The sequence below is a fragment of the Scomber japonicus genome, chromosome 6 (assembly GCF_027409825.1).
Source record: "Scomber japonicus isolate fScoJap1 chromosome 6, fScoJap1.pri, whole genome shotgun sequence".
In the NCBI taxonomy this organism is placed as follows: Eukaryota; Metazoa; Chordata; class Actinopteri; order Scombriformes; family Scombridae; genus Scomber; species Scomber japonicus.
The window spans coordinates 29,431,981-29,576,159 of record NC_070583.1 but is presented as its reverse complement, the minus strand read 5'-3'; the positions used below and the strand labels follow the sequence as shown (position 1 = coordinate 29,576,159).

At 39.5% G+C, this 144,179-nt stretch overlaps 8 protein-coding genes across 8 annotated transcripts in view; 5 read left to right on the top strand and 3 right to left on the bottom strand.

Moving 5' to 3' along the window:
* The first annotated feature begins 41,727 nt into the window (after window positions 1-41,727).
* On the top strand, window positions 41,728-46,457 carry aipl1 (aryl hydrocarbon receptor interacting protein-like 1). The gene is made up of 6 exons (XM_053321102.1): window positions 41,728-41,832; window positions 43,247-43,426; window positions 45,000-45,188; window positions 45,345-45,521; window positions 45,645-45,786; window positions 46,258-46,457. Exons 1-6 carry the CDS (start codon window positions 41,728-41,730, stop codon window positions 46,455-46,457), a joined length of 993 nt encoding a protein of 330 aa, XP_053177077.1.
* A 3,893-nt stretch (window positions 46,458-50,350) lies between these two features.
* On the top strand, window positions 50,351-64,126 carry trarg1a (trafficking regulator of GLUT4 (SLC2A4) 1a). Its single transcript, XM_053320257.1, has 2 exons — window positions 50,351-50,761; window positions 63,986-64,126. The coding sequence occupies exons 1-2, from the start codon at window positions 50,360-50,362 to the stop codon at window positions 64,124-64,126; spliced, it is 543 nt and encodes a 180-aa protein (XP_053176232.1). The 5' UTR covers window positions 50,351-50,359.
* Window positions 64,127-69,015: 4,889 nt separating this feature from the next.
* On the bottom strand, window positions 69,016-96,199 carry gosr1 (golgi SNAP receptor complex member 1). The gene is made up of 9 exons (XM_053320656.1): window positions 96,135-96,199; window positions 95,362-95,473; window positions 93,277-93,364; window positions 92,656-92,763; window positions 92,410-92,501; window positions 86,857-86,931; window positions 74,804-74,833; window positions 70,584-70,666; window positions 69,016-70,244 (listed from the first exon to the last, which is right to left on the bottom strand). The coding sequence occupies exons 1-9, from the start codon at window positions 96,166-96,168 to the stop codon at window positions 70,120-70,122; spliced, it is 747 nt and encodes a 248-aa protein (XP_053176631.1). The 5' UTR covers window positions 96,169-96,199; the 3' UTR covers window positions 69,016-70,119.
* A 2,909-nt stretch (window positions 96,200-99,108) lies between these two features.
* On the bottom strand, window positions 99,109-118,254 carry cpda (carboxypeptidase D, a). Its single transcript, XM_053320645.1, has 21 exons — window positions 117,495-118,254; window positions 115,571-115,818; window positions 111,563-111,705; window positions 111,188-111,357; window positions 110,225-110,673; window positions 109,891-110,082; window positions 108,891-109,058; window positions 108,640-108,749; window positions 108,318-108,420; window positions 107,730-107,872; window positions 107,461-107,630; window positions 107,062-107,364; window positions 106,739-106,934; window positions 106,359-106,494; window positions 106,034-106,180; window positions 105,248-105,340; window positions 105,070-105,134; window positions 104,823-104,954; window positions 104,544-104,729; window positions 102,224-102,326; window positions 99,109-101,760 (listed from the first exon to the last, which is right to left on the bottom strand). Exons 1-21 carry the CDS (start codon window positions 118,145-118,147, stop codon window positions 101,534-101,536), a joined length of 4,137 nt encoding a protein of 1,378 aa, XP_053176620.1. The 5' UTR covers window positions 118,148-118,254; the 3' UTR covers window positions 99,109-101,533.
* LOC128360263 (uncharacterized protein C22orf31-like) lies at window positions 102,770-104,292 on the top strand. The gene has a single exon (XM_053320661.1). The coding sequence runs from the start codon at window positions 103,274-103,276 to the stop codon at window positions 103,802-103,804; it is 531 nt and encodes a 176-aa protein (XP_053176636.1). The 5' UTR covers window positions 102,770-103,273; the 3' UTR covers window positions 103,805-104,292.
* A 4,373-nt stretch (window positions 118,255-122,627) lies between the features above and the next one.
* cryba1a (crystallin, beta A1a) lies at window positions 122,628-125,231 on the bottom strand. Its single transcript, XM_053320658.1, has 5 exons — window positions 125,170-125,231; window positions 124,890-125,008; window positions 124,348-124,489; window positions 123,604-123,746; window positions 122,628-122,775 (listed from the first exon to the last, which is right to left on the bottom strand). The coding sequence occupies exons 1-5, from the start codon at window positions 125,206-125,208 to the stop codon at window positions 122,628-122,630; spliced, it is 591 nt and encodes a 196-aa protein (XP_053176633.1). The 5' UTR covers window positions 125,209-125,231.
* A 4,910-nt stretch (window positions 125,232-130,141) lies between these two features.
* Window positions 130,142-132,452, top strand: crybb1l3 (crystallin, beta B1, like 3). The gene is made up of 6 exons (XM_053320662.1): window positions 130,142-130,243; window positions 131,119-131,192; window positions 131,296-131,414; window positions 131,508-131,640; window positions 131,973-132,115; window positions 132,284-132,452. Exons 2-6 carry the CDS (start codon window positions 131,127-131,129, stop codon window positions 132,450-132,452), a joined length of 630 nt encoding a protein of 209 aa, XP_053176637.1. The 5' UTR covers window positions 130,142-130,243; window positions 131,119-131,126.
* A 2,106-nt stretch (window positions 132,453-134,558) lies between these two features.
* Window positions 134,559-144,179, top strand: part of unc119a (unc-119 homolog a (C. elegans)) — a 17,868-nt gene continuing 8,247 nt past the window's right edge. Inside the window, exon 1 of the mRNA XM_053320660.1 lies at window positions 134,559-134,682. Coding sequence (XP_053176635.1) covers window positions 134,559-134,682 — 124 coding nt within the window. The remainder of the gene's footprint in view (window positions 134,683-144,179) is intronic.

Genomic DNA, 144,179 nt, shown 5'->3' with positions numbered 1-144,179 from the left:
AGGTAGCAGTATCTTCATCAGCAAGACAGTAAATGATTGTACTTGCAATGTTTAACTATTCCTTTTAATGGCATACAGTTGTGAACTATGCCTTTAAGAGGCCCCTTTGCCTGTGGGATGCTGGAGATGGCTGCAGTTGCTGAATAACTGCTGGCCACAGTATATATATATAGCCCTGTCTTGTCACAGAGGTGTGCTGTGCTATGCTGACTGTTGCAGGCCTGACCAGAACAATACTCAGGAGTATACTTCTCCTGTGGCCTAATGGAAGTTTCCACTGCTGCTCACAGACTTGACTTTTTCACAATACAGTACAGCTCAGTGTTTCAGTGCAGAGAGGAAGAAGGAACAGTGACCAGTTCAAAATGTAGGGCAATTACATATATAAAAGGGGTGAAAGGGCAGCTCATTATCCACTACAATTCTGTGTACCAGTGTGAGGATGACTCGGCTCAACGTATTTGACGAAACAGATTACGGGAAGCAGAGAATGGAATTTATTGTGAAAAATGGAGCCAACTTTAGAGTCAGATTCTCCGGAGAGCGACTGAAAATACAAATCAGGTCAAAACTAAATTAACAAATTGCAGTCCGTTCATAGTAATCGTTACTTCAAGTGTATCAAACTGAAAATAGCTGAAGACCAAGCCCCTCATCATCAATATTCCCCACACAAGAAACTCTTTACCCAGATGTCAGTACATTGTGATTTGACAGATGTACTGTTGCATAATAGTAGTTTTTGCACATATCAAAAGTGAGGCATTGTATTGCAAGATCTTTAGCAAAAATAAGCAGGGTTGCATGTGCCAATACACTCAGTTTACATTTATATTGATGGTTGACTTATAGTGACCTTTGGCTGGAGGTGCAGTTCATTGTTGCTGGTTGGTGGAAGTAAAATGGTTGACTAATGAAACACAATTCAATTTAAGTTACACATTCTTAGAGAATTTCAAGTTTTAAACAATAACATCCTGTTTCCAATCAGATATGAGGCTGTTGTAGATAATGATAAGTGATGTGACCTATCAGTAAACAACTATCTGTCTAACTAACTATCTGTTTACCCCAAAACTTGTTTAATTGTTCTGTCTAATTTTTTTACTTTTTTATTAGTAAAAACTTGCAAGAGGTCACAGCAGTGCCCTCCTCAGATGCTTGCCCGAAAGTAATTTGCTGGTAAAATAAAATGTGACACTTTCACCTTCTAAAAAGCAATATAGTTTTATGACATTTGATGATACCCTAGTCTGCAATCTGTAATAATTATACAACAAACATGTTCCAAAGAATGCAAAGTCAGACAGTGTCCTCTGAGAGAAAAAAGATGGGTGTAGCTCACTAATGGACCCTGCACAGACTTAACAGCAACCCTGCAGAACAACCTGGGCCACATACTTTTCATGATCTGCACAAGAGGGAGGGAGTGAACACTTGGCCTGATTTCGAAAGTGCATTTTTTAGCTTCCTTTGGAAGGCTGCAAGCCGGCACGCTGGCCCTTTAAATCGCTGCAAAGTGTCATCTCACACGCACCCAACTTTGCTGAGTCATTGGGTTCAGGCTGCTTTTGTAACCTCCACCCAGCAGGGCTTCTCATTGGCTTCAGTCTCCACACAGCACTCCACGTGGTTGGCTGCCAGCACTACTAATCAGTTTCTTTTCACCAGAGGCATTCCTTAAAGTGACAGAGGTGCTCCCCTGACTCTTGGTGACTGATGTCCAACTGACAGTCTGAGAGGACCAGGCCCATGAAGCCCGTAGATTAGTCTAGGGTTGGAAAACACAGAGAAGAATAGGTGTGTGTGAGATCTGTGACGTTATAACAGTCCAGGAAAGAGCTCTTGGATATCAGCAATTCAAAGTTGTGTAACTGATTTGATGTATAGCCTGCTCAACTGTGTATCTGAGAGTTCAATTCTCATGTTAAGCCTTTTATTCAAAGACCTAAAGAATACCGTGATCACATGGAAGTATGTTATCTTAAACTAAGTATCCATCTGATCAGAATCAGATGTGTCATTTTCACTTAGACCATTTAAGTATCTCTGAAAAGATCAAGCTGTACTATATGTTGCACTTAACATATAGGTACCTACAGTATATAAGTTGATTTCTACCTGCACATTTCTAGAGGCAATATTGGTCCACCACTTTGGTCCAGATAGGAATATGTCATTATTTTTTCATTTTCATTTTCAATGTGAAAATTTGTTTCTGGCATTCATGGTTGGTTTCTGGGTGATAAATACAGGTGACTTAATTATAAATCCTTAGTTATTGCCATTTTTGTTTATTAATGAAATATTTTGAACCAATTTTGGATCAATTGTGATGTAAGGTTTTAGGTCAAAATTTCGATTTGTCCAATAGTGTGGTTTGAAACTAAATGCAAAACTAATGACATTATCATCATCCTCAGTGGTACTTGTGTTTATGCTACTGTATAGCAAATATTAACAAGCTAATGTGCTAAACGTAGTCTGTAAAAAAATAATGAACACACTCTAGTAGTGTAAAAAAGCAACAGCTATGCCTATACTCCTGATCTGGAGTTACAATATTAATTTACGTAACCAACATTGTCACCCTTGTAGCGACTTGTCAATCACAAGGTAGCCATGCGCTAAAGTATACACTGCTTCATTGTCTATTTCATTCTAATTGGGACCACAATTTCCAAAATGAACACCATGTTGTATTGAAAAAGACTTGAAACTAGTGATTGAGATCATTAACGCATTAGGGAAATGTTTACTCAGGTAATAAATCAAGTGAGAAGTAGGGTAACTTTTTTATTAACTTCCAAACAATTGGACTTTTTCAAGCCAGTGAAGTTGCCCCCTGCTGGCAATTAGAAAGATTACAGGTTTAAGGCTCCTGCGCATTAGCCTCACTTTTCAGACCTGAAACTAGACCCCATCGTGCTAAAGTAGTATGTTGAGCATCATAGGCATTATACATGCTGATCAACAGCATGTTAACACAGCCATTGTTAGTATACTGATGTTAGCATTCAGTCAAAAACCCTGCTGTGACTAAGTAGCCTACAGCCTCTCAGAGCTGTTAGCATGACTTTGTCTCTTGATCTTGTTTTAACACGCATGCCTACTGACTTACCTTTCAAGGAATTTTAACATTGTTTGCACTAGTTAGACTCGTAAATCATTATCTAACAGCGCAACAAATTCTATATATTTTATAAAAACATCACAATAAATCAGCAAAATCGTGATAAATACTACCATGTTTCTTCACACAGCTAAAAGGTGATGGTACAGTATGTAAAACCTCTATGATTGAGCGGTACTTTCATTGACCATAATACCTTGATCCAGTATGGCTAGGATAGTTTAGATAATATCCTCTGCAATCTGTCAGTGTCATGGTTTCAGACTCTATTTCAGCTGTGAGAGTCAGTCCTGCTCAGTGGCAGCAGTCCCCCACCTGTTGTAGTGTGTGGCTATGCAACGTGTTCTCTGTGTTCAGCTTTGGAGTACCATTACCTGGCTTGAATAGTTTCCAAATTGCTCCTTGCCTGGCAGAGGTGCTGATTGATTCTTGGAATCTCTTTAAGAGAGGGATTTATGTACTCTGAGAGCAAGATCACAAACAAGGGAGGGGAAGAAAGAAAGGAATGGGGGGAAGACATTAGACACAGTGAAGAGGCAGAAAATAGGAGCATGTATTGTGAGAGTGAGAAATGCAAATGGGAAATTTGCAACTCAATGTGAATGGCTGTACAGCTGCACAAATCACAGTATCGTTCTTAAGTCTGCTATGTGGTTAAACGAGACACAGGAAGTAGCAGCATTATGTTTCCACTGATACACTTAAATGTGTCTCACCAGGGGTAAAGTTTACAGGCTTTCATACCCTGTGGTGCAAGTTTTTTCTGAAGGATGGATACCACCACATGCTGCTTTCTTCATTATTGCTCAGTAGTGCTGAATCATTCAGGTTATAATGGTGAAATAATAATGGTGCTATGCAATCTAAACCAAATTAAATATAATAACATCTATTTATTTAAATGTATTTATTTAAGTTTATTATTTTTGTGTATATCAGAAGATGTCTGTGATTACTGTTGTTATACTAATGATACAAACAAGAATGCTTGTTAGAATTATTGATGTTTTCCTAATTGGTCATTTAGGTTTGGATGACATGAACTGTTGGGGAATTTGCAGTTTTGTATATTTATGTTTATGACTTATGAAGATATTAAGCTTACTATTTTAAATGGAAAGGACAGTAGCTACTGGAAAGAACAAATAAATCATATAGGCAAAAGTATTACACATGTTATAGTATGGCTTTGGGTTAGTGTGTTGTTTTATATTTTACATATTTCATTTAAATAGATATGACGATACAGAGGTTGAGCTCGTTTGTTTGCTGTGTGGGCTTAAATATGTCTCTTGTTTTGTTTTGTCTTCCTGTCTTGTTTTTTGCTTTGTCATTAAGATTGTGGGTCTTGCTTTTGTTGATGTGGGGAGTGAATACTGTATATACTGAGAAATCTACATAAAATCTTCCTTTCTTTTTTAAATTCTATTTTAAAAGTTGACATGTATCCATTTTAAGTATCTACAACTGTGCTACACTTCCTTCTGTATGTTAGTTTGGGTAAATGGACATAGCATCATTTTGTCTCGTGCAAAGAGTTTAATACTTAAGGATGAGATTTCTGTACCCTTATTGTCAACAAAATTATGTGCAGAGCCAAACCAACAATGAACTTCTACGTACAAGTATTGTGTATAAATCTAAAGCCTGATATATCTTATCTTATTCTTCTATGTTGCAGATCTCTGTCATTGCCCAAACACTATTACAAATATTAAAAACATGGTAGTGAGCCACACTGGGTGTTTCTTCACCTCCAAGAATTTGGTCATATAGGTTTGCTTAGAAATGGCTTCAAATACTAATATCAGTGATAATAATTGAATAGACACCACTGACTGCACATGTGTAGAACAAAGCTCTGAAAATAGATTTGTATTCAATAGAATTAATAAGTCACCAGAACAGAGCTTTGTTAGCTCATTGTGCTAAATATCACAATGTCTTGAATTTATACTACATTGTCTATTGTCTAGTCTGAGTAAGAAATTTCAAATGATGGAAGACAAAGCAAAAACTATCAAGCCATGCTAAACTCAGACTAACACTCATCATGTCACGTTACTAGTGATATGGCTGATATTTGGGCATGAGGGTCATCCACAGCAAACTAGACTAGGTTGCAGGTCCCTCGGTGTGCGTTTACAACTCCACAAGCAGTTTATTAGTTCAACAGTAAAGATGTGTTTGTGGGAATGCAGCATTCCTGAGGTATGAACTGAATGGTGCACCCGGCCCCAATGGGTTTAAGTCAACAGACACAAAGGGGAAAAAAAACAATCGCAGTCTGCTCCTGGAGGAAACAGCCATCTCACGGTGTGGGTTAGAACCATGCAATAACGCTGAGGGGAGGAAGGATTGGTTTCCAGAACGATGTGTGCCTGTGGCGCATTCCTGCCCAGCTTTGTGAATGCATCAACATAAATTGAGGCAAGGAATAAAAGCTGTGTCACTGTGCTGAGGCGGCATTGTGTTACTGCCTGTCTGAAATATGTTACAACAAAAAGGTTGACAGGTTGCTGCCTTTGATCTGTGTAACTTCAATGCTTTGTGCCTCGGCTAAGAGATGGGCTGATATGGCAATGCTTAAACTGCATTCTTTTGATCATCCCTTGACATTAACACACTTACGGTTCATACGCATGATCACATATGTGAAGCTCATGCGTGTAAATATGCATGCAGTAGCCATGTATTCACACTGAATAATCATCTTCACTCTCAAAATGAATGCTAATATGCGAAAACATGCATTTGCAACATGCATACAGAGACTCACAACATTAAACCATGATGAGAAAATTCACCCAAGATTTGCTTCTTGTCATGTACTGCAGTGGCCTGAGAAGACTTCAGGTATCGTCAATTATGCAACACTGAGCAAAATCTGTATACCTTCTACTGTATTTTATGAATAAACCCGATTCTCATGTCGTCAAATGCTGTTGCTACTGTATCTGCAGTAGCATAATCTTCACCACAAAGATCTTATCATGTAAATTCCACCATGCACATTTTCATTTCATCTAGAGTTCTCAAGAGAGAATTACCTCCACAGTTGGCACAAAAATGTTCTTTTTTTTTCCTTTGGTGGGAAGGGAAAATGTAGCACACACTCCATTCTCTTTTCCAAATGTGGAATTGTAGTGACTTCAACAAGCAAGCCTCCAATTGAGGTTTCCGTCCACGAGAAGTGCAATCACTTATTTGGTAGTAGAACCCAATTCCTGCTCCACTCCAAACCACAGGAATGCTTTGTTTGCTTAAAAAAGATGCATAACTGAGCACTGAAAAACAATTTAAAATGCTAAGGAGTTTTTGGTTGTTTGGGCGTCAGTGTTAAACATTTTGTGTTTAAGGATGGAGAGTTCTTAGGGAGACCAGGAATGAGAAGCATAAAGTATATATAATGAATAAGAGGTGGGTGGTGAAGTGTTTGTCACAAGTGCAGCACATATTCAAGCCTGCCCTGTGAAACTGAGGAACCAGTGATGATCAGAAGACACTGACCATAGATTAGATAATAAATCACCATATTGTCAAATAGTATCATAAATCTAATACTCTCTACCATATGGTATGCCAGATGATAGGCTTTTGCATTTGCTTGTGCAGTCAATCTGTATTTTCCCACTGAAATATGTGTGATTTAATGTAATGAAGACATAATAATAGCTTACTTATAGTCTATAAGTAAGCTATTATTATGTGCTCTATTATAGCTATAGGAAACAGTGTTTTCCAGAGACAATGACAGGACATAAGCAACATTAAAATGTCCTGCATGAGGTAAAAAGTTAACTATATAACCTCCAACAGCTCACATAAAGGAAAGAACATGTTATTAATCGTTAACTAAGGTCATTCTGTAAAAAAAAAAAAAAAAAAAAAAAAAAAAGGTTATAAGACACTGAAGCAGAGTCAGTGTCAACCAACCTAATGCTATTTGGATGGCTGATCCAGATCCAACTCAATTATCTGGGACCCAGGAACAGTTTAAGACCCAAATTGGCAGATCTGATCTGAAGGGGCCTAAAAGGAGGACAATAAGGAGTCAGAAGTTCAGTTATATACTCCAACACCAGAACATGAAAGGTACTGTATATAGAATAGCATTTTCTTTATTTGAATTGCGACATATATTGTACAGATTATAAAGCCACCTGAAGCAAATGTGTGATTGTGGGCTATATAAATGAAATTGATTCGACCTAACTTGACCCAGAATAGAATAAAAGAACATTTGACATTGAAATTTATTTTGACACACATAAAGTTGACCATATGCAGTGTGTTGTAACTCATTGCTTAAAATCTCTGTAAGCTCATTACTTCAACTATCTTTAATTTGAATTTCATCTGTAGCCTGCTAGTGTAGAAAAGTTCCCAACACTTCACACATAATACTTCCTAACACCTAATAGGTCAGAGGATGAAACGCCTCCTATGGGCGGATGCAATCTTACTGGTCTCTATTTCTAGTGCCCGCCTTATTTCTCACAGAGATCTGCGCGCCATTGGCTAAGGGAACCTGATCGTGCGCACTAATTTTTCCGGTGTGCGCCTGATTGGTAGGTTGTGGGCGTTTACGTCACGACTCTGCCAGCTGATCGGAGTGAGAAGCCGGTTTGAAGAGAGGAGTAGGACAGGAGAGAGAGACCGGGGAGGGAGCCCCGAGGAGCAGCGAGCAGCACGGGGTGGGACCGGCCAACCGGATACTCAGCTTGGACCGTTTTTACAGTTCTTCTTTTTTAATGGTTTAAACGTTAACACCGAGGGGGGACACACAGGCTTGTCAAGGGAGGGGGGGAAACTTGCGTGCTCTGCGTCTCGTCGAAACCTCTGGAAGTGACAGAGAAAAAAAAAATTGATTGAGAGTTAAGGTGTGGCTGGGGGTTTCTGTAAGGCTTGTGCACTAAAAAAAAAGGTTACAAAACTGACTGTTTCTGCCGGAGAGTGCTCGCTCAGGCCAGAGACTCTTCTGTCTTTCAGTGGCTTTTAACAATCTGCGGTCATTTTCATTACATAACAAATGTATTGCCATCTTGATGTGCGTTCCTTTTGACTTAAAACGCTTGCAGTAGCATACATTAATTAGACTATTACGCAGGAAAGAAGTAAGTCGAGTATTTTTTTTTTTATTTTTTATTTTTTTGCTGTTTGTTTCACAGCTCGCTTTCATAAGTCTGTGAAATGTAATGGACGTGGCAACTTTACAGTAGCCAGCCCTGCTGAATGCCACAGGCAAACAGGGCGTGGGGGAAACAGCCCGAACAGAGCCTAATATCCCTCAAATCTTACCCAAGCACGGCTCAATTGCGCATATTTTGACGTGATATAAGCGTACTGGCAAGTGCCTCCGTGGAACCAGTGGATTTACCTGAAGCAAAGTAAGTGCGACTGTACAATCCATTTTACAAACTTTTTAGCGGTGGTGACATTTAAAGGCCACGAGAGAGGGCGTGCCACGGTCTTATCTTAAAGGTAATTTAGCATTTTTAACCATTCTGTTCAGATCTCTTAACATAAGAAAACGGGATGGTTTCTTTGCAGTAGACTGGTGTGTCGGTCGGTAGGGGCCTATATATATATAAATCAGTATTTTTCTACAATGCGAGATTATCACTAGAATAAGATATGGGACGGGTGTGTCTTTACCTTGGCTAAAAACGTTTGGGTCTTTTGAATGAATCTGAAACTAGAAGCAAAGGGAGGCATAAGAGTTGATCTACATTACAGTAGTCTCCTCGACTTGTCAAAGAAGTGAAAATATCGAGGAGTCATTGCTCAGTCCTGAGATGGGTTTATGACACACTAACTCAGTCATAATTGAGTGCGCAGGCAGAGTAACCCTGTATAGTCTAATTAAGATAAGCTTTAAGTCGAGAGAAAAGCAGATAGAGTGAATTCCTCGAGGCCCCACCCTTTGCAGCGCAATATGGATGTGGAGAGTTGCCCCCACCTCCTCCTCCTCCTCCTCTTCTCTCTCTCTCTCTCTCTCCCCTTTCTCTCTCTCTCTCTATCTCTCTCTCTCTCCCTCCGCGTCATTCATTTCCCCTTTCAAGCTTGTCTTATGCTGTTTTTTCCTCCTCAGTATCCCCAGGTGCCTACAGTAGATTCAGAAAGACCGTCTGGTCTTATAACCAACTTTAGATCATGGGACCAGGACGTACTTCCAGGTATCTACGGACGTGTTAATTGATGGAGGTAAGGTGGGACTGTATTTGATTCAACCTGTGGAATGTGTAGAGCCGTATTATAACAGTATAAAGATATGCTTTGTTTGTCTAGTTAACCAATGACATTTAAGACCTGTGACAATTTGGAGAGTTTGGTGCACATTTTAGTTTTCAGCCTTTTTCGGTTACTTTTTATTTGTCATTGTTTGCTTTTTTTTTCTTTTACTGAGCCTCTATAACCAGAGTACACTCAGTTCTCTACCAAAGAATTTGAGCTTTGGAACCTGAGCTTTAGATAAGTTGTCATATTTTAACCCACCGCCTTCCTAAATTTTGAAATCTTTAAACGGAGATTGCATAAGCAAAGGTTCGAGGACCCTGAACACTGCCAATAACATTACATAATTCCTGCCTCTACAACTCATAGAAAATCAGGGGGCAGAGTGCATAGATTGGCTAAACTTGCAACAGGTTGATGGACACAACGCAGTAACTAATTCACTAAGGACTGGCTGCCGAGGAGCAACTCCCCGTCTTTCCATTCTGTTTTGCAACCAGTGGCTTTTTCCACCTGCATCCCATCTATTTCATCCAAATGACAGCTCAGACCTTGTCGCCTCGGAACTTTGAAAGGCATAAAAGCTCCTGATGGATATCTTGACCTTGTGCAAATAATGGCCATTTCTGTTGGAGGATGACTTGTCTTCCCTTCTCCCAGGTAGTAGCTCAGAGGGGTTCATTAAAGGCTTCCTTTGCTGCTTATTTTCCTATGGGCCCATGCTGTACTGACAGGCTTATTTGGTTAAATTGCTTAAGTAACCTCCCCTCCTCCAATCCTACATAATGTCAAAAAGTAAATGTGCTTTTCTGGCCGGATATGCTCTGGAAATGCTTGTTAGCTGCAAGGGGGCTCACTCCAGCTTCCCCCAGTTGTCTGCCCTTTCCCCAAGAGTGCCCAGCCTGCTGTAATTATCTACTCTTTGGCTATGAATAGTGAATTATACATGATGCTGCAGGCCAGTCAGAGTCCAGGTCACTGGACACATCTGGATTATCAGGATGCCACAATTTGAACGTTCAAAATCACGGCTGTTTTCAAGAGAATTAGCCTCGGTGTTAATTATGTTGAAGTCGCAGCACATGTCCCACCCACACTCCGTGTAGGAAGTGGTCTGTTGGAACTAGTTTCACATATATGAGTCTGATGACGCATTGACTAGACCTCATTCACTTAAGCTTACAGTGATGCATTTTGACTGTTTAAAAAAAAAAAGGTATGAAAGTCCTGTTATTGTTTTAAGAGTCATGATTGTCTTTTTTGTTGATTTCCACTACATGAAATATGATCCAAGTTAGAATTGTGCATCAATGTCACAGTTTTAACATAAAATAGGAAGTGAATCTGCAACCTCAGTAGCTGCATTCTTGCAATTCATGGGTTATTACTGTCGCTTTGTGAGGAATTCAATTACTTAGAAATCTTCAGTTGAGTTGTTGCTCAGATGGTGCCCTTATTCACCACTACAGATTTTTTTTTTGCTTTCACTGATTATACAGTAGCTACATTGTACCAACCAGTACTGTTAAGAAGTCACCACCTTATGCACTCTCGTCCGCCCTCTTTCTCTCCTTCTCCCCTTTTGCCATCTTGTTTGAATGTTTGCTTTGTCTGAGCTTTGATTAGTCAGCCACATTGGATTGACCTATGTATGTGTGTGTTAGTTGTTAGCCGGCACAGTTGTTATCTCTGCATGGCTAGATGTGATTAATACAGCCGTCCAGCGGTGACGTCCATAGCGCCACTCCCCAGACAGACACACACAGAAAGGGCATGCAAGAGGGGAACAAGATTGAAATCTGATGTTTGCGCTGGTAATTTTATGTCCTTGTGCCCTATGACCTACAGTTACATGTTGAGTCATCCCAATAGTCAAAGATTTTGTGGTTATGTGACTACATTTATCGCTCTGTATGTGTGTGTGTTTTGAGTATTTGTCTTAATTTTATGCAAATGTATTGTATTTGTGGGTCAGCAAATTGGTAAGGATTTAGCCTGCGAGAACAACAGGCTTTCAACTAAACTTTCCAAAATACCCGCAGAAAGATCTGGAACCGTTTTGCCCCATCAGTGTTGCTGACATTGATCAAAACCAAAGAATGTGAAAAATATGTCATTTGATGAGTCACTCCTCCTCCGCAAAGTTGAGCTTGTTGAATGACCATCAAGTGGCTTGGTCTAACTGAGCAGGACTGAACATTGACTGTTATTGATGGTCAATCAAAGGGGGGAGGATCTGCGGTGGAAATGCGGTAGCTGCAGTGCGGTTGCACATTTTTATAGCCACACCCAGGCAGCCCATCAGAGGCTCTGAGCTGCTAGCTTTGCCTAGCTTTTGGCAAAGATTGATTTTTAACACACTTCAAGATTAGTACTGCATTTTTTTTTAGTTTAGTTGAATATTTAAATGTAAGTTGAAAAAAAATAAGTCTAGGAATTGTAAGTGGTTTGAAAGGGTGTGTGCCTGCGACTGGTTAAAACCAGAAAAGCTTCTTGGCAGATTTCATTATGCTGTACATAGGTGTGTGTGTATCATCTGATGGAGAAACAGATGTACTCTCTGTCTGTGCTTGTATGTGCACACATTCACAGAACAATGATGTGTGGGTGTGTGCAGCACGGCTAAGTCTGAGATATAGTAGTTGGTGATGCATCGCTGACAGTATTCCAACTGTGTCCCAGACGATAACTGCTTCATATGGAGAGAGATTGTCACCGCTCCTCATCAGGCCAGTGTGTTTCCCAAACCATCCCCATACCCATATGTACAACACATGTTGCATTATGTGTACATGCCCACTGGAAAAGTTCTCTCTAGCAACAAAAATGCTAAACTAACAACAAATGAATTGTTTTACCAAGCACTGCTGAATGCATGCAAAATGAGGACTACACTGGTAGAGTAATCGTGACCACTCTTCTGCCAGGCTCGGCCTCAGAGACATGCAATAAACCAGGATGTTTCTACCTGGAGTTGCCAGCATGCACAGAAAAGGTTTGAGCCTTGTGATGATTAACAAATATATTAACCTCTGATATGTATGTGTGCACACATACTGATGTCCTAAAAAGGGCAACTAGGTTTCGTTTTTCAGTTTTCTGTAGGTGACCCAGTTAAAGAACCGGGACTATTGTGCCTTGTAGATTTTGCGCTCGCACTCATATATAGATAGACCTAGAGCAAGTAGCCTGAGGGAACAGATATTTCTTTCAAGAAAGTAACCACAGCAGGTGGTATTCAAGTAAAGAGACCTAAATGAAACATCATGGTACGCTCTGGGTCTGAATTTATGGGTCCTCATTTGTGAGGCATAGTAACGTCTAGTATCATGCTGGCATCAGTAGAGCTCAACTAGAGCTGTATTAAGATTATTTTAGGCTGAAGCAAGACTGCAGCACACTCAGCTCTGGGCTGGTTTCTGTAGGGCCGGCGGCGAGGAGCTGTGGGCCTCTCGGCAGACCGGCTGGAATGTGGACCATATGTAGCAGGCATCCCAGGAATGTAACTCGGCCTTGCTGAACTGACCAACCTAAAGACACAGAGAGACTGAAGCAGGATACGGAGGAGAGGAAGGGATAAAATAAAGGTAGAGCAAGGAAATGATATTAAAGGACAAAATAGATCACGGGGGAAAAAAGCTATGAGCAAGAAGAGAGCTAAACCAGGCACTTGAGTGATCAGTGTAGTAAAGATTGGAGGGTGGAGAGAGGGAGAGAAGTGGTAGAAAATACTAAAGACAAGTAGGTGCATACTCTAAAAAAACTCGAGTACACATTACTTATTTTTTTTTCAACAGCTGTCTTCATCAGGGTACTGCAGACAGGTTTTGTGGTGAATGAGAGATGGCGTTGTTAGTGTGGACCACACTGGTGTTCAATCAATGCACCAATAATCACAAACAGGTGATAATAAATGGCCATCAGGGTATTATTACAGCTTAATGAATACCACTAGTCTAGTCCACTGAAAAAATCAATCAATCAGTTGACTAACTGCTGGTTTCCAGCTTCTCAAATGTGTGGATTTCCAGCTTTTCTCTGTTTTAAATCATTTAAACATGTAATACTTTTGAGTTTTGGGCAGCTTACTATATTTTCCTCTGAAATTAATCAATTCATTAAAGATTAATTCACAGATTAATCAATAATGAAGATACTTGTGTCAGATCTACACCCATGTTTAAAAAAGAGCAGTTTTTGAAGCTACTACTTTATTTTTAAGTACTTGAGTGCTTCTATGTCCACCACCTCTTTAACTGAAAATGTTAGAAAAACTGTTTTTAAACACCCCAAAAAATATCTTGTAAATGTCATATTTAATGTATTAAATAAACATATGTACAGTGTAGTAGAGGGTATGTTATATGCTGTGGATGAGCTTTAGTTCATAAGGAAAATGAGAGATGGGGTCATTCTTGGTGGGGCGTCAAGCCAGTGTCCTTCCAGCTCACTAACTCAGAGTGAATGTCTCTTTCTCGTCTCTGTTAGCTTAGCGCACTCTGCTCTCCGGCCATCTGGGTACAGCTGGGGTAAGAGCAGCAGGATACACACACTTATACAAACATTCTCTCTTTTTTTTCTCTTTCTTTTTAATGTATCATACCCCAGTGATGCCTCCTCCACACACATACACACCCTGTTTGGTGGAGTGTGATGAGCCCGTGGTTGCATGGTGGTTGACCTCCACTTGCCAAGTAAACTGTCATCAGCTTATCATTTCATCGTCTGTCAGTGTGATAGATCTTACTCCCTTTTCCATCTAATGAGAAATGTAGCTAAAACAATCTTTACATAGTGCAGGGACCCACCTATATTAGCACTGTAACCCTGTATTGATCCTTATCTGCAACTGGAGATGATAGGCTAAAGACAATTTGGTTTGGACTGATGTTGATACTGTGACATGTTCACTGTCATCTCGTCATGTTTGTGAATTCAAAAGACCTACTTACAACGGGTCTTACACTTTCCGACTTTTATCTTCCTTTTTTTATGCTTCATCTAATAAGATATACACCCCAAGCGGAGTCTCGACTGGCTACTAACGGTGCGCTGTTGAGTTTTCAAATCACTATGTTGTGGTCTTGTTTGTTTATCCTTGAGGACAATTTAAAAAAATAAACTTTAAATTGTCCTTTTTTTTACATAAATGTTTGCCTGCTAGCAGTCTTTTCTTCTTCACTGTCTTTTGTTGATGCATTGCTACATTTCTTGGCACTGCTACCACATACGCATAAATGGAATAGTGTGAAACTGGAAACATGTACATGCTCATAGAAAGATTGCCTGATAGCATTACCTGTGGTCTAAAGCCCACTGGGTATATTTAAACTTATGTGAAAGTTTGGCTTTTTCCTTGTAGTCTTCTTCAACCCTTTCACTTGTTGCGTTTTCTTCAGTTTGGAGTGGACCAATGGGGGGTACAAGCATGACAGAACCTAAACTTAGCTAAAAAGTGCACATATAGAGACAGATTGGGGTGCAGAGGGCAAAAAAAATGTTCTTTATTTTTGCTATTTGTGTAAACCACATCTAGTTTATGCAGTGTTGAGAATTTAAGACAGAGAGTAAAAGGTGATAGAGTCACATGACAGAGCAAACCTGGTACTTTTGTCAGGTAGGCAACCCGTGGTTTGTGAGGAAATGGCATTGGTCAGTGGAGAGATGTGCATGGTCTAAAACATGTTTCAACCTTCTATATCTTTTTCTCTTTCTCTGGAGGGAGGATGGGTGGGGCAAAAGGATGATACTGAGGAGATTCTCGGGATTCGTACCATGCATGGGCAGCTGCCACTTCTTATTCATTTGCCCTGCAGGCATTTCCTGTCTTTCAGCACGCTTACTAAACTGCTAGTTAGAGGGGGAGGGCGACAAAGGATATATATACAGAAAGAGAGGGAGGGAGAGAAAGAGAGAAGGAGGATGAATTCATAAGGACTATAGGGGCATTTAGCCAGAGCAAGGGATGGACACAAACAGATACATAGAGAGAAACAATGTAGTCTTTGACACACTTCTTCCCAGTGGTAGGAAGGGAGATGACAGCCGGAGGAAGCACACAAATCTTTTCTTTATGTTTGGCCCCTTTAGCCAGCGTTCACACCCCTACTTCCACCCCTCTGTTTCTGTATCTCTCTATCTCGGGAGCTCTCTCTCTCTGTTCAGTTATATATTCCAGAGGAGGGTGTGATGCTGTGTTTGTGTATCTGTGTGTTTCTGTGTGTGTGTGTGTGTGTGTGTGTGTGTGTGTGTGGGTATGTGTAGATAATCTGACACACAGTGTCCTTCACAGGAGCTTGCATCAGACACACACACACACACACACACACACACACACACACACACACACACACACACACACACACACACACACACACACACACACACACACACACACACACGTACGCAGATTCAGAGTCATGCTGCGTCATTGTCTCATCTGTGCGTGGTAGGTACCAGGTTGTCTGCTCTCACTTCATGACATCACTGGGGCAGAAACCACCCTGCCTCCCTCTACCTACACACATGCACACACACACACTCTCCATACTGTTCCCATGCATTCATGTCTCCAGATGCTCAGTATAAAATCCTGTTAAGACGTTCTGCAAGACTTTACTGAAAGGGTCATTTCCTCTTCCTCTCCCCCACCTGCTGAATTCCTGCCAATTGACATCACCTCTTCCTTAAGCAAATACCATCGTGCAACAAGCTGTGCTCACTGGATCAAAGCGGGTTACAAAGCTTCACACATGTGGATAATGACTGTAGCATAATTGCTGTCAGGTTGTCGTATTTGAATGTATATATTTGGAGCAAAAAAGCCTTGTTGAGATGTGACCGTATAGTTGAATTACTTGTTTCTGCCATGTTCCATGAATCCCACCAATAGTGCAGTCTTTCTCTGCGTATTCCCCTTACTCTGCTTCATCCCCAACACTCCAGCTTCAGCACCTAAATTAGAAGAAAACCTTTTATTACTGCAATTTAGGACATGACTGGATGTTTCCTACCAGGGGAACAGCTGTACTAGACAAAACTCTTATGAGGAGCATATTAGCCTTTTACGGGGCTTCAGTCCATGCTCGAAGAACGCCTGACGCACGTTCCTGTTTTCTACTACTGAAAGTTGTTGTTCCACTTCCAGCTGTAGCTGGTTTCATTCTGAACCATGAATTCATTTTCAGATAAAGAGCAGCCATGGGCACAAAGACAGATTATACATGCGTGCACTCTCCTCCCTCCTTTTCTGTCACAAGTGTCAAGTGGCATTTCATAATTCACATGGCATGTTGTGAGAGAATGAGCTGGTCATACAGGACGTGGACCCCCCCCCCCCCCCCCCCCCCTTCCCCCAGGCTCGTTCGGATACTTCATACACATACATTATCCCTCTTTTGTACACTCAAAATGATCAGTATACTCCTCACTCCAACCTCATCTCTCTTGCTTGGTCATTTTGAGAAACAAGCAGTACGTATGAATTACACTTCAGGAATGTTAACTTGGGTGTGTGTGTGTGTATGTGTTTGTTTATTTATTTGTATGTATATGTGTCTTGAGGTCCGTTCCATTTCTCCTAATCCCATTTGAGGCTGTAGGAGGAATGCGCTGACAAATATATTGATCCATTGTCAACTGGAAAGCAATTTGTTGTGGCCTTGGGAGAAAGATTAAGGGGGTTGGGTGTGCACATATGATCGAGTGCAGACCAGTAGAAATTGGGATTATGGCACACCACGCTTTGAGTGTGTGCAGACGCCGAGGATGGAATTTTAATAATCATTTTTGCTCCAAATAGTTTTGACTAGTCGTCCATAATTTAAACATTTAATGTGGCTGTAAATAAAGTTTGTAAAATCTTCGAGCACTGCAATTACTAACGTAGATCCTTGACTACATCTGGAGGAGTGTACCCAAATGGCACAGCTGACTGGACAAGGTTAAAGGTATCAAAGAACTTGCACTGATAGTTATGCCTTTGTGCAGCAGATGTGCCAAGGTTTTCCTAAGAATAACTCATTTCACATGAACTCCAGACCGAAGGAGGCATTTTATTGGTTGAGCTTTGTGCTTTCAGTGGCATAATTGAGCAATGGCTGTTTTTTACAGCATCTACTTTACTGTAACGGTCAGTATTAAAAAATCCCCTCCAGACCTGTCTTCAGATATATATGAAAAACTCTACCTTAATAATAATTTGTGTCTGATATGGGTTTTACATCTTGTTCCTTTCCCTCATTAAAAATTCCAGAAACTATAAATATGCTAATACTTTTCTTTGTATAAGCTTAACTGCTAGACAAATGAAGTCTCCTACATTACTTTATAGTCAATTTTTCAGTGTTTGTGCTTCAAGTTTCCTCATCACACTTGTGTAAATTGAATAATGGACCAAGATTGGCTTCCAATATTTGTGATGTCACAAATTGTGCTTGAAGGTCCACCCTTTAAAATTACATTTTTAATTAGCGCAGAGAAAGTTTCCACCTTCAGTAGATGAATGTGAGAACAATCCTTAAGTGTCAAACTCTGGCCATACATCATTCTGCACACTGAAGCTCAAACCTCTAACTGCAGGAACAAGAAGAAAAACACATTTTTGGTTTTTAGGGGGACTTTAATATCATAGATTATAGGCAGATTTGAAAAGGAATGCTAGTGAAAATATGTCTTGTATTATTTTTGTGGCCTTGATTGACATTTATCATGTTTCCAAGGCCGCAAATAGCAACCTCATCTCTCTATGCAAAAATTCCATTTTTTTAGGACTCGTAATGATATGGTCATTACTTCTACAGTATATACATTTTTGATTGAGACGGAAACTGGATCACACAAATGTAACTTTTGTATTTTATGTGTTGACAGATTTTTTTTTTTCTTTTATTGTAGAGGTCAGTTTGAGACAGGAGAAACTCACTTGGATATGTTTGATTGTTATGCTACTATTCATCTTATTACTCTGGGGCGTGCCGTGAGCATGCTGTTATAAAACTAACATTAGCTGTTCTGCCAAGCCTGCGGCTTTCAAAGGAAAATATTTTAGATACCAAACGAGGCTGGGTGATGTTTCTTGAAATTTGTTCTTGAGAATTTCTTGGATATTATTGATGCCTTCAGAAGGAAGATAAGAGGCTTGCTAGAATCTGTTGCAAAGCTGCTCTCATTCTTATAACACAGGAAGCACAAATGTAAGATTATCCAGCCCTTATGGAAAATAATGATGGCATACTCAACTGCATTACATTTGGCTTTCATCTTTGAGTGCTAATTTCTAGTACCTCTGTGTTCGCTTTTTGACATTCAGCTTATATTACGCCCTTTGCAATAGATTTTGGACTTGGAATGGCATTCTTTAGATGATTCATAGGGCTTCCCGTTCGTTTATGTGGGCCAAGTCATTCCCTTCACAACCCTCTGGGATATATTATTATTGGCATTTGTCCATTCTCCATCCTCTAAATATTTTTTTAGTCATACTTCAGCAATTACACATCAGTCAAATTTACAGAGAAAGCCTATTACTGCTCATAGCATGCCCACAGCTGCCTCCCAATAAGTTAAGTTGCACAGGAAACAAACAAGGGTGTTTTCCACCCTTCAAAGGCAGCGCTCAGTGTGAAGTCATACCACTTAACAGTACATAATGATATTTGGCTATTTTACAAAGCGTCATAAGGATATAATTTATTCTTTGGTTAATGTGTTACATTTAGCCAAACCTTACTTTAGTTTCAACTTTTGCCCTCAGCCTAACCCTTGCGTCCACTAAACACCTTTTGGCCTGGTCTTTATCCAAGTGTGAATTGTGTGTGATAGCTTAACAGATATTTAGTCCATCTGTCTCCAAAGACGTCACTGTTCTGACATGTTGCTGCTTGCCTATGAGTTTTTCTTTTGTGTATGGTAAGACTATAAAACTTAATTAACCTTATGGGATAAAGAGTTGTCTTAATCTTCACTGCCTCCGAAGAACCTGAAAACACCTGAAGCACAAACATAGATGTCTGTGCACGTTGACCTCAGAGTATGTCTTAATTTGAGGGCAATAGGCTTTGTTCTACATGGTTTAAGTTATCGGCTGCACACAGACAACCGTGCTTGGATCACTCATACCATACACGCACCGTGTGCTCCTTGTGTGTTTGCGTATTTGTGCGTACACACTCGGAACAGCCATTTTCAGCCTGTTGCTTAGGCTGACTGTAATTGTCCTGGGAATCGTCAGCTCTGTGTAATAAATCACTCCTCTGGTACACTGTGTTCTCCACTCTGGAATGGCCTCTGTGTGCATGTAGGGAGCATGCTTAACATATCGTGAGCAAAGGAAAAAACATAGCTAAGGAATAATAGGGATTGAAATGACATTTACAGAAAACAAAATTCTGTCACCATTGGCTTTTTATTTCCCAGAGGCATAACTTAATTTTTTAATGCGGTGGGAAATGAGGATGTAAATTAATTTTATGTCGTCCTTTTTATGTTTTGAACCTTTTGATGCTCATTCTTTTATTCCTGTCAGTTTTCCCTTGAGCCTTGCATGTCCAGACAGCCTGGATTTTTTTTATTCAAATGTTCATACAAATGCATCTGATGCCTGCGGTATGGAAATGATTGCAGATTGCATCAAGCTAAAATAACTGTGGCATGATTAACATTGTCCTTAATGAAAAAAGTGTCATAACTTGATTTTCTTTTACCCTCCCTATACTACAGGTGAAGATGGTGCATATGGGTGAGTCAAGTTCTCATTCCTGTAGAGTGTCGAATTTCCAGCTAATGTTATGACTTCACTCAAATTCTTCAGTTTACAGCAGATATTTGTGCTAGCTGGGTTTACCGAGGTTTTAAATGTGAAGTGCTTCTTTCATTGTACAAGGCCAGAGGGAGGCTCGTTGTTCCACCCTGTGTCATATCAGGGTTATTGCATCGTTTCCAGCCTTTTTTTCAGTTTTCTCGTAGTCGTGGCAATCCTTGACCTTGTTAGTGTTTATTGCCCCCTTTACATTATCCTTTTTCTGTCTGTTTGTATTCCTTCTATCTGCTTACCCCTATCCCCAGTCTTCCGTAAAACTGTAATATTCTTTACAATTTAAACACAAGAGGAAACTTATCTCCTCACTTGTAACAAGGACCAACATAGCTATCAGGTGCCTCTTTACAAATTTGCTCAATGAGTTTCAAGGAGGTGGCTTTGCCCTGGATTCCATCTCCAATATTACCCGCCCACAATGGATCCCTCTAGATTTAGTACAAGATCGAGCCCCACAGCTCATTCAGAAACTTTTACTCAAACTATTCTCAGTGGAAGAGGATTGACGGTCACATTGAGAGAGAGAGAGAGAGAGAGAGAGAGAGAGAGAGAGAGCGCGCGTGTGTGTGTGTGTGTGTGTCTGCCGTCCAGAGCTTTCCACTGTTGCTCAGAGCAGCGTGGGGTTCATTGAGTTTCCAGGGGTTGCTGGGTTCGCGGTGCTGCTGAGAGCTAGTTTGCCCAAAGTCCTGTCCTTGAACTGTGAAAGAATATGCTGCTAGGGAAAGGCTTTTCAGACTGACTGACTGCAATAGTTGAAGTCAGGCCAGCTGAATGGAATCCAGGCAAGACAAATCCAGGGCTACTCGTAAGTATTACACAGTGGCCAGCTGAAAGGGGATGTTAAAGTGGTACATCACGTAAAGGGTTTTCTTGTCACTTTCAATCTCTTACACTTGATCTAGCCATTGTTAAACTCTCAAAACTATTTTGTAGCAAAGAAGATGATGGCTCAAATTGGCCCCACTTAAGGGCTTCATCCTTCTACCAACATTTCTTAAACTGACATTTACTGGGATGCAATATTAGGGAGTTTTCTCAAGGTGAAATAACAAAATACTTGACATGTTGGTGAAGCAGTCGTGCACACCCAAGGGAGTGGAAGTGTCTCAACTGCAAGGAAAAATTCCTTCATTCAGCCCTGTATGGCTGCTGTAAACTGAACTGCCCCACAGGACAAGAGCTGTTTTCTATCAGGAGTTCCAGGCTGTAACCAGAGGCCGAGCTATCTAGCTAGCAAAAACTTCTGTATTCAATTATAGCGAAAGCAGAGAGAATGCTAAAACAGTAGGCTGGCATGTGTGATGCTGGTACACACACGCGGCTCGTCTGTTTATGCGTGCACGCACATCTTTGAAATAAAAAAACGCCGTAAACCGCAGTATTCACAAATAAGGACAAAAGAATGTTATAAAGTTTTTTCTCTCTGGTATCTTTCTCTCTCCCTTTCCCTAAAACCTCATCACCTCTTTCCCACAAGTTCCCCTTAACGCCAGCACAGAAAGAATCAGAAGCTGATTTAGTGTGTATGTGTTATTGTGCCAAGCTGCAACTAGCATGGCCAAAAGCTGAAACCAATGTGGATAAGCTTTAAGACAGAGAACCAGTCATGGTTGCTAGATATTGTCTCCATATAATCTCCAACTGCATAGAATTCCATTGAAAAGATCCCTAATTTTCTCCTGTAATGCTTAATTGTTACTTTTTGTCATGAGAAGGTAAGGTCTTGCTAATGTTTAAGAATCATTGTTTTATTAAGGAGGTATTTGGGCTTAAACAGAAATATGTTTCAGGGTGTGTTTGCTTGATTGACAAGTGTCTGATCTTATTAGCCTCAGCTGGAATATCTAGCTTCACGGACACAGATGGCAGCAAGCTTGAAATACGTCTATCCTTTTCTTCAGGTTATGGGGTATATATGGTGCCTGTTGGCTGACCTACAGCAGTTCTTCACTGGCAAGCTTTATGTCCTCATGTACCAACTAAAGCTGCCAGCTGAAGAACTGTTGTGGTTGGCTCTTTCCTGCACTGGAGACCCGTCCATCCCCATGAGAGACATGAGGATAATGACAGAATTTAATGCATCATATAAAATGAATCACAGTCCGTCCCTGAGTGGGGGAAAAAAAGTTACTTATGCAGCATGTTCATGTGTTAAGATTCATACCATGACACTTGCTGTTTCATGTAACAAAAGCATTGCATCATAGAACTGCAGGCTCATCTCTGTCATTCTGGATTCATTTTTGTGATAGCTATGCAGTTCAGTGTTTGTTTTTAATGATGTAATTATAATGTTGTTGTATAGTGTTTGCACAATTTTAAGTTTCACCTTGCTTGCATCATCCTAAAAACACATTTTACTCAAGCGTCAGCAGCCACACTTAAGATTTTTTTTTTCTCATTCCAGGTTGGTAATACTGCTCCTGATTAAATTTTAAAAAGAAAAACAAATATTTGAGTTGGATTCAAATTATTGCAGTGAAATTACACTTGAAAATACTGTTTTCTGTATTGAAATACGAACATCTGAAGGTTTGAGGCCTAGGCTGAAAATCATTTTAATCACCAAATATGACCAAGTATTTCCACTTAATGTCTTTACACATGTAAGTCAGGAATATAATATTTTTAATTGCTGGTGATGACTTCTGGGGTGTTTAGTGAACAATGAAACAAGCCCAAAAGGGATATAACTTGGATAAGAAATAAATAAAGGGACGAACAGCTGAAGTCTGCTGTCATCAGCATGCTTCTGCTTTTACTCCTCTGTGTCACAAGAGACGCATAACATTTATCTTCTGTAACAACCCTGAGTGCCATGCAGAAGAGCGCACACATAAATACAGACATACATCTTGCCTGTGACCCTCAGCAGTCATAAATCGAACTTCAAGAGAGAGGGCAATGCCCAGAGCAGGATATGAGAGCGAATGTGTCCCTTTAAAAGCTGCCAGCCAGAGTAGAACAGAGGGAAGGAATGTTCTGGGGCCTTAACAAAACCAGATGCCCTAGCTTACGCTCGCTCGCACACATGCTCTCTGTTGCCTTCTCTCACTCCTCTAGCTCTGTCTTAACACCACAGATGGAACCAAGAACTGGGCAGGCTCCTTTCTAGGTCTGTCTGCAGTACATCATCCTCTTTGTGGTCTACCTTTAGCGTGGTCTGGCTCATAGGTCACTGTCTGTGTCCCAATCTCCTTATCGTCTTGTCTGGTCGTCTTTACCTCTCTTCATGCTTGGAAGACCTTTTCCTCATCCCTGTCCACCCCCACAATCCTCCCTCACTCCAGTGACACATACACACACACACACACACATACGGAGAACACCAACACAGGATTATTCCACTCTCTTTCCTGTACATCCTCTTCAGGTAGCACTGCCAGTACCTTGCATTAATGCGCCATAATAGTGCATATAAAGGTTGTACCTTGACCTTGTGTGTTGTGTAGGTTTGTTTCAGGTCAGTGACTTGTCTGCCTGATCCGCTCCCAGGAAAGCAGCCTGTGCATTCATTAAGAGATTGCAGAGGGAGAAATGCATGAGATCAGAGGAGAAGCACCCACAATACAATAGGTCCACTTGATGCAACAGAAAATAACTTGTTTCTTTGCACTTATATGTTTGAATGCATGCATCTTCCAAATCGAGATGCGCCCCACCCATGCCACTGGATCCCTGGTGGCCCATACCTGTGCATGTGCCTGTGCCAGCTGCTCTGCCAGCTGTGGAGGGTGATGAGGCAGAGCAGCATCACAGAAAGAGACCAACAGACAGCTGCTGCAAACAGAAAGTTAGAGGAGCATCGTCAAAAGAGGAGGACGCCATCAGTCATGTTATATTTATTATTAGCTCACAGTCATTTCACAGAATTGAACCTCTTATTAAGTTAAAAGCATTTGTAATTTGATTTAAGGCTGTATAATTTGTATACTGTAAAGAAATGTCAGGCAATCAATCAATAAATAACTTTTTAACAATTTCACTGCGAAGTAAGCTGTGAATATTTTGTCTTTTGACATTCATCAATCATTTTACATCCAACTGGGAGTTCAGCTGCTTCACATGTTGGGAACTGAACTACAGCACTTCAGTGTTCCAGTCTCCAGGCTTATGGACTTAGCTTACACACTTCCTGTTGGAGACATACATTATACTGCCAGGGGTACATAAACAATAATCTTCTTAAGGTGTGAGCTGCTCTGTGTAAGCCCTTACTACTTACCAGCAATATACAGTATCTGAAGATGACATAGTGATTAACAAAATAATGTGGTATTGTGGTGCAGTTTTCTCCAGTCACCTGCCTGGCACAAATCATCCAGTCAAACATACATTTTAAATGTTGCTTTAGTTTGGACTAAAATGAAACTGTAGCTTTTCTTTAGATTAATAAATAACTTTTTGCTAAACCTAATAATATACCTGTGCCTTTCCTGCTATACTATGCTGTGAAAAGGCAAACTTTTAAATCCTGCAGTCATTTCATCAACATCAGGCAGGCATCTGCTGAGGGTGAGTTAGTGCACAAAGAGCTCAGCTGGGTGTAATCTCAATGAGCTATTGAGGGGCTGCTTGAACTCAGTGAAAGATAAGAAAGTCAGACAGAGGCAGTGAAAGAAGGCGATACCATCATTTTGTTAACAGTTGTAAAGGTGAACATAAATCATTTAAAAATATATAGTGAAATATAAGTGAAGGCCCATCAGTGTCTAGTTAAGTCATTTTATATTGTAAAGTCTTATGGTTTCCGTGTCATGTCATCTTCACTTCAGTTTTACAGTTTTATAATAAATGATTATGCTATTAAAAGGCATAGGTTGGAGCAGTTCATGCACACAGAGGATTCACTGAGACAGTTCTTCCTCCAAGGATAGGGTTGCCAGTGCCCTTTGGAGTATCTTTGCACAGCGTGTATAGACATTAGGCTGTTGACTTTGACCCAGACCTGTTCTTAGACAATCTTCATCTGTTCAAATGAATCTGACCCTCACACAGAAGGTCAGAGAAACCTCCCCACAGTCTTTTCAAGGATATAAATCTAACTTGGCTCTCACTCTGCTGCACTTTTTCTGCAGGGCATCTTATAAGATCTGATCTCTGTTCCTTATCACCTGAGTCTGAGTGGTGCTTTCAGTGTAATAATGGCTAATGGAGTGATAGGGAATGTGATTTAGCATACTTTCAAATACAAAAACAGAATAAAGGTTGAATGAATAAAATGCATGTAATATATATTTTTATAAAGTCACCAGAGTTTGTGCATGTCAACGTTTTCTGCAGAAATGAATTAATTGCAAATGAGCAGCATGTTGTGTATTTTACCACTGAAATATTCCCTGGTGTAGTGTCTGCTGCACAGTCCTTGTTCACCTCCTAAGTCAAAGCAGGAAGAAGGTCCAAGGCCAGGTCTGAAGAGGTTTACAAGCGTCTCCTAAATTCTTCCCTGTGGCTGAAATCATGTGAAAGCTGCTTAGGCAGATGATCCCTGCCTCGACGGCAGCTGGTAGTGAGATCCTTGGGAGTGCACCTGACTCAATACTGGTGGTGACGAAACCGCAGCCTGTGGCACAGCATGCTCCCACAATCCTCCATGAACTTTAGCCCCGGAGGGAAAAGTGTATCTTGTGAGGCTCAAAGCAGGCAGGAACTAGATCACACTCACACTTGGTGAATTAATCTCAATTAAAGTGATCTAATAAGACTGTTCAATATGCTTTACACAAGAAAAAAATTAAAACATGAAGACAATTACATCATATAACCACTTTAAAAATGAATAAAACAACATAAATCAACAGTTGGTTATACAATATATAATAAGTGATACATGTCACCTATCTTTATGCAACTGTACTCATGTCTCAAGTCATGTATATGTTAGCTTATCGTCCTGACAGGCTTTCAGCTCTTGACTTTTCTTTGGTCCCAGACAGTTCAGGAAGGATCACATATTTTTGAAAACTTGAAAAGATTTATTTTTCAAGATTGTACAACAAGCTCCATTAGAGATGAATCCACTGCACAATAATCCAGTCAAGTCAATTTATTTGTCTAGCCCAAAATTACAAGTCATAAAGTTTCCTCAGGGACCTTTATAATCTGCACAGCTATAATACTTCATCTATCCTTAAACTCTTGATCCAAATAAGGTAAAACTCCCTTTAAAAAAAACTTTAAATAGAAAACCTTATTCAGTTTACAAAATACTCTCTCTTTTATTGATGTAATGTCTTCTAATTTAGGAGGAGATGGAAAATGATGTGGTTACTGCTGAAAGCCTGTGTTGTTTGACCAGTAGCCTGTTTAGTGACATTAACAGGTTTCTCCTGGTTTGGCCAAAGTATTCATACAGATTTGTGGTGGTGCAGGTTGATAAAGATAATAGATGCCCACTGATGCGATAAACACAATATATTTTCTGCACTCACTTACAGTAACTCATCTTTTTATAGGTCACACAAAATCAAATGTGAAGTGGAATGTAATAGACTGCCGGCTGCTGTCACTTATATTATCATATGATGAGCTAACTGTATTTCGTCTTCTATTCAATGAACTAAAAAGTTTGCATTCATCTGTGGCGGCTGCTCACGCACATTCAAAATGTAGGGAATGGACAATTGTCTATCCGAGCTCAAATTTTTCAGGGACCAACCATTTGTGTGTAAATGGTAAATGCCACTTGTCTAAATGAAGTGTAGCCATTACTAGAAAAAGTGTGTCTTTTGCAAGTATATTTTAATGAGGTCCCAGGTGCACTGTCACCTCATGAAAACACAGCGCTCTAATAAAATCCATGTCCTATCACACTCAGCCACTCAGGCAAGTTTTATTAAAAATGAAAAGACTTCCATTTCAATGCTTCAGACAGCAGCGTTTGCCAGGTACAACCTAACAAAGGGGGAAAAAATCAGTGGCAGAGCAATGGTTTGCTGAAGTGAGAAATATCTTTTTCTTTTTCAGCTGATGCAGAGGTGAACTATGATGCTGCTCTTGGGATACATTTCATTTTTTGAAAATTTACAATTTCAGGGGCCATTACACAACCCACAGAGCTAAATATACCATCGTCTAGACAACGGTTGTAGTCTTTGATTTGAAAAGTAAGAAACTATAAATATAAATAAGTCAGAACAGAGAAATGCAAATACACTGTCTTATTCATGGGAAGCAAACAAGCAGTAGATTAGATGAACTGGGTGTTTACTGACCAAAGCTGATGGTGAAAATGGTCTGTGAAAATCATGAAAACACTTTTGAATTATAAGCATGTGAATCAAATAACACAGGGTGAGTATTCAGTAAAAATGTGTTAAATGTACAAAAATGTCAGCTACTTGCTCCTGAGAGTTGAAGAGTAATCGTAGAAATGTCAGCAGATGAAATGTGGTGAGATCTGGTTTTTGTCACACTGCCTTTTTTTCGGAGTACAGTCTAATTTTAAATGCAGGGAATCTGTCACCACGGTCATCTGTTTTGTCTCAGGCAGCTGTTTTATAAAGGGCTGCTTTGATAAATGAACAATTTATTGAAACAGTCAATAACTGTCCTCTGAGCTTTTATTATATATCACAATGACCATATATCATCTGAAACACATTGCTGGACCTTCAGTATAAGGAATATATAACTTAAACCCATTACTGCAATATTGCTCAGGCTTGGCATACATTTAAGCCACTTTAATCTTTCCATGAATGTTTTGATTGTGGTAACACACACAGGTGTAAATCCAATCATAGATGATTAAGAATAAAAAAGAAAGATACGTTAAGCAGGGGGTTGGATGTGGTTTTTAAACCTGCATATCTAAGACAGTTTTCTATTGCAGAATCAAAGATGAAAATGTCATTAGATGGAGACACAAAAAGGTTTAAAATCTGATACTAAAGAACAGGCTGGGATTGAGAGATTATACAAAAGTAGCCTACACCCACTCGCCACAGTACTTTAGCCAGAACGCATCCTGTCTCAAAGGGGCTCCTACTCGTGATGTGTTTTACACATTGCAGCAGATACTTGGCTGGCACGGAGCTCCCGAAATAGACAGCAGTTCCAGATAGGTGGGCTGTGAGGTGAAATAGAGAGAGAGAGAGAAAGCGGGAAAGGAAGTGAGAGTGGGACGCAGTGGAGTGTAACAAAAAGAGAGAAGACCAGTATTGTGTGTCTGCAATGTGCTGCCTGCACCTTGCACTCTTTAATTCACTATGTGTGTGTCCATGCGTGTGTGGTGACAACAGGAGAGGTCCTCTTGTTAAGTCTGGTGCTCTTTAGTGAAGGTTCATTATGTAATTTTTCGGAAACTCTGAGTCGTGGTGGCCAGACAATCTTGTTAAATGGCTGTGATTTACACACACACACACACACACACACACACACACACACACACAAACACACTGAACCAGTTTCAGGATAGAGAGTGGATGGACACACACTCACAAACTCAACCACTGTGATGTATCCCCTTGGGTCCACATAATACAGCCGAACAGAGAGGCCCATACATGTCTATGGGCTGAAGTGGGCCGGAGAGAGAGAGAGAGGAGGCTTACCCAACGGAGTTATAAATAACTGGACCTGCACCTTAAGACGGTTTTGTCTGGGGTGGAGGGCGCTCAGAGTTCAATGTAACCTGACAACTTAATCCCTTGTAAGAGAAAGAGGCAGAGGGAGACTGGTGAACGCTGGGACGTCTAGGATTTCCAAGCTACTGTTGCTTATTAGCACGTAGAGAGGAACAGCAAACAGTGGCTCTTTTTTTGGATACAGTTCAGCTTGTAATTCACATATACATACCACAAACACAGACACATGTTGCTCTGCTGTGCTTTCACACTCACATGCATAGGTACATGCGTAGGTTACTGTTTCTGGTGATGTAATGACGAGAGTTTCTATTTCGGCTTGACCTGTCTGAAAAAGTTCATAAAGAGTACTAGCACACACTAAACATAAAGCTGTACACTTCCTCGTGAACTCTCTCACTATATGATAGACACTTAGCAGTTTACGCTACGCTTAACAGTAAATCAAGATTTCGGACACTTATATCATCAACGTTTTGCATCCAACATTGACAGTATCAAACAGTGATTTGCATTATGTGACTGTTAGCAGAAAGTAGTGTATGTGCCATTGAGACTATTGATATACACCTAAACGTACAGTAACATGCACATTTCCAGGTTTTTACTTATATTCTGAGGATATGATTTAATGTCATCGCATGATTTAAAATTAAAAAAACTTCTCATGTCTCTTATACTGGCTCTTTATGCAGCCCTTCAGTTTTGCCTCTGTCTGAAACAGTCAATTCTAGCTCTTGTCTCTTTAAGACCCGCCTCCCGATAAGCCTACTGTGTTCTGTAGTAAGTAGTAGGATTTCACCCCTTTTTCTCATTTTAACCCATATTGGAAACTTCTCAAATACATCCGTGCATGTTCACCTCGAGTTTTGGCTCTTTGATCATGTTTAACATAAAAAGCCAACATTATACCAGTATTTAAATGAAAGAAAATTATTAAAATCATGTGCTTAAAATTTTACAAAATTAGGACACTCAGGTAAGATGGTAGAAGGTAAATACAGTGTACTACAGTATATTATAGTGGTGTAAATGGTGCATTGTTGTGCAAGAAATAATACCCAACAAGCCAGTATGTTTCTGATTTACAAACATCATTCTATCAGAATTGATATTAAAATTTTTGCCTTCTCACTGTAAGGATTAGCCCACCTACAAGCTTCCCCAAAATTTTACTTGAGTGGAAAAGTGGAAGCTGAACCCATCCTCTTGTGTCAATCTTTGGATGCATGCCCATTACCAGAGGCAACTTTTAGGTGTTTTAAATAGGAAGGTTCAGCACAGCTACAAAACAGTATTACATGATAGATAGATAGATAGATAGATAGATAGGTAGATAGATAGATAGATAGATAGATAGGTAGATAGATAGATAGATAGATTGATAGATGTGTACCTGCGTGCCATATGCAGGACCAATGTGAGAGCAGGCTGACCTTTGATTCTAGCTGCATGCAACGGATGGATGGATGGAAAAAGTGTTTGTGTTTCTGGGAGTGTCCTCCTCTGTGTGCATCTCACGCATACTTGAGGAAATTGTCAATAGTCGCTCATGAAGAGCAGGACCAGCTCAGCTCCGTCCTGCCCTCTGACAGCACATGGTCCACATTAAGGCCCGTCAGACGCTGCAGTCTCCCACAAGGCATGGTCGCCATCGGGTTCTACAGTCAAACGTCTGGCTATTTCAGCGGTCTTCCTTGGTCAGGAAATGACATTGCGTTTGAAATAGTAGATAATCTCTCCCGGGAGTGTTAGTAGAGACTTCCAAGTTCACTGGGTTTGTGTTCAGTCATGCAGAGTGTACCAACAGACTGTGATACAGTAAGACTGAGATCGATGCATTATTCACATAGCCTGGTTTGCTTCTGTGGCGCTAGCAGTTTAGCTCTGTTTCCTTTTAGAGATATGTAGCAATGCGCCTCAAGGTTGTAAGTTAAAACCAAACTAAAGCAGTCCGTCTACAGGATGCACATTTTAGAAAGCACCAGCTAATGATTTCTAATTTTCCAAACAAATAGGTTTATGATCTGTGTCGTGTCTATGTGAGTCAAAAGAAACAATATAATGGGCAAAAAATAATGACATTAAGGATCAAAATATAAATGACAATTCTCTTTTTCAACTCCAAACTAGGCCTTTTATAAGTTTAATACTACACACTCAAAGAGCTCTTGCACATTTTTGTGGGTTTAGCCATGTGCTTTCACACAGGTAGACAATTTGTCTTAAAGATTGGAACAGGTTAAGTATATTGAGGTCAGACAGGATGGCCTCAGAACAACACCCATTTAATCCCTTGACCTGGTCCAACCAGCAGATTAGGCCAGCTTGTTAGGGGGAAATACTCACGTCGATCCTGTCGCTCTCTGTTGGCTGCACTTCAATCACATTCAATGCCCCCCCTCTCACATATCCCCACTGGCCTTGCAGAAAAGGTCAATACAGCTCCATCACATTGCGTGATCACAGCGCAGGACTACTTTAAACAATGAGTCGGGACAGAAACGTAGGCAGGATTTTGTAATAAGATGACTTCATGGCATTTGATACTGAAACACAGAGATAAGACCACAAACCAGGTTCATTTTACTAAGACAATCTAAATGACTAACAATATGTTCATATAATAATATCACTACTTCAGCACACAGTAACAATTCAAAAATATAGTCATTTGTTTTTTTTCTCTTTTTTCATTTAATTATTTGTAGAAGGACGTTGGTTAAAAATGTGATGCTATAGATAGTTACAGATGAACACATGAGACAACGTTTTTTGTTTGTTTGTGTGCACGAATTAATGGTTTGGGTAGTTTGGATTTGTTATTATCTGATCAAAAAATTGGCGTCAAATGATGTGTCTGCTCCTTATGTAAAAAAAAAAAAAAAAAAAGTAATTGGATGTCATGTTGCTGTATGAAAAACAGTCAGAGAGGCACTATAACTACGCCATAAGATGAGAGGTCAGTATTTACAGTAAAGTTTGCAGAGATTCACTTCAGTTTGAATTAGCGCTAACTAGCTCATGTCAATGTACTGTAATTAATGACAGTGCGTTTTATTTGTCCATCCGTCTGTCTGTCTGTCTGTCTGTCTGTCTGTCTGTCGGTCGGTCGGTCGGTCTGTTTGCCTGTTTGTTTGTTTGTGTGATCTGGGTATAGAGAGACGTCTAAAGGTCTTACAAGATGTTTAATAATGACATGAGCTGTTGTTGAAAGTAAATAGTGAGATTAGATCTTCACTACTTTGCATAGGGCTGGTAGGTCAATTAGGTCAATTAGGTCAATTAGCTCACAGCATGGGTACAGGAGGATTTACCTTGTCTATTTCAGTGTCTCATCAAAACAATACTGTCAATTAGTGCGGACAAACCTCAGCCAACCTGGATATGAGAAGTTAAAACCATAGATGTCATTCTCTAATTCAACCCCGACTCATTAGCTCAAAAGGTTAAGCAGTTAAGAAGATGATAGGTTTCAGAGGTGGAAGGTTCTGGTTTGGTTTTCTGTTTATGTCTCAAGTATTTTTTTCATCTCATAGCATTCAATCAACTGATTGCTACCCAATACTTAGTTCTTAAAGGAGCACTCCACCAACTTCATATGTCAAAATCAATTTACGGGTCAAGTGGAGTCCTACTCAGCCTGTGAAAACAGTTGAAATGACATACTCTCCCAGGAGTCAAATTGTATCATGGGAAATGTAGGATCCAGTGTCTTTGAAGCTTGATCTGAGATAGGTGCCATAAGTCTGGATATCTTGGCTGCTATTACACTGAAGAATTTATTATTAATCTGTCTCTCACAAGTCTTCCAATATTATGGGAGCGCAATATTACCTTGTTGGAGTATTTCTTTTACTTGAAAAATGTGTCATATTCATTAAACATCACCTTTTATGTGATCTATAGAGACCAGTGTGTCAAGCATACCAAAGACTTTAAGAAGGAGAAGATGAAATCCAATATACACTGTTATTTTAAGGATGTTTAGATTATTTTGTATTTTACTTTCGAGACATTCTTATTTCTTACACTCATAGATCCTGTGAGTTAAGGCAAGTACTTTGCAGTGTATTACCATATATTTACAAGTGTGTATGATTGCTATAATGTCATTATCTGCTCCCAGTTCTGTCCTTCAGTATTCCCCTGTAGTCAACTGTTCTCCCTGTGTAACCCAAATCATGTGACTGTGTGAACATGGCTACATCAGTAACCATGCCATGTCTTCGTGTCTGTGTGATTTGTGAAAAAACTGCACAATTATTCAAGCTACTGTAGGTTTTGCTTGTTACACATCACATGCATAGATCCAGTCTTCCCTGTATCATGAAGGACACATTTGCATGTGTGTGTGCATAAGAAAACCATTCAGTACCTACTGTATGAGTGTGTATGTGTCGTGTGCATTTGCCCTTTGTCCTGGCTGCTATGTGTGCTGGTATGTAGCTAAAGGTCGGGGCCAGGCGGAGAGCAGGACGGCAGGGGCCTGGTCAGGGGGAGCTGCGGCTGTGAAGATCCGTAGAGCCAAAGGCCAGCTCTGCCGAGAGCAGGGATTAGGACAGAGCCACAAATATCAGAGCAAAACAATACACATCTTTGTGCACCGGTTAAAAGATTAATAACTATAGACTGCATGAGGAAATAATCAGTTTGTGAGTGATGTATATTTAATTTTCTCTACAGGGACTGCAGTAACTGAAGCGTGTGTTTAATTTAAGAGCAGCAAGTTGGAATCTGAGCAAACGTGTCATTCCAGAAAGCTCTCGCCTGTCGTTACCCACTGCATGACTTCACAAGACACTAGTGCAGGCTGTTCCTGAGAATTTTGCAAGTCAGGACAGCCACAGCTAACACACACACACATATACACACACAGTATAGCAAGCAATGCTGCAGCCCTCCTATTGGCCAGAATAGGTATTGCAGGGTCAAAAGTCCTCCGTCTCAGTGGCTTTGAGAGCAGTGACTCCAACCTCTGACCTTTTCTGCTTGGGCAAGAGGATAACACTTTGCTTTGCACATGTCAGGGCCGCCTTTTACTACCTGATTAGACTGGATTTACACAAGGAAAAGAGAATTAAGTAGTTATCACCACATGACATTGAGGGTCGGCTCTTTCACCTGCTGGTTAAACGTGGAAACACAAGCAGATATGTGTTATATAGGGTTAAATATCGGTTTTGTTGCCTTTTTTCGTTTATTTGTTTGTTTGTTTTAGTTATTGGGGTTTTTGTATTAATTCAGCCACTTTGAATAAAATCTTAATTGTCTTGTTGATACACAGCAGAATTGTGTAAGAAATGATTGGGAGGATGCCATTTGTTATCAAATCTTAGTAGACTCTGTGACCTCGCTCTACAAGTCTTACCTATCTTCTCTTTGTGCTAGCTGGACACTTTATGGGTTGAAAACAATATTATAACACCTGTATGTTCTGATAATGAATGCTATAGGCATAACAACTTGGATGCATGAAAATACAGAAACAGAAGACTCTCATTCAATTATAAGCAGATACAATGTTAGGAGTTGAGGCGAGTTGGTGATTGTTCAAATTCCACAGACATCTGTAATCTATGAAGAAAAGTTGTGTGCACAGCTTTCCTCCATTTTGGTCACTTTGAAAAATAAGGCATACACACTGTTGAAGAGAAGATCCAAACATGAAATCAACCACGGCTGGAAGATTTCACTAGCTTGATTTCACTTCTGAAAACTTGCTTATCATTGCTAAATGTTTGGGGAAAATATAATGGATGGACTTCCTAATATAGGAAACACAAAAAAATAAGTAATGTCAATTAATCTTATTTATCAGCTTTACTGTCAAAGCAGGCAGTGCTTAAGTGATCGGATAGAAACTCACACAATGATTAAGTTGATTATTCCGATTTGGACATATGTGAAACTTAACTCACTCATTTGTAGATTAAAGACATCATAAGCTGAAGGTTTAAAATAAATTTGAATAAAATTGCCATCTTGCGTAATACACATCAATTACATGAATGCAAGTGTATTTTTTTAAAGACACTCAACTAAGAAATGTAGCTTCATAGTTTTTTTGGATTCAAAATTAATTATATGCTTCATTAGTTTGTTTTAATAAAGAATCAACAATATTAACATTAACTTAAAGACCTAACACTAAATCATATTCAAGGTTTCAACCATGACATTTTATCAACATGACAATATTGTAGGATGGCTTCCAGTAACACAAACATATTTGAGCATGTAAGCATTCCTAGATTGTAAATTTGACCATGGCTCTCATTTTCTTTTGGAAAGGACATTTTGTTGTATATCACAAACTTAAACAACCAGCACAAAATGGTTAGAGGGCAGTACCAGCCACTGATAATAACATTCATTTACTCATGAAGACAATAGCAGCTGGTGTGAAAGAATTCCTACGCCTATTTGTTCCACACTTCAAGACTGCGCCCAGCATCTGCAGCCTCATGGGTGCAGCTGAAATTAATTTCCTGCTCACACAATCTGGTAAAAATACAGCCATTTTGTAGAATTACCACCACTTGACTTAATTCTTTTTAAGAAAAACACTTTTGTGACATTAAAGGTGCAGTGTGTAGAATTAAGTGGACTCTAGAGGAACAGACTTAGCAGAAATGAAATATCATGTTTATAAGTATGTTGTAATTAGTGCAAAACCACCTGAAAATAAGAATTGCTGTGTTTTCGTCACCTTAAAATGAGCCCCTTACATCTACATACGGAGCAGGTCCTCTTCCATGGAGCCCAACATATTGTATCCCCATGTTTCTGCAGTAGCCAAGAACAGACAAACTAAAACACTGACTCTAAAGGCTGATTTATGCTTCTGCGTCATGGGAACGTGTTGCTAGGGGGTGTGACTGTGTCTGTGTGTGTGTGGTTTCAGAGGAGTCTCTATCTGTATCCTTGTTTATCTTCCGGTCACAGTAGCATGTAGCATTGTGCTATGTGTGCTAATAACAGAAAACACATACCTTTTGTTCATTATTAATAAATAAAGCAACTCCCGGAGGAACTGACGCTTTGACCGGACCAGTCACAGCCCTTGCGGTCCGCGTAGGATTTTTTGGAGGTGCATGTCAAGCTACGGCGTAGGGGTCTGTGTTGCCGCAGAGGGCTACACGTAGCTATGCCGTTGGCCCAATGCAGAAGCGTAAATCAGCCTTAAAGAAGGCTGTTCATGGTTTTTCATAGTTTCATGGCCACTGTAGGTTCTCCTACACTTTTGGAGGGGGAGGGGAAGGGATGTTAGGTTGGTTGCAATCTGCAACCTCACCACTAATATGCCAATAAGTCCTATGTACTGGTCCTTTGGAGAATTTACTCATAATATTCAGTTATGTGATACGTTTTTCTAACACAACCTTGGAAAAAAACATTTGTCTATGATCATTAGCATCAGTCTAAAATTGCAATTGCCTTGCAAAAAAATCTTGTAAAATAAAAAATGTATTGACCTTATCTTTAAAAGAAAAATTAAATGTTTTTTGGAGGTTTTGTTTTGTATATTTTAGAATTTAATGTAAATTGATGTCAGGAAATCTAAAATCAGCACAGTTGAACTAGACTGAATTGCCCTTGCAGATAATTATGATAAATGTTTTCAAGGTTTGTGTGAGTGATCTTATACTACAAATCTTACTGTGAAAGAACATGTCAACTTATTCAAGGCCGAATCCTTGTGTTCCTTGTATAGTCAACTACATTTTACAAACTCAGTTTTTGCTGCAGTATGTTTGTCCAGTCAGATCTGTACCAAACCAGTCTGCAAATCTTTGGAGGATAATGTGACTCACTACCTCTGTAAACTCCTAAACATCATTTATAACTATTATAAATAAGCAACTTGTTCCCATAAATGTATTCAGAAACTGATGTTGACTTGACTTTTCCAGAGCAGACACCATATTTTTCCAGACTGAAAACTGAAGCCAAAATCCCAATGTGTTGTGTGTGGAGTGTGTCCATTCATTCAGGTTTGAGATGTGATTTGACTTGGACTTGGTATTCATAACATTACTTGACTTAGACTTGAGACAGATGACTCAAAAGGACTTGACTTTTTTTAATTAGATATTTGCATTTTTCTAGATATTGAGGAATGTCTTGTTTTTGAAACATGATCGGGCGATGTCTGGTGGAGACTTCACAACCTACTAGAAAGTGGCAAACCAGCAGAGGCCAACGCATGAGACAGCTATCAAGGAGGGGACTACATTTGGCTGATTTGGTGATTTACACCCGTAAATAAGCCAAAACTGATTCAATGAAACAAAGAATGAAACATTTTTGAGGCGGCACATGTCATCATCAGTGTTGGAAAGCATCTGTAGTTTGGAAGTCTCTGATGTTTTCCCTCCAAAGTCAGAACAGATGAAGCTTCTGGCATAAAGTCTCCACTGAAGATGTTAGGTTAGGAATTCAATTCCACCAGTACTGTGTGTGTGTGTGTGTGTGTGTGTGTGTGTGTGTGTGTGTGTGTGTGTGTGTGTGTGTGTGTGTGTGTGTGCAATCATATTTCCAGCTGAGGGTACAGCCTCTGGGCAGCACACTGTGCACATGTCTCTGCTTCTCAGAGAGCAATCCTTCTCCACCGCCATTGTGTTCCTGGTGTGTGTGTGCAGGAACAGGGCGGGACTGAGACTGCACAAAATGTCTTTGCATTTGTCTTTAGCACAGGATGTAGGTGTGTCAGCAGGTACATTAACCATTTGTGACTGTGTGTGAGTGTCTCCATGGAAGTGGCCAGGAAGGCTGTCATTGTGTCGCCCTCCACCCTGTCTCTTCTCCTCAACCTGAAGAGAGCACACACACAAAAGGAGATGAATATATAGTGACATGGTGCTTTGGCCTTGATCTCTGTGTATGTGTGTGCATGTGTGCATGTGTGTCTGTATGGCAGAGGAAGTATTCAGATCTTTTACTTAAAGTTGTATTAACTAATGATTTGGGACCTGAACCAAGCTGTAAACACAATATTGGCATAGTTGTTATAAGGCAAAAAGTCACCTAATTACATGTCCAACAGACACTGAGCAACATTCATATTCATTTGGGGTTGTGTTTCTTGCCACCTGGCAATTTTAAGGCCAATATTAACTCTTTTTGTAGCTCTGTTTTTTTCTAGACCAGTTACTATTAAAACTAGGCCCTATAACTGCTAAATGCTTCACAATGTTCAAGCTATTTACTAACTGTGTTAGACCTGTTCTACCTCCAGGGTGACAGCCTGATCCGTTGTTAAAACAAATATATTGAATAATACATATTTAAAGGTTCTATATGTAAGAATCAGAAATTCCGTCTCTTTAGTGACATCAGTGGCCATTACGTGAACAGCAGTTAGCATGCTGTCAATCGGGTGCATGCTCACACTTTGTCGGTGCAAGACTATTTCAGGTTATGTATTTTTCTTAACTTAGATTTCTCATAATAACATAAAAGATCTGTATCATGGTGTTTTGCGCCGTGCTTCAGCAAAATACCTCTTAGTCTCACACTCCCTGTCAGCCAGCCAACCTGATGGCTAACAGAATTGGAAAGCTAATATCTGCAAAGTGTTTCTATTCGGATAAGTTTACACAGTGTTTGTTGTGGTGGGTACCGGTGGTTTATTGATGTTGTTGGGAGAGAGGCAAGGCATTCGAGGGCGCCGAAAAATGTCACATCCTTTAGGTATTTGCAGAAAAACTGACCTGACTGTTACATAGAAGTCAGTGCCAGGCTGTTAAAGACAAGAGAGGAAGTCAGGGAGGGCCTAATCTTTTAACTTACATTACAACCTGTACACTCATTAGAAATAAAAATGTATTATTATATGTAAACTGCTTCACAATTCTTATATATAGGACCTTTAAGTTAAAATAGAAATTTGACAATGTGAAAATTACTCTACAAATAAAAGTCCAGCATAAAAATGTTGGGTTTTTTATTGTTGTTCCTACATTTGGATGTTTGAGCTTCTCCGTTTCTCCATGCTCTCTGAAAAAACTTGGACTTACAAGCATAATTTGTGACTTTGTCAAGTATTTAGCTGACACAAGTGTAATATAGAAACTTGAAGCCTCCAGTGCACAAACACAGAGAATGGACTTGAAGTAGGAGACATCTTGTGTACAGCAGGAAAACTTTAGAAATGAAAAATATTTGCATGTTCATAGATTCTGAAATGTTTAATAAGAGATAAAGCATAATCTCCCTTTAAGGATCATAACAAGATGATTGAACTTTTTTTATAACCACCATATCAGATTCCAAGCAGAATATTTTCATAAATCATAAACAGTGAGTTTATCTTTAAAAAAAAGAAAAGTAAAACTATTCTGTGTGCAGCTGAATGGACCCTGTTAGTGTTATATTATTATAAATTATATTTTTGGATTATAATGATGCTTTAACATGTAAGTATAATTGTATCTATCTGGTCATGGAGGAGCAAATTCTAACTATTTTACACATATAATAACACATCATTTGATATGCTCATTATAGGTTTTTAAAATCTTAATAAGTAACAAGGACAGATAAATATAGTGGGAAAAAAATTAAATGTAGCATTAAGTTGCATACTCAACTACAAGGACTAACCCAGATTTTCTTAAGTAAATGTACTTATTCTTCAATACTGGTGTGCGTGTGTGTCTGTGTGTGTGATGAATACTGATCCCCACACTGCTCTTCCTTTTGCATCTGCCAGGTCAGCGCTATATGTCAGTCTGACAGGAAAAGAAAGATTCTCTCTTTCTGTCTCTCTCAGTTTCATTCCTACCGCAGAGGCACAAAAGATTTTACACATCCATAAACATTATGCTATGTGCGTGTATGTTGTGCGTCATGGAAGGAACCTTCCCCTTGGGGGTTATGTACTGTATATGAATGAATGGCCTTTACAGAGGGAATGGCTCCTCCCTGGGAAATCCATGACTATACTTTCCAGAAATAGAGTATGACTTGCTTAAAGTGGAACTAATGCATCAGTGATGGGTTTCAAGCAGGGCTAAATATGATGGAGACCAGGGTGTACCTCCTGCTTGCAGGACTGCTCACAGCTGAACTTGTTCTCGAAGATGTGTGTGCATGCGCTTCAGCACACTGGCACATTTGATTTCCCACACTACAAATTCAGATGTGCATGCACATAAAACACACACGTACGCACACACACACACGCAAATGCACCTAGACACACATAGGCAGAGCAGTAGAGAAAGGTGTAGGCGGTGTGACGCAAGCAATATGAGTCACTGACACAAAGCCTGAGTTACAGCACACACCATTGTCATAGTATCAGTTCATCAACAGGTTGGACGGATTGCTGCTCTCCCTCCTCTCACTAGCAGGAAGTAAATGATCAAAGGCGAGTACACAGACACAACCTGAAATCACCAGATCATTGACAGTAAAACTCTCTTCTTTCAAGAATGGTGCTGTGTCCAACCGTGACGATTATTCACACTATCTGTTTCTATAAACAAAAAGGTGGCAAAATAATGTCTTCTTGCTTTTCAACTCAGAGATACGATTATGATGATGATGTAAAAGGCTGTAACTATAGCAACACAAACCTGTCATCCAAGGAAAGCACCACACCATATGCCCCTGTTGCATTTTCAGTGTTTCCAACACCACAGAGAAATTCTACTCCAGTCTCTTTCTCTCTATATATATATAGAGAGAAAGATAGATATAGATATATATTTAAGTATACTGTATAGTATCACATATATATAAATGTCTCAAAAGGCTTTACAAGTTTACATCAGCAACATTTTCAAACCCAGGCCCAACTTGGCCAAGAACACCACTCCTGCTGCATTACCACTTTTGTCCACAAGGGGGCATAAAATTCTATTCATCGCCTGTGCTTGGAAAGCTGCCAAGTACATACCGAACTGTTGCCCAATCCTGTTTGTCACATCAGTGGGGAAAAAAGGCAAACTTGATAATATGTTGCAGCACTATTCAGGGGTATAGAGGTCTTATTTGAATAGAGATAAAGCAGCAACCTTGCCTGATAATTCATGGTGAAATACCTATACTGCTGTGCTATGTTGCTCCACAGGGGAAACACAAAGCTGTAAAGTTATACAACTGTGTGCGCTGCCAGGGTACAGTTATGGGGTTTTCTATTTGTGCAATTAGTACGGAATAAGGCATTAACACTGGGTAATGTTTGAGAATAATTGCCCCTCAAACTGCTTGCAGACTTTGTTAGCAAACACGACAGGAGCCTTGGATTACTCACACACACACACACTCACACACGGACACATACACACACACTGCCCAGATGGGAGACAGATGTTTAATAGACAAGGTCAAGGAGTCCATACAGTAATTGTCTGCCCCGCCATTTCTCAGTATTCACTGCATTGTTCAAATCACCACATCCACATAAATCCAGGAAATTTCCTCTGGAATGGAAACCATGTCCTACTCTCACAGACCTATTTGTGTTCCTTTACTTTAGCTCTTTCTCTTTCTTTCTCTCTCACTCACACACACACTGTCTTATAATACATCCAACAGATCTGGATTCTTCACCCACACAAACATACTTTCATTCCTAAGAAAACAAAACACCTTCATGTCAAGCGTTTTCTGTCGATAGTAGTCCTCCAAAAGCTTGTTCACTCCTCATTTTTCTCTCACTGTAACACTCTGTTTCTCTTCCTTTCTGGATGTTTCTAGAGGCTGGCATTCAAGAGAAAGTGCTTAAGGAGGCTGATACCCGAAGCAACACAAAGACAATGAAACATAAGGAGAGGAGGAGACGTTTCTAATCTCATTATCCCTACCTAAACTAATCCAACACCTCCAAGACATCCATACCCTTTATACATGTGGTGCGCCACTCATCACACACACAGACTGACTCATAAGATATACATGCATGACAATATAAGGTGACCAATATCTAAAAACAGGAAAAAATGTCAGATATAAAGGATGCATTGCTGGTGGGCGCAGACAGCATCAAAAAAACCATCTTGCATGGAGGGATTGGAGATATCCCAAAATTCATCACTGGGGCAAAGGTACTGTAGGCCTTTATTAACACTTTCTAATAAATCTATGATATCACATTTTTTCATCTATACGGACAAACTCAGAAAATAAGTTTGATTTAACAATATCTCTAATGTGTCAATATTTAAAATCTAATTAGAGGCAGTCATGGAGTTTAACATATGCACTTAATAATCATATTGTGGACAGCATCATATGAGCAGGCAGAGACTAAACAGGGCAGTTTTATACATTGTATTATATAGACTTTTAAACATAGCAGATGTGCTCTTATTTAATGCTAATATTAATAAAGAATCAATTCAGCTGCACATTAAACTTGGGATCTGTATGTTATATCTCCTTGAGGATGCCAATGTGCTGGACTTAAAGGAGCAACAAGTAAGACTGTTAGTGGCCTGTTGAACAGTGTGACCATAGTCTGTGAAAGGGTTTATGTTCAATATGGATGACTTCATTAATTGAGATTTATGGTTTTTCATTTCCTGGGCTTGCAACAATTTCTACGTAAACAGGAAGAGTGAGGAGAAGCAGATTAATGTTGTTGCCATTCCCACTGGCAGCCAGTTGAGGTTGATAGAGGACACATATCACTCAAGTCCCCTTTTAATGGGCACAATAATTCAGAGGTAAATCAACACACTGTGAGATACCATATGCTTAAGGTGTGACACACTTAGTCTAATGTGATGAACACTATTTTAAAATGTGTAGATTCAATATTTTATGAGGGGGAAAGCTCCTCTAATGTGAGAGATAAACCTTTTTTATGATTCTTTGCTTCGAACAATAGCCTATTTCTGTGATATAAGAATATGTTACTTTGCCATGTCCCTGTTTACGTGGCTTATTGAGTCTGTGTTTGTTTTTCTGCATATGGAGATCTGTTTGACACTAAAATCCATTTTGACATGTATGGGGAACCCTATATGAGGGCTCTGCTACCATAAAACATGAGAGAAGCAGGGAAAAGAGCCATTTTTGTACCACACTGAACACTTTTCTTTGACATTATACAAGCATGCAACCTTGGCATCCTTTCTGTCTGCCTGCCCTCTTAAATAAGACGAAGCTGGTGACATAACAACTTTGTTCAGACTGATGTTCATTTGTGTTCTGCAGAGCCATGTTTCAACAGAGCATGTCATCATTATCAGTCAGTGAGTCTTGACTTGCAGCAACTCTACCTCTCGCCATTTGATTTATGGTATTTGGCAACATATGTTTGATGTCTAATACTAATGTCACATGGAAATCCCTCATAAAACAGTCATTGTCCTTTTTTTTCCAAAGTTGGCACATATGCATAAAAATATGCACTACTGATGAAGACTATTTTTTTCCACACTGTATAGTTTAACAAACAAGCTTGAATTCTCCTCTCACCATGGTTCTTCTCTCCTGTGGTTGTGTTTGCTCCAGGTGACGTTTCACTTCCGCACTCTGTTGTGTGATGACGAACGCACCGTGATAGATGACAGCAAGGTAGTTGGGAAGCCCATGGAAATAGTGATTGGCAACATGTTTAAACTGGACATCTGGGAAACCCTGCTGTCCTCGATGAGGATCAATGAGGTGGCCGAGTTCTGGTGTGACACCACTGTGAGTAGTAAAAAAATAAAAAAATAAAATTAAATAATGTCTGCTGGCATGTTTGATTTCAATCACAAGATTATAGTCTGTATAGGGCAAGTTTGCTCTACAGTAAGTGCACTTCAGAAAGTATGATGTCATTCTGCAGATGTGAAAATTATAGATGCTGCTTTCAATAATAAACAACAGAGCAACACAATAAGACAAGCTGCATGTTCTCAAGTAAGGGTAAACTTGAGAACAATTAATGGTTATGAAATAGAAAATTAACACAAGTGGCTAAATAAAAATCACTCATCTGAATCATTGTCAGTTTGATTACACTAATTTTCTTTGTGAGTAATGTTGTTTTTTTATGTATGGGGTTTCTGTGACCTCTTCCACTTATAAAAGCTGTTGTCCTATGCAGATACTTAATATAATGACATATAAAGTATGTTACTATACCAAGGGAAGATGCACACATACCTCCTTAAAGTATTATAATGTATGTGCATGTTATATGATCTATTATTTGTTATATCTGATCTGTGTATGACTGTGTGCATGTATGTGGAATGTGGTCAGAGACAGATGGGTTGAGGCATACTGTCATTAATCTGCAGCAGCCTCACTTTTCCCTAATCGGCTCTGATTCCTGCTGAATCAGCACTACTGACTCCCCTCCACTCTGATTAGATTTGATGGGGCTTAGAGCATTTATTCACTCCTCTGAACAACATGGCAGCACCACATACTACCACAACTGGATATTTTGTGCAGTATCAGTGGGCACTCCCATCCAGTGGAGGGAAAACTCGCCACGTTAAACTGAGGAAACACACCACAGATTATGTGAGACAGCTCACAAAGACACTTAAAATACAATTAGATTCTATTCAGTTCAATGTAAAATGTATTAGACTTCCTGTATATGAAAACTATAGATTATACAACCATCCTACCCTTGACTAGTTCGTAACAACAAAATGAAGTCTGTTCAAGAAAAAATAGTGTTCAATTGTAAAGATGTGGTCACAAAATACAAATTATTTATTACTGTGCTATGTTTGGAATGATAATGCTGACACAAAATGTAAAAATGATTATATAAATACTTTGAAAGATTTAAAAAATTTGAAAGATCAGGAAAGACGGGGTTAGAGGTCGAGTATCATTCAAGAAAACTGTGTATTCAGCCACTAAATGTATAACGCAGTTTAAAAGGAATCTTAAAGTCCAAAAACATCCAAAAGGTGTACAATTTTTTTCACATTTTCATTTGAAATTTTACAGTTACTTCCAGTAGTAAAGGGCACTTAAAATAAAAAGGCATGTTCAATTACAAGGTAGAAATGTTGCTCTTTGAGGGACACAGTGACACCTTCAGGGGACAGATGGTAACCAGGGTGCACAGCCAGGATTAAAGGGAAAGCCCACCATAAAGTTGAATTTAAATATTAGTACATAAATCCTGGAACCAAGAAAAATCACAAACCTGTGGACCTCCTAAGATTGTGCAGCAATCTTTTGGTCTTGAGTCTAGACTAACTGGTCATTCACAAAGACAAACCATTATAATGAAGTGATTCTGTCTCTCCAGCACACTGGTGTTTATCCATTAGTGTCCAAGAGCATGAGACGCATTGCAGAGGGAAAAGACGCGACTGACTGGCACATCCATACATGTGGTATGGCCAATATGTTTGCCTACAGCACCCTTGGGTACGCTGACTTGGATGAGCTGATGAAGGAACCAAAGCCCCTCTACTTTGTCCTGGAGCTGATCAAGGTAAGAAAGAGCAAGACAAAGACATTTTTGTCAATCAGAAAGTGCAATGGCAAAGACAAGTAAAAAAAAATAATAATAATTCTATTCACAACTCAGAACAAAATAAAAAACTGTAACTTGTGGAAACAAACTAACATGCATGTGTGTGCTTGACAGGTGCATCAGCCTAGTGAGTACAACAGGGAATCGTGGGCTCTGAGCGATGAGGAGAGGCTGAAGGTTGTGCCTGTGCTGCATGGTCAGGGGAATCTGCTGTACAAAGCAGGACGCTACCAAGAGGCCATGCAAAAATACAAGGAGGCCCTCATCTGCATCAAAAATGTTCAGACCAAGGTAACTCAATCAAATTAGTTGTCCAAAATGTATTATTTGCTTTTACAGAGCAGCATGTGCATCATTTACAAAGAGATATGGATGTAAACAAGAATAGATCTGACAAGAGTGTTTCCCTTGCAGGAGAAATCATGGGAAGTCCCGTGGATGAAGCTGGAGAAGACGGCCAACACCTTAACACTCAACTACTGCCAGTGTCTTATGTGTGTGGAGGAGTACTACGAGGTCATCGAGCACACCAGTGATATAATCAGTCAGCACCCAGGTTAGGCACTGACGAAGTCTGTATCGAAACAGAAAAAGTTGCGGTTAAATATATCTAAACTTTTCAGTCAGTTGATATGACAATGTGAGAGTCATGCTCTGTCTGTGTGTGTGTGTGTGTGTGAGAGAGAGAGAGAGAGAGAGAGAGAGAGAGTGCACATGCAATCCTCTACAGTGGGTTTAAATGTACAGTATGTTTCATGTGTCTCTAAAAGTCCGACCTTATAAAAGATCTGGCGCCTCTATTTCAGCACTAATATGCACAGTCTACATTTGCACGTATTCATAGATGTAATACAGATGTAAAAAGCTGCTAAATGTATTTATCTGTTGCAAATACTTCACTGTAGTCAGTTAAATGCATACTTTCATAATCTCCAGAAATGCAGAACAGGCATACTGTGTACTACAGAGCAGCAGATGTCCCTCACATTAATATGTCCTGACAAACACGTTTGTCTTTGTCCTCCAGGGACAGCAAAGGCCTTCTACCTGCGTGGGAAGGCCCACATGGAGGTTTGGAATGAGGCGGAGGCTCGGCAGGACTTCAGCAGGGTGCTGGATCTCAACCCAGCCATGAAAAAAACAGTGAAGAGGGACCTGGCTGTGCTTAACATGCGTATGGAAGAGAAGAACCAGGAGGATAGGAACAAGTATAAGGGCATGTTTTGAAGAAGCGGCCGCAAGATTGACTGCAGCTAAGACTGGATGGAAAATCAGTGGGGTGATGGGCTAAAGAGGAATAAAAGTGTAAAATATCTCCATGCTTAGTTTTACCTTTAACCACCACAGCTGACTCCCTGCATAGACTTCCACAAGGGCTGTGAGACATTTAGGAGTGTGAAAGAGGATTTGGTTTGTCTTTGTTTTCCCAGCAAACAATGGCTGAAAGACCAATGAATGTTAAGTGAAGGCCTTTTCATCCTTATAATTCTATATAATTTGGTTAACACTTAAATTGATTTGTTTGAGGCAAGGCAAAGCAGCTTTATTTATACAGCGCATTTCATACCCAGAGGCAACTTAATGTGCTTTACATAAAAACAAAACATTTAACAGTAAGAATTGGAAACAAAGAACATAAAAACATACAATTAAAAAATAAATAAATAAAAATAAAACCCAATTGAGTGGTTGTTTGGCAGTAGTTGAGTAAGATCTTTATTATTATGTGAAAATAATGATTATTTGATTCACTTTAAAGCCCTTGTTGGATTCTAGTGTTGTTTATGTAATCTTTCATTTCCATGTAAATCATATATCCATTGCTGAATGATTGCCACTAATAAATCGCTGGAACAGGCTTTTGTTGTAATGTATGTCTGTTCTTAAATCTTCATCCTCCTATCATCACTGTAGTTTATTTCTAAGTAAATTTAAAAAGCTTAAGTAGCCGCTGTTTGTTTTTGAAGCCCCCCTTCCACTCAACAATGTATGTGTCTTCTTGTTCCTACAGTTGGCTGTTTGGGCTTCACTGTGCAGAATAATGTACGTAGAGATTTAGACACTGGGCCTCTGATTTCATATTCATCTGCTAAAAGTGGAAAGTTTCTCTGAGCTCATTGACAATCTGATTTGAAGGGGCGGGCCTACGATCATCACATCTAGGCATTCAAGGGCCATATGTGATGAGATATGTAAGTATGATGTAGAAACTTCTCCAGTGCACACATACTGGGAGACATATTGTGTCCAGCAGCTTAACTTTTCTGGATTCTTAATAAGGTAGAAGGAGAAGATGCTATTTTGAGGATTTTTAACAAGGCAACCAAACATTTTAGTGGGAAAACATGTCACATACAATTAATTATTCCAAGCAGAGGATTTTTATATGTCCTAAAACATGTCCAGAGGGGATCTTAAAATATTTTTACAAAAGGAAGTCAGTTCCTTTTGTCTTGTAAGCAAACAGTCTTTCCACAAGGTGGGGCTCTGTTCACAATTATCCTTCTAGTTCAGCCTGAGCTCAACATGGATCCTGTTATAAACACAGTAGGAGAACTGATCCTGAGCCTTAGCAGCATTCCCATCTTCATGAGGAGTCTTGGGGCTCGTAAAAATAAATGATCTGGGCTGTTGAGGCTACTGCTTGTCTCCTTCCCGTCCTTCGTTTCGTTAAAGTGCTCACTGCAGACTGTTTGTAATATGATAGTGAGAGATGAGAGAGATGGAAAGGAGTAGGGGGAGACTAATGAGCAGGTTGATTTATGACTAATACCTGTGGTTTTCAGGATATAGAAATGCACCGAAGAACACGTTTGAATGCACTTATGTTTGGGCATTGGGATGAAATATTAGATCAATAGTATTACATCACACTGAGAGCTCGGTTTCATTCAGGGAATCCCCACTCATCACTATCTGCACTGTTCAGTACTGCAGGTCATAGAGCAGTGTAGCAGTCACTCTGGGAAATAAGGCTGACGCTAATGCAATGGTCTAATGATGGGGAGAAATCAATAGCACCAAATCAAAGGCTCAGATGATCGAGATTAAACATTGAAGCTACCATCCAGCCCATTACAACCACCTTTACTAATGCAGCTCTTTCTGGCTGCTGAGTCTTTGCCTGATCAGAAGCAAGCAAATAACTAAAAATGTGGTTAAATACTGGAACACTAAGTAGAAATCATACGCAATTATATTTTCAGATTCAATAAAACATTTTTGTAAATCCACACACTCTGATCTCTTAAGTGTTATCTAGAGAATTGACTCAGAGAGTTGATTTATGATGAAAAACAGGACTACAGGAAATTCTGCATAGCAGCACAATCTGCTGCTGGCTTGCCTCCATAAACCACTGGTGCTGATGTTGAGAAGAGGAGAAGAAAGGGAGGAGGAGGAGGAGGAGGACGGGGGGAGTGATGAGGAGGGGGCTCCGCGCCAGACTGCCCTGCTCCAACATGAGATGCATCAAGAAGGCCAAATTAATCCTGGAAGTAAGAAAATCTCGCCTTCAAAATTAAAAACATTTTACTAGGAAGGAAATAAAGGAAAGGACTGTTTATTATTATTTATTTTTACCCTTTCCTATTCAGCGTATTATTTGCATTATCTCATTAAATATGCTTTATATGTATATTAATGTATCTTTTCATATCTTGGCATGTGGACGGAAGGAGCCAGAGATTAAACCACCAACCCCAAATAAATCCAAAATGCTCTATGACTGGTGAATGTAAAGTGATGGAGCCAAACACAGGTTCACACATCTTTTTTTAACACAGTATAGGCCTGTTTTGTCACAGATGTCTTCAAAATTAGCTCAAATGTGTCTGTACTATGCAAAAAAAAACAAAAAACAATACAGCCTTTCTAAGTGTTAATTTATTCATCTTTACTAATTCATCAATGGAAAATTTTAATCTGTGCAATACCAATATCATCTCTGGTATATTGCCATCAATACCAACATTACTGTTGTAATGTAAATAATGTCACAATTATTATTCTTTTATTATATATTTCTACTATTATTGTTATTGTTGTTCGTATTTATTGTTCTTTATTCTTTCTTATTGAGGTTCTTCTATTTTACTATCCACTTGCTGCTGTAATACTGCAAATTTCCCCATTGTGGGGATCTTAAATATGCCTTGCAGGTATTTTCATAATGCACTAATTGTCCATTGTGAGGTAAAAAATGCCAAATATTTTCTCGTTTGTGTATAAGAATTTGATGCCTCATTAGTCTTGTATGACAGTAAAGTGAATATCTTTTGGTTTTGGACATCAAGTTAAAGAAAACTATTCTGAGCAATGAAACAATAATCATTATTATTTATTAGCCCTATGCAGCTACCTCTCTGCTACTGAGCACATAATGCTTCCAGTCAGACAGGCTTCAGTAGTAACAATAAGACATATTAGATATAAGACCTGTTATTTTGAATATGTATTAGATGGCTTCAGTCATTTTCTCGTATGTGCTCTGAGCAAGCGAGGCTTATATTTTATGTTTTCCTCGCCGGAAGTGATGCTGTGCTGCCTCAGGTGACTTTACACTGGTCCCAAGTTGAGAACAGTCACTGTGATGCTGCAGACAGTGGAGGAGAGGAGGAGAAAGTGGCTCATTTAAGGGTTTGCTTCAAGAGAGACTCTTCATCCGTCTTCTTCATCTCCAAAAGGAGAGGGGGGGAAAGCGTTTAAGCTTATTTTCCATGTACAGACAGATTTAAAGGAAAGTGGAGAGACTGGATCGAGCCGGGCGACAGGAGCCCCTCTGACTGATTTGTTGGATTTATCAGAGGAGGGAAGATTTTCTTTGGAAATGACTCAAACGGGGGATGTGAAGGAAGGTGAAGGAAAGTGATTCAAGAATGTTTAGAGGAGTCACGCTGCTTTCTTTTCCTCTGTGATTTAAAAAAAAACTTTTCTTTTAATCTTTAATATTTACCTGTTAAATAGTCTATTTTATCTCCATTACACTCAAAGTTTAGCTCAGCCTGACAGATTTGTTGTAATGGATTTATCAGTGTCTCCTGATCTGTAATCAGTTATAAAACAGTTTTTTTTTTTAAATAAATATTCATATTCTGGTATACTTTGATATATAAGTGAGAGAGCTGAACATGGCCATTAACACGGACACCGACTTCCTGAAGTCCGACCTGGGTGAGGGTGGAGGAGGCGCGCCGCCTTTGGACGCCCATGAGACGGAGAAACTATTGGCGGTGACCACTGAGCCTGGAGGAAACGGGATGAAGATGTCCACCTCCTTCACGGTCAGCATGAAGGAGGGACTGGAGGCCGACCAGAATGGCCACAGCGTCGCAGTGAGGACGGGCTCCGTCGGGCAGCTGGCCGCCGCCGCCCCCCTCTCCCCATCCAAAGCCAGTCTGAGCCGCTCCTCCACCGGGAACGCCACTGTGCAGGAGACCCCGAAGCCCAGGGATTACCTCATCCTGGTCATCCTGTCCTGCTTCTGCCCCGTCTGGCCCGTCAGCATCGTCGCACTGGTGTACTCCATCATGGTGAGTGTCACTTTACTGAACTGTGTCTGCAGCTCAACTAAATAATAACAAATGAATCTGGATTTTAAAAAAGTGCAGCAGCAGTATAATAATAATCTCTAACTTTGCAGTGCTTCACTATATTAGCATGAGACTTGGGACAGATCATGCGTAGATGTTATGTTGCAGCTCCTAGAGGTGTTTGGCTGCAGCAGCATAATTCAGAAGGTGTTATTCACTCTAAAAATGTGATTTTTTGTCAGGCTGAAATTAAATATTTAATTTATGCTGTGTTCAATCATCATTTAGTCTGACACAGTAACATATATGCTGATGCTTTCACCTCTACAGGTATCTCACAAGTGTTACCTTTATAATGATACCAATATTATTCATACTGACCTTGTAGTTGCAGAGATATACTATATTTATGTTGGGTATATCATCCTCGAGCCAGAGGCCTAGGGAGGAAGTGGTTAAGATACTTTACATGTTCATCTTTGAATGGTATCATCTGAGTACTGACACAATTCCTGAGGGAAGTGAAAAGCCTCATAAATCTAAATCTGACTCGGGACTCGGTTGATGCAGAAATCAAACGGAGATTGATCCCAAAAATGTAATTTAAAACCTCAAAACTGTTGAGTATCGAGTTTTTATAACTGAGGCAAAAAGTCTTCCAGGCACTGAGCATGTTTTTCTTCATGTTGTGTTTTGTTAACGTTTATTTTAAGCTATTAGCCAGCCTTTTGTTTAGAGAGAAATATATGAATCCTGAATATATCCAGTTTTTTAGATTGTGTCTGTCAATGAACAAAACAGAAAACAGGAACTGAGAATTGCAAGTTGCCAAAAATGACACGACATTATTACTTATTTTGTCCAACAGTCCAAGTTATGTGATTTACAATAATAAAAACATAAAGAATGCAAATCTTCATACATATGAGAAACTGAAACCATCATATGTGTTGTCTCTGGATTAATCACTTAAAGACTGATCCATTATCAAAACAGATGTGCCATGTTTCCATGTTACTTCCCATGCTGTTTGCAGTGTTTTAATATTTAAGTGTAAAAAAAAAAGAGAACACTTCAGCACAATGCCCCATCCGAGAATGAATGCCTTAACGTTTCCCCTCTGGTGTTGCATATTTCATTAAAGCAAGTTTGGTGCATTTGCAACTGTGATCCCTGATAAACTCTTGAATATCAGGCTTCACTAGTACACTCACACTCTTACACACACAGAGCCTAGAGCCTCATAAGCTTTCCCAATGCTGAAGCTTTAAATTATCTCAGGTCTGCTGCTGCCACTCAGCTGCTGGTTGTTCTGGTCTAGAGGCGCTGACACTTGATTAATCCTCTCACCGAGAGTTCAGGGATGCTGGAAACACTGATACAAGATACAGCTCAGCAGCGAAGCCACGTCCAACATCTGCGGCTGTCGTGTACCAAATTCACTAAGTGTTTTCAAAGACTACAATCCTTCCAACTTTTTCCACATTCATACAGTAATGTCATTGTGTGTTTCATTCATGTTGAAGATGGTTTATGGATCTAAACTGAAACCTGAAGCTTTCATGTTGTCATATAGTGAGAGACTCTTCCACAAGTAGCTGTGTAAGAAGAGATTGTAGTTTATCAAACCAGCCAGCGCAAAATTTGTAGAAAGTAAAGTTAGATATGCTTATGCTTCACTTTTCAAATTCAGAACACTGTATTTGTCCCCAAGGGGCAATTTAAGAGTCATGAGGAGCAGCATCATCATGTAGGTGAATATATTAATGATATATAAAGATAAAGATGCCACACCTAATTGATTGCAAGCCCCACTTTTCAGGTGTCCCATTATTAAAAACCTTTATGACTGTTTCATGACACAAAACATGCAGTATGTCATTGACACTGCAGCAAAACTGGCAACATATTCATGAGAAAGCGATTGCCTTGCTATAGCTTAACAGTTCCACATTTTGTCTTCACGTCATGCTTTTGCAAAATGAGACTCCTAAATTTAGCAAGAAGCTTCTACGGAAGCTCCTTAAAAAAGCTGTATAGGAGGAATGTGAATATTTCACTGTCATACTGTACTTCACCATGCCAGTATGATCATCCTCCCACCCTCCTGATTCTGACACTAGACTGATGCAGCAGATATGAACAGTTTAACAAGGAAATTCACAAAGTCACTCTCTGACATTTAAAAAAAGCAAGGTCTGATGGGATATAAACTGAAAATGCAAATGGATCAGCATTTATTTCAGTTTGGTAATTACAGACATAACTTTGGGGTCAGTGACCAATAACTGTGTCAACATGTTCTTGACACACATATTTACAATAATGTGGTACAGTAAGACTTTCTTTGTAATTGCCTTCATTTTCAGTGCACCACGGCACCAGCAACATTAGTCGGGCAAAGATATTAAACATGTACATCAAAGTCAAATCTCCTTCTGAAATACTGTATGCAAGGATTTCATGTCAGTGAGTGCACCTGAACTTCCAACTCCTTCAAGAGGAGTGTGCTTCATCCCTGGTCAGAGCTTTGTATAATGGACAGTTATAAGAGAGCAGTAAACACTCTAGAAACACAAAAGTTTTTAAAGGTTTAAATGAGATAAAATGAAATATGCTTTTTTGCAGAACAGCAATACAGAGTTAAATTTTGCTGCACCTCTTTAAATAATCTTCAGTCAGGAATTAAGTGCGCCATTAACATGAAAGCTGAGTGCTGGTAGACAGCTGGAGTACATGAGTGATAAATAAAACATAGCATCCTGCTCTGTTCTCCTTGGAAACAATGGTAGTACTTGCAAATATGCAGCAAACAGCAAACTATATACAGGTCTCACCTTTTTAAAAAATGACTCGAGAATGAGTTTCACTATAAAGTTTTTAAATGCAAACTCGACACAATGATGGATTTATGTGTCTGACAACTGCAGCTAAGAATAAACCCAATAATAGGTGAGTATTTCAAATGTTGGATGTTGTCATCATGGTATATGTAGTTATAAGTCATAGTTGTTGTCAAATGGTATGCCAATAACTGGAGAAACTCACAAACACAACTATCAGAGGAGCTGGAAACTGCACAATATTATTTAGGTTTTAGAATTAATCTCAAACCCCAAAACCATTATCTCCCCCTCTTCAGCACAGATAACTGAAACTGGCATTTGGCAAGATCTGTAACAACCAAAATAAAACCAAGATAAGTATCACGTGTTTCTCACAATCCCTCGTGTGAGCTGGGAAACAGCAGCAGAAGAGACGATCTACTGTAACTACATATCTTTTGGTTTGGTGCATCTGGCAATATCCTACCAGAAGTATTTAATACCATCAGTTGTAGCTCTGTTGTGTCATGATTTTAACTCTACAGTAGTTGGCTGATGGTAGCTTAGTTGCTCTTGGCACAAGCATTTTCAGTGCACTTTACTTCTGACATTGTGCAGCAGCCAACATTCAAAAGAAAACAAGGCAAAGGCAATGCAGTAAACCCATTAGTTCTGTAATATCACTCCTGTGGACACTACACACCAAAGGGAATATCAGGCAGTATCCACGAGACAGCCTGCACTTCCCCAAGCCATCATCATGAACCCACTGACATTCACAAGTCAGCCGCTTGCTAATGGCACAAAGAGAGTGTGTGTGTGTGTGTGTGTGTGTGTGTGTGTGTGTGTGTAAGATCGTGAGGGCGAGAGAGGCTTTGACAGAGGGCAAAAGAAAGGAAAGTGAAGGAGGGAGAAACTAGAGCTGGCCACTAACTCAATAAAAGGCGAGAGAAGTCAATTTAGTTTCTCTGCAGAGGGCAGATTGGAGCAGTTAGCCAGCTCTGTGGCAGCGTTCAACATCCTCTCTCTTTCCTGGGGGTATGCACCTTTCCATACCGGATACTGGCCTGGCAGAGGAGATCAAAACATCATTTGCTACAAGGGCAGATGGGTGTGAGAGAGACAGCAAATGGCTATAAAGTAGTTCCTATCACTGGATTAAAACAGAATTGAATCAGATACCACAGTGATGTCAGATAAGTGCAAGTGAATCAGAGCAGGAAAAACAGAGGTTTACAACACTCCCTGTGAACAGATGAATCAAAAGTAATGTGGTTAATACCACACAATATAACCTCAGAGTGCCAGCTCACTGCTAAATGCTAATATTCTCCTCGCCCATGTGAACTGAACCCTTCTGGAAAGTTAGATTAGAATAAAAAGATAGTGTACTGTATGATATTATAATGAGGAGGAGTCAGAGGAAATGGACCATAATCAGCAGTTTGACAAAGCACATTAGTCCAGGGTTCAGTTCCCAATTCAAGAGGTTTTATATCACTTGCCAATATTGATCTGTGCTGGATAGACAATTGGCTGCTAAACTTTCATAATAATACTAAAGGGTTGTGGTGAGTCAATGTTGTGTGTCTGCTTCCCCAACTCTAACTGAATTTGTTTTAGTTTCCTACATCTAGCTAAAAAAATCACTATTAAGAATATGAATATACTGTATGGTCCTGTTATGGTGGTGACATCATCGTAATGTCATTTATGTCCACTGTACACAAGCATCACAGTAGAAAAAACAGAGCAAGCAAAGACTTATAAACTTATAACAGTGATAACAACTTTAAAGACAGAAACCATCAATCAAAAAGATGGAATCCATGTTTGACTCTGGTAAATGACGAAAATGAACTATAATTAGGTACAATCTGTGGATGCTTCTTTTAGCCTTATAAAAGAGTCAGCACCTTTCTGCATTGGCATATGGTGCATTGCTAACAAAAGGACTGCCAAAAGTTACATCCATCATCATCTACCACCACTTCCAGCAGCAGGACCACCTAAAAGCCGTCTTCCAGTTGGCTGCCGCCACAGATCTCTGACAGATGCTCTGGTGGTGAATGCTTGCGGCTGGCAAACACAGGAGATGTGCAGCCAATTATGTGGATTGGAGAGGCAGGGGTAATAGGTTTTTACTGCCCGGACCGGCCTAGGCCAGTAATGGGACAGCCCAAACTGCAGGAGCGTTATTGCACACTCGGCAGATTTGCCTGTGAAATATGGACTCGCAATGCTGCACTGGAAGGCTGTGTGTGTGTGTGTGTGTGTGTGTGTGTGTGTGTGTGTGTATAGGTAAATGACTTGTTATTAGCAATCTATTACTGCAGACATGGAGGGAGAGCCCTTCTTACTGCTGTTGGCAATTATACAAAGCCTATCAGAGCCCTTAAAAGAAAACACCACCCTGCCCGTAATAGAAAAGAAAACTTATTCATCGCTTTCAATGTCACACCTGTGCAAGTAATGATATTATTATTCTACAGTGCTGAAAATTAAATGCATGGAAAGCTACAACTGTCATGCTGTGGATACAAGTACACCAGCTTTACAATGATGTCACACATTAAAGGATAGGTTTACCATTTTTTTCAACACAGTCATGTGCCCAAATGAAAATTGAAGCAAGGTTTTCCTCTCTGTAATCATTCCTCTTGTTCATATTGACGCAGTCCTCATTTTGAGCTAAAATGGATTTAAAAGATTATCTGAAAATAATATGAGGCATCAGCAGTCTGGGTAAGTCAAATAAAGTGGATATTTCCCACATTTACTTTAGACTTTAGTAAAAAAAATAAAACCTCTCTTTATGTCTCAGCAAAGTTTTTCCTGTTCAGCTGCAGAAGGATTGTAACAAAAAGAGGAAATGTGGCACCAAAATGGTAAAATTTGAAAGATATTGCCTTGATTTGACTCATTTGGACTACTCATATCAGCTTCAAATGAACTTTTAAATACATTTCTGCACAGAAGCAGGGCTGTGGATGTGGTCCCCATCTCTTCCCATGTAAGTACATTGGAAGTGATCTCTTTAGTATGAACAGGAGAAATGATTATAAACATAACGAGTTTCAATGTTTGTTTGGGCAGCTGTTCCAGGAAAGACTTGAAACATTGTGAACCCATCCCTTAAAACTTATGACGTATGTTTAATTTGTCCAATACATTGACATTCATATCAGCTGTACTTTGTGTTTAGCACTAATTAGAAAATGCTAGACTAAGTTGGTGAACATGGTATACATTCGTTTAATGTTGTAAGTAGATATTTGTTTTCTGCTCATTTCCTCTGATGGATCCCGCCAAACTTTCTCCTAATTGGTCATTAGTGTTTTGTTTTCCTGTATCACTCAGATACCTATTTGGTTGCAAATGTGTTTTCCCATTCTTGAGAGGACAGCCAGCACTTTATAGATGCACTTTATCATAACAATCTAATTTTGTTTTGACGTTGTTATTATTAGCATCATGTCTTGTTAAGCTTAATAACAGTGTACTCTCCATTGTAACTTAACTGTGAAGCTTGAAACGTCTCTGAATAGGCCGGTCTGACAGTGGTTCACTTATTACTGATGTGCTGTATTGGAATAAGGCGTATACCACTATGGCACTGAGTCTTTGTGGTGGCTCATTCAAAATGTGTTTCCAGTTCACAAGCTAACCAAGATATAAAGACAATTAAAATTTATGAGCTGTAGCAGCAGCTAGAACCCATTTTATAGCTTCGAGAATGAGAGCGGTGCCATCATGAGTCTGACAGATTTGATCATCTGACCGCGTTGAGTGGTTTGCAATTTTAATGGAGATTCTAATGTAACAAGACGGACTCTAAAAGCCCTGCTAGCGGCCCCTTGAGGCTGTGATACACCTTACACCCAACTACACCAAAGTGTTTAGACCAAACTAACTGAGGGAATGATCAAAAGCCTCTCCCTTTTTCACAACAATGACAACATTTACTAAATTATAGATTATCCTAAAAGTAAAATCATTAGAAAAGGTTTGATATAATTTCAAGAGGACCAAATAAAATGAAATGAACAAAATTGGATATTTTATAGGAAATAATGGGAGTAAATGTGATGAAAATGGCCAGTCAGTCTCACAGACGTACAGTAACTACAAAACAGCTTGTTGTTGTGTCCCTCTCCACCAGGCTGCTGCTGCTGCTGCTGGCTCTCCATTATTAATGACGAGGGAGAAAGGAAGCACTTACTGACTTCCCAGCCTCCACCTTACTCTGCTGATCAGCCACATGAACTAGAGAGCCAGAGTGCATGTATGTGTGTGTGTGTGTGTGTGTGTGTGTGTGTTTGTGTGTGTGTGCATGCATGTGTGGCTGGTGTGTACACTTGTAGCACAACGAACACTGGACAAGACACTTTCAGGGTAGAATTTCCCATTCAGAAAACAAATATGACCAGGCTTACTCTCGCTGTGAATCAATATAGACATTCACCAGCCAAGTGATGGGTGCCTCCCACTAACCAAACACACACACACACAAATCACTTGCAGCCCTTGAGGCTACCATCAAACACAGTGGGTTGTTTTTATCTATGTATTTTTTTTTTACATATTTTTAATCTACCCCGTTTTCTTAAATCTTTTTTTTCTTTCTCCAAACAAGCTCAAGCTAAATAGGCTGTGTTTTTTTGAAAGGGGCTTCAATTGATTCAAGGTGCTGATGTTGCTTTTCCTTGCGATGTGAGTCCAGATCAATACGTGTCCCTCTGGGTCTGTGTTTGTACCACAGCTTCACATTGCAGTACTGGGAGTGAGTGTGTCGCCATGTGTGAGGTAGAGGAATCTCTCATTTTACTGTCCAGATTAACACCTGCATTGATTTAGCTTTTGTGAAAGTCACCTTGAAATTGTACTAAAACCTGTCTGGTACCTTTTATTATTATTATTATTCAAATTAGCCCTATAGTTTAATTGTTTTTTTCAAATTTCTTACCTTTGTCTTTCAAAATAATTGTGATTTCGAAGTAAAAAGTCTAAGAAAAGCAAAAATGATCACTAAACTTATTATTCATTTATTTCAGTGTATCACTTCGGGGTAGCACTGTCGCCACCCACATGCCCCAAGTGCATTGTGGGTCCTGATTATTCCAGAGACAGCTTGGAGACAGAGAGGCTCATGGGAGTGAGAGGATGAAGTAACTTGTGGGATGAAGGGAGGGCTCTCTCTATCTCTATCTCTGTGTCTCTCTTTCTCTCTGCAATGTAATCTTATCTTATACTGAAACAACCCGAGCTCTATATACTGTATTCTCAGCTAGTACTAACTGAGTGGGAGTTATTATAGGTAGATGTATGTGAAAGCAAAATGTTAAATATGAAAATTGTTGGATTAATCTCAGTTCTCAATACACACTTGAATAAAATGTACCAAAGGTTGGGTGAGAATACCAGTGAAAGGCCAGTATTACTTTTAAATGTTAAGTCCCTACTGTGGTATCAGGCTGTGCTGTCATATATCCACTGAGCCCTTTTGACAGGTGACTCGCTTTACCTTTTTAAACTGTCTAAGTCCTACTCTCACTCAAGCAGCGGGCAGATACTTGTCAGCTTTACCTGGCCTTTATACGTACATCATATCTGCTCAGGCTGACCTAAATTGGCTGATCCCACTGGTTGAAAGGCAGTTTCATGTTGTCCAACTCAGTAGTCCAGTCACCATCACTGCTTGTCAGGTCTAATGTCCCAAATGGTCACTAGTTATTTTAGACATAGTACTCTGACCCGATACTACAAATTAACTCATTTGACTGGTACACATATTTTTTTCTAATCTTCGTTTTTCATTAAAATTCCTCTCAGTTCATTTTGACTAAGAATTTTTGTTTTGTATGTGTGTCCCCAAACATCCACACAGGACATAATATAAAAGAACAATACAGTATACAGTATGTAATGAATTTAGATTATATTGTAATGGACTTGGACATTTTTGTCATTACATGATTTATATTTAGTTTCCAGCATAGTTTGTAGTCTATACCAATTCCCAAAATTGTAGTTTATAAACTCTTTCTATTTATATTTTCTTCAAATATTACAAAGTTACAAACTTCAGCAATTTGGACACATTGCAAATATCATTAATGTACAATATAAACATATTTGGGCCCAGCACTGAACCTTGTGGAACCCCACATATGACCCTCAGCAGGTCTGATATATTATTGTCTAAGCCATGAGCATACTACCCCTCTATTAGCATATCTTTCAACTTTGATCTGTGACAAGTGTTGTGAGGGAGTTGTAATTCATCACAGTCTTTATAATTTGCTTCTTTAGACCATCTTTAAAGTGAAAAATATATGCAGTAAGTATATTATATTCAGGAAAGCTTCGATATAGTTACAGTTATATAAGGTTTGTTGTTAGGTCTGGAGAAGGACGAGGGAGCGATACATGAATTAGACCTCAGCAACATTTTTCTGAAAAGTTTTTGCCCACTGATATCAATACCAACTCTCCCAATCTCTCTCCATATTATTGGCCACTGTGACCCACAAACAGTGAAGTGCAGTTTAATATAACTGCTGAGGCTCGCTACTATCCCAAAGTGACATTTAATTTGATAAACTTTTGTAAACTGCTGAGTGCAAGATGAGTCATCAAACACCATTTTACATTGAAATCATTTTAACAGGAAGAGAAAATGCAAGGATTTTGATGTAAAAAATACTTATTATCAGTTAACACAGGTATACAAGATTAAAACTGGGAACATGTATTTTTTATTTGATGGGTCTTTCTTGAAGGAGAAAGCAACCTACAAAAACATATCTGAATAATTCAGTATAGGTGAGGAACAAGAAGTCCATTTCCTGCTGTACTGCACATGCTGTGGCTTCTTATTTGAAAAGACATGTTCAGCACCAGGGACAGCTCTTGAACTTTTCACCAGGTTCAAAAAGTAAAGCAATGGGTCCATCAGAGGGACATGTTCATGACCTTATTGCATGTGCAATATATGTAATCCTTTCATCTTTCTCTTTACTGTAGCACTCAGTACGAGCAACATTATCCTGACATTGCTCTCTCTCTGTGTTTGATCACATAGTTACAGTTTAGCACCCAACAGGGATGCTTGGTATGTAATGACCCCTAAGCAGCTCTGGATTGGTGACTTGACACTGCATTGAGATGATGTCACTGCTGCATTCATAAAAACAGTTTTTGCATTATGCATTACCCTGCTACACTACAGATACGCTACTGGTGTGAAGGGCTGTTTAGATATCATGTGTTGTTCCAACGTTCATTGAATGCCATGCTAACGTCATCAACACTGTCCTGCAGTGTTTTCACGCTGACTGATGGATGCACGGAGTCACACAACCAGAGTGAGACAGCTGCTGTTGTTCCTTTCCTCGTTAAATCCTAAATCTTGTGAAGTGCTGATCTTTTATCATTGTCTTTTAGCTCCACTCATGCACTCAGTTACCTAATTGTAGTCTTTTTGATCCTCTGCATACTTCCTGTTGGCCGATTTTAAACTCTTTTTGTCTACAGATGAAATGATTAGTCAGTTAATCCAAATAGTCGATCCACAGAAAACAAACATTCCCTAGCTTCTCAATGTTAAAGTGTTACTGTTAAATTACCAGAATAAGGGATGTTAATACATAACTTTGGTCTCTGGGTAATTTCTGATTAAATTATTATATATTATTATATTATGTAATTTTTATATAATTGATTCATCATTATAAAAAATATGTATAGCATCCTTAATGTGTTCTATCCTTTTTGCAGTACACTCCCTTATATACTATTAATTAAAATAGAAATAATTTCAGTAATATTTGTAACATTGTGTGTGTGTGGTGTGTATGTATGTGGAAATGTATCAACCAGCTTGTGCTTTCAGAATAACGTCTAAATGTTCCCTTAGTATTGACTCTCATGCTGTTGTGTGAGCGTCACTGTACGCGTTTACATCATGTGGCATGTTTATAGCAGCATCACAAATTAAAAACAGCCCAAATTAAAGGCAAACCAAAGCTGATGAGAGGATAGTAACATCAGCCATGGTGTGATTTATTATTGGGGGGTCTCTCACAGAAGAAAGCAATGCACGGGGAATAAGGACTCCCATCCGTCATGCCTCACACACATACACATAAATCTTCCTCTCTCCACATCTGCAGTATACATAAAGCAATATGCATACAGCATCAAGTTGATATACAACCCCTTCACACTGCTGCATGCACCTACTCCATCCAATTGGCTCTGTAAGTTGAATCCTTCAATCAATCCCAAGCTGCCAATCTGAAATAGACAATTTCACCATTCAAGGCCGGCGATAGAATATTTTTCAAATATTACCTTATTGGACTCTCCGGCATCCGGTAGACAAGTCAGTGTTCATGTGCCGCATGTGTGTCATTAGCACTGCAGAACTACTTGGCTGTCGATGAACTGAAAACCACCTGATAAATATTTTAAAGCAAAGTGCTGCTGGAGAGGGAACTTTCTCCTGATTATATATATATTTATATATAGAACCCAACACATACTTAGTGTACTTTCTGAGCTGTGAGCTTAAAGTGTAAATCATCCCTGCAGTTTGTGCCGTTACCCTCATCTTACACTGATAGGGTCAATATGCTTATTGCTGATTCCGCTGAGATTGCCTTTTCTGAATGCTCTTCTCTTCAGTGTTTGCTGTCTGTCTTGGAATTATTCAAGTTTTCTGCACTGCTGGATGCTTGTATTGATAAAATGAAGGTCACTCTGGAGTTACACTCTTTGAAAGTAGCAATGTAAACACGAATGTCACAACTGTCTAGAGACTCAGCAGGAGGAGATGGAGAAGGTGAGCCAGACATGATGCAGGGTTACATTATCTGTCAAAAACAGGAGCTCATGATAAAAAAACTAAAAACTTGAATGGCTAGAATAAAGATAATTAGTTTTAGTTAAGTATCTCTTCCATGTTTGTTATTCAATATTCTTTCTTTTTTTTGTTCATATATTTGGTGCCATATTTTGTGATGACGAATAAAAGGAACAATGACAATGCTAACATGTTATTTAGCTGGACTGCATTCAGTCTATGATCAGTACTAAACACAAAGTACAGCTGAGGTTGATGGAAATGTCATTGGTTTTACTTGTTGCCTAGTTACTCATTAACAGAAATATGAAGAAGCTAAACTTTTGACCTGATGGTGGCACTAGAGGAAAAGACAGAGGATAAATATATTAGAATTTAATCTTTAGGGAGCTTGAATATCTGTAGTTGATATCACAGCAATCCATCATGATTAAGAACATCTGCATCAGACATTGAGGTGATCCAATAGCTGCTGAGATATTTCATTCTGAACCAAAATGGTGGACCGACTAAATGATATTGCCAGTTGTGGAGCTGCGGCACTTGTGTGGCTAGTAATAAAAGCATTTCAAATTATACATGTTAACAGTTAAAGTCATTAATTCACAACATTAATTAAATAAAATCTGTCATTCTGACCGATTCTGAACTTTAACAAACAACTTCCTGTGTGCTCCATTTAATTTTCCTTACATCTAGCTAAGAGGTTTTTCCTTGAAATGCCAACAATAATGTCATTACTGTTCAGGTCATGAGCATGAAGGGGGGTTTTGTTGAGATTTGAGGGGGATTTGGTTTTCAAACAGATTTAACAACCTTAAAAAATTAGTAACAGAGAAAAGTTATAATAGAGTATAAAGTAAATAATGACATAAAAAAGGAAATGATAATGGTAGCATAGAGGTTTAGAGCCATATCAGTGTAAATTTGGATTATGTTCAGTGTGCTAGGGAATATAAATCAATAAAAAGGCTGTTACCTTATTGTGAGAGGTTTCAAGAGCTTTTCATGTGACTGAAGAATTTCTTCCATTTCAGACTCAATCAACTGGATTATTAATCCTAAACAATAATTTTCCATAAACTGCTACAGTTCTAAACTGATAGAATGTGTTGGAGGTAAATCAGCATATTTCCACTCTTTAACAATGATCTTCCTACCCTTATGACTCATAATTGCTGTGTGAATCTGCTAAAGACGTTGGGATGTTGCTTAGCGGTCATTGATCCCCAAAACATACTGTACAGACCAAGTGTGTGAGGAATATCACAGTGCATGAAGTGTCTCATATTTCCATGAATAGCAAACCTGTACTAAAAAAGCCTGTACTTTGAGACATTCACACAGGAAATGAATAAGTATACCACAGTCATCTCTGCATCTCCAGCAAATCTTTCATTTTAACTCTATGCAGTTTTGTCAGTGTCCAATATGGCTTATAGAAAATGACACCTCATCTATGTCTTAGATAATAATAAGACGATAATCAAAATGGTTCTCATGGTAATTACCTGTGCTTTTATGTGTCTCCAGTCCAGAAACAGTCTACAGTCAGGGGATATGGACGGGGCCAGGAGGCTGGGTCGTCTGGCTCGTCTGCTCAGTATCGTCTCCATCGTCCTAGGCGTGGTCATCATCACAGTCTTCGTCTCAATTCAAGGTACAGAAACATGACAAAATATTTCCTTTTTTCATTAAAGCTTATGAATATGGAGGGGGGGGGGGTGTCACCTAAATATGATGTACAATATATATACACTCACACACACACACACACACACACACACACAGTGTTTTAACAACATATGTTCAACAACAAAGAATGCCTACTGCATTACGATTACAGGGTGATAAATGACACCATCCACACAAGCATGAGATGTGTGTTTTTCTATGTCCGAACTCAGCACATTTCCAAGCCGTGTCTGTGTGTGTATGTATGTGTGTGTGTAGATTGATTTAGCACTGCAGTGATAGTAGTGGGCTGACTGTGCAGCAAGAGCGGGTTGCCCTGCAGCTACTCCAGTCAAAATAATGAATTTGATGGTGAATTTAACTTGTCTTTGTGTCTGATCTGTCTTTCTCTGACGATGCCATCCCTCTGCTCTTTGTTCTTTTCTAGCAACAACTTGACATGGACGACCTGGGGGTGAAAAATGAACCGTGAACGCCAGACCACGGATGCAACAAGAGAGAAAAAAAAAAGCCCATTCCTAAAAACAAAAGATGAAATGCAATTCCTAACTTTATGCCATATTGTAATTACATCATGACCAACTTCAAAAAGCAAAAAAATAGGCAACTCATGTGAGTAGGTACTGCAGCAAGTTAACTAATGAAAACACTCTAGAGAAAAAAATCATTCAGAGATGCATGCATTAGAATCCAAATAACATTTGCTTGTGACAAAAATAAAGAAAAACCTGATGTAAAATTGTTCAGGTTAAAACAGAGGAAATAGAAAATGCAGGTTTGTGTGTAGTCAGGAGGACTTTTTTTGGAATAAAAGGACTTCTTGAAATGAAGAGGATGATCCACGTCAGGACAGAATGAGACTTTTTCTACGTCCGGGATGGAGCTCCTTTCAAAAGCGGATTTTTGAGTTTGGACTTCAAACTTGGGACAGCTGCATATAATCCTCATATATTCCTTATCAAGCCTCCTGCATTCAAAGCATATACAGCTACAAATATATTTGAAATATGGATATAGTAATATATATATGAATATAGATGTGCATTTTATAAAGATGTTTGTATGCCAAGAGGTGCTGGGTTTGTTAAGGCTGTCACATTGGCTGCTTTGTCAGCACTTGGATTATCGGTGGAAATTCAAGGGTTTGTGAAAGGGGGAAGGGAACACGTTTTTAATTTTTGTTATTTAATTATGATTTTTTTTAACTAAAAAAAATGAGACCACTGCATGCCTGAATGTAGATAACCCAAATTCTGCCTTTGTTTTGACTGTTATTAGTTTTCTCTTTTCTTATTATGGAGTCAAGAGAGGCGAATAGGTTTGCACATGGAAGAGTGATTTGTGTACATTACGTGTGAAATCCAGCCACTGAAGAATGTGTGAGGACTGAGATCTAAACCCCTATAACAACCCTAACCCTCTACCCAATTTATGCCTCCAAAATCACTTGTACCTCGCTTTGTGTTGGCAGAGCCTGACACGCATGCAAAACCTGCCATCAACTTTCCCACCAGTGACTTATTATTCCCTTCAGTTCCTCAAATCCTTTCCCATCAAACCTTAGTGGCTGCCACTTCTCAGTTTTGTCTTTGATCCTTCATCTTGTAACCCTTAAACTCCATTTTACATTTCACCGTTTACTACCTTTCTACACCTGTTTTCCATATTACCATTCCTAAATTGTGATACATTGACTGTTAAATGCCATTGTTTCACTGAATGTTTTTTCCGCTCCTTGTATCGGTATGAAATGTATTTATATGGGAAAATATATATGCAATATGTACGCATGCTATGGCCTACAGGCTTACACATGTTTTTTTTTAATTTTCTGTAAATGAGCAGGTCTATGAGTTTGACTGAGTAACAAATAACATTTAAAGACTGTTTCTTCAAGATCTAAGCACAGCAGATTGTCTGTGTTCACTGTACTATGTCCACCATGGATACACTGTTATATAAACACATTACAGGCTTATGCTACAACAAGCACATGCAGACTCACTATAAGACCATGTTGCATTTGTTTAAATTCATAACCTTTCTTTCATCTTTAATGCTTACATCTTACATTTTTGCAATTTAAATCAGGAGTCATTTGGACTCACTAAAAAGTGATATCTGCAGAGTCTTAAATTCCACTTATTGTTGAAGGGCTCATATGTTAATGAAACAAAGAAAACACAGCTATAAAATACCTAAATAAAGATGAAATTAATCAGACTATGCAGCTAATTTTCAAGATTAAAAGGCTTGACTGACTCTGCCAAATGAAAATGAATTTTAAGGCTGACCAACTGTGATCCGTTTTATCGGTTACATTCCTTCAGTAAGCAGCAAAATCCAAAGATTCCCGTGTTAACTTCCATGAGGAGATATTATTCCTGATATTAGAGTGTCATTCAAGCCCTGGCAATGTGGGCTACTGCTCTAACTGTTATTCTCTAATATTCCACTTCACTTTCATCTCTGGTATGGTATTCAGGAGATAAATGTCTAGTTTAAGCACTGTTGTGTCAGTAAAACAGGTAAAATCTTCATTTCATTCTTATATATGACTGTTTCTTTTCCAGTATACTGTATGCACCAGTTTTCATCTTTGTGGTGTACATTTTGCATGTCTGGAATAAATGTTACCATGCATGGTCCAAGTTTTGCCTTTTGATGACGACAGCAAGTAATGGTACTAAAATACTAAAATATAGATTAGTTTAGTTTGTAAGATGAAACAAAGCTGAGTCTACTTGAAGTTAAATCCCAAAGTCAAATGACCACAAGACTAACATGCTGATGTTTAGCAAGTATGATGTTTAAAATGTTAGCTTAGTGTGTTCACATGCTAACGTTAGCATTAAACAGCTGAGGCTGATGGGAATATCTTTTACTTTTGCAGGTAATAGGTAATAAACCAAGGTAGTAGACAAAGTATAAACCTGAGTTTAAGGTGTGTACTTACAAGCATGATTTGGGTTAGGGTTAATTTTGGAGCCAAGTGTACAGTAGAGTACACAGCTTATACTTGGTGTGATGTGGAAACGTAAAGCCTCCCGTACATATATATATATACTGAAAATGGATTTTACAGTGAAATAGGAGACATCTTACATCAAGTAGTTAAACTTTTGAAATGATGCAATGGATTTTTCAATGAGGGAGAAGAGATGACATTTTTTCACTAATTGAACTTATTTTAGTGGAAAAACTATATCAGACACAAATTACTAGTCAAAGCAGAGTATTTTTCTATATATTGAAACATGTATGGGGGAGAGGTGAGGGGCTTTTAAAAAATTGTTCAGATTGTGTCCGAGAGATGCTCAGCCAACACTATGAAATGTAGCTGCAGTTATATTGTGCTATAGCTGTTACTTTTATTATATCTAAACCCTGTACATAAAGCAGGTTATATACACAATTGTCTCAGAGCACACAAACACCATTTATCATGGTCGCCACGACAACGGACTATAGATACACCTGAAATCTGAGCAACACAGAAAGCACTGCAGTATTTCTTCCACTGAAGGTAAGGGCTTTTATCTAGGATTAGGATACAAATAATTTATTCTTTAATTTCCCAGTGCTCAAAAACTTACTGCAAGAAAAACAGTAAATTGTTTCACTGAAACTTTTTAACTCATGCTATCAATAAATATCTGCAGAGGGAGTGAAGCATCTCTGCTGTTTGTTTTCAAAAAACGCTACTTAACCCTCCTGTTGTCCTCGAGTCAAGGAGGGAGGGAGGGAGGGAGGAAGGAAAGGAAGGAAGGAGGGAGGGAGGGAGAAAGGAGAAGAGGAAGGGAGAAAGGAAAAGAGGAAGGGAGGAAGGAAAGAAAGAGAGGAGGAAAGAAGGAAGGAGGGAGGGAGGACAGAAGGAAGTGAGGAAAGAAAGAGAGAAGGAAGGACAGATGGAAGGAGGGAGGAAGGAAGGAAGGAAGGAAGGAAGGAAGGAAGGAAGGAAGGAAGGAAGGACGGACAACACGAAGGTTAAAATAACAATCAGATTCCCTCACAGACAGAGGGCCAGATTTTGTTTTACACATGAGCTGCTTTGAATGAACAGACTTTGTGCTCATCAGAAGTCACTGTAGTGTGACCCTGCTGGCTGAGAGGATGTTGGTTCCTGTTCAGTTTGAGTGGCTGAAATATCAACAGCATCTACACCAAATATAGACTTCAGCACAGGGTTTCCCACATAAGGGACAGACGGCCACCCATCTCCGACTGCTGCAGAACAGGGAAAAGGCTGCAGTATATGGACAATAATGTACAACAGCTGTAGCTCATTCTATTTAAACTAACAATCTGTAGCTTCTTGCACATTCAAGAGCTACAGTAACTTTGGATTTAGTTGTTTGGCCTTATCGTTGGTACATGGTGAGAAGGTCCATCTACCAAAAAAGCTAAATGAAAAGAAATATTATTTAGTGAAGAAGGATGAGGTTTCTTATCCGTAACCTCAGTTGAGTATCTTACTTTTTCACCACATACCATAAAGAAATCATTTTTGTAATTAATAATTATATTTGATCTAAAAATAAACATGCTTTTTAAATCAAGAATGACCTAAACATGTAATATCAGGGTGTATTTTGAAGTGTTAAATAGAAATATGAGGACAGACAGTATGGGAGGCTTGTGCTTTGCATTCCTCGATGATGTAAGGAAGTAGCAGCAGCTGTGATAAGGATGTTTTACCAGGGCCTCCATTCAAAAGGCAAATCGCAAATTAGTAAGTACCTTTGATGGAAGCAAAGCCATTTTACAAAAGTCAAAAAAAAAGTCTTTAAAGTTTTCCTCGACTTTTACTTCATCTTTGTGAGCAAGGCTTCAAACAGAGTGAATGAGGACAAGAAACCAAATTTATCCTCTTCGGTCCACTGAAGTGAGCCTATTTTATTTTTTGATTCCAGTCGTGTAACAGCTTCAAGCTGTGAGACAAAAAGACATTGATGTTTCTCACACAGCTGCCTTGCTTAGACATTCCTTCACTCCCACCAACAAAACTAAGACTTTAATCTAAAGAGTCCAACCCTGACTGAAATCATTCCCTTACTCCCGTCAAATGTTTTCAGTTCCCATCTTTAAATTCATACAACACTGTCTCTTCAGTATAGTAGTAAATGTGTAGAATAGTTGTTTGGTCATTAAACAGCCCATCATTAAAGAGATGTCATGTTTAGGGGAGGAACTACAATACATGCAGCTCCTGACTTTCTATTGTGAATTTAACTTGCCTGGTTGCTCTGAAGGATTAGAGAGAAAGGAAGTTATTGAATATGAAGATATGAGTGAAGTATAAATATATTTTATGAAATATGAAAATACAATAAAGATTTTCCTTGCGGTGGTATTCTGCTGTCTGAACTGGCACAGTCATACCATTTAATAATATAGTTCTTGGTTGGACTTTAACCAGAATGATAAAATAAACCAGATAACGATAACTTCATGTTAGCAGTTAAGATCTAGTGTGACACACTTCTTTTTACACATACTGATATGAATAATTTATTAATTCACATTTTACAGCCCACATTGATCTATCCATCCAACGCCATCAATTTAAAAAAAAGGACCATTCAACAAAAAAAAAATCCTTCCGCCTGTGGAAAAAAAAAAGAATGATGAATCACACACTCTGACTGTCTCGTCACAGTTTCTGTCCAAAGTGAATTATCACAATAATTTTCTTAAAATCTAGTTTCATTTGTATTTTGGTCTCCATTCTTTTGTTGGCAGCAGAGCACCCAACCACCAGCCCTCCATCTGTCCCATTGCTAAATACAAGTTGAGTAGCTCTTTGTTGGCTGAGTTTTGTCCCTGCTGTAGATCTGGACCAACTTAATGTCCTTCTGCTACCGAGCCTCCAGGTTCCTCCAATCATTGAGCTCGGTTTTCCTGGGTGTACCCACGCTACGCAGAGCAGATCATTCCTGCCCCCTCTCCCCGATATCGCCGGGGTCTGGACTTCAGTGGAAAGCGTAGAGCAGGAGGAGGATGGTGCAGACGCCGATCACCGAGCCGAGGATGAGAGAGTCTCTTCTCTTCCGCAGGTTGATTCGCTGGATGAGATTGTTGATGGTCGGGAAACGGTCTTGCAGAGCCGAGAGTTAAAGAAGAATAAAAAAAGAGACAAAACTTGGAATTTTCAGGCAGATTAAAAATAAAATAAGTAAAATAATCTGAAGTAAATAATCTAGTTGTTTGTGTCTTCTGATAAATTCCAAAAAATAGTCAGGTGGATATCTATTCAACACACACACACACAGACACACACACACACACACACACACACACACAGACACAGACACACACACACACACACACACACAGACACACAGACACACACACACACACACACACACACACACACACAGACACACACACACACAGACACACACACAGACACACAGACACACAGCATAAAGGATACTGGCCAGCGTGTTGACCCTGCTCTGTATGGATTTCAGCATCCCCCTTTGGGAGGTCATGTTCTCCTTGGTCGCCATGGCAATACTGAAAAGAAAGAGAGAGAAATAAGTTGAAAAGTGGCAACACTAAAAGTTGTTGTGCTCATTAGGACTGTAAAGTGCTTCTGACTGGTGGTGAGTCAACGTGTGATTAGATTAGTTCCACTGGGAAATATTTTAGTCCAGTTAGTAAGAGAGCAAGCGGTGGCTCGCCTTTTAAAGCTAAAGCAGAACCTGTTAAAGTAGATCTATGAAGAAATTTAAAAGTGGCCATGTTGATCCTATATTTCTACCACCTTCACTGCACAAAGCAACATCTAGATTGATTCAATATAGATTTTGTTACATTTATGAAAGGCTGAATTTTGAGTCAATGTATGATTAAAACAAGAAAAGATAAAAAAATTAGATAAAAAGATTGGACAAAAAAAAAATAGAGCACAAAGTATCTGCTGGTAGGGTTAGGGTTAGGTTAGGTTATTTTATTTATTTATTTATTTTTTGTGTGTGTAATTTTTTCCTTTTCCCGGAATGTATATGTTGCTGATGGTGCCAAAATGTATCGAAGAATGACCGATTAATAATTTTCACTCATGTTTTAAGTAACATATTGTCCAAATTCTCTGGTGAGGTCTCTGAGGTTGTTGACTGTTGGTCGGGATGAAACAAGACATTTCACTTTGAGGTCAGGGATCAGTAAATAACAACATTTTATGAGACATTTAAAGACCAAATCATTCATCAAAAAGGACTAAGTGATTAATCGAGGAAATAACTGACAGGTTACTCAATAATGAAAATAATCTGTCATGTGTTTGATAAGCATCTAATAAACTGTTGTTTTTTCCTTCATGCACACTTCACATACAGTAGTAAAATGCAGACTGTGAAATATATTTACATGTTTTCTGTGCAATAGGAATCTAAATGGTGCTTTAAAAGACTTCTCAGTAAAAGGAGGATAATCATTCTGGGGTGAAACCATTAAGTCATCCTATCACGCTCTCCTTCGGCATTGTGTGGGTGTCTGCAGCATGTGTGCCTGAGCTGCCTGAGCTTGTAAGAAGGAAGGTATAGAATTGCTGTAATATTGTACCTCTCTCTTGCTCTCAAACTTGGGCCTCAGCAAATTTTGCAGATCAGGAAAGTGCAGCTGCCGGGCAGTTCAGGGAAAAGTTTCAGCCTCTGTGTTTGCTTTGTGTGGCATCTGTTACACACAATAATCTATACTACTGAGCCCACTCTTGAGCCTCTCGCTTCAACTGTGGGATCAGAGTGTTTGAGTGGTAGGAAATCAGCTCCCACAGCCGCACTTGGAAACTATTTATTATGCAGGATGGGGCTTTAAGATTTTTCACAAATACTTTCAGGTTGTGTTTTTTTTCCCCACATCACTCTCTGGATCAAATACTGATCTGCTAATGCAAACAAAAAAATGTGATCACCTCACTTCTTGCTCCTCAGTATCTTGTGAACATATTGTATGGTATGTCATGTAATAAGGTTAACCCTCCTGTTGTCCTCAGGTCAAGGACGGACAGAAGGAAGGACAGGAGGAAGGAGGAAAAGAGGAAGGAAGGAAGGAAGGAAGGAAGGAAGGAAGGAAGGAAGGAAGGAAGGAATTTAAGAGAGAAGGAAGGGAGGAAGGAAGGAAAGAAGGAAGGAAAGGAGTAAGGACTAAAAAAAGGGAGAAATTTAGGAGAGAAGGAAGGGAGAAAGGAAAGGAGGAAGGAAGGACGGAAGGAAGGAAGGAAGGAAGGAAGGAAGGAGTAAGGAGGGAGGGAGGGACGAAAGGAGGAAGGAAAGGAAGGAGTAAGGACGAAAAGAGGAAGGAATTTAGGAGAGAAGGAAGAACGGAAGGAAGGAGTAAGGAGGGAGGAAGGAAGCAAGGAAGGATGGAAGGAGGAGGGAGCAAAGAAAGAGAGCAGGAGGGGAAGAAGGAAGGAAAAATTAAAGAAAGAGGGAAGAAGGAAGGAAAGAAGGAACAGTCAAAAGAGAGATGGGGTCGATTTGACCCAGGAGGACGACACAAGGGTTAATGAGACATGCCCAATAATTTCATATCACCCAACACTTGCAAGAAGACGCATCTAAAAAAGTAAAGAAAAAATATATCTAAACTAAATATTCTCAATACACAGTTGGCACACAATGTTTTCTTCACAGCATGTATTGCATAAGTGTTGAACACTCGGGGGACAAGCAGTAAGCCCTGCCCACCGGGGACAAACTCCCATCGCAGTGAGGCACAGACTCACAGGAGGCCGATCAAAACAAAGCAGATGAAATCACCACAAGGTTGTTTACTCTTTTGGCCGGAGGTGATGATGAGCAGCAGGCCAACAACAGTTACAACAGCCAAGTGGTTACAGAGTGTGTTTGAATGCAGGTTTTTGGGGTGAGTAAAGCTGTAAGACAGAATATCGTGAGGTGCGTGGTGTTTAAATGTGAGGTATGTGAGGTGTGTGTGTGTGTGTGTGTGTGTGTGTGTGTGTGTGAGCATGAGTGGGTGAGGTTGTGGCATCTCTCCCTGTGGGGTGGAGGTTGATGAGGGGACAGTTCGCAGTCTTGGCCTGGTGCAGTGTGTTGGGGATCATGTTCTCCTCAGTCAGGAAGAAACACTTTGCTGACTCCAGCAACTTCGACCCCTCCTTTTTCTATCAATGTTTACCAGCTCATGAAAATCAGAGCTGAGGATGAAGATTCCTTTCACACTTTATATGTGATCAGACACAGATTGTTGTTAAAAATAACCTGAAGGAGTTGAAATTTGTCAAAAAAACACAGTAACGTGTATAAAAGCACACATCAGAATGTGTAGTAGTACATTGTAAGATCTGCACCATTGAGAAATGTGACTTTGGGTTAGTGCTGGGCGTTATGACCAAAAATGTATATCACGGTATTTTTCAAAATAAAAGCAGTTTCACGGTATATGACAGTATTTTTTTCATGCATAATCAGCTGTTCACAGCATCTTCTACTGGTTGAGAGAGGAACTACTACTCTACTGCAGTAGATTGACTTAGGATGGACTATTTTACTGTCATGATGGGTGAATATTAGTAATATCATAGCTGCCAACACTCCCATTTTTCCCGTTTTGTCTTTTCTCCCGGGAATCTCCCGTAATTTACAGCCCCGTAATTTATTATTATTTTAATAATAATAAAAGCACAAGGTTTTATTCTGAAAGCTTAGACAGGAAGCCACCGCAGCTCCGTTAGTTTGACAGAAGCTGAAACACACAGCAAAATGTTTTAACTGTAAATAAAAGTGCAGACAAAGCTGAGTTTACTGACTAATTATTAAAACCAGGATGTGATGCACGGCAGGCAAACATCTTCTGCTGTTTGTTGAGCAGCAAGAAGTGCAACACTGAAAAGAATCCCGCTGCGCAGCCTTCCTAACGTTGTGTGTGGCGGTACATTAAAAATTCATATCATAACAAAAATATACACCGGTATTCGGTGTGAACCGGTATACCGCCCAGCACTACTTTGGCTGCGTTGTTGTAGACGTTTAAGTTTAGAAGGAAACTCTACAGACTGTGATGGTAACATGAGCAGTTGGATGACATAACTAAGTGCTTTTCATTTCAATATTTCTAAAAGCAATTAAAGGAAGCAAAAGGCGATGATACAATCCACCAAAAAGGCCGCTGTGGAAGCTAATCCCAGAGGAGCCAAGGTTTACGAGATGCAACATACAGTACTAGTGCTTTGTGCAGAGAAAGGATAGGACTAGTGGGAAATGGATGATACAGTATGGATTAGTAGACGGGGGTCAGGTCAGGTTTTAGGGTTGAAGACGTAAAAGACAATGTTAGGTGACCACTAGCACTTCAAGCATGTATTTGGATGAAAGTTTCCCAGTTGAATCATAAGTACAAACAATGAGCAACTGTGCTAAATTGTTCAGGGTCACTAATACCGAAAAAAAGGAAAATGTTCAATTTTTTGCAGTTGTAGAATATTGGAGCAGCAAAATCATTTTTATCATTTTTCTTTAACCGAGTCCAAGCACAATGGGACCAAACATATTCAGACCAGGATTGGGCCCATTTTCACACATGCTGAGGGTTTAGATTGAGTTCAGGAAGTAAATTAAACAATGAAAAAGGAGGGCTGTCACATGGAAATGTATGTCTCCTCATGTGTGTGAGACAATAAAGTGGTCTTACCTTATTGTGTCATCCATCAGTCGGTCCGAACTGTAGACAGTGAGAGTGAGAGGGGGAGGGGGAGGGGAGAAAGGAGTGAGAAAGAGAAAGAATGGTCGAGTTATTGACGAGTTTCAGATTGACGTCGATCAATACTATGCACACTAGCCCAGGATTATGATCACATCACTTGGTGACACTGAGCTGAGCAAAGAGCTGGATTTAATTTGATGTTGTTTGGTGCTGGATTTTCCTTTCATCTCTCCATATCCATCTTATCAAGGACGACATAGTGATTTACCAACCCGTCCAGCATCATTTGAATCTTCCCACTGACAGTGTGCTCATGTCTCTGTGTGTATATGTACAAAAACAAGATCATTTTTCCTTTTTAGAAGTTGCTTTGAGTCTGAAATGCCAACTTTTAGAAACATTATTTGAGTTAAACCAGCGTTTTGTTAAATGTAGTCATCTAAATCATTCTTCACACAAAACAGTCATACAGTACTCCCCTAACCATTACTAAATTCAGTATTTCAGACGAATGGCAAAATTCAACCCCAATTAAAAATTTGTGACAAACAATTGCAAGCTCGTTTGTTGTTCATTTCTGTTCAACCTCTGCATGGTAGGGGTGTGACTGTAGTGATTTGTTTAGTCGAGCCTCTCGTTATGGATGATTCCCAAACGTACAGGGTTTCGGGACTAAGTAGACCCAGGGGGAATTTCACTTTAGACACTCTGAGAGCCCAAGCTTCTGCACAGCGACTTCAAAAGAGGGAGTGTCAAATGGTTGCTTTTGTCCTTTAGATAATATAATAAGGCCCATATACACACACACACAGACACAAACACAAAGCTTTTATGTTGTAATACTAGTTTTGTGTTTCGGGTTGCTCATAAATAACAATGCTCTCAGCGGTTTATTCTCTAATTGGAATCAATTTAGATAATGTTCCCCAGAACTAAAGTAAGCTAAACAAATAAACTTGCACAGATTGTATTTCATAGTTCATCATCCGGCATCCATTCAACTCCATCCAACCCTCCACATCGTCATTGTCAACCTTAATGTGTGGTTTCTGTTAAGCTATTGTTGTTCTTTTGTATCTAACCAAAGCCTCTCCCAGGTTTCTACCCTAACTTTACCCACACCCATACTTCAACCTTTACCTAAATCATACCATTATACCATCATACCATTATTCACCTGACTGTTTCAATGTTATTACATAAATATCCTTTCATCTTTTGCCTAAACCCAACCTTATGGTTTGGTGGTCAGTCGGAGTGCTTGTAATCGTGCTGCTTTGGGTACCAGTGAGCAGCCCTTATTATTTATCAGGAGGGTGTGCTTGTATGAATTTGACTGTATTTCATAGTTCATCATCCGGCATCCATTCAAGGACTCCACATCTTCATTGTCAACCTTAATGTGTGGTTTCTATTAGGCTATTATTGTTCTTTTGTATCTAACCAAAGTCACAAGCCTCTCCCAGGTTTCTACCCTAACCTTACCCATACTTCAACCTTTACCGAAATCATACCAGTATACCATCATACCATTATACATTAACTTGACTCTTTCAAGGTTCATACATAAATATCCTTTCATCTTCTGCCTAAACCCAACCTTATGGTACCAGTGAGCAGCCCTTATTATTGACCAGGAGTGTGTGCTTGTATGAATTTGACTTGCCAATGTAGCGCCTTGCTGGACAACATAGAGCTGATTTTCACTTTGGAGAGAGTGCTGTGCTTTTAGAATTACATTATTAAATGTAAAAGAAGTAAACAAAGGTTTTTTTTTCATTTTTGATCATTTGATCATGTGGTAAACATAGAGAGTCTGTCTCTGTATGTTAATGAGTAGGTTAGTCTCCTAACGTTTAATAGGCTGACCCCCCTCTGCCCTTGAACTTTCTTTTAAATAAGTGGAAAGCATAACGCAAGGCTCTACTTATCACATGCATTGTTGGCAAGTATGTGTGCTGAGTTGACATATTTTTCCTTTAACAGATGCTGGGCAGCTCTCAAAGGACTTTTAAAGATTAAATAAAACATGATAAACTGCAGAACTCAAAAAGCAAACAACTGAAAAACAGCTACAGTAGAGCTTTGATTTAAAAGGAGACCAAAATGATAATATAACAAATATACCTCCAGATAATACAATCAAGAGGTTCCTAGTAAATTTGATTGTGGGCCACAAAACTGACCTAGTCCAGGTCACTTTCGTGGTCAAGTATTGACCAACTGATTTCTCAGAGGACAAACCAGCTTCTGGGTTATATATATTGATGTAATCACGTTAACATTTGTCATGCTGGTGACCTGTAATGTCAGGTTACTTCTAACTGCTGATGGACCACATGGGACTAACCCCAACATGTAAACATTGATGAGTTTAATCACTGTAATTATAATCTTTACTGAATCTCAGCTTCTTTTGTAGAGTTTATTTATTAATTATGTGATTTCTTCTTGCAGTTGAATTTTGGTCTGTTTTTATCATAGCAACTTAAGGATTACCATGTAAAAGAAATATCATCAGTATAGTATCATCATTACAGTGTTGCCCATGAAGTTGGACACTGCTTTTCCACTGGAGGTCTGCTTAGTGAAGAATGACCCACAAGTCCCCAAAGACCTGCAGCTGACTTTATCATGTGGATTCTTTCTGCAGGCTATATATACGGCCAGCCACATTTGTAATCTACAGTCACGCTGTTGTGAGGCCCTCCTGTTCTTGGATCGTCCCGACACAAGCACCAAACTGCACTTTGGCAGGAAATTGTAAATCATAACGGTTGCCTGTGTCCCACTGAAATTAAACCATTTACAGGGATAACATTATTTGATGAACTGGGATGGTAACTGGCACAAATATCTAAATAAAGGCTGGCGGATAAGCTTTGCACAAATGGATTGTAGGAGCAGGTGTGTGGAGCTGTACCAGTAGTTGTGATGCAAGAAGCAGTGGGAGTAGGACAATACAGCCAGAAAGATTTCATTATGCTAATTAGATTATTGGGTACATACAATATAACAGTGCCCTAACAATGGCTTGGTGTCTGAAACAGACAAAAGGCACCTTAAGTAGTTGTGGTTAGGGTGAAGGTCAAACAGCCATGTGACAGTGGTCTTAAATGATGGAAGAACCATCATCACAGGGGACAAAACCAAATGACTGACGGAGAAAGTAAATCTTTAACTGTCTTTCTGCTGACAGTGTCCACCTTATAAGTAATGTGCTGAAGAGCAAATGACAGAATGGCTCCAAGCTGAGGTGAGGCTTGATTCATGGAATTTCTATTTGCACAGATGAGATGGGGCAAAAGATTTATGAATTGTTTCCTCCATCATCAAGCTTCAGCTGTAGTGGAAAGATTGATTGTGCCATCACTTTCATGTATATGTGAACCTCTGTGGTTTCAGCTTTGAGTGGGTTCCTTCCATTTCCCCTGGTCAGTGGTGTTTTGCTGCAGTCATTAAATCGCTCATTAGCTCCAAGCTAATTGCCTTTCCCAGTGTGATGAATCAATCCTCCTTGCCCACATGCTTTCTTGTTCTCTTGCAATTCACACAAAAAAACATAGAAATGGACAAATCTGCCCACTTCTCACACACATCACGTATACATTTTCTGTTGGCGTCCAGAAATACTACAACCAGTGGTAAAGGATCATGTCAGAAATAGCAGTTTGATTATGTGTCACACATGACAAGACTCATTAGTTAGTTGAGCTGAGATGATTAGTTAGAGTTACTTTGCTGCAACCATCTGAAGGTAGTGCTCTATCAGATTGGCTTTGAAAGCAATATGAGGCAACAAACACAATCCGTCAGCTGAACTGAAACATTCATTGCTTTGTCAGAGGAAACTGTCTGCAAATATTGGCAGCAGTTACAGAATGCAAACTCCATCAGCAAAAATGAGCAGTGATTAGAAATCTGCCCTCAGATTCAAAGCAGACTCTTCAACACACTGCATCCACTGTATTTAATGGAAAATGAATATATATAATGTTGTTTTTGTATGTCTTGTTGAAATCTCGAAAATAATCTAAAAAGCAATGTGTTGTGAATAACAAGAACTTCTAACTACTGTATTCCCCATTTTGTTGACATTTTAGATGCTAGGACCACTCCAGACACCCTCCAACTGGCTCGAAACAGCTGTGTCGATGTAGAACATTTTGCTGCTTAGATATCAAAACCGTTCAGCTGGGAGGTGCTTGGGCAAAAAAATCGAAAGCACCCTGAGCACATTCAGCAAAGCGCATTGCAGAAAAACAACATTTCAAACCCACTGAAATCAATTAGAAAAAGGCGTCTTCTCGCACAACAAAGCAGCAATGAATGGACACAATCTTAATCTTGATAAAGTATTTACAGGAAAACGTACTTTGATAGATCACTATGGCCTGTGAAGTATCAGTTTGTCCGTGAATAACAAAAGCGATGCAAAGTAAGTGAACCTTTAACCTTTCTGAACTGACTGGGTCCACCATTGCTTTGCCGAATAGGACGTCCTTTACTCTGAATACTCAAAGTTCTCCTTCACCGATTACATTAGCATGTCAGGGAACTGGCAGCTAAGACCAAACATCTTAAGATGGGCAGCAGGCCAGCCAGACTAAAAGCAGGGATCTCAAGCTGGGGAACAACCCTAAGAAAAAAAGAAAAGTAAGAAAGTGAGACAGAATGATGAAGCACCCACAGCGTTGGGACTGTACAGTAGACTCTATGACTTTATGACTCTGGACTTTATGAATGTGCAGAGCTAACAGTAAAAAGAGGAATAATCTGGAGAAAGAATACTGATATAACTGAACTTCCTGGATAGTTGTGAAATAGGTATTTGCTGTTGTTGGCCAATCAACAGACAGCAAAAACACTCAAGCGATAAAAAGCAACCAAATATGAGTGAATATAAGATATAAATTAGCTTTGCCTCACACGGATGCCACTGATATGCCAAAAAAGCAAGGCTAAGAGTCTACCTCACACTAGCAGCTCTGTGAGACAGTGTGGCACACCTGAGCTTTAGCTAAATACTGATGTCAGCATGCTAACATGCTCACAATGACAAGGGAAACATGCTGATGCTAAGCAGGTATCATGTTTACCATCATCACCATCTTAATTTAGTGTGTTACTATAGGATAATAAATATTTGATAATCAAACACAGCTGAGGCTGGTAGGTATGTCAAAATATTGGACAAATACAATTTTTGACTCATGGTGTTAAATAAAAATTTTAAGGATTATCAAAGTTATTTAATTTTACTTATTTATCCTGAAGTTGAGATCAATGTATCAAATGTGATGGAAATGTAGTTTTGGGACTATTTCCCTCAAAACCTCATGTTGGTGGAATGCAAAAAGTGACATAACCATACAGTACATCACAACTACCCATTTAACAGAGATGGTTGAGATATTTCAGTTGGGAACCACAGCAGTTGACTAACGAACCAACCAGCCTTGCCCTTCCTAGAGCGGAGCTGCTTGCATGGCTAAAAACCCTCTTTTTGACAGGAAGTTCTTATCAGTGTGACCGCTACCATTAGAGCGGCTACAACATGAACTTTTAATGGACATGTTCCTCCTTCCCTCTGGTTTATTCATGAACACTGGCAGAGAGAGAGAGATGGAAAAACAGATATACAAGGAAGGAGAGATGGAGATAGGGAGAAGTAACGATATATCAACAGCACTTACTGTACAGTAAATCTAATAACCAAACAAACTCACTAAAGTATTAAGTATCATTCTTATGGGAGTGCCATGGCTACTGAATGGTTACTGTGGTTGCTACTTAACCACAACATCAAAGTTTGATTCCAGCCTTGTTGCATGTCATACCCATCTCTCCCTACCGTTGTTTCTGCCTCCTCATTGCCCAATTAACCAATAAAAGCAAACAAACAAAAAAGCCAAAAAATAATATTAAAAAGTTTTTTTAATATTCATATTCTGCATATCCTCCAATCAAAAATGCTCATTTGGATACGTGCCAATGACTGGATTGACGATGATACAATCAACAACTTACACAGTAACACTTTCAACCGAACTTTTTGAGCCTTTGCATTGGTTTTTGATAGCTAGAGTCATAGTGAGACATATTTTTTGGAGGTTTGCATCACCTGTGATGACCTTCTCTGACTGAAGAATCAAATGATGGATCGTGTTTTAGGTGAATACTTTCAGACATGGATGTTTTATAATGATCATGGTCCATTTTTATCTCTTTGCCACCTCAAACTGAATTTCATGTCATTTTAACTGTTGTATTGTAAAGCCTATAGCGCCCATTGGAGAGCTCTCTGTATTCAGTAGCCACCGCAGCAGTAGTCTACTGTTCTCCGTTTCAGTGGTGTTTCATGAAAATGGAGAGTTCTGTCCTAGGTTTTAATCCAATTAAAACTCATTTGCACATCCAGAAGCAATACAATAATGGCTTCCATTTTGTTATCTTCTGTCCCGCCATGGGAAGATATAAAGCAAAGCAGCTTCTCTGTTCTATTATATGGCTATATTTGTCATGTTCGCTATATAATTGATGATTAGAGTTTAGAAAATTATGTTAACTTCATTGTCAGCTTCATAGCCGCTATAATATGTAGGCAGGTCTGACTGATGTGGAACTATACAAGGTTTATCTCTACCAGCAAAATTAGAGAGAGGACTATCTTGAAAAATGAAACTGTCTCATTAGGTTGTGTTGGGAATGACTACTGGCTGGCAGACACTCCACCCACCACTTTGTTTGGAAAGTGATAAGTCTTAGCTGATCAGTTTGGCAATGCAGGCACTATCATTTGCTAATATATCCCAAGAACACAGTCACTATATAAAGCCTCATTCACCATTTATGCAAATTTGTGCAGATCATACAATACATCATCTAAAAATGTCACAAGCTGAGCTGCTAAATGTCACGACTCCACGACTAGCTGTCCATAACATGTGGTGAATATCAAATTAAAACCATCTCAAAATCAGCTGATGAAGTAATTTCACATAAGGGGCACCTCATTATTCATCAATATATGTGCTTAAAATTGCAAAGTGAGCATTACAGACTGCATCAAGAATCATGAAAATGTAGAGGTACTTTAACTCGAATATCTGATCTTTATCGAGTGCTCATGCTCTGCCTTAAGTGAGACTTCAGAGTATTGCTCTGGCTACCAACACATTTTAGCCCTTTTTTCTTCAGGCTTTCTTTCCTGTTTTATGGCTCTAATAGCATCAATCTGGTGTAACTCCATCCCCATCTCCAATTGCCTCTTTCCCCTCTCATATTTATCAATGGTCTGGGGACGCCCTATAATATGGGTTGTGGTTTAATAAGATTATTTCATTATCGGTATCCTGATCAGTTGGGCTGGGAGAGCACGAGAGCATGACTGCTGGGATTGCAGGGTGGCTGCAGCAATCTGGAGGAGGTTCAGCACATAGTGACCCTGGCTGCTCCCGTCACTTCACATTTTTACAATTATTTTTTTCATCAGAATTTATTAAGGCTCTTTGCTGTTCAGTTTGAATCTCAAGAATTCACAAAACCATATTAGCTAGAAAACATTCCTCCATTGCCCACTCAAGCCAAAATATAAGGTACATGGTAGACACAGAGACAAGAGATCTTTCCAGGGCCACATACTTAAAGTGACAGATGAGGATGGATGTCTCTCTGCTTCAGCACATGAATCCATTAAAGCGCTCACTTGGGTCTTTTGTGGTATTGTCACAGTGACTATTACAATGCAACCTGACACATCTATGTGACTCTCAGAGCCCTTGTGGAGCTGGTGGGACCGAATGCTACTGCAAAAGTGGAGTTAAGGTGGTAGTATTCTGCACTTTATTTATCTTTATTTGTCTTAGGGTCATTATTCAAGAGTAAGAGTAGTGCATTACTTTACTTAATTACTCCCTGTGGAAAGTAATCAATTACTCGTTACATTACTTTTGCATTACTCCTCCTTAGCAACGCCTGCAATGTTGTGTAAAAATAATATATTAACAAATAAAATAATATGAGTCTTGACCATCATAACACCATGTTGTACAAATAACTACCTAAAAATAATATATAGACAACTTGTTTCTCCTCGGAGTCAAAACAAGTCTAGCCAGGCTGACAAAACACCAGTCCATATATCAAGGTGTTTCTGTCTGATAACCGCAGTCTGTTCACTATTATTGGGACTTTGCTGAGTTTGTTTCTTAAAGACGGAGATTCCTCTGTACAAACGAGCATTGGCTTGGTTGGGGTCCGCATAGACTCAGCTTGAGCATCACTGTGGGTCTGTGAGTGTGTAGCTATTAGCTTTGTGTTAGCATGAGGGGTCAGGCAGGTGTTGCACAAGTATCCACCTTTGATTATGTTTTTTTTCTGCCAAATTTATACATAATTGAAGAATTTATGTAATGCAATACACCCAACACTGTTTATACACCTTCTTCCTTGGAGTCATGTCTCATGTCCATGGTAAACCATCAAGGACACCTAACCGTTGTCTGGTGAATCCAAGTTAAAACTGAACCAGCACGATGATAGACTGAGAGTGCTTGGGGGGCAATCAACTGCTGGTGTCAACTTCTCAGACGAGTCCAGAAATGATTAAAACCAACATTCAGGTGAAATAAATGCAGAAATGTTCGACTTTAGGGCCAAGTAAAACATACTCAATATCCACCCATCAGCCATGAATGACTACATGCAGCACAGATATTTGCATGGTTAGATTTAACATCTGTTAGTTCCCTGCTTGGGACACTACCACAATGCGTGACAAGGGTGGAATAATCTGTAATACTCATGGCACAGAGATCTTTCTGTTGAACAGAGTTTATGTCCCGCTGCATTCGGCCATACATTTTAGAAGCCCATGAAACACACACAGCTCAAGTAAACTAAAGTAGTACTGTCAGTCAGAGACACAGATAGGGCGATATCTCAAACAATGTGTAAAATGTCTATTGTAAATCATGAGAATGGAGCTATTATAATATGCACAAAAAGGTCATTTTTCATCGAAAGTAGTGTAGATGGCTGCTCCATTAGCCTTTCTGAGTAACAACAGTTCCTCAAACTGTGACATTGCACTAACCATGCAGCTGCTGCAGTTAAGGGACTGTCGTGACTCTAAGCACTTAGTGAACACAGATCTCTAGTCGTGGTTTGTGTTAATTGTAGTTGTTAGTATCTCTGGTTACAAGAGTTGAAGCACCTTAGGTTGGCTGAATAGTTTCCAGGTTATGTTTTGTTCAGTTTGTCTCTAGCTGCCAGGTAGCTAACACCAGCTAGCAGCAATCTGCAGATATCAGACTGATGTCCTGTAAAGAAACACAAACAGCAGCAGATTTCTGCTCTGTTTGTGCTGAAACTGATTATGCTCTACTTAGTTGAAGCATCTGGTACTGACACTCACGCACCTGGTAGCTGTATGGATAAGCTATATTGTATGCATAATGATGACAGCCTTGCAGGTGGCATGGCTTCATACTTCAGGTCTGCATCTTGCAAGCAAACAAAAGTTGATGAATCAACTCCAACATTGAAATAAATAAATAAATCAAGATTAGATGTTTTGCCCATCCCTAGACACACCTAACAACAAAAGTACACACTCCCCCCATAAACATACACGCACAATCTGTAGATACACACATCAGGAAAGTTACTATAGATAGATACACTTTTTTGGTGCAAATTTGGATGATTTGCTTGCTAGTCTGCCCTGTTGTATCTGCTGACCCCACCAAATTACCTGAAGAAGAATTCTGCCCATGTTGAGGCTTAGATAGTCAGCTAAAGTCCAACCGCTGTTCAATACATGACCTCCACCTTTTCATTTTGTCAGTATTAGCTATTTCATGTCAGAGCAGATGATGCCAGTTATGAAGTGAGTGAAGAGATCTTTTATGGAGAGTAACTGAGGCATTATTCCTTTGAGAGGGTGAAACCTGAAGCAAACATTTAGCCACAGAGAGAATGAATCAGACATCTTTATATTGGTCGGCTATGTCCAAATTATCAGATGACATCCTGAAGCCTGGGCAATGTTAAAATCTCTTTGGTGGTTTATTTCTTTTTTGGTTTGAGTGTGTGTGTGTCCTGCTGACATCCAATTTTACCTTCCACACAGGGTGCCTCTCACACCTCTCATACACAGGTACACACATGCAGATTTCACAAAGTTTACCACCTCACGCTGTTCTGCAGTGCTTTAGAGTCAGCCAAAGATAGTAGGACACTAATGAGGATGCTGGCAGTTCATAGTTTGACCTACTGTGTCAAGAAATATTGAGTATGACTAACTTTTTGCTGCACTAAGGTGGAAAGTTATGTACCAGAGTGGAAAATGTAATTCATAATGTGGCTTAATTGGTATCACGATCTAAATCTGTCCCCACTAATATTTAGTAGTAGTATCAACTGGAGCACAAAAAGTTTTGTCTGAACTAGCCAAGAAAGCACTCAAAACCAGCTGGCATTTTCTCTATCCTGAATTATAAAACAAACTTTAGATTAATGAATGCAACATAAGGAAAAAGTGGCTTTCCATGACTAAAAGAGAGTAGAAGCATAAAGAAATAAAGTTCCAAGAGGTGTCAGAGCTTAAAGGGAACCTATCATGCTCATTTTCAGATCTATATTTTTATTCTGGGACTCCACTAAAGTAGCTTTGTATGAATCACTGTTCAAAAAATGTATTTATCTTATACTGGCCCTTTATATTTACCTTGCAAGGCAGCTGAATTCACAAGAAGACAACCTCACAAGATCACATGAGAACCCATCCTTTCAGGTTTCAAGTTATGTGCTTGTGCCCAAACCACCAGCGGTTTGGTTCAATCAGCATCCTCTGAGGATTCTCATGAGATCTCGTGAATCCAGCTGCTTCACAAGATACCGTACACAGATGGTTCATCCAGTCACCTGCCAAGTATTTTTTTGAAAGGGTCTGCCCTTTTCCTAAAAGTTTCCAAGGACGCCTTCTCAGATGGTTCTTTGTAACAGACCATCTGGCGCATGAGGTTACCTTTATGCAGCCCCCTCGGTTCATCCTGTCTCTTTAAAGCCCCCGTCCTGATGAGCTAACTCTGTTCTGATTGGCCAGCTTCAGGAAGCCTAGCGGGTAGCAGCACGCATCAGAGTCATGTTTAGTTACTGCTGATGGAAAACCCCAACATTTGTTGTTAAAAATGTATATAAAATTAAAAATGTTCACCACCAAATTAGTAGAGTTTCTTTAGCAGTGCTATTCAGTTCAGTTATAAATAATGCAGGGTGGAAACAGCCACAGTGATGATGATGTTGGTGATGACGAAGAATTGAAGACAACCAGCACACCTCTAACAGGAAAATAACTGTGTGTCATGCTGTGTAATAGAAAAAGACTTGTGTGCAAGCTGAGGGCCAAAGTAGCGATTTGTCTTGGTTTTTACAGTCAGCAACAGAGCATTCACATGTTTATCTCTGTGTTTGCTGCCAGTCCTGTTACACAGTCAGTGCCTACCTTGTCTGTAAATCATGGGTGGAGAAACAGAGATGTGGGCGCGATTACAATTTCAATGAAGCCCCAAGTGAAGTATAAACGGCATCAAATTGTAGAATTGCATTAGTTCAGAGAAAGCAAGCCCACACAACACTGACTGGTTTAATACCACAGTTTGTGTGTTAGTGAGTACATCAGAGGCTCAAATATATACACACAAGCACTGAAAAGTGAGTTTTTCATAATGTTGTCCTTTTGACAAGCAAACACCATGAGTGATTTTCAGTGTTATTCCAAATGGCTGAGCAGTGCCATCACAATGAATTATCCCCGCTCTGATTTCTGGGAAGCTGGAGCTGCTGCCTCGCCAGGAAAGGCTGTACAGCTCTGGGAAAAATGTCAGATAAATTCTATGTGGGGACTGCTGGGGTTGAAAAAACAACACCAGCCGATTGATATCCTTAAAAAAACTCTGTTTTGAGTGAATTAAAAAGTCTTCCTTGATGACGTCAGATTCCTCATAATATGGCAAAGAAAGATGCTGTGAACTTACTTTCTCAGGTGCTCGTGCTCCTTCAGAAACAGCTCTGTTCTTCTGTTGTTGACCCCGGAGCCACTCTTGTATGTCCTAGGAAAGGCACAAAGATACACTGGTCAGGAAAGACACAAATCAAAGAAAATGATGTATATTATTTGCCATTTGTGTCATGTGTTACAACATCTGAAAAAACTGAGAAGAAATGTTCTGTGTTCTGGCAATAACAAAGTCCTTATCTGTCAACTAAACACATAAAACTGATATTCTCTGGAGCATTTCACCATCTCAGCCTGTCTTTGGACATACTAAACTAACGCTCTGCCCTTATCAGCAGGCATTGAAAGCAGTTGTTGAGAAAAAGAGTAAACCAAATCACTGTTCAGCCAAGGGAATTATTTAATGCAGTTTTTTATGACTGCATTTTCCCTCTTACACTTCCACCAGTGAGTTAAACATCTTTTGTCTCTTGAAATCACCTTTCTACCACACATTCGTATATACATTGTATCTAAAAATGTAAAACCCCTTGCATGGAACTCCATTTCACCGAGCATGTGCTATTTCTTTACCTAACTGGAAAGGTTATCTTAGGATATTGTGCTCCCATATGTTATAAAGGGTTAACAGATGGTGTCGTTCTTGTGTGGGCTTGCTTTGTTGCTCATTTCTGTTCGTCTGTATATAAAGTAGAGCTATAAATCACCCTGGAAAATAAGAAATGACAGATAGACAGCCAGACCAACTCAGGCAACAAGAGCCCCAAACCTTGACTGACAGTTTATGAAATTAAATTGTTCTTATGTATTGCATACAACATGCACAGAGCTGCACATGGTTGCATAACAGAACAATGGTAACAGGTGTTGCTGTTGAGTACAGATGTTCCTATACCATTTTTTTCTTCTCCATACCGATTCTGATACCTTATATGAAAGTATGTCAGTCGATACCAGGCACCAATCCAATATCACTGCATTAAAAGAAACTGTATGAACCTGATATGATTGCTATCTTTCGTGTGATGCGTCTTAAAAATGCTTTATAAAGATTGCGGATGTTTAAACTGCCACTCCTCTAAACTAAAGTCTTGCATACTTTGATTTTTTTACTGGTGGGACTTTCCAGTGAAAAAACAGGTAATGTTACACTATTTACCAGAGCTCAATTCTTCTTTGCTCTAAAAGGTAGTTTCCTGTAGCTGCAGAAGACCTGACTCATGTTGTATTGTTTATTAATAAATTACATGGTATTGGATCAGTGCATAGGCTTGCATACTCGCCAATAACCGATCCAGCATTTCTACTGGTATTGGAAAAAAACACCTTTCTCCTACAGCTCAATCTAAGTACCTCACCGTGCCTACTCCTTCTTCTACTTCTTCTTCTTATATATCCACTGACAAAAAAAAGCACTGGCATAACAGCTGTGTAGACCCATTTCTATCAAATGGCAGTCAGTGCCAGTAACACCACATTCCCTGTTTCTCCTTAACAGTAAAAGCCTTCCTGCGGTTCACCAGTGGAAAGCTTTTAATGTGAAGCAGCAGCAAGAGGAACTATTCAGTTGTCATTAGCAGTAACCTAACACCAAATACAGAAGATCAGAAAACAGCAAGAAAGCTTGAATTGACACATAGGGGCAGATCAAAACTCGCCACATATTACACAGGAGCTGCTACAGAACTCAAAGCTAAATACAGCGAGCCTTTTAAACATGGTGCTCTCTCTCTAGTCACCTGCATGGTTACACATGCTGAGCCAATCAGATTACTGCTTAATTATTTGAAAGAGATGAGATGGTCATGCTGCTCCCAAGCAGTGCTATAACATTTCAGCTCTGTTGTGAAGCTACAAGAAAAACGTTGTAATGCATAGCACAGCTCTGCTTTATTGTCAACAAGCCTGGGAAAGGCTTTATGTTCACCCTCTCACCCAATCTGTCTCTGGTGTCTCTTTACTCCTCCAGCCCACCACCTACCTCCCACTGAAGAATTTAAACAACTGAAAATAATAAATCTTAAAAGGACAGAAGAGCAGAGCCACTGAATCATGTAGAGGGCAATTGATTCATCCATATTTAAGCATAAAAATTGACAAATTCAAGGTTGTATCTCTACTTTACATTTTTAGTGAATGGGCACCTAAAAAAGATGGCTTCAGAATAGGTTGATTAATGATCAATTTTGATAAATACGACTTCTATCCAAATATTGATAGCACTATAAAGCATCCCAAATTAAGCTGTAGCAGCTGGTAGCAGTCAAACTTAATGGTTATCAGCATCCCTGAACAGCTGACTCCCCCAATGCTCTCCTTGATTTCTGATCATTTAACACAGCCCCACCCTCCAACTGGGCAAGAACAAGACAAAGAGCGGGGGGGAGGGGGCTGGGAGTGAAACACAAGACTATGCACACACACATATTGTATACCATAAACATCCTACTCCACCCAGCTAACTGTAAGCAGTCCAATAACAAATGTGCCTACTTCATCCCCAGCGTGCCATCCAAAGCCATTGAATGGAAACACTATATTCAGTGCACACACAGCACACTCCACAGTGGCTGCCTTGAGCCCGAGCTAGCCGCCCCACCGGAGGGTGGCTGATGCCTTTGTTGGGCTAAGTATTGCCTGTACTGACAGCCAGCTTCATCACTCCAGCAAGGCTTTTTAAAAGGGCAACGATGTAAATCACAAGCTAGCTGTCATTTGTGTTGCTGACATTTAGAGTCAAAGCAGGGAAAGAGGGAGGTCTGAGCTCAGCTCTGCTCCATGTTGCTGTTATGAATGACACAGCTGAATGCAATAAGTGTGTGTGTGTGTGTACGTCCGTGCATGAGAACATGCTTTGCTGACAAAATCTGGGAGCGCACTGCAAGAGATATTGATACATTTTATAAGATGTCATGTTGCTCATTTAAGTGCAAGTGTGCACTATTTCTTTTAATCAATATAGATTTTGTGTGTGTGCAGTGTAAACAACCCTGATAGATCATAAAAATCTACAATGTACTCTTTCCTGACCAGGTTTCGTCCATGATCTCTACTGCCCTCTCCTGACGAAAGACTCAACTGCAGCAAAGATGTGCTACACCACCATCAGCGGCACCTCTCTAAATGTGATGCAGTCCGAACACATCACAGAACAACCTGACCTTCACATTTTTGCTGTGCAAATTCAACTCAGTCTACAGTATATGACATTAAAAGGTGTGACTATTATTACTAACCATTACGCTGTTGTTGTGATGCAAATACTACATTAAGCTGCTGAAGCCAAGGAATAAAAAATGGACTCTGACTTTAGTTTCGAGACAGACACATTTACATAAAAGCACAAGTTCAAATTTCGGCCCTGCTAATGTGTTTTGGGGACAGTAGTTCAGCACTTCTCTGTCCCTCTGACAAGATCAGATGAAATGTACGTCAGTGATAATAAGTTAGCACACTGCTTCGTTTCTTCTCACAAGCAACATTACAGTAAAAGTAACTCATCAGATCATGTCTGCTTTCATATTTTCTCCTACCTCAGTAGTGTCCCTTGCCTCACTAACAAATAATCACTCACTGATCAATAAGGGAGATTAGGGGGAAAGTTTATTTTCAAAAGACACTGCCACATGTTAAGCATGACTCGGCATCTCTATGCACTTAATAACAGCAGCAGCAGTAATTCACCTACCTGTAAGCTCAGATGGTTCCCTCATTAGCGGCCCGTGGACACATTAGTCATCGTTAGCCTGAGCACTGGGTCAACTACACTGGCTCATTTCTATGCATTAAATTCATCAGCATTGAGCCTATTAGCAGGGTCAGTGGCACTACTTTGCTAGGTGATTTAATGAGAAGATGGAGTGAACTGCTCCGTGTAGTGCTGACCTCATAGGATGTTCCTAACTGAATAGATATACTGTTTAAAATCTGATTTCTTAGGTGCAGTGACTGTTAATTATCATTATATAATAGCATGGTGATGCACTGATATACAATAGATTTCTAATAGAGTTTCATTATTTGTGGTATTACCAATAATTCATAGAAGACAAAAAAGATCATTGTGCATTATATATATTTTGTTGTTTAGATGATGTAAGTTATAATAAAGAGCAATTCATTCATATTCATTCTGCATAAAACCCTTCTCAACTCAGTCTCCTAGAAATGAATACTGATCCAATACTATAATGGGACCTTTCTTACTATAATAATTATACTCATAACAGAGGCAGCAGCAACAACAACAGTAATACCAGTAACATTACAACGATTAATAATTATTTAATGGTCCAGCGAGGCCTTCAGCCAAAGAGAGAGAAAGCACAACACCTAAAGACACTCCAACTGCTATGTGTGCACATCCCTGAATGTGTATGTGGTTTAATCAAGTCAGGAAAGCATTATTTATAAATTCACCATCACTGTTCCATAAACTGATTCAATAAAGTGGTGACATGAGAAGCTGCAATATAAGCTGTAATCATATATAGTCTGATATTACAGACGGAAATCACACTGCTGTAAAACTTTCGGTTTCGAATCTCCTCAATTAACTAGAAAGCCAAGCACTTACATACTTTCTATGGCAAACATGAATACAGTCTACCGAGTACATTGTGGGGTAGTTACACATTTATATCACTAATAATGTTTTCCTGTAAAAACAATTGATGGTTTTTGCTCTATATTTAATGTTGCATTAGGACAGCATAACCAGAAAGGAGTTATTATTTAAAGTGACTCTGAGACCTATGGAAAGTGCATTACTGTATGAGGCAGCCGCAGGACATCTGCATACTAGATGGCTGGAGAGGATCAATAGAAATCTTGCAGTGCTCACCGTATGCTCACTACTGCATCTTACAGATCAATAAGCTATTACAAAAAAAAAAAAAAAAAAAAGGACGACAGGAGTCGTGGTCTGAGGGAGCACATCGCCCCATCTCATTTCAATACACTCACTCACAACTGAGCCAATCTGAAGAGAGGACACAATTTCTCAATACAAGGTCAAAGAGTCCATGAATCTTCTTTTGGTTTTAATGGCCAACATTTTTCATGAGCATGCCAGGTGGAAGTCAAAGTTCAACTGTCCCTCTAACGCTTAATGTCTACAACATAAAAGCACTGTGAATAATGCTCTGCAGTTTTTATTCCTACACACTAAGCTACTAAAATCAAATACAAGCAACACATCACATGACTATTCTATTTGTTTTGTATCTTTTGTCATATGGAAAAAATATGATACTCCTTTTTTTCTGCTCTGAGAGGAATAACTCAGTCTGCCTCTGCCATCTGTGCTGGCATGTAATGACACCTAACAAACAGCTATTTAGGCTTAGGCTACTAATCTGACATTTTCTGAATGTAAAAAAAAACACAGATATGAGTTTCTTTACAGTTTAAAGTGAGTAAGAAACACACCTGTAAATTGACTTAGTTATCAATAGTTGTGTGTAGTGGAATTGAATTCACAGTGTAGTTATTAAAGTACAGAGACCATATTCCCACATTTGAGGCACATGCAGGCCAAATCAATCACAAAGTGGCATGAAAGGTTACTTACTCTATGTCTTTTCTGACGGATCCTAGTAGGTCTTCCCTTTCCCGGATGGCCAAGAAGTTTCCTTTAGTTTTATGGAATTCATGTGTGTAATCCTGGGTAAAAATGAAGAGGGAAAATGAAGAGAAGTGGATAAAGAACAAAGAATAAAGGAACAAAATGGATTGAAGCATGTTAACTGGTCTGTTACAAAAAGCAAAAACAGTGACAGTTATAGAGGAATAAAGGAGGATAAATACAACATCAAACCTGTAGGATGTCTCTGTGTCTCTGAAGTGTGTGCATGAGTGCAGCGTTGAGAGAGGCCGTGCCCGGGGCATTGGTGTACTCTGCCATTTTGTCATTTATTGCAGTCAGCTGACAACGAGAGGAAAAAATGAATGGATGCAAAGATGGATGAATAAGACACCAGGGAAAACAGGAGATTAGCGGATGAAGTCAACCCACACAGAACCTCAACACAACACAAAAAGGCACACACACAAATACACACAGCCAAATAGTCATTTCATAAGGTGCAATACTATAGATGGAAACGTGCAAAGTAGCAACTGCTTTTTTACCGACGTGTCTTGTATTTATTATATTTACATTTATGAATAATATTTAACAGCTGTATTTAACTTTAGAGTGACCCGCCTTCAACTGCTTCTTCAATCATTAAGCTTCTAAGCTCATTATTTACTATGGTTCAACAGATTGGCTATTATGAGTCACTGGATCCAATGCAAACCATGAAGAGAACAGGAGATTGCAATCTGTCCTTTTCCTTGATGGAAGACAATAGCCTTGGCATAAATTCAATGCTGTTCTTATAACAGTCTTTTTGCTGGCCTTTCACAGACCACTGATCCGTGTGAATTTACTTACTTTCCCCAGCAGCTGTTCAATCTCCACTGACATGGTGTCAAACATCCTGTCCTGGGTAGAGTTGTTGAGCAGCGGGGTGGTGTCTGACCTTGAGGAGGAAAAACAAAGAATGGGGGAACAACTAGAGGCTGGTGGTACAATACGACTAGAAGCTGGTGCCACAAAATGTCACGTTACTGTCTCTCTGAAGAAATGATAAGTTATGTTTTGCACCCTGATGTGATAGTCAGGGATTATTTTTAAGAAGCCAGCATCAAGTCCACATGTAAATAAATGCTCAATTAGAAAATTCTCACATTTAATTTGGTTTAATACAGCACTGTCCAAAATCATACATAAAATACAGCCTTTCTTGGCCAGCTGCATTCAATTATAAGTGTAACTGATGGGTTTAATTGCTGGTGATGCTTTGGACAGCCCACTATGTAAAAATTCAACATGTGTTTTTAACTTTTTAGAGCCATCAAATAAACACCAGTGTGTACAGATTGAGTGTTTATCATCCAGAATCCCCCTCATTTTATATTCAAGAATCTAAATTTTAAGGATGTGCTAGATCTCCAAGTTTCAACCACACAGCATCAAAGTGGCTTAAATACTATAACAATCAATGATGTACCGATAGTGTTAGCAGTAATAAGATCAATATAGTGACATACTCTCGTACTTGTTTCCTCCACAGATATTATAGCTAGTGAACAACACCCCTTAGGTTTCTATAATCATTGTATTGTTTAGAGATTTCCTTCCTGCCGCCTATACTTTCCTGTGTTTGTTAATCCACCGCCCACACATACCCAGACCAGTTGCCCACTGCAGTCTCTTTGATTTTCTCAAATGTGAATATTTTCTGTTTTCTTTTGCCGTCTATGACAGTAAACTCAGTACCTTATAGTTATGGACATCTGGACACAAACAACATATTTCAGGATGTCACCATTTTCAGACATTTTATTGACTAAACAACTAATTAATTGAGAAAATGACTGATAGTAAAAAATACTCATTAGTTGCAGCCCTAGCTCTATGATAAGCTTTCTCTTAGGTTATTCCCCTTCTTTAAATGTCAGCTATACATCCCCTAAATGTACAAGACCGTCCTATGTATCTTACTTCACTACAAAAGATGAGAGAGACTTCCTCTAAAATTACAATTTTAGCCCTAACATCAAGGGAACGAAACCTACTGATCCCCATCAGGTCAAATGGGTTTTATTGCTATGGGATTCAATTTGCGTCACAATAATTGAACAAAACCTCCAGAGAATCAAAAAACAATAAAATTACTTTTCCATTTTGCTACCTGTTGCATTGGACATGCAACAAGTAGTATGACTTACAACTGACCTGTTTCTCCAAAAGTAACTGGCTAATGGGGATGCAGCCCTGTTACACCTGCCTGTCCACATGGGAGTTTTGTGTCAGAACTGAAATAAGTGAAACTCAAATAAGTTTTATTGTGAATTTTGCCTTTGAGGTCTATTTTTTGTTTGTTCTAGTACATTTTTTATTCATTTTCATTTTTTTTTTTTTAAATTGATGCTGGGGAGATGTAAAATGTAATCCCATACACTACTGAACTGCCATGATCCTGATCAGAGTGAAAAAACACAAACAGTAACACCAGTTCTGTTTTCATTGCACTGACTAACTATCTTCTTCAGGATTGACTACAAAGTGCTGCTACTCACATATAAATCTATCAACAGACATGTGCCTCCCTACCTACAGGAACTCATCATACCAGAGACCACCACCTGCATCCTCAGATCTGCCAGCAGCTCACTCCTCCAGGCCCCCAGTACTAGGCTCAGCACCATGGGGGATTGAGCCTTCTGCTCTGCTCCACACTTATGGAACAGCCTCTCTCTTAGAGCAGTACAAACCCTAGACTTATTTTAAAAAGGCCTAAAAGCCTTTCTATTCAGTAAAGCATTTTCATACTTAACTTATTATTTTCTTTATGTTGTGTGTTCTGTAATATACTGTAGCACTTTGAGTTTTACTATGACTGAAAAGTGTGGTACAAATTAAATATTGTATTAACCACTCTACAGGTGTGACAAGTGGAAGAACTGATCTTACGTGTCTCCTCGACGTACATCCCTGGAGCTGCTGTAGCTGGTACACAGTTTACTGAAGGAGACCAACTTCAGGTCAAGTTCATTCTCCAGCTGTCTGGCCTGCTTTCGCAGATCTGAAACACAGACACAAACACACATACACACATACAAAGAGAGACAAAACATTTTAACATTTTAAGATAAAGCTATGTTATTTCAAACAAGTGGATCAGCCTGCTCTGACTATATCTCTTCGTTACTAATTTATCCAATCCAATCCACTTTATTTAAATAGCACGATTTTAACAAACACAAGGTTTTCCAAAGTGCTGCAGAAAAAGATAAAACACAATAAATAGATAAAGTACACAATAGAAAGATAAAAGCAAGAAAAGAAAAGAAAATACACATACAATCAACACCCTACATGGTGTCATAAGCCAAAGAAAAGAGGCATGGTAGCCAGCCTAACCGAGATATAATGTATAGTAAAACACCACTCATTACCATGTAATTAGTGTAACCCAAACTAGCACAGCAGCATCTCGATATAAACATGACATACAGGTTAACTTAGAGAGGCCACACACATTTAAAAGCTTCATGTTCAACTTAAATGGCGACATGTTAGCTAGCTTGTTAGGAGCTAGTCGTGATGGACACAGACTGTGTTTAGACTACCATGACGACACTGAGTCTGGCAACTGAACTGCTGACAGTAGTATCGTTCCTGTGATGGATAATGCTGTGAATAGTGTTGGTTTGATAGAGTTATTATAAATTATGCTCCCTTACCTTCCCAATAGTTGCTGCTTCCTATTCCAGCCATCTTTGTTGTTCTGCGACGTCATCGAGTTCCGGGGGGGTGTGACGTGTCAGTAGAATACGTTGACGTCCGGCTACGTAAAAAAATAAAAGGGGGAGTTCAAAGTTTTTATTCCCTCAGTTCAGACTTTCAGGTAAAATACAACCCATGGTGCCGGTTTTATTATCATAGGACGGAGAAGTTAGGATCTGTTCAAGCCCATTTCCGTGATGACATTTTAATTATATTAAATTATAATGAGAAACTTTCTCAAATAATGACTTTTGACAAACTAGGTCAAAAAAGTTTCTAATTATTTTGAGTTACTATGTCAATATTTTGTGGTATTAAGTCATTATTTTGAGAAGGTTTCTTGATATATTGACTTACAGGATCTTTTGTTTTCATCTCATTGGTCTTACTCTGTCTCTCATTACGCCTACATGTTTTTGCTCTTGTTGGTCGGGTTGATTAAGTTTAGGTATGAGGACTGTGATTGGTTAGGATGAATGTCACGGTAAGTCACGAGTAGGTCGGACCATGACTTCGCCATCCTAGGAAAATAAATATAGCCCCCGGGGTGGGTAGGTACCAGTCTGCACCAAGGCCCATTTTACCCTCACGTACCGTTCATATTCTCACTCATCACAGTATTTCCTCAAATAATTAGTCTCTATAACAAACTTCTACACCACAAATCACTCATAAAGACCTCATCAGTCACAGAGAAACATGATTGATCCTTAAGGAAGCTTCCAGAGAGTTTATTCTTTAGTTTTTATGGTTTAAAAAAACTATATTAAAAACACTATGAGCCAATGTTTCAACAAATCATAATAACCCAGAACAGTATGTAAGGGTTAAATAAGGACCATGTACACAATCATCTCAGTGCTGTGAGATTAATAAAGAAGAAAACATGTAAAGTCTCTTCACAGAGTTTATGAAGAACTGCAAGTATTTGGTGACCTCTAGAGCAGCTGTGGAAGAGTTGTGATGACCCCTGGTGTCATCATCTTCAGTTGTGTGAATTTATCTCCCTGACAAGAAAAGATCACAAATAGATTATATAATGTGCTGTAGGTAGTTGGAAAGAGTCTGACTCGTGTGGAATTGATCTGGTTTTTAATGAGTGGTTGTTCAGTCTACTGTTGTTGTTCTTGCTGTTGTTGTTGAGTGATTTATGAATGGGTGTGCAGGTCTGGCTACTTGTTTGTGAGAATGTGCCCTGTATATTAAGAGGTGATCATTGTCATTATTGTTTCTATGCCTTCACGTTTGTAAATTAATCCCTTTCAATTACAGAAAAGGTAAAATTAAAAAATAGCCAGCACCAGTGAAACAGTGCCACCTAGAGGCCATTTGTGGCTGCCACTAGTTTCAACCATAGACTGTATATACAGGATATTTATATACTACAGCTTCAGCAGCTCATGTTTGTGTTTCAGGTTTGCAGTAGAAACATGATCATACTCTTTAAGACAGGTACATGAATATGCAGATATACAAAACTGGATATATTGTATACTGGATAATATTTTGAATTCCATTTTCAATCTTACTGTGTCAGATACCAGAGCTCTTACAATCAACACTTATATAATTACACTTTTACACTTTTTTAATTTAAATATTAACAGCTTTGTGTTTATTGTGTATGTTTGACTCAGCTCTATGGGCATTATGTCATTTAATTGTTCAAACTGTCCAAAAGTGACCCTTTAGTGACATTTCATTTATTCCTATGTCAAAATAAAATAATCATTGCTGTTATACAACTTATGTTTTACCTTTTTTTAAATGTGACTAATGTCTGATTTTACAGACTAACCCTACCCATTTATTATTCTTTGTTCATTTTGACTATTTTATTTTAAACACATTTAATTTTGTTAACCGTTCTTGCCAATAACAATAATAATAATAATAATAATAATAATAATAAGTGACCAAAAACGTACATAGTATTCACATTACACACAAGCTACGTTAAAACAGATTACACATTTCCTGATTGTTGAGGCAGCAAAATATTCCATGCATGAAGAAGAGCTCAGAGGGAAAACTTCATTATCTGCCTGTTTTCCTCCACACAGTATGTCATCACATAGTAGTTGTTTTTCTTGTAAAAAAAAAATCAACCACAATCCAATCTAAATTCTGTACACCATCCAAACTCAGTTGTAATTGTAATTACTTTGGCAATATTTTCCCTTAAGCAGCAATCTATACCGGTGTAGAAACTGGATCTATACCCCTGAGAGTCCAGCTTTAGGTCACCTGACACTTGGCATTCCTGGATTCTCACACACATTGCACACATTACATATGGACACGAGACAGGAGGAAAAGGAGACAAGGGCACCATTCTCTCCAGCTGTATGATAAAATAAGTTCTTTAACCTTTGTGTCGTCCTCACGGGTCAAATTTACCCCGTCTGTTTTGACTGTCCCTTCTTTCCTCCCTTACTTCCTTCCATCTGTCCTTCCTTCCTCTCTCTTTCCTCCCTTCCTTCCTCCATCTCCCTTTCTTCCATCCTTCTTTCCTTCCTTCCTTCTTTCTCTTTTTCTGTCCTCCCCCCTACCCTCCTCACTTCCTTCTTTCCTCTGTCCTTCTTTCCTTCTTTCTCTTTTTCTGTCCTCCCCCCTACCCTCCTCACTTCCTTCTTTCCTTCCTTCCTCCCTCCCTTCCTCCTACCTTCCTTCCTTCTTTCCTCCGTCCTTCCTTCCTTTCCTTGCTCTCTTCCTTCTTTCCATTTCCTTCCTCTCTTCCTCCCTCCCTTCCTTCCTTGACTCGAGGACAACAGGAGGGTTAATTATTAAATGATTGTTCATTAAGTAAATTCTGCTGAAGTAATTAAACTGTGGTCTCTTCACGCTCTCCTTCACTGCTGGATGGTCTACTTAAATGAAGTGTCACAGAAATAATAGATGTGTATTTATGATGCATCACAAAAGCACGAGTCATTGTGAGATGTTTTATTTCATTGTTTTTCATGAGTTTGTGGTGCATATAAGCATGTCACACACACACAAAGTTTATATGAAACATTTTGTTGTGTGTAGATTGATGGTGAACATAAATTGCACTTATTTCCCCCCTGCCCCATTCACAATTGGCAAACATTATATACAGTTGATTCCAGTTTATATAAAATCTTCACACCAACACTGCGTGACCCTAACACACGCTTAACTTGCAAATCTCACACACACACACAAGCACACACACACAAGCACTCGCGCACTCACAGACAGTTTAAGAAAGACAAATAATATACAAAACTGTCTCTCTACACAGACATCAGGTTTAATGTTACTGGTGAAAGCTGCATTCTTTAAAAGGGAGAAGGAAGGAATCTCCTCTCAAAGAAAGTGGAAATCAAGGCAGTTTCTTTAGTGACCATGTATTTAGGTGAACAAGTGTGTATTCTTTCAAACTACTGAGAGGAAATACATGCATAGCATTAATTTAATAGCCACCTGATATTTGGTATGAAGTGATTATTTAACTGATATATGATCCAGTGTAACGATTACAATTCGGTTAAGAATACTTGAGCTTTAAAGGATTTCATTTTTTTTTTTTTTTTTGGTTTTTGGCTGTTTTCCTGATTTGCTAGAATACAAATCTGAACCAGAGTGGACGTTTCAGCCAAGGAATACCAACAAAAGTCTGAGTTTTTTTTTCTTCTTCACATCAGTTTCCACTTTACTTTTATGTCTGTACACAAACCTGCTCCCTTGATGTGTCCATTCACCCATTCATGTTGCTCCTTAAAGCCACTAAGGGAATCTGTCAGTGGCCTCATTCAGTGTGCCTAACTGTCTGAAGCACTCTTTAACAGTGCATACTAAACCTTTAATGAGTCCAATTAACACTAACACTGATAGTTAAGAACTAAGTGTAACTTTAAATGTTCTTTGTGTAGTAGTAGTAGTAGTAGTAAATCGTGTAAGGTCCATTTAGCATTAGCAAAATTATGGATTATTAGCTGTGTGTGAATTCTTTAAGTTTCCTTATCACTGGACCTTTAACTGGTGTGGTAATGGTGGCTTTAACTTTGATCCCAGACAATGATGATTAATGGACGGACAACCATAGTGTGACTTTTGTAGTCCAAAGTAATGTTTTTAGTGGGGGAAAACGCTCAAACATTAAGATGAAAACAAAAATTGATAATCTTTACTGTGACAGATTATAGACATGGTGAGAATGGACCAAAAAAACAGGGCACACTTGATGTGACATGCATGAAAGTCAGCAGTAACTTTCCATGTACAGACAGTTTGAAAATATCCCACAACAAACCTATATTTAAAACAAAAAGGAAAAAAAACAAAACATACATTCTTCTTTTCATTATTACATATTTAACCTCAGTTTCTCCTTGGCCAATGATATGGGACGATCCTTGCTTTCTATTTAGTGCAAAGTGGCGTCCATGCATACAGCAGCGCCCGTCTGCACTAACTGATAAGGGTTTGCGTTCAAGCTTGGTGATGGATTCTCCCTGATGCTTTAAAGCTCTTGAGATGCTTGTTCCCATTATGATTTTGGCCACAGCGTGTTAGCTCACTGCAAAAAATACAAAACTACTGAACCCAGGCAGGCCAGCGCAGTGCAACATGGGAATTCAGCAGTCCTTTAAGCGATTTCTTACTTTTTCCTACCACCTGAGTAACGGATGGATCAAATTCCAGCATGGGTCACCTGTTATCTACTCACTATGTTGCTGCTTTCTGTCGCATACTACAGCCAGAGTGGACTGTAACTTTGCAGAAGCCAAGGCACAGTATTGGATTCAGTCTCCCAAAGGCTCGGACACGTCGATGTTGCAATGCTGACTTGGATAAAATAAAACAGACTCCATTTCTCATTACCTAGCTCAAAGCTGTATTCAAATGTATGGTGATGACATCAGAGAGGGGGGCAGAGGGAATTGTGTGAGATTAAGCACTTCCATCCAGAGTTCATTACACATCCACTGAACAAGAGGTCTATTTGGACTTATCGGCTGGAACCCTTAGCCAGGCAGGACAGGTAGTGAGTGGTCTACGAGAGGACTCTTGTGTGGCTCGGAAATGAAGCAGCTGTGGGACTCAAAACCTGCTATAAGGACGGATGAGTAGACTAAACCTTACTTTCCTTCTCCCTCTCTTTGTCCCCCGTCTCTCCCGCTCTCCTGATCCAGTCAGGCAGAGATGGAGCACAAAAAAGGCAGCCCTTCAGTCCAGACAGCAGCAGGATGTTTTCAAAACTATCAATTTTGTAGCACTAACAGAAACGCTGCCCAGAGTTCAACCTGTTCCTTGTTGGCCGGGAATTAAATTTAAGGGGGAATCAAAATAAAATACTGAGCCAACAACCAAATTGGTGCAATGGTTCTCAGATTTTGTTGGCATAAAGTGTCTCCTCATCGCTTTCGCTCTCATCCTGAAACTCGTGAGCGAGCAGAGACTTCTTGGAGCCCATAGAAGTGAGCCGGATCTCGTCGTCATATTCATCTCGGTGCTGCCGCAAGCGGTGGAAGCCATCTTTCTGGTGATTAGACTTGGCTGCGCACACGCACCAGATGATGCATGCCGTCACCACCAATGCTGTCATGGAGGCTGCTGCAGAGCAGAAGAGAAACACAAGTCTGAGCATAACTGCATATATACAGCAACAGTTACAAATGTTTCTTTTGGGTTTTTTTAAGTTATTTGATTTCACACCTTATAAAAAGGAGTCAACACAATTTTTATTCTCATGTTTGAAAGGTACAAAAGAGACATATTTTGCCATTCTTCAGGTCAAATACTATTTTAAGGTTTCTTAAAACCCTAAAAAAATTTATTCTTAAACTTTTATCAGTAACATGAGCTGCATCACAGGAGCAATGAATCATAGTCACTATCAACAGGTTTCTAGCAGCATGAAAACACAACATGGCATCAACATAAAACCATATATTCAAATCTTGGCACATTGAAGAAACCAAAAGAGTGAGATAGTGATTTATTTTTACACAGATGACCCACATATTAAACATATAGCTAATACTGGCACATTAAGCCACTTCATAGGAGTCCTTACCTGCACTGGCCACCACAAACTCTCTGGGAAGGCCAAAGATGTTGTTGTCCATGTCAAACTCAATGATGATGGAGCTAGCTGCTTCATAGGAAGATACCACCACCTGAGACACAGCAAAAATACTTCAGTCAACCTCAGAGTCCTGCTAAGACAATGTCAAATGTGATTTATGAGGGGATGATGATTTACAGCAGTAGAGGGGTTCTCTCATCTGAATCAAACTTTTTTTGTGTGCTTATTTGGGGTGTGGTAGTCTTTGAATATAAGCTGCAAACTTCTGCAACCAATGTAACACTTCTGCATCGTAAAGACTGCAGCTGTTCATCAAGGCACTTAAATACTAGTAACTATACCATTTCATGAAACACACAACATGAGAAATTCAATAATTGAGTTGGGGGCTTTTTTCTAAAAACGTTGCTTCTTTTACCAACTTAAAAACCTGTAAAAATGTCACAACAAAAAGAAAACAAACTACCGTGTCTTCTTATCCATCCTGACTGTCTGACTGTCTGTCCGAGTGGAGACAGCAGGCATTTAGCTGTATGCTGCAACTCCCTACTCAAGTGAGGTTGTTAATTACCTAATCAGCAAACCTCATTTGCAGGTGTGATTGCTTAGTATAACCTGGTGTAGGTTGTCTTTGCATGTCTAAAATAGGATTTGAATGCTGGCTCATAAAAATGTAATTTACTCATTCAGCCTTCTTTTCAGAGGTAAATTGCAAGGATCTCAGTTTTTAGTCTCTTTACTTTTCATGACTTTCGTTTGTTATTTCTTCATAGCAAGTGAAGTGGCTCGTGTCTCTTTTTTATTCACGGTTATTCTAAGAAAGCTGGACTCAATGGCACTCCTGAAACCAGAATCTCAGACAATATGGTTTCAAACATGATTCAGTGATGTGATATTGTCTGAACACTTAAAGAGCTGTTGTCAAAGAGTAAGTGCATCTCTTGATCTTAAATTCATTATCAATATTTGTTGGTTGTTTTCTTTACAGTTATCCCAATCAAAGTGATATCACTTTATTGTCCAGAGCTACTGTATGAGATGCGGCCCTATGGCCTAAGGCGGCGTATTCGGTGTCCTAAGAAATATGGGGAGACAACAAAAGAGAGGAAATACATGCTGGCTCCAAATCATGATTTGGACTTTGAGTGTAAGCAGACTGAAGCAGACTCCCAAAAGCCGCTGGACGCCAGGTATATAAGGAATGCTGCTGTTCTTCCAGACCTCCATCTTCCCCACAGAGACAAAGCCCTGACATTTAAGGAAAACAGCTCTGACAGTGTGCCAACTAGTCAGCCAGGCCCTCTGATGATCCATGGCTTCACAGTACCAGAGTACCAACATACATATCATATGGTGGTGGATCCCCTGCTCTTCAGTTCTTGTGGGCAGCTTGCAGCTTACAGTCTGGAGCTGGGACGTACCATTAAGGAACATCTGTTTAATGAGCTGGCCTACCCTACACTTCAACTTTCAGAGCAGCCAAACGGAAAGGTGGAGGTGATGGAAAGATTCTGTGTGCTCCGTCCCACACCCGTCATAGACATAGACAATAACGGGGAGCCCCAGTAATATTCATCTACAGACTTTCTTTAACAAAATCATGATATTTTTCATTTGTCTTTTGATTAATTTTGATATTTTTTGTTTGCTATGTAATGTAGTAGCCAGATTTATATTTCAATGTTAACTGAACAAGGTAATGTCAAATGTTTGATGTTTTGTTGTCAAACTCCTCTTTAGAAACTGTAAGTCAAATCACGTAAAAGCAACAGAAAGAGGTCAATGCTGATGCGTGTTGTATTTTTAATCAGTTTGTATCTGTCTAAATTGAGTGCCAGTACTCTGTTTGTTTGTTTGTCCTTTGTTTTGCAAGCTTGTCAAGTACTGTTATACTGTATCATACTGTCTGTGTGCATGTGACTACAACCAGGCCTGGGCTGGTTTCTGCTTTCCAAAACATTATCATAAAAAAACAATACTTCTACAAAACCAGACACTGTAAGCCTTTTGTTTTATTCAACATAAACAAAAACTACTTATTTTTGTTTGCAAATACTCATAATATATAACTCAAAAGGCCTACATGTTATCTGTGCTACATAAATATTTGAAAATTCTCCATTTTTATGTTTAATTTTTTCCATGAGGGGAAATCTAACCCAGAAATTGTAACTTAACTTGTCATGATTTAACCACAACGCTAAGTGTTACTGCACCATTGTCCTCTTTATCACATCAAAACCATCTTCCTAGGAGTTAGCACATTCCTAGCTTGCACAATACATGGTGTGTGTGCATAACTGTGTACCTCTTGTCGTTGTTGTTGATAGCCATCAGCAACAGCTTCAATGTTGTGGTTGCCTGGAGCCAGAAGTGCATGGAAGTAGCCTTGCTCCCCAGAGAAGACTCTCACTCCACCATTCAGTACAATGATGGCACCAACAATAGGCTTTCTGCTCTTGTCCCTCACCACACCACGCACACCTTTATGGGCCTGGATGGGGTTAAAATGGAGAGAAAGGCGATGTAATACAAGAAATCTATATGCAGCTAGGTTAAAACTCCTTGATAAAATATTGCAGCATACCTCCACTATCATGCTGAGGAGAGGCTTCTTGTTTTCTGCCCAGAGCATGGTCAGCTGCTCAGCCGGGGGGAAAAGACAGCACCCAGAGTACACTGTGATTTCTGGACAGTGGCCAAAGTCCATACTGAAGTCCTGGGGGACAAACATTGATTTTTTTCATTTGATTTGACAGATCTATCAAACTGAAAATGCAGGATCTGAAAACTGTTTAAACTATCAAAACAGAAACTAGGGTTGAGAGACTTACCTTCATGCTCCCCATGTGACTTTGTCTCTCTGCAGCCCTCATAACTCCGTCTGGGATGTTGCCCACTAAATGACAGAAATGTTCCATGAGGTCTTTCCCACTATCATCTTGTCAAAAATGACTGATATTCAGTATCAACATGACAATTATTTGTAATATTAAAATTGCATATTCTGACCGTTATTTGAGCATCCAGTGTCCCCGAGGTGCATCTTGGGGTGGTTGTTGGCATAAACACTTGCTAAGTACTTCAGAGTGCCCTCATTTTCAACTGGAAAAACACACAAATGATTCAATCAGTTAAATCCTTTGTGATGTTACAGTTACTTAACTTTGCTGTTTATAGTTGAAGATGAAGCTTGTCAAGTCAGTCTGTATGCAGTGAGGACAAGCACAGTGCTGCGACTGCATTTTTAACATTTTAGATAACAAAAACAAAAAAGACTATAGTCTCACTTGTTTCATCAAGACTTTGTGGACACAAGTTACACCTTACTTTATCAATCAATAAAAAGGATGGAAATATGTCATCCATAAGGTCATTCAAATAAAGGAGGGGTTTTAATCAAAATCAATAAGTCACATTTCTAGATAGGATATGCATGTTATGTGCCAAGTTAGTCAGAATGTAAACTGTGGGGTAACAGGTAAATAGTAGTGGAGTGGCCAGTTAGAGGAAGTTCATCTTAGTGGGAACATGAATGTGCTCAGCAAATGTCATGTAAATCAGTCAATTAGATTTTGATGTTTCCTGAAAATGTGGACTTTTGGCCTTACAGACAGTGGTGTTTATGGAAAGATCAATCTGTCCTCTTGGCATTATGAATATCCAATCCACATTTTACAGCAATTTTGTTGACATTTTGCTTCAGACTCAACTGTTGTAATCTAATAAGAAATATTCCTTACAAATATGAATATGAATATGCAGTAAAGTAATAGAAATGTTGTATGATGGCATTACCAGACTGGACAGGCTTGTCATAAGGATAGGTAGCAACAAGGGAGCCTCCATCAAGGGCCACAGACAGTGTGTATCCCCTATCTAGGATCAAGTCCATCATCGCCCTGGTCTCTGGCTGAGCCTCCACCACACGCTGTGACGCATTACCTGAAAAGGAAGCAAAAAATAAAAAATAAACAGCAGACAGGTTAAAACAAGTCGGAAAATATATATACAAGCAATCTTTGACAATAGTAGATTCAATTAAAAGTTATTCTTTATCTGTCTCTGTCAGTCTGCTTGCTTCTCAAATCTATTACACACAAACAAAACCTATACAACTAACCAAAGAAGTCTGTGTCCAGGTCCTTTCCATGAGCATTGGTCAAGCCCTGAGTGGATGTGCACTGTTTCTCAGTTGCTTGTTCTCTTCCATCTGGGTTGATGGATGGCACAATGACAATGCGTGTCTCATTGATCAGCTGGGGAAGGGAAATGAAAAGGGAAACAAACACTTACAGATGAGACTGAGCTATAGTGAATAAATTAACCAAAATGCCAGTTATAGAAAGGTATAGACTTCTCAGGTTGTATTGACAAAGCGTGTAGTGTATTGCTTAAAAATGTGTTTTTTTTAAAAGGTAGAAGCTAACACAGTAGATGCATAAATGTATAGTTTCATTTGGCTATCAGACACTATATTTCCAGAAGGGTCCCAAAACTCACCCTAGTAATGGCTGGGTTCTTGCCGTAGTTCATACACAGAAACGTAGCAAACTCCAGCAGCAGCTCTGTGCCCACTGGGGCATTGCCATGGATCCCTGCTACAAAGCGGACTTTGGGCTCAGACGGTTCAGTCTCCTCTGGTTTGTTAGAGATTTCCAGAGCCCATATGGTTCGAAACTCCACACTTTGGCCCAAACTACATGAAAGAGAAGAACCAGATTACAAATCAGTGCTATAAAAACATATCAATAAAAAGCATAAAAACAGAGCAGAGAGGTGGTGGTTGGCAGAAGATAACACAAGACAAGATAAAACCTGCATACCTTCGTAATGATGTAATTTTGGGAAAGTTGAGGGTGAGGCCTCTAAGGAAACCAGACAGCTCTTTGTAGGGTTTGTAGCGGAAGCTGTGCTCTGAGGCTGTGCTCTTCACCAGCTGCTCCAAACCCTGGCCAAGGGAGAGGTCCCTGATTAAGCTCTGGAACTCCTTCTCAGACGGGTTTTGTGTGGCTTGGGGTCCTTTGGGAGATTGGAAATTAGGTTCTGTGTGTATCCGTGTCAGTCTAAAGTCCACCATCTCTACTCCATGCTTTGAAACTGTGGCATACGTCGTCACTGGTGTATATCTAAAAAACAGAGAGAGTAGCAATAATATTAGTTTGTTTAGGAAATTCTCAGTTTGTTTATTTCCTCACTTCTTCCTCTTGATATTCTAATCTTACCCATGAGCTGAGGCAGTAACAGAATATGTCCCGGGTACCAGCAGTCTCCAATAGTCTCCAGTTTGGGCCGTGGTGACGTTGTGGTCTATGTGCTCCACAGTAATGGTGGCATTGGGAATGCCTGCACTATCCCGTGTGTCTGAGACAGTGCCTTTTATTCCACTGTGGACCTACAAACACACACAACCACATACACGTGAGTAGATGCAAAACAGAGTGAAAGTGAGGACAAAGCTTAGGGTAATGTTAAGACTTGAACCAGGGATTACCTGGTGCATAAACTTGAGTAATGCCCGTCGGTTTTGCTCCCAGTATTTTGGCAGTTCTTTGGCCATGGGGTACTTAACACATCCAAGCTCCAGGGTGACCTCAAAACAGTTTGTGTTTAAGTAGTTCCAGTCCTGCATGCCGCCTGGGGAAAAATAAAGATTTCTCCTGTTTAACTCAAACGTTTCACTTACAGCACCTATGTATAGAGGGTTTTGTGATTATAGCATCTATGATAGGTAAGAAGGTTTCATGATCAGCTGCACACAGACATATAGACACTAAATATGTCAGATTTATTCCATCCTGTTATTGCAACATTGTGTCCATTAGAGAAGAACCAATAACACTGAACCCCATAAATACCACTTTTTTATTAATTTAATTTAATACAGCTTTTGCGAACAAACCAACTGTCTAAACGTGTATATAAGAACATATATTCCATCTATATTTTGTTTTCTACACAGACTCAACTCCTCATCTCCTGCATCATGTGGATTATCTTAAAATCTAAAATAAAGCATTTAAATGGGTGCTTTGGATGATCTCCTGTGGAAAAACAAACGAGGATGAAAATGTCGGCATACCAGCAACATTGTACCAGTTTGCACCATTGGTGATGCCATCCTCAAAATATTCCCCAGGGTACAGGTCCTCACAAGGGTGTCCATTGTGCATCAGAGGGTTCTCCTGCGCGCATGAGCACAAAAACACACACATGAGAGCTCAACAATGAGTGCCGTTGTAATAACTTTTCAAACCTTGTCGCACCACAGATTTCACAAAAAGCCCGTATCTTTCATCAGTTCTCCAACTCAACTCTACAATTTGTCTCCTGTTACAATATGAAACCATAAGCAGACATTATCTCAGCATGAAACAGATCCAGTAGCCGCCATGTCCAGTTACCTGTGAGTAGGCTAAGGACACCTGCTTAAAGACCTCGTCGTCAGGACACGCGCTGTACTGTGTCCTCTCTTCTTTGTCATCATCATAAGGATAGTTAACCACCAAGGAACCTGTATTCCACAACACGAATATAAGAGAGCAAACCAGGAAAACACATTTAATATAAATAAATAAACTTGAATACACATATCTGATCAAATTGTACATAAGACTACAATCTTTGCTACTAAAAGCTCAGAAAAGGACCCTGCCTCCATGGAGGTTGGCTGACAGGACAAAGGGGTGGCTCTTCAGCCAGTTCATCATAGCAATAGTCTCCGGCTGCCTGGGATCTCTGATGAGGGCAAATTGGTCTGGGAAGTTGCGGTTCAGGTCAATATTGTTGCTGTTGTTGCGTCCTTTATGTCCCTTTACATCACCTGTGAGGAAACAAGTAGTAGTATTGCGTCATTGAAATGTATTTCTAACCACAGCCTCCTCAGCTCACCTCTATACTTCCTGTTTACCATAAGCTAAAATATATTTTCAGGCAGACTGACAGGTGTTTTGTGAGGCTTTCCACTAGTTTTAAAGTGTTCACAGAGGCAAAAAGCCATAGTTGTTGTGCAGGTGCACCTCGGACATCTGTACAACTATCACCAGCATTTCCACCATCATGTGGAGAGACCTCAGTATCCTCCATTAAAAAGAGGTTTTTTGGGGGGGTATTTCCTTATCTGAATGGAGGGTCCAAAGACAGAGGCTGCTGTATGTGATTTGTGATTTGCAATTGTGCACTATGTAAAATAAAACTGGCTTGACTATCTAAGGAAGCAGTATGTAGGGATATGTCATTTGGCAAAGGAAACATGAGAAACAGCTCATATGCACACAAATAACCCAAGCTTGAGAAAACACTGACAGTCTTTCACCTAAACCTAAAAACCTATATGAACACTATATGATATGTTGTGATCACTTAAGATTTGCCCTGTATATGAATGTGGTCTAAGTCCTGTTTAATTTACATTTTCTGTAATTTCAGAGTAGCTAGCCACAAACACACAATTGAATTAATGATCGTCACTTGGTCAAATTACAGTTCAATTCAATAAGATGTTACATCATTGTTCATATCCAAAGCAATGTTTTGCAACTAAAATATTTGCCATAATGTTACTGACTACTAGTGTGTGTGTGTGTGTGTGTGTGTGTGTGTGTGTGTGTGTGTGTGTGTGTGTGTGTGTGTGTGTGTGTGTCTCTTTTTCTTACCTTCAGTAGATTCCTCATAACCATCAGGGTTCATAGAAGGCATGATGTGAATGCGGGTCTTGTTGACTAAATTAGTGACCTCTGTGTCAGTGCCATAGTTACGGCACAGGTACTCAATGAGGTTGAGCAATAACTCCCGGCCCACCACTTCATTACCATGCATGTTGCCCACGTATTTAAACTCGGGCTCACCTGGTGTGGAAACAGAAAGTGGCAGGCAAAGTGAAAATATCATACTGCCAAGGAATACACAGAGTAGTTAAAGGCATAAACCTCATGACATATTAACAAAATGAACTCATTGACTCTATTAAAACAACCTGTAAGAACATACCATGCTCATGAACCGTAGGGTTGTCTGAGATGACCATCACAAAGAGATCCCGGCCTTTCACCGAGCTGCCAATAGTGTGAAGATGGGTAATGGCTGGGAACTCGCTGTTGTACTTCCGTAAGAAAAGCTCCATGTCTGCATAGTTGTGGTGGCGGAATTCCTGCGGCTGAATGGGTTCCTGTTCAGGTGAAACCACAGGAGGGCTACTCTCGTTTTCACCAGACGGTACCACCTGGGTGGACTCAGAGGCGTTGGTAGTAGTAGTAATAGTAATAGTAGTAGTAGTAGTAGTAGTAGTGGAGAGGTTTGGATCTCTGGTGGATGGCAAGGAGGTTGTGGACACAGTCTTGTCACCCTCAGCATTATTCACCACAGGTGCCAGGGTGAAGTTAAGCTCTGTGGGTTTGCCCTCTGTGACCTGGACACTGCGGACCGTCATTGATGTGTACCTGCGTGCAGATAAAACGCTTGAGGATTTCAACTCAAACTAATTAGATGACACAGCTGCAGTTCCCACTTAATATCTCAACCCGGATGTCCTTCACCACAACATATTTTTCTTCACTTGCCTAACAAAGACTTACTTTGAAACTTTGAGGAAGTATTTGATGTCATGCACTTCTTGAGGGCAAATGTAGCTGAGACACGGAAACTAAGCCTTATTGTTTGAAAAACCAAATTTAAAAAGTTGCTTTGCTCATTGTGGTCTAGCATGAGTCATGAGACAACAAGAAGTAATGAATGCACCATTTGCTGGAATGTTTTTGATCTTCTAATGAATTCAAACACACAAAAAGTGGCTGACATGGTAACTTTGACAAATACTTCCTTATGTTATTCAAAAATATTATATCTAAATCACCTAGCTTTGATAACATGATTATTATTAACCACCATTTCTTAAAACATAAACCCTGCATTTGAAAAGCTGCTATGAAAAGGACGTTCATTGGTATCACTCACCCTCGGGCCACAGCTGTGATGTTGTATGTTCCTGGGATCAGGAGGCGGTAGTAGTCTCCATACTGTCCTGTGGTCAGGTTGTGGTTGATGCCTGACACCAAAATACTGGCATTGGTGAGAGCAGCATCACTGACGGCGTCTTTTATGTAGCCACGGACACCAATATGGACCTGGAAAATGACAATATCGTAAAAAACCAAGGACATCTCACTGATCTTAAGCATCATAAAACTACTATGAATAAAAGTGGTATTTGTGAACCAAAGTAAAAGGATATGTTTCAATTGGGGGGATTATACTCAACAAAAACATAACATGTATTATAATTATGAATGCTGTTGTATCATCGCTACTTTTGAGAAATATAAGCTTTACCTTCTCTATGTAGGACAGTAATGATTCCCTGTTCAGATCCCATTCCTTATGGAGCTCAGCAGCAGCAGGATATTTGCAGCAGCTCAGCTCCATGGTAATTTCCAGACAGTTTCCATAGAGATAGTTGTAGTCCTCCATCCCACCTAAAAAGCCAGAAAAAAATAATGTTAGAAATGGCACAATTTATTCAATATTACATTTTTTTAAAAAGCACAATATATTAAAGAGAAGGATATATTTAATGGGTGTGTACACAACACATGTACTCATGAAGTAAACCCTTAAACATGCTGTTTCACTCAATTTTGGCCCTTAGTGGTGCAAAGCTGACTAGAATAACGGTCTGTCTGGAAAGGCCTGTGTGTCTCCTGACTCAATGCCACAATTTAAAGATAGTGTTTAATGTGGCAACAAGCCATGACATCCACAGTGTGGCAGCCAACCCAGTCTTCCAGCAAGGCAAACACAGGAGACACACAGGAGGGCAGGACGTTGGGCTGGCCATCCCACTGGAACGACAGCAGGCAGCCAGAGCCTCCCCTCACTAAAAAAGGTTGCCATGACTGCCTGCTGGGTGGCCAGTGGGAACCCAATAAAAACAGTCACCATTTGCCACTTTACAAGCGAAAGGGCTCACACGCCAAACACGAAAAAATAACTTCAGCAAGGCAACTGGCCTCCTAACAGTCTAAATGAGGAAGACGTCAACCAAAACCACAACAGAAAACAGTCTATTTCTTAGTATTTAGACTTTAACATACTCTAATACTGTATCACATTTCAATTGCGTACCACTTATTCTGTGCTTTTTGCAAACTATAATATTCACATCACTTTAATAATCTATGTGTGGTAACACTATTTAATCAAATTACTAGACTTTGACCCTGTTTTGTAACAGTCTGATCTGTTTGTCTGACAATCCTCTTGAAAACCACATTACAAACTGTCTCTGGTGACTGAAAGAAATGCAGTGAAGATAATTACAATGCATCTCTGACAAGCAAAGGAAAAGAGCTGTAGAATGTGATCAGTGGACGCCTTGGCTCGGGGAGCAGACATACCAAAATGTACACCACAACACAAGTTTCTCAGAGTCATCCTCGGTCAAGCGACAGCTGTTCAGCAGCCTGAAACTTTGGCGAGGGTAACTGGCTGCCAGGACATTCACTGGAAACTGAAAAGAGCCAATTTCAGAAGACGTAATAAAGTCTTTAACAGCTCATCGGATACGTTTCACAGAACAAACACGGCCGTTGTGTGTCCCTGACTAATTCATGACAAGTAACAAACATTCACACAGTACAATAGGGACTGTGCCCTCTGAGCTTATTGTGAATACAGGTGGTAAGTGCATGAGTGATTCACTGGAGAGTTTACCTCTTGTGGTGGCAGCAGAGACAGAGAGGTGCTATGTCAACCAAAACACACTTAACACATAGCAAAATCTCTCTTGCTAATGATCGTCAAATACTGCCAGAGTGTGTGGAAACCAAACTGACAAACATTAACCTAAATGTGTGCATTGAGCTAAGTTGTATGAGCTGAATCAGGGTACTATTGTCTTTGACGCAAATCACTTAAAATAAACACCTCCCCCTTATACAGAGAGAGCATGGCAAACACACAGACTATAGCAGCCCTAACCTTAAATATCCTGTCTATGTACCGGATCCAACGACACACCCTGAACTTTGCAGGAAACCAGCAGCTGGACAATGGAGGCAAAGTCAAGTAGCTGAGCTTTAGTCTAGGACAAAGGGAGGCTGATAATAAGGGAAGACTTCAGGGGTTTAGCAATAGATTGCGACAAAGAAGACACATCTCTTTTTTTGGTTAATTATTTGAGCTCAAGAAGAACTGCTATATAAGGAAGTATTGATGTCATGAGCGTCTATGAGAGGCCTGAGCATTATCAGGCGTTCAGATTATCACAGCAATGGAGCTGCATTTTCCTACAGTAAAATTAGACTCTGACATGCATCTTTCAACACGCTGTATTATAGTAATCCAGGCCTTTAAACAAATGAACGATAAACTGTTTTAAACTATAAGTGGGTGAAACAAATAGGAAACAGTCTCACAAAGTATACTGTGTGTATGCAAAATTAAACACTGGAGAGGTTTGAGCCTGAGGGTTAGCGGCTAGAGCAAAGGACGCCCTACTGCATGTGAGAAAAGATTTAGAGTCAAGATAACACGTCATGCATGGAGCTCTGACTGCCACATCAAAAACATAAAATAAAATCCTGGCTCCTGGTCCTAGTTTTGGCACTCTGCCTGGGCCAACCTCGTTACATCACACATTTTGCCCTGACCCTTTCCATCATCTGACATTAGCCCAGTTTTAGCCGTGACATTTCGTCCACCGAGACAGGTCAGACAGAGAGAAGCATTGTCACCGAGGCAGACATTGGTGGCGGTGAAGAGTTGAAATTACTAGCTTGTATTACAGCCTGAAATGTCAACGACGAACTAGCTCATCTTCATTCTCTGGTCACAATGCCTCTAGTGTGTGACGACGATAAAAGTCAAGATTTACAATGATAAGTAAAAGCAAACTCTGGCTGTTGGTTAAGAGTGTGTGTTTGGTTTGGTAATGATTTACTCCTGATCCTGTGACTTTTTATGATATAATCGAGCTTAAAGTGACCTACTTTTTTTATCCTGAGATTATTTCTCTATTTTATTTATTAATATTCCTTATATTAAATAAAAATCTTACAGGACAAGGCCAGTAAATTAAATTAGCAACCTTAAAAGTAGATCTTACAGAAACATCTTTCCCACAAATCAGGAAATAGGCAAAAAGAAAATATCTGACACACTTTAAAACAGAAGCAAGGAAAAGCGATACTGTAACTTGAACTTGGAGACAGCTTACATCAGCACCTCACCCCACCCGCTGACAAACCAACAAAACAAAAAAGAAGAGACTATGCTGATCAGGTTTCTGTGACGAGTGATGGAGAGTGGAGCCGTTTCTCATCCTGAAGACACTTACTGAGAACAGTAACACCTACAAAATCAGTCAGAAGACTTGATGAAATCCTGAGTAAGGTGCTTTGGCAAGATACACACGATAAGAAGCATGCAATGTGGTTAAGCACTTCCTGCTATTTTTGCATTTTTCACACCTGGAAAACCCAAAAACCAGACCACACCAAGAAGTTCTGCAGCGACGGAAATTTCAGACTTGATTTTTAGCTTAGTCGATTCTGTTTTGTGTGGCTTTACTGAGAAAACGTACTTATCTATAACAACTTATACCATGCAACTATGACAGCACTTGCTTTGCATTTAATTTCAAACCAAGCTTATTAATTGAGGGAGTAGAGCTGCTAGGAAATCCACCTCTAAGCAGCTTTGTTCAGCAAAATAGTTCAAATTGTTTTCTGGAAAGTAGCTGAAGCCACACTGCTCTGAGAAGACAAGCAAATCATTATTTTACTCGTGACCTGTGGCTAGAGAAACGCTTGCGGCGACAACACATTAAAGCTGAGCGACACCAAGTTTAAAAAGATGTTGCTCGTTGTAATCATTTGCCCCTGCGTGTCTTCAAACAGGCTGCAGCTTGCTAAAAAAAACCCACAAAAGATGCAAACACACCAACAATCAAAAGACATTCTTGGCTTTCAGATGGTGAAACTTTAACCAACTTTAACAGGAGTTTTCCTTTGCCTGCTACCCACAACAAATATATAACTTGAGGCAAATAAAAGAACCACAGCTGGCGATACCACAACAGGTCGTAATTCAAAGACAGAATTCACAGAAAGTATCCATCTCTATGACAACGCGCAGCCTGCTGTAGGTGTCTCACATCAGACTTTTAGCTCAATAAAATAAAGTGAGAAGGTAGAATAAACCCCTGAGGTGACAATGGTGTAACACAACATAAAAGTATCAGCCATGTTTTTAGTTCCTTTCTGATTGTGGCCCTTCATTGCAGTTTGTGAAATAGAGAGATTAATCTACAAACAACAACAAAAACAGGGGTTGTCTCACCAGGCACGTCATACCACTGCGCCCCATTGGTGATGCCATCAGTAAAAGTTTCCTCTGGAGCATCGGGACAGTTGGGTTGGCCAGTCTTCATCACAGGGTGGTTCTGGGAGTACACCAGGGCCAGGTAACGAAACAGACTGTCGTCCTCTGCTTGGCTGTAGTGGCCCTGCTGCTGGTGCAAGGCTGAGTCATCGAAGGGGTAACTGGCAACCACGGTACCACCGTGCAGGTTCCCCGACAGCACGAACCTGGAGAGAAAATTACACATTTTAGCAGCAGACTTTAAAGATACATTTAAAGTACATCTCATCTCTGGAAACTGCAACTGCTCCATCTATCCATAGTGGCTGTGAATTATATTAAGATGAACTTGGAACAAATTCAAGAGGAAACCATTTTCCTGCACGCTATCATGGAAACAAAAACAGTAATATAATACGAAGCTGTTAAGAGGTAAATTCCCTTTTTGCTGAGCAGTTCAACTGTCCAAACACGCAGGCCTGAAGTCCAGTTTCTCAAGTGAATCTCAGATAGACACATTATTATTATGGCGTCCTGGGGCAAGTTTCCGCTGACTTTACTATGAGTCACATCTGTTTCCTCATGGGTCATAACAAAGAAGAAGACGGAGTTGCTCATTGACAAAAATATTTGTCTATCTCCAGATTAGGGCTGCAACTAGTGACTATTTTCCATTATCAAAGATTTGTGGCTTTTAAAGTACTCGTTTGGTCTGTAGTATGTGAGGAAAACAGTGAAAAATGTACAAAGTAGTATTACAGAACCCAAGCCTGCTTGAAACTGCTTGTTTTGTCAAACGTATCTAGACAGAAAACAAGCAACTCTCACATTTGAGAAGCTAAAAGCTGCTATTAACAAATTGATTAAGTACCAAAATATGACTGTGCAGTGGCTTCTGTTTCAGCTCTACCCCTAGGTGAACCTCATGCCACTACTGCGTCCCCTGTCGTTGCTGAGATTATTACTATTAGTCACACCTGTAAGCCCCTGAGGTCTTAACAAATACAAAAAGGCTGAAATGTTTGTCACTCTCTAAATCCTCTTCTGTGAGATACACATTGACCAAAAAAGGGCCAATTAAGTTTAAAGAAGCTTTTTTCAACTGTGGTCCGAGCAACAAGACCTCAAACATTTGAAGACTGTGGGTTATGTGGGAGTGGGAAGTCAGAGAAGTGTGTTTCAGAGTCTGCGCGCATTCATAAAATATGTCCCACAAGCAACATAGAAGAATGAAAAAAGAACAAGAGTAAATGAAAAATAATAATAATGACATAAAACTGTACAAAAAGAAAAGATGGACAGTGCTTTGGAAAAAAATTAAAATAAAGTGTATGAGATAGATGGTGAGAACTGCAAGAATTAAATGTGACACGTGCAACAAATAACATTATGCACCAGTGGAGATTAAATGCAATGCATAATATTAAATCCAGTTTGATGACATATATGAATAAATGATCAGTGCAGGGATTAAAGGATGGATGTGAAATGTAAAGTCCAATTTGATAACAGTCCAGTTCAGCTGTTTAGTAGGACAGTAAGAATATCACCTCTGGTATATTACCACTCAAAATAATGTCACAATTATTTTTATTATATATTTCTACTATTATTGTTCTTATTATTTATTACTCTTTATTCTTTTCTTATTGATGCTCTTATATTCTATGTTGCTGTCCACTTACTGCTGTAACAATGCACATTTCTCCATTGTGGGACTAATAAAGGAATATCTGAAAAGAAGGATTTTTTCTAGAGTTTGATGAGATATATATAAAAAATGACCAGTGCAGGGATTAAAAGGATGGATGTAAAGTCCAATTAGATAACAGTGTAGTTCAGCTGTTTAGTAGGGCAAACAGCCTCTGAAAAAAAGAAGGCTTTTCTGCAGCAGTAGACTCACTTTTTCTCCTGTATCCATTTGATCACAGCCATGACTTCGGGGATACTATTTGGATCTGCAGTTGTCCCATCAAACTGGTCAGGAAAGCTTCTGTTCAGGTCCTTATTTTTGGCATTATTTCGACCCCCATTGTCTCCACCACAGTCCCCCTCTAAGGACTTCTCAAAGCCATCAGGGTTCATACTGGGCATGATGTAAATATCCGTGTTGTTCACCAGCTCGGTAATGCGTGAGTCTTCCCCATAATGAGTCAGGAGGTACTCTATCAGATACACCAACACCTGCCGGGACACGGTTTCGTCTCCGTGCATGTTCCCCACGTATTTAAACCTGGGTTTCCCTGGTGTGTCCATGTTGGGGTCTTTGGTGATACGCATCACCCAGAGCTCCCTGCCCTCCACAGACTGACCTATGCTCGACAGGTTAGCTATGTGAGGGTATTTCTGTGCCAGTGACTGCACAAGCCCGGTTAAGTCGACATAATTGTAGTATTTGTTGTAAGTTTCTACCGTGTCCTGCGTCGGGGAGCTGGCGTCACCAAGGGAGACGACAAGAAGGAGAAGAAAGGCGAAAAGTGACACCCGTAGTTTCAACAGCGGCTCCCAAACGTGTCCCATGTTGATGTGTCTTCTACTTCTACACCATCCGGACATTTAAGGTTAAAAAAACACACACGAGAAAGTACAATTTTTACAAGTGTTTGGCTTCCTTAATGCCAGACGTATCTTCGCTGTCAGAGGCGGTCTGGCCTGTTGTTAGACCCAACTTCCCCTTCACCTCGCAGGGGCGGGGCTTGTCCGAATGACGTGTGTTTTAAGGTCTTTTTATTTTTATCCCTAGGACGGGGAAGCCCTTACTCTGCCTTTGATTGGCCAGTACTCGTCGCCTGCGTTGATTCGATTGGTTAGTATTAGGGTGAGAATGTCAGGATAAGCCAATCAGAGGCAGAGTAGGGCGGGACATAACTTCCCCATCCTAGGAAAAATGTTATGTACATGTAAGATGTACAATGTAAGAGTGTGCAATATTCATATAATATACGTATATATTTATTTCACTTTAATCTGTGCAATAAGAATATTTTTGCTATTATTGTTTATTGTTTTTGTACTTATTATTTATTGTTCTTTATTATTTTTGCTGTCACAATGCAAATTTCCCCATTGTGGGGCTAATAAAGGAATATCTATCTATCTATCTATCTATCTATCTATCTATCTATCTATCTATCTATCTATCTATCTATCTATCTATGTTTTTGTTATTTTTTGTTAAAATATCATGTTGTTTTTTTTTGGGGGGGGGGGGGGGGGGGTTCTTGGCATTTATTTGACCAAACCCCCACTATTAGACCCTAATGACCCCTACTAAAACATTGCATGGAAACAATTTGCTTCATAACAATGATTTGCTTTAAAATCATTAAAAGGACATACAGTGCAAATTAAATTTAAAGTGCTTTAAAAGAGCTCAATCATAAGTGTGTTTTTAATCTGGATTTAAAAATGTTCACAGTTGGGGCTGATTTCAGTTCTGCTGGTAGTTTGTTCCAGTTGTGTAAAAGCTGCTTCACCATGTTTAGTCTGAACTCTGGGCTCCACTATCTGACCTGAGTTAGTAGATCTCAGAGCTCTACTGGGTTTATACTCTATACTAACATGTCATTCATGTATTCTGGACCTGGAACTTTAAAATCTATTCTATAGCTGACTGTGTGCCAGTGTAAAGACTTTAGAACTGGAGTAATATGCTTTGATGTCTGTGTTCTGGTTAAAACTCGAGCTGCAGAAGTTTAACAAGTGCATGAATCTACTGTATCTGCCACTCCCAAAATCAACAAAACTCAGCCAACATGAGTTTTATATCACATATATAAAACAAGGTGGCTTTGAAGTCCATAATATAGTTACATAGAAAGTATGAGACAAGAACATATAGTGAAATACATCAAATTCCCAGGCAGTGTACAATACAAGTACAATAAATTATAAAAGCTAGGCTAATATTTACAAAATATGTGTCTATCTGTTAATGAAAGAGCCAATAATAAAAAGGACTATTCATAAAGTGCAATAGTGTAAACATGGTTGTAAAGTGAACATTAGATAAGCTTACAACAGTATTTAAAGCAGTTGTACAAAATATACAAATGTAAAACTGCTGATAGGAGCAAAATAAACATAGTTATAAAGTGAATAGTGCAGATAAGTTGACATCAGTATTTTAATGGAAGTAGTGCAATATCACAGTGTGTTTTCTGGTTTTATAAAGGGACATAGGTGAAAGTCTTGGGTACATTGTCCCTCAACAGTTTTTTTGTTAATTGTTGATGGCTCTGATAGGCTGTGGGAAGAAACTATAATTTTGTTCTGCTGTGTGTGAAAGAGTTGCTGTATGTATGTTTGATCTCCGTGTACCTAAAAAAATACTGAAAAGCTTTCCTGAATCCCTTCTGTTTGTTTTAGTAAAGCCTCGGGGCACACCTGTTCATGTCCTATTCTGGTGCATTAGTAGCAGACTATGAAAGACAAGCTTTTAAAAAAGGAGATGCTAAGCAGTATACATAGTTATTTGGACCATATTGAACCTTTTTCCTCAAGCTTAGACATAAATGTCATCCGCAATTGCATTAGAAAAAGAGGGGCATGTCAAACCATGCTTTAGAGACTTGGTACCCACTATAGTTTTTGGTAGTTACACGCCTCCAATTCCATGAATGAACTTCACAGATGAACTGGTTTGACTTGCAGTCTACCAAAAAATCACATAAGCACACAGAATTCTTTATTTTTATTTTTATGAGGATCTGAGTTATGCTGACTGACCACTCTTTTTTTTACTGAGGTTAAAACTTGGAAGTCTGGCTCTACAGAACAAGCCTGAAGTTTTAAAAAACCTATCTGTTATTCTTGACTCTGAGTTGGATTTTAAATCACAAGTTGCTTTTCTCATATAAGAAATATTGCAACCCTAACCCTAACCCTCTCATTGGAAGATGCCAACAAGTTGATCCAAGCCTTTGTATTTGCCTAGATTGCATTAAGTAGCCTACATTATTTACTTGCCAACATTACAGTAATGCACCACTGGCTTACCTGAAACAAATGATAGGCTGCAACTTTCCAAAATGCAGCAGCCAGAATTTAAACAAAATACTGTAAAAGGAAACATATTATACCAGTTCTAATGTTGTTACACTGGTTACCTGCAACACTGAAGATTGTTTTCAAAATCCATTTACTTGTTTAAAAGGCCCAAACATTTTAGCACCTTCATACCTCTCTGGTTGCTTGTTTGAGTTTGTTCCAAACCATTCCCTTAGGTCGTTTAGTACTCAATGTACCAGAAATTAATTACAAAAATATGGTTAGGCATAGGCTTTTAATGTGATTGTAATCATTTTGATGTGCCTTTTTATATTTCTCATACTTGGTTTATGTTTTTTTTAAGATTATATTTTACCACTATCAGTGTTCCTATTATTAGTATCCTATTTTACTAGCCTGGCTAACACCGGACCAAGTCTCAATCTCATGTGAGATTGAGGTAGGGTCTGGCCATGGGGTCTGGCGAGGAGCCGTTCATTTCCTCGTATTTGAGGCGGGATCAACGAATGTCGATCAAATGCTTCAGTACGCTACTGGACAAATTTACAGCCAATCATATCAACGATAGACGATGACGTGTTCAGGGCCTGTAGGGAGTAGCGCGAACAAATCCTTTTTATGAAGGAAAAATCATGTCGTTTTTATTCTATATTCAAAGTAAACTTGCCTTCCAATTTATTTAGCACACAATCTATTGCTGGTTCGAGCGGTTGCTGCACCTCCATGGCCGCCATGCTGGATGTAAACAGAGTCGCTCTGCTGTCGTCATCACCTTGAGCCCGCCTCCCCGTTCTGTGATTGGTTCCCTATCTCAGGCGAAAATGTTGTCTTGGTGGCCTCATTAGTAGAATCTCGCTGAAATGAGAGCATGGGTGTACCCAGGCTACTATTTCACTAATCTCTTATAGAGCACTGTGAACTACTGTTTATGATATGAGAGATGCTATATAAATGAAGTTTACTATTATTATCATTATCATTATTATTATAAACAGAAAAAACCTCAAGGAGCTAAGTGAAAATGAGTTTTGCTGTGTGCTGTTATCAGTAATCTTTATATTGGATGGATGAGGGAAGTAACTACAATACATACGATATATAATTTGTTTGCATTTTGAAAATTATATTTTAGTTGTTGGTTCAAGAATTTAAGCATGTATTCTCTCTGTTATAACATTATTGGTCCTCTCCTAATCGTGATTGTTTCCATTGATTTCCAATAATGAAGCATTAGGATTGTCTAAAAGCTGGTGATGCTTGTCTGGTTCTCATTAAAGGGAACCCAAACAGCTTGAGTTGCTTGATGTGGCCCAACATCTGCCAAGTCCATTTTTTTTCTAGGATGATATTCTTTGGGCAGTAATCTACATGGAGGGTCTTGCATACTCTAAAAGCATATTTAATGTGACACTTTGACACAAGAGTAATTCTAGTTAACAATGCCCAGCTTTGACACCAGCTCACTGTGGAGCATGTTTAAGGTATTAAGGGGGGCGATGACTAGGCCTATATCTTCTGTTATAATAGCATTGCTTAACTGTAAATGGTCACAGACAAAACGTTTAGTGAAATTAACTGCGACATAATTCCCTAAAAACAAGAAATACAAATAAATCACAACAAGCACAATGAAGGTTAGCAGCAGACTCTTGTATTGTTGTTTATTTTAAGTTGCCCATTTATTTTTTACACCTGCTGGCACCAACAGGAAATGAGGGGCAATGAGTCTGAGTTACATCATCAGGCCCTTTAACTCCCTCCTCTTCTCTTCTTAGTGGGGCATCGGTCAGTGGCCTTTCTTCAATGGCTCTTTTTTTTTTTTTTTTTTTTTCCATAATTTTTTAAATCACTCTTTTGCTTTTTTTATTTTTTATTTGGCAACAGAACAAAACAAAAGTGCTGTAAACATGTTGCTGGTGAAGCACCAGGGAGTGCTGGAATGACTGGGTGAAGGGAGGAAGAGGAGGAGGAGGAGTTGGAGGAGGTAAAGAGTGAGCGGTTGGGGAGAGAGAGGGGCTGCAGGTCTTTATTGCTGGATTCGACGCAGCGACTGCACCTGGAAGGACTGAGCATGGGAGCCCCACTCTCTGTAATGTTTGTACTCGCCGCCATGACGATCGCACTCCATGATGTACTGGTAACCACGGTAACCAGGGAACTGGTAGCACACCCAGCTGGAGGAGAAGTGAGGGAGAGGAAGATGAGGACAGGAAAGCAGATATTAATGATAAATATGTGGTTACGTGTGAAATGACATGTTACCCACGTGATATAAGATATATTTACGTAATATGTAACAAGAATTTAAACTATGTGAGAAGAAGGACGTGGCTAAATGCTGCAGGCCTCTTTAAAATCTGGCATTGTGTGAGTATGACTCACTCCATTCAAATGAGGAGGTGACACGTAAAAAGTGGAGAAAAAAATCTGACTTCCTTCACTCTGATAAAATGAGGACAAACCAGTTTTTAAAATGAGTGCAATTAGAATACAATTACATACCACTAGCTTTGTATGAGTTGTTTTTCTGATTAGCAAGAAATACATTTTTTACTTGGAACAGCAAACTAAGACAAATTATTGTTGTGTGTTATATTTCCTTTTGATTTTTAAATTATATTGCACCATGCAGGGTGGCTGTGACTCAGGAGGCAGTGCAAGTCGTCCACTAAACGGAAGATGGTGATTTGATCCCCGGCTCCTCCAGTCTGCATGTCAAAATGTACTTAGCCAAGATACTGAATCCTGAAGGGTGTGCTATCGGTGTGTAAGTGTGTGTGAATGAGTGTTAGATTAGATCTCCTAGTGTGTAGGCACCTTGCATGGCAGTCTCTTCCATCAGCATATGAATGTGAGTGCGAATGGAAGACTAGAAAGACATTATATAAATGCAGTCCTTTACCATATGGGTAAAATAGGCCACACTTTTTATCCTGTTGGTCCATGCCAGCAGTAACATGTCACAGTGATCCATGTGAGTGCAAACAGAGGCTGAGACTTACGCGCCACTCTGAACTTGCATGGATCCAATCTCATTGTTGCCCCAGCCCATGGCCTGCAGAGAGGGGTAGTCATCGTTTATCTCCCACTGACGTCCCATGAAGTTCTCCTTCTCAAACAGCACCATCTTGGACTCCTTGTGGTTCTGTGTGCACGAAATGCAAGAAAAGACAAGTTCAGTGTAAGTCATTGAACAGAAACCAGCATCAGCTATACTGTGTTAGCAATGATGATGCTCATCTACTGCAGGTTACTGTAAACTGCAAAGTGATGTGTACACTGAAACCAGGTTTTTTTGTAGCAAGTACTTTGTGTTGTCCATTTACGGAGGTATTCAGTAACAGACATGTAACTGTTTCACTTTCTGTCATACTGTAGATGCAAATGTTTGTTCAGTGGATACTATAATTATCTCTCAAGCCATTCTCTACAAGATTAACACCTCCTACTTGTGTTTCCTCTCTGTGACCAACATTATAGAAAAGAAATACATCAGAAAAAAGCTCAATTTTAACCATAACTATCAAAGTTTTTGAGATGAGCTGTCCAAATTGTCATGGTCTGTTAGTCAGCACTGCAAAACAGTATATTTTTAGCTACAACCAGCAGCTGGCATAAGTCAGTCAGTAGGCTTGACACGCAAGAAACGGGAGTTCTAATCCCAAATGAGTCCATTTAATGAGTCAAATGTTGTCCTTTTTCAGACAGAGGGAAACAGAAGCTGTTAGTTTGGAGGAGAGACTCACAGCAGAGCAGATGGGGCGGAAGGACATCATCCTCTCAATGTGGTAGGCGTTGCTGCCACTCCACGACTCCCAGTGAGGATACTCTCCTCTCTCCAACACAAACTGCTGTCCACAGAAGCTGGAGTGCTCATATCCTGTCCAGCTGTCCATACAAGCAGACACACACAAAAACACACACACACACACACACACACACACACACACACACACACACATACACACACAGATACAACATTACTGGATCATTAGGACACTGATAAAACAGACTGATCACCAGGTTTCAGAGAGGTGATTTGTGTGGTTTTGGAAACACGCAAGACCTACAGTATATGTGGAGATTTTTCATTCATTTTAAGGTGCAAATTCTAGAGTCTAACCATTAAAATATGCTTCAATGGATTCTAATGAGGCAAAAGTAGACCAATAGCTTGTTAAATATGTACATTTCTGCTGAATTAGAAAGATATAAAGATATAGTTTTTGTAAATTACTGCTGCAAGTACAGTAGTTTGTCCTGTGTTTCTCCTCTCTGCTTGACTTACGCGCCACACTCCACCTTCAGAGAGCGGATGTTGTCCACGCCGCACTCCATGATGTTCTGGCATGCTGAGGTAAACTCCAGACGCTTCCCCTGGAAGTTCTCCTGGTCATAAACTGTGATCTGGAGAAGACACAAATGCATACATGTAGTATGCACATGCCACACGCACACACTGATGTGTGTACAGACACACACATTATTGACATCATCAGGCCAAGCATGACATTTAAAAAAATGTAATCTGCTTTTGTTGATCGTCCGTGGCATGACATCAGACTCACCTTCCATGGTCCCAGTGGGTTGGGATTATTCAGAGCCATGCTACTGTGTTTCTCAGTATGGATTTACCTTCAGTGCAGAGAGCAGAACCACATTTATATTGATATTTGTAGGCAAATCAAGGGACACATCAAACACAACGGTTTCATGCCACATATGTGTTTCAGCTAATGCTGACATGTTAGTGTCTTAAACCATCTGCTGTCATTATTATTTTCATGTTTGACAAATGTGATGTTCAAACCTATAAGATTATGTTATAAATGTCCATGTTTTGTTTGTGTGTGTGTGACATAACTAGTTTCATCACCATTTACCACCTCAGAATCACAAGTGTGGGATGACTTACAGCTGCACTTAAAATAATGATCTGCTATCACAGTGATAGTGTAAGCATCTATGACATTTAAATATTTGTTGCATTACAGATTGAACTGTGACCACATGTCATGTGTTTGGAGTATTTGAACCTTCCCTGAAACTGCACATGCTCACACGTACCCAGCTGCTGTTAATGTATGCACAAAGCTGTTGCGCAGTCAGTATGTCTGCGCATCTGCACATCTGACCTCACTCTATACATTCATGTGGCTCAGCAGAAAGAGCAAAGACAAAGGCAACAACAATGTAAAGTGACAATGGTCTATAGGTTGAATGGATTGAGATGGAGGGCTTACCTGACCGGCCCCAAAGAATAGCAGTGCAGTGCTCACAGGGGGCTCCACAAAAACGATGTTCTGACCCCGGAGTAAACGGACCTATTTATACATGCTGGTGCTGAAAAGTAGCTGGGCCTGTTGGTCCGGGCAGGAGTCAGCACATTGCTCTTCCAGCCATTGTTCAACACTGAGCTGCTAGGCTTTATTTCTCTGTAGTGGAACTGGATAAAGGGCACCATGCCCAGTGCAGTAAGCACAAGTTCCAAATCGTCCATGACCAGCGGGTCGGACCACAGTCCTGGCACAGCTGGGTCCAGGAAACAGATCATCACAGATGTGGATATTTTTGCCAGTTATGTGTGCTAATGGGAAAACAGCATGGTCAAGTGTAAAGCAAAAAACACGTTACAAACAAAACATATTAAACACTCTTCAATTTCATGCTAGTCTCTTAAAACTAGATCCTTTACAAAAGGAGTCTAATAAACAAGTTTAATTCACATTTTAATATTTTACTTACTGAGTTTTTTCCACACTGTGCTGTGCTCTGTCTCCAATCTGATCTCCACCTCTACTGAACCCACATCTCTGGTCCTTTCACCTTTTCATTCACTCCTATGTACACACATGCTCAGTCATGCACACACACAGTCATGGGCAGAGACAGACACGAAGAGGCCATGCAGGCATTGCATACATTTAGCCCACACAAAGAACGTCTATACACAACCATTTAGATGGTGACAACTGACATCCAGAGGTTTGTTCAATGCATTCAGAGGTTTGTTCAATACCTCTCTACTTAATGCAACCTAATAATAGTTCATTCAATGTTTTTTTATTCCTCCATGGCAGTAAAAGTAACTATTCATTAGGATGCATTAAATACTGCAAACACACATTTAACATTAAAGCAGTTCATCGATCTGAGCTGTAAAACAACCAGTGTTCATTTTCAACAAAAAGCTCATGCAAAAATATATTTCAGTGTTATATTACAAAGCTACACACACTCTAAATACTTGGGGTTGATAAGGAATAAATGTCTGAAACATTAAACTTGTTTTACACATTGCAGATACAGACGGGTGCAAATTAAAGAAAAAAAAAACCTGACTAAATGAGTGGAGAAACATAACGAATGCAGATTCTTCCACAGAGATGAACTGTCTGGTACTATTAAGCAATTACCATCCATTCATGCTCTGTGGCATGTATTAAAACGCTGGGAAGACCTAGTTGATTCTGATTTTGTATCAAGATGACATGAGGAAAAGATCTGAGTGACTTTGAAAATGGGTTCATTGTAGGGGCACGGAGTCACAAAGACTGCTCAGCTGGCTGCAGTCTCAATAAAAACTAAAGTGACATCTAGATCTACAGGAAAGACATCAGTAAATAGGGTCAGATATATGGTCAACATTTGATGACTGTGATGCTCATGCATTAGTGCGATATGTAGGGGAAAAACAGGAGAGCAACTCTTCTTTAAGTGACTGAGAATGTCAAAGCGGGACGTGATCGGACTGTCAGCAACAACAGTCCATCAACAATTACATAGAGCAGGATTTTATAGTAGGGCTGTAGTGCTTAAACCCCTCATTACAAAGATGAATGCACATTTGAGAGTTCAGTGGTGCAACAACCATAGACACTAGTCTACAGAGACATGGAAAAAAGTGTCAACTGAATCATCCTTCACCTTATTCTATAAGTGGGCAAGTGCATGTGCATACACCAAGAGAAATGTAGAGGCCTGAATGCTTGAACCCTAGATTGGGGGGGTCCACTGGCTCTGTTATGCTGTGGAGGGCATTTTACTGGCATGGTTTGGGTCCATTGCCCCCAATGGTTTGATAAGTATAGAAATGCTGTGAATCATTTACCTATAGGAGATTTTGACGTTGACGTGTTAGACAGCACTTTCCATCACCATCATCAAAACACCAAATGAGGAAAGATGTTTTGGATGTAGAGTCCAGTAGAGTTCAGAGGCTATAGAATTAATGCCAGGGCACATGAAGCTTCTGGTGGCATGTGGTGGTCCAACACCATACTATGACCCTTTATGTTGGTTTGTCACCGGTCTGTTCATAAATACAGTAAATGTAGAAACCTTTGTCGTGTAGGTTTTACTATCCTTATATGTTATCAATTTTAACTCCTATTTAAGAGTAATATTTTTTATTTCCTTCGTGTGGTATGAAGCTGATGATTTCTAAGCCCAGTAAAGATCATGTGCACGTATGAAAACATCCGTATGGCTCTATTTTCATAAGTGTCTAAGCAAACTGATTACTCAGTCACACCCAGAAAGATAATTAAAGGAATGACGTTGACATTTTACTTCAGCCACCTTGTATTTGCCATAAGCTAGCAATGTCAATATGAGATCCAATAAAAGACAGATGTTTTTGTGACTGTAAAATCTTGCATGACTCACAAAGGTGAAGAGCAAACTATAACACTGAGATACAAAAAGCAGCTCAGGAGCATATTAAATCCCAGGTAAATGTTAGCTTTTCAACACAAATGCCTCAGGTTTACGCAATCTGCTGTTTATGAGCTAAAAAAAAAGAGAAGTCACATGGGGTAACCAAATAATCAGTCATGTGGTAGTCCCAATAAAAATGTTTCTCTGTCCTAAGATAAAACTGAGCAGTAAGAAACATTTTAGAGAAATTATATTAATTCAAATGAAACTGATCTAGTTGTCTCTGTTCCTCTTCATGTGTCTACTCTATAAATGTCTAAAATAACTCTGATGTTAGATGGGCAGTCTTCTTTGTATGACATTTCCTGTGGCTTATTTTGCTATGCTCTAATAATTCATTTTATAAGTTCATGCTGTGACTATTTGCCCAAAGCAGTAGTGGAAGGAGTATTCAGATCCTAAAATGAGGTAAAACTAGAAATACCACAATCTAAAAATACACTTTTAAAACCAAAAGTCATGAATTCAAAATGTTACATAAGTAAAAGTACAGAAGAATTATCAGCTAAGTGCATTTAAGTGCTAAAAGTAATACTCATTATGAAGAGCTGCTTCTATTAGAGTCTTACATTATTATAGTAATATTATGTTATCTGTTTTTATCACTCACAAATATATATAAGAGCTTTTTAATGTTGTGGTCGGTCAATGTGGAGCCTATTTAAGATATTTTGGGTAGATTAATAATAAGTACTGCATTATATTATACATTTGTATAATGGTATATGATGTTTATAAAAGTTAGTGTATTCAATATGTTTTTTTATATATTGTTTATGTAGAAAAACCTATAAAATAAATGTAGCTGAGTACAATTTTGATTTCAGAAATGTAATGGGGTAGAAGTACAAAGTAGGTACCATGGAAGTACCCAAGTAAAGTATAAATACCTCAATTTTGTACATTCAGTTCTTGACTAAATCTACTTATTTACATCCCACCACTGTCAACAGCTGCATTACAACAAAAATACATCTATGTAAATATAATATTCACCTCTCTGCTTCTAATGAGTTTTCAGGCATTCAAAACATCAAAGTGCAGCAGATTTTAAAGACCCATTTTTACATCATTTCACCTACATGTAAAAACAGTTATTTAAACAGCTATAACAGTTTATTCTGTTTGCTCATGAAAACTGAAAAGACATTCAATATATTTGGTGTCCTTTTGGTCACATGGAAACTTTTCAATTTCGATTTTCATTAAACATTCCTTTTGTGTGCATGCATCCCTCTTTGCATGAACAACAGCATGTGTGCATATGAGATGATTGTGTGTGTTTGGTTGTATGAGATGTGTAAGTGTGCAGATAGCACAGCCTGTCCAAAATAAGCTAAGAGTGTCCAACACTGTGCCTGTCTAAACAATAGGGAGATGGATGCCACTCCTGCAGTCAGCACATTACACACACAGGGCTCAAAGGCTTAGACCGGCTGCACTGGTGGAGAGAAAGAGAAAGAAAGAGAATTTGAAGATGAAAACAAAATGAATCAGAAGCAAACTGGTCAAAGGGAAGGACAGAAAAAATAGAAAAAGAATTTAAGAATGAAAGTGAAGTACAAAGCTTGAGAATTGTGATTGCATGAATAACTGTGTGCGTTGTGTGTGTGAATGTGTGTGTGTGTGTGTGTGTGTGTGTGTAGAAAGGCAGGCAAACTTTCTGCTGATGGCAGTGACTGTCCCCCCACAATGGCGCTGCACAACAAAACAGGCAGCTGAGTCAGCATGACTTGTCCGCAGATAAGCAGCATGACCTCTGACCCTGCAGGATGCTCCAAACAGCTCACAGCCAATGAGAAGGCAGAATTGTGCCTTTATAGACTTGAGCTGGATGTGAATGTATATATATATCCCCACTCAGAACGGCGGCGTCCATCAGTCACACCAAAGGTCGGTCCATTTCAACCTGCAATTGTAACTGTAAGTTTTCACTCAAAGGTCTTCTTACTTACTTAGTGCTAAAAAAAAAATTGGATAAAAATGGACAGATTGCGGTTTTCCTGTCTGATCACAGCATGATTGGCTCCTCTCTTAAACCTTAACTTTGGACTGAGTAGATGGAATATCGACATAAAATGCAGTCAGGTGTGGTATGATGTAGGTGTTTCAATCTGAGGTCAAACTGGTGAGAAAGATGAGCGTCAAAAGCAAGGTTTGGACAAACATTTGGGTTTTAGGCTTGTTGATCAATATTCTTTCTCCAATGGAGAGGACACACATTTAGAGAATGCAATAGGAAACACTGTGAATATAGTTGTTTGATGACAGATTGAGACAAAAAATATGGGTGGATTTCTAAGAAATGGGTGATTAGTAATATGTTACAAGAAAAGACAGTTTATGAGGTTTATGGTAAGCACAATATATGTTTTAAGCTTAAAGTCATCATCAGGATCTACATTCAAACTGTCCTAGAGGGCACAAAGTAGGCTTCTTTTGGGTTTACTGTATGACGTTCGCAATATAATACTACATCTGAAAATATTTCTCCATTTGTGAACACTGACAGACCAGATGTTCACTTTTAATCCTTAGGCAAAAACAAGAGATATTTCTGTCTTCACCTGCGCTGACATTCATTATATTTAGAGTTCAAAGTTGCTGCTGGGATAGTAACAAGGTTTAAAGTGTTGGACATATTTTCTGTCCTGGCTTGAGCAGTTAAGTTGGATTGGAGAGGAAACCTACTAAAGTAAAACATACTAATTAACACACCTGCCAAGAAAGAAGAAGCAGGAATTACATTCTTCTGAAAATGGCTGACTGTCTTTGTGTTTCTTCTCATCTCTTTCCAGATCTGATCATGTCTCACTCAGGTGCTCAAGGCAGTATTGGCAGCCACTCTGCCATTGGCGTGCGCAATCAAAAGGTGCTTTCACTGTTTTTTTAATGGACTACTACTACAAGACTACAAAAACTAAAGTAAATGTGCACTTCAACATATGAATACTTATGATGGCTTTTCTTTCCAGATTTGTCTTTATGAATTCGAGAACTTCCAGGGCCGCAGGATGGACCTGTTTGGAGAGTCCCGTAACCTGATGGAGAAGGGTTTCGAGAGAATTGGTTCCATCAAGGTCGAGTGTGGACCGTAAGTCACCAAACCTGCCATTAAAATATTGCATAACTTTTACCAAAGGGATTAGAATTCAAATAAGTCAAATCTATCTATCTTTCTTTGCAGCTGGGTGGGTTATGAGCAGCAGAACCTGACTGGTGAGATGTTCATCCTGGAGAAGGGAGAGTACCCCCGTTGGGATACCTGGTCCAACAGCTACAGGTGTGACTGTATGATGTCCGTCAGGCCCATGAAGATGGTGAGTCATTGTTAATGTTGCCTTTCCTGTTTGTGCTGATTTTTTACTTATATTGTTCAATTCTATTTGGACCTCACATTTAACTAACTTCTCATCCATCTTTTAGTGCCACTGAGGGAAATACATTTTAATGTTGGTTTTTAAAGCAGCATTTTGACCACTAGGCCTTAACTTAATCTCACAATCTTAAAAACTGAAACTGACTCAAATTTAGAAACAGAGGCTACACCAACCATATCCACAGTGTCTGTTGTTACAGCCCTCTAAACCAGCTCGTTACAAAGAAACTGTTTGATATTAACTAACTTGAAAATGTTGTTTGTATCTTATAGGACCCCCAGGACCACAAGATCTGCCTGTACGAGTGCCCAAACTTCGAGGGTCGCAAGATGGAGGTGTGCGATGAGGACATTCCTAGCCTGTGGTCTTATGGCTTCCAGGATCGTGTTGCCAGTCTTCAGGTCACCGGTGGAACGTAAGTCATTTTAAGTCCTTTCTCTGGTGTTGTTTTTATATACTCAACTGTAGACTTCAGACAGGAATAACATTCAGTTTAAATAAAGTAATAGTAATGCTCTAATAGAGAGAAAAACTGGTAAGATTAAAGATTTATGCTTCACATCTGTTTCTCTCCTCTTCACAGCTGGGTGGGCTACCAGTACCCTGGCTACCGTGGCTTCCAGTATGTGTTTGAGATGGGACCTTACAAGCACTGGAACGAGTGGGGAGCCCACCAGCCCCAGATCCAGTCCATCCGCAGGGTGAGAGACATGCAGACACACCGCAGGGGCTGCTTCGAGATGACCGCATAGAGAGGAGTCCAGCAGACTGTGGGCTAACAGGAGGGAATAGCAAGGGGTCAGGCTGGCGACACTGCTAACCATCCCTTGGAAATTCTTCATTGGCCACTTAGCCACATAAGCTAATGGCTTTTGAATATTGTTATTGCTTTTGCTAGCAGAATTTGGAAGTATGTGCTATCATGAATGATCCTATACTGGATGAGAAGTTCTGATTGCCACAGACCTCCAGAGTAACTGTAATATTGGTAAAAATGGTAGCAATGCTCTCTGTCTACAGACCTCATACAAAGATAATATGATTTATAATATTTATTAAAAGGGGGGTTATAAGGGGATTGGTAGTTGATAGTTTGTGTTAATTAGTTTGTTTCAATGCCATTATAACCCCTTTTATTTTATTTTATTTTATTTTTATCTACTCGCCTACGTGTTTCAGCTTAAATGATGCCAATAAGCCTGTTCACCGAAGTGCTCTACCCTCTACTGGGATCCCTAGATTTTAGAGAGTAAAGAAATAGATAGCTATCATATCACTCCTCAACACAGTACTACCATGGACAGCTCTCAGCTCTGCACATTGCCCTGCAGTAAGTTTGCTAAGCAGAGGGAGGCACTATCTCCTCATCGCAAAGCAAAAGACTTCTGGTCAAGCCTCTGATCAGGTTCAGTGACTGGAGAAAGCTTGTGGCCAGCCTGTGATTGAACAGGAGACAGGTGGCTGTGCAGGGTTGTGTTTTTGCAGATGTGACTATCTTTTTGGATGGCCTGTTTCAGCTCATTGATGGGGCTGTCCAGAAGATATGCATTTTACACTTTCTCAGGGATGCTGGCATCTGGAAAGCAACTTTCCAATGGAAACAAATGAAATAAAAACATTACGAACATGAAAGATGGTCTCAACTAATTATTTTTCCCTGCTTTTTCCTTGAAGGTTATGTTGGTCTATTTATTAGACAATTATTGATACAGATATAGAGTTTCACTGTTGCCAACATCCAAATGTGCTGTGATATGAAGTCAAACCACTGAAATAGGTTTTCCTTGCTGTAATCGTCCCTCCTATTCATACTGGCCATTAAAACGTCCTCTTCAAATGTGCTTTCTATTTAAGTGATGGAGGCCAAAACCACATTTATTTTGTGCAAAAAAGCATTTAAAACTGTATCTGAAGCTTATATTCAGTTTGAATTAGCCACATTAAGTGGACGTCTGCCACATTTAACGTCTTTTTAGCATCAAATTCCCCTTCGTGTTCCCTTGTTGAACTGTGGTGGAAGTAAAGAAACAAAAAGAGGGACCTTGGCACAAAGTTTGAATGGTATCTACTTGATTTGACTCATTTGATTCATATTAGCTTCATATGAACTTTTAATAAACCTTTGCACGGAAGGAGGACTGTGGATTTTAGGCTCCATCATATCATGAACAGGAGAAATTATTACAGCAAGAAAAACCTAATACAATGTTCATTTGGGAATGTGGCTGTTGTTTTAAGACTGACTCGAAAAAATGTGAAATTATCCTTTAAGGCTATTACTCTGCGACATAAACATCTCCTGTATGCAAGAATTAAAGCCATAAATGTGTATCACCATTACTCTACCTAGACCAAACCTACAGTGTATTTCCAAGAGTTTATTTCTGACACAAACTAACCTCTGCTACCCTGGAGGCAGCAGCTCATCTCTCTGAATGGAGAAACCAGCATTGAGTAATCAGTTACTGTTCCTGAGTAAAGCCCAGCCATGCACGCACCGGTGTGTGAACAGATGACGAGGAGCGCATACTGTCGGCCACGCACCAATGTTCGGTTTAAAGCCTCAGGATTTGGATTAAATAGCTTGTGAGAGAGCCGATGAGCCTTGAGCGAGGGAGGGAGGAGGTGAGGGAGCTAAGGGCTGATTTTTATCTTTTACCGGATCGAGAAGGGGAGGAGGCACGGAGAATGAGTTATTCTTGTAACAGCACTGAGCCTGTTTGCTCTACGGTGTATTAGTCAGCGCGCAACTAAAGGCTCCGACGCAAGTAAATCGGCTCCTGTGGCGACGACGCCGATAGCATCATAAAGCCTCAGTCCCTGCCAGGTTGCTCCCCCAACAGCTCTCCTCGCTGGACATGAAAGTGCAGCAAGGCTGCAACTCATCAGACATGGGGATCCCGGTTAGAACCGAAGAAGAATTGCGCAGAAATACCGTAATAACGCCCGAGGATGTGCTTGGGTTACAGAAGATCACCAAGAGTAAGTAACCTGCGTTTGTAATTGCCACGTTGGGAAGAGTAGTTAAAGCCTTACAGTTGGAGGAGATTAGTGCAACCCATCTGTTGTTGCTTGTGTGTATACTGCACTGTAACATACAGTCTATTCGCTGCGTTAATTTGCTGTTTGGTTGTTTAGCAGACATAGATACCATGGACAGCGACTATCTGAAAGCACCTCAAAGACTCTCTCTACCACTTTTAACCTTTGTGTGTTACAGCCAGTGAGCAGTTATATGTTTAATACCTTGCCCAAAAGCCCTTGAGAAGGACATTGGTGCTTCTCTGTTCTCAATGGGGCAAACAGCATGTTGTGTATGAGTGTGCATCCCCTCTGCATCCTGAGGGTACAGAGTAGACAGAGACTGAAATAGAGAGAGAGAGAGAGAGAGAGAGAGAGAGAGAGAGAGAGAGAGAGAGAGATAGTGCTTCTCAAATCCTGCTGAAAAAAAACATCCTCACCTCAAGACACCTGTGGCTCTGAGGTAACAGGTGGCTGGAGATGTGATCCACTAATAACTCATCACAGACAGTAGACAGTAGGAAGGAGTACACGTGAGAAATACTATCAGCGTACTGTTAAACCTATACCGATTATGTAATGAAAGCATTGTTGGCAGTCAACTGGCAGTTGGAACTTTGAACTTGGTTAATCAATTTCATTCATTCAGTACCACATAATATCATACACTCATAAAGCATACCTGGATTACTTATTTAATTCAACGAAAATGTTTCAGTCTGATGGTTCGGCCCATTAATTACATTATTGTTGCTAAGCACAGTCACGATAGTGTACAGTACTTTTTATGGCAATGGTAGGTTTCTGTTGAGCCACTACAATACCTGAGGCCTTTAATTAGTTAGACTGGTAGTTGAGTTTATCTCATAAATCTAATTATAAACATGAAAGTTCAGTTTTCATCAGTGACTCGGAGCAAATTACCATTAGAGACCATTAGATGTGACTGAAAGCTCTGGAAAAAATGGTAAGTGGATGGTAATATTTTCTCTTTTTTTTTGTCATAGTGTAATACAACTCTGAACTGAATTCCTTAAGACAAACATGAACAAAAAGCACATTAATGTTAAAACAGTGTGAATATTTGTACATTTAAGCAATAATCAATAAACCAAATGTGAACAGTAAGGTTACCCCACCAAAAACCTTTAATACACTCAATTGGAACCTGTTTTCATTCTCAATGGGCATTTTAATAAATTGGCTAATGCAAGATAACAATTCAATCAAGTCATGTATGTTTCATGATGTTATAAAAATATTTATTTACACCAGAAACTAATATATGAAGTCAAAACTGAACTTTCTTCAAACACAAAACCCCCCAAATTGTAACACCAACTCTCTGCTCTCAGACCCTCACATCTGCTTTCATTTGGTACCTCCTCAGTGGAAAAGCAATGCTAGGGCCACGTCAGTGCGATAATACCTAAATCACTCATGATGGTGCAGTAATCTCCACTCTCCACAGACATGTAATCTGGATTATGCCAGGAGGGCTGTAACACAGCATTCTGCAATGGCGTGATACACCTCAGGTAATTAATGACCCTGGAGTCAAAGTGTAAGTGAGTCTGTTTACATTGAGGATATATCAGAGAAATAATGGAGTTGCTCCATAGCCGTTCATTTACTGGGTTTGCACAGCTGCAAATGGTAAAAAATATGTGTAATATCCTCTAAAAATTGGATATTTGATGTCAGCAATAATGACGATAATATGTGGGTTCGTCTGATGTGAAATCTGCTTCCTTCTGTGTTTCCTCTTAAATGATTTCTAAACAAGCCTCAATCATTTTAGAGCGGTGGACCATACAAAAGACCTATACCACATAGATAAGCATAGTGTGCTGCACAATTCAGACTATCGTTTTCTGCCACAAGAAAAGAGAAAATTGCAGTTGGAAAAGAGGGGAGCAGAAAATGCCTCACCCTGCAGTGTAAATGACTTTTCCAGTTGTGCTTTAGGGTGGTAAATGCCACCATTTTGGGGCAGCCCAGCTCCAGTCAGTCACGGTGGTTCAGCACTGATAAGCGGGACACAGCACCAAATTGTCACACAGGCAGAGAGGAGGAGAAGTATAATCCTGGCAGCAGAGAAGCATCGCTGCGATATGAAAAATGGCACACCATCAGACATCAGCTGTTGACATGACAGATGATGTATGATATGCAGGCAGACATAACATAAACAGGAATACTGGTGTTGTCAAACAAATATATAATAACAAGAATTATAGTAATTACTGATGGATACAAGTGTGGAATAGAATAATTCATGGTCATTGTAAACACACAACTTCTCCGTTTGATATATAGAATTGGTTTATCTGTGTTTTTCTGGCATCCTTTTGTAGTGAAAATGCTATTGACTTCTCTCTTGTGCCCACTTTCTTTCAATCCACCATGTCCAATTGTGCCTCTGTGTGCTGTAGAGAGTAATCAAAGTAAGAGAGGGAGAAATTCCTGATGGACCCAAGAAAAAGTGGCAAAATTGTGCCTCTAAATGAAAATGCTCTTTAGCAGAGGTGGCCCAGATGTTCAAGTCAGAAGCAAGTCTCAAGTCTTAACCTTCAGGTCTCAACCAAATCCTTAGTTACAGTGGTGAGAATCAAGAAAATTAAGGCTGCAACATGCCTGTATAGTTTACTGGTTACACAGCGTTGAATGAGTCCCCTGAATATCTTTCATGATAACGATGAGTCTTCTCAATAAAACATTGATAAGAAGCAAAGTCTAACATATCTTGAACTTAAAGTTACTACAAAGAACATTGAACTGGTTGTTATAGTGTCATGATGCCTGTGATGCCACTATATTACCCACATAAGCAAACAAGAGTCAGATTCAAAATGAGACGAAACGATTTATGGTTTGCAGACCAGAAGAGGCTATTTTTACATGACAATTACATTGTAGTATGAGGGAGGACAAAGATAGGATGAAGGGATGACATTTCTATTTGTGTGAAACATTAAAAGTAAAGTTAGACTTGTTGATGGCTTCCCAACTCATTTTAAAAAAATATATGAGGGGCAGAGGTCAAGTGAGCTAGAGAGTGAATGAAGAGAACAAGCAGATTTGGTGTGAATGCATCCTGACATGTAACCATGGCATTAATTTTGATTCACTATACCTTCATATTACAATTATTAATCTTATTATTAATCATTGTTATGCATCCTACAAACAGCTGTGTTTCAGAAGAGAAAATTAGTATTAAAAATAAGCAGTGTCTTTCTTTCACTGGTTTCCAAAACAAATGCATGTGTTGACCAAGACCTTTACAACATAAGGCTTAGGTGCTCATGGGAAATGAAGTTTTTTCCATCCACAGTGACATTAAAACCAACATGAAATCCAAGGTCCTTGTAGCAACTTTACTGGTAGTTTTCTAGCTAACACATGTGCGTGCCTTTCTTTATGGGTTTTGTAGTGAAGGATGAAGTTTGGATGTTAAGGTTATAATGTCACAGATTTTTGAGACTTTGCATACCACTGTTCTCTTCTTACTACAACCACTGACAACAGAATCCTTTAATTATTTTATGTGAGTCAAGTCTCAAACCTGTGCACTTTAATTTGACGGCAGTTTGTTTTGAATGTAAACCAACAGATTTCAACATGTGCAGCTCCGGTGGATCATAGCACCCCCAGAGCTCTGTATTACCGGCCCAGCTGGAGATGGGTTTTGCGCTAACCTCATAAATTGATAAGCAGTTCAACAGAAATATTGGATTACCTTCAGCTCTGAGGAACTGTGTTGAGTATTTTACAAAGTTGTAGTCAAGGTTGTCTGGTCCTGGTAATCTGTTTTTGATATAATCACTAGGGCTTCCCGTACAAGGATGAAAGGTGTGTTCAGGTTCCAAAGAAGACAGAGTATCAAGGTCAGAGGATGCTTGAAACAAACTAGTTCATACAACATGTTGGTAATGTGCTTACAGCTGTTGCAAAACCACCAGGTCTGGTATCAAGTATATCAAATATGGATAACTGTGCACACTTTGCACATCAAAGGCACCCATGGTCAGCTGGGCACACAAAAAGTGACAGAAGCGGTTGTGTGCTGAATAAAAAAAAAAAGACTTTACTTTCTCACTTGTGCACTCGAGTTAAATAAAACATATCGGCAGCAGGCCACCCTTTGTAATGTGTGTGGGGGGGAAGGTACTTCAGATGCAGCTTTGTTATCTGACAAGCACTTCATTTTAAATATACTGACACCTTCAAGTAAAACATCCACCAATATTAAATGAGCTGTGATGATAGATGAGCATAAATTGCTTTCTGTTATTCATATTTTATTATTAAATCATATTAAATGTCCTTAATCTCTTATTTAGAATCTTGATTCTTGTGATAATCAATAATATTATATAAGAAATTCACATTGTGGCCTTGTGGTCTCACTACTGTAGATCTCCATTATATTTGCTTTACTAATTGAGTACATTTCAAAACCTTGCACAACAGCAGTGCCAAGTTAAATCCATGAAAATACATCATGTCCAAGCAAAACCCAGAAAGATACCTTCACAAAGTAAAAACACAATTGGAATTATTATGTAATGAGATGTAGGAGAACCTCTGTTGAACTGCAGGTATTTTTTGACTCAAAGGCTCTACATTGGTGTGTAGTTTTACCTCGTCCAGATGATTCACTCAGAACAGTCCAGGTTCCTTTTACTCTAATGGGTGATCAATTATTTGGCATTAATAAGTCTGGGACACAGAGCAGTGCTTTATCTACGTCAGGCGGAATTTCTACCCTGTGATGTCTACCAACACAATGGCTACAGCTTTAATTAAAATTGATTGGTGCAGCCGGTTCATAATCTCCCATGTGCAGCTGTCACAAGGTTACTCTTTCAAAGTGATTTGACATGGAGAGAAGCGGCTTGTTGCATCAACATCAGTAATCAACACAATCTAATGAATTTCACTTACTCTTTGGATTAGGCGATTATTATCAGACTCAGGATCACATTAAATCAATATTACACATTTTATTATGCTATATGTGCATTAGGTAAGAGAGTACTGAACTGTAGTGGGAAATCAGTGTGTCAGAGAGTTTGATAGGGTTATTGATCATCACTGGTGACTAGAGATGACTGGCTCATGCTGATATTTCTGGCTGGCTGAAGCTCAGTTTTGAGGTCCAACTCTTTAATCCTGACTTTCCATTTTTATTCAACTGCCTCTATCAGGTCAGACCAGCATGCAAAGCAGCCCTGGAGGAGCTCTTACCCTTGGTAAGAGGTGAATAATCCTAAATGCTTCAATTTGGAGATGCCTGTCAGTGTTTAAATAAAAATAAAATAACTTTTTTAAAGCTTAATGTTGCCTTTACCGACTTTTGGGCTACTGGCTGTGATGTGAGAGCGAGCTGAAAAGCTGTAGTTGGTTCCAGTAACTTGACAGCATACTGTAGTAGCTTGAATCACACATTTGCTTGCACATTGACTTTTGGATATAAATCCTGTTTGAGGTTTAATTCCCAAATATTATCATATGTAATTTATTTTAATGTGGATGCAGCATGTCTTTTTATTCTTCAGCAATTTTATTCTTCAGAGTAACTCAGATGCAAGTGATCAGTGTCATATCTCCTCCCCCTCATAGCTCCTGGATTCCTGAAAGCCTTTTAGCCTCTTTCTCAGAATGCCTTGGCTGCAAACTGTCACTGTCCTCACCTAAAATGACCAAAAGGTGTTTTTAGTTCATGCCCTTAGAGAGGAAGAGGAGCGGGGTGAGTAGAGGGAAGAAGGCAGACAAATCATTAGTGTCTATCCAGGTTCCTTTCAAAGCCTGAGTCCAAATGTGACAGAATGCACGGTGTGTGTGTGTGTGTGTGTGTGTGTGTGTGTGCGTGCGTGCGTGTGTGTATGTACTGTCAATGTACAAAGGAGAGAGAGGTTAGATCACACTTGGTAATGAAGTGTTATCATGTGGTTTATCTGAGGAACAAACACTCCTTATTGAGCTACTGATTCATGATGCACATTTCCATTTTATATCTGTAGTCTGATAATCACACAAACAGCTAATCCTGATTACTTTTGTTAATATATTTGAGCTCAAATGTGACATTTTATTTGTATTTTTTGCAGTCATACAGTACATTTATTTATAGCTTTGCTCAGACTGGAAACAAGAAGAAACAGCTACATCATTAATTAACATGCATCTCATTTGTTTAATAATTGGTGAACTTGTGAGAGGTGCTGGTCGGCAGATTCTGGCTTGTCATTTCACCCTGTTTCCAGCCTTTAAACTAAGCTAACATAACCAGCTGCTGGCTATAGCCTCATGTTTAACAGATAGACACTCTGGCATCAATCTCTCTGCAAAAAAACAATTAAGTGTGTTTCCCACAATGTTGATTGCTAAAACATTTTTTTTCCGTTATTGTTATTGTTGTACTTTTTCCAGCTTTATGGTTCACTGTCATTCTCACACAGGGAGCTTAGATCACAATATGTGTCTTGATAATACCATCTCATAGATTTTTTCACTCTGTGATGCAGAGCGAAGAAAGATAAGAGGAAAGAATCTCATCTGCATTCAGCTGCTCAGAATGCAACCTCTGCATGAACCTCGCCATTTGCCAGTTTGCCTACAGGTGCTGCTAACTGACAGACATGAAACAGCCTGCCATACTCAGGTGCGCTGTATATCATGATGTGAACATCAAAGTGCAGAACTAATGACACTAGCCGCCCATAGCTATGGATTATTTTAACGTAAAGACAGGTCAGCATGTCTGCATTGTTCTTCCCTATGTTTTCAGATTAATTCGACGCACACTTTCGGCATTGATCAGAGACCACAGAGTCAAATAGAACGAATAAGGCATGTGAAGTCAATCCCTGTGGCTGAAAGTCTCTAACTCCAGGCTAATCTTGGGGATTAAAGAGCTATAAGTGGCAGCTCGCTCACTCCTTTTTCTGAATGCCAGTTCGGTGTCAGACAGGCCCTGTGTATCTGAACACAGGAACACAGTATGACTCAAGACTTGGTGCTAATTTTACTCTGTTTAGAAAGGCTGCTGCCAAAGGGATCTTTTTAGTTTAGAAGAGTCCAAATTATTATGTTTAATAAGAATCTGCTGTTGATCTGTGACTAATATTAGAATAGATGGGATTTATGATTAGAGGCCACACATAAAAATTAATTCCTAAAAACAGAAAAAAGATATATGAAAATTGCCTGTGAAAAGTGATGCGTTGTAAAAATCTTCCTTCAAGCAAGTGAAGGAAGGACTAGGGTGTAATTATGACAGATCACCTGCACTGGGAGTTAATGACATATTCCCCCGAAGTGACAATAAATCGTAATATACTGTATCAGTTCATGTTGTAATTGAAGTCAGTGCTGACATACATCTTAATATTCTGCATGAAATCCAGTCTCTATTTTAGATCCTGATTCTTCCTGTGCTTCAGGGTTGTGAGACAAAGCCTTACATAGGCGGAGGTATCAGGTAAACCTTCATCAGATCCCAGACGTGGAACATTTCATTTGCATACCGCTGATGCCTAAACTGACATACCCTCCTTTGATTTGCTGCTGCACCTTGTTGTTGCGGAGCAGCCAGGTGGATGAGGGGAAGGGAAAAGACAGGCTAATCGAGCTGGCACACTATCAGGAGGGTTGCTAGGTGACAGTGTTGAAGGAAGTGAAGTGGTACACTTCATATGTGCATGCGTGTGTGTGCGTGTGTGTGTGCGTGTGTGTGTGCGTGTGTGTGTGTGTGTGTGCGTGGGAGAAGGAAATGAAGAAAAGGGAAAGAACTGAGGTATGAAAGGTGTACATTATGATGTTTTTTGGAATATTGCACTGGAAAAATATTTTTTCCCCTCATAATTTCAATACGAGGTCATTCATGGAGTAGGACGATGTCATGTTTTAGTATGAATTTACAGTACAGCCAGCAGTCAGTTAGCTTAGCTTAGCACAGAGACTAGAAACAGGAGTAAACAGCTTGTCTGGCTCCATCTAAGGGTAAAAACATCTGTCTAACTGCACCTCTGAAGTTCATAAATGTACACATTATATCTCAGTTGTCTAATACGTACATAAACTAAAGTGTAAAAAATGACATATTGTGGTATTAAGGTGGGATTATGTGCAGATTATTTTCAGTAGACAATGGCTAAAGCCTGCTTATAAAGTCGCTGATTGTTGCTAAATTATGTTGTGCGCTAATTGCCTGTGTCATCATGGCGTAACCACGTCAAACAGGGAAAAAACAACTCACTATTTTAAACTGTGTAAGAAATGTAACTTAAATAGTAAAGACAAGTTAGATCATTTAGAATAAAGACAAAGGAGAAGCAGTTTCTTGGTTTATAAAAAAATGCAGATCAGTCATTGCTCATTAGGTACGCATGTCTCTGTCCGGCAGATGATTGGTCAACTGAAGGTGCCGCTACTCATACTGTCTCATATTTAGCATACAGGCATGACAGTAGTATCGATACTCTCAGCTAACTTATTCAGTACTGAAAATCATATCAAATCATATCAAAATGACTCTGACAAACAAATGCTGGATCATTTTTGGGCCATTCGTAAATCAACAATAATCAACCTGTTTTTGTGTATTTTCTCTCAACTTCTCAAGTACACACCTAGGCATCTGTTATTATTGTGAAACAGGGCCTTGTTTGGTCCTAAAAGGGGCAGTTTTTTTCATCCTCAGTCTCTCTGTCGGTGTAATTTTCTCATTGTTTCTTATTGAAATGGAAAATGACTCTCATCATTCAGTTTGTGTATTGTGTTTGTGCTTTTTCTCTCCCAGCAGCTCATATCTCGTTTTGTTTTCACTGAAAAGTGAGCGTCTGAGAAAGGGGACGATTCTTTTATTACTACTACTCCAAATCTCTGAAAAGTAGCAGTCAGCCATCATCAGTCAAGCTGATCTGTGTGCAGAGGCTGTGAAGTCTGAAATCAAAGTGTTTTGTGAACTTGGTGACAAGCTCATGTCATGTGACAGGTGTGTGAGTTTCACATTACTGTACGAATTCTTGCACTGGACCAAGTGGACTTTGTTGATCAGATGAAATGCTGCATCTGTCTTATTCAGAAGGTTTGGCAAGTAGCCATCTCTGATTCACAAATACATTGAGAGTTCTCAGTCCCATCTTAATCAGAAATGATCCATTCAGTAGGAACGCATCTTACTGTAATTAGGACTAGGAGACAAAATTAGATGTATTTTACCAGCTATTGATATAGTGATATAATAGAAGATTAGTGGGTGAATTCACAAGATATGTACACTATTAGATTTTTTGAGGAATAAAATAATTACTAACATGGAGAGAATGCATAATTCATATTGTGAATATTGTGTCATATACAGTGTATTGTAGTTTTTAATGTAAGGACAATATACAGGACAGCTTAATCTATACGTTTACTTAATCAGCATTCAGAGTTAAAAAAGT

Excerpts from the sequence above, each read along its gene's own strand:
- gosr1 (XM_053320656.1), bottom strand. The coding sequence starts at position 96,168 with ATGGCTGGAATAGGAAGCAGCAACTATTGGGAAG. Across the intron at positions 92,764-93,276 it reads TTGAACAGCTGCTGGGGAAA|CTGACTGCAATAAATGACAA; the intron begins GTAAGTAAATTC and ends TCTCGTTGTCAG. Across the intron at positions 70,667-74,803 it reads CTGATGGATGACACAATAAG|TATTGCCATGGCGACCAAGG; the intron begins GTAAGACCACTT and ends CTTTCTTTTCAG.
- aipl1 (XM_053321102.1), top strand. The coding sequence starts at position 41,728 with ATGTCAGATATAAAGGATGCATTGCTGGTGGGCGCAGACAGCATCAAA. Across the intron at positions 43,427-44,999 it reads AGTTCTGGTGTGACACCACT|CACACTGGTGTTTATCCATT; the intron begins GTGAGTAGTAAA and ends CTGTCTCTCCAG. Across the intron at positions 45,787-46,257 it reads TATAATCAGTCAGCACCCAG|GGACAGCAAAGGCCTTCTAC; the intron begins GTTAGGCACTGA and ends TTTGTCCTCCAG.
- trarg1a (XM_053320257.1), top strand. The coding sequence starts at position 50,360 with ATGGCCATTAACACGGACACCGACTTCCTGAAGTCCGACCTGGGTGAG. Across the intron at positions 50,762-63,985 it reads CACTGGTGTACTCCATCATG|TCCAGAAACAGTCTACAGTC; the intron begins GTGAGTGTCACT and ends ATGTGTCTCCAG.
- cpda (XM_053320645.1), bottom strand. The coding sequence starts at position 118,147 with ATGTCCGGATGGTGTAGAAGTAGAAGACACATCAACATGGGACACGTT. Across the intron at positions 106,181-106,358 it reads CCTGGACACAGACTTCTTTG|GTAATGCGTCACAGCGTGTG; the intron begins GTTAGTTGTATA and ends CTTCCTTTTCAG. Across the intron at positions 102,327-104,543 it reads ATCAACAACAACGACAAGAG|GTGGTGGTATCTTCCTATGA; the intron begins GTACACAGTTAT and ends GCTGTGTCTCAG.
- cryba1a (XM_053320658.1), bottom strand. The coding sequence starts at position 125,208 with ATGGCTCTGAATAATCCCAACCCACTGGGACCATGGAAG. Across the intron at positions 125,009-125,169 it reads ACCCACTGGGACCATGGAAG|ATCACAGTTTATGACCAGGA; the intron begins GTGAGTCTGATG and ends TGTCTTCTCCAG. Across the intron at positions 124,490-124,889 it reads CTGAAGGTGGAGTGTGGCGC|CTGGACAGGATATGAGCACT; the intron begins GTAAGTCAAGCA and ends TTGTATGGACAG.
- LOC128360263 (XM_053320661.1), top strand. The coding sequence starts at position 103,274 with ATGCGGCCCTATGGCCTAAGGCGGCGTATTCGGTGTCCTAAGAAATAT.
- crybb1l3 (XM_053320662.1), top strand. The coding sequence starts at position 131,127 with ATGTCTCACTCAGGTGCTCAAGGCAGTATTGGCAGCCACTCTGCCATT. Across the intron at positions 131,193-131,295 it reads TTGGCGTGCGCAATCAAAAG|ATTTGTCTTTATGAATTCGA; the intron begins GTGCTTTCACTG and ends TTTTCTTTCCAG. Across the intron at positions 132,116-132,283 it reads CTTCAGGTCACCGGTGGAAC|CTGGGTGGGCTACCAGTACC; the intron begins GTAAGTCATTTT and ends TCCTCTTCACAG.